General features: G+C 44.0%; 7 protein-coding genes across 11 annotated transcripts in view; 1 reads left to right on the forward strand and 6 right to left on the reverse strand.

Moving 5' to 3' along the window:
* The first annotated feature begins 24,648 nt into the window (after positions 1-24,648).
* Positions 24,649-36,312, forward strand: emilin2a (elastin microfibril interfacer 2a). The gene is made up of 9 exons (XM_076984833.1): positions 24,649-24,965; positions 25,738-25,863; positions 27,709-27,884; positions 28,000-29,910; positions 33,470-33,781; positions 33,871-33,915; positions 35,178-35,225; positions 35,377-35,517; positions 35,737-36,312. The coding sequence occupies exons 1-9, from the start codon at positions 24,829-24,831 to the stop codon at positions 36,066-36,068; spliced, it is 3,228 nt and encodes a 1,075-aa protein (XP_076840948.1). The 5' UTR covers positions 24,649-24,828; the 3' UTR covers positions 36,069-36,312.
* Positions 36,313-37,843: 1,531 nt separating this feature from the next.
* Positions 37,844-70,946, reverse strand: lpin2 (lipin 2). 3 transcript variants are annotated; one of them, XM_076984836.1, is made up of 19 exons: positions 70,570-70,946; positions 61,468-61,668; positions 54,023-54,118; positions 53,161-53,456; positions 52,951-53,058; positions 52,725-52,848; positions 52,232-52,580; positions 51,706-51,805; positions 51,163-51,350; positions 50,976-51,069; positions 50,729-50,891; positions 50,069-50,154; positions 48,387-48,537; positions 46,865-47,013; positions 43,894-43,980; positions 43,587-43,739; positions 42,891-43,005; positions 40,432-40,535; positions 37,844-40,114 (listed from the first exon to the last, which is right to left on the reverse strand). In XM_076984836.1, exons 2-19 carry the CDS (start codon positions 61,657-61,659, stop codon positions 39,970-39,972), a joined length of 2,700 nt encoding a protein of 899 aa, XP_076840951.1. In that variant the 5' UTR covers positions 61,660-61,668; positions 70,570-70,946; the 3' UTR covers positions 37,844-39,969. The 3 variants fall into 3 exon arrangements, with proteins under 3 accessions (XP_076840951.1, XP_076840950.1, XP_076840949.1); XM_076984835.1 differs by lacking the exon at positions 70,570-70,946 and adding an exon at positions 64,478-64,768 and having other exon boundaries at positions 52,232-52,577; XM_076984834.1 differs by lacking the exon at positions 70,570-70,946 and adding an exon at positions 64,478-64,768.
* Positions 70,947-71,606: 660 nt separating this feature from the next.
* Positions 71,607-95,477, reverse strand: myom1a (myomesin 1a (skelemin)). The gene is made up of 37 exons (XM_076984740.1): positions 95,317-95,477; positions 94,446-94,669; positions 90,712-90,843; positions 90,330-90,507; positions 89,974-90,131; positions 89,674-89,766; positions 89,422-89,510; positions 88,910-88,942; positions 88,583-88,744; positions 87,839-88,000; positions 86,205-86,346; positions 85,473-85,672; positions 85,251-85,307; positions 85,019-85,143; positions 84,464-84,647; positions 84,154-84,328; positions 83,921-84,042; positions 82,388-82,584; positions 82,105-82,231; positions 81,267-81,442; positions 81,041-81,155; positions 80,778-80,934; positions 80,281-80,387; positions 79,973-80,017; positions 79,284-79,420; positions 79,044-79,188; positions 78,664-78,723; positions 78,518-78,585; positions 78,245-78,370; positions 75,446-75,533; positions 75,297-75,335; positions 75,079-75,184; positions 74,155-74,318; positions 73,991-74,027; positions 73,655-73,677; positions 73,299-73,354; positions 71,607-73,123 (listed from the first exon to the last, which is right to left on the reverse strand). The coding sequence occupies exons 2-37, from the start codon at positions 94,589-94,591 to the stop codon at positions 72,863-72,865; spliced, it is 4,392 nt and encodes a 1,463-aa protein (XP_076840855.1). The 5' UTR covers positions 94,592-94,669; positions 95,317-95,477; the 3' UTR covers positions 71,607-72,862.
* A 1,002-nt stretch (positions 95,478-96,479) lies between these two features.
* Positions 96,480-98,869, reverse strand: bag1 (BCL2 associated athanogene 1). The gene is made up of 7 exons (XM_076984741.1): positions 98,774-98,869; positions 98,360-98,485; positions 98,130-98,212; positions 97,934-98,047; positions 97,728-97,835; positions 97,553-97,615; positions 96,480-97,462 (listed from the first exon to the last, which is right to left on the reverse strand). Exons 1-7 carry the CDS (start codon positions 98,808-98,810, stop codon positions 97,370-97,372), a joined length of 624 nt encoding a protein of 207 aa, XP_076840856.1. The 5' UTR covers positions 98,811-98,869; the 3' UTR covers positions 96,480-97,369.
* A 129-nt stretch (positions 98,870-98,998) lies between these two features.
* On the reverse strand, positions 98,999-101,693 carry chmp5a (charged multivesicular body protein 5a). The gene is made up of 8 exons (XM_076984813.1): positions 101,538-101,693; positions 101,337-101,441; positions 101,023-101,069; positions 100,760-100,853; positions 100,488-100,559; positions 100,159-100,267; positions 99,959-100,074; positions 98,999-99,714 (listed from the first exon to the last, which is right to left on the reverse strand). Exons 1-8 carry the CDS (start codon positions 101,601-101,603, stop codon positions 99,664-99,666), a joined length of 660 nt encoding a protein of 219 aa, XP_076840928.1. The 5' UTR covers positions 101,604-101,693; the 3' UTR covers positions 98,999-99,663.
* A 2,900-nt stretch (positions 101,694-104,593) lies between these two features.
* oprk1 (opioid receptor, kappa 1) lies at positions 104,594-109,249 on the reverse strand. Its single transcript, XM_076984892.1, has 4 exons — positions 109,101-109,249; positions 108,606-108,853; positions 107,701-108,053; positions 104,594-107,390 (listed from the first exon to the last, which is right to left on the reverse strand). Exons 2-4 carry the CDS (start codon positions 108,848-108,850, stop codon positions 106,849-106,851), a joined length of 1,140 nt encoding a protein of 379 aa, XP_076841007.1. The 5' UTR covers positions 108,851-108,853; positions 109,101-109,249; the 3' UTR covers positions 104,594-106,848.
* Positions 109,250-128,285: 19,036 nt separating this feature from the next.
* The window catches only part of atp6v1h (ATPase H+ transporting V1 subunit H), a 44,321-nt gene continuing 28,427 nt past the window's right edge, over positions 128,286-144,179 (reverse strand). For all 3 annotated transcript variants that reach the window (XM_076984732.1, XM_076984730.1, XM_076984731.1), the window contains 3 exons: positions 135,639-135,740; positions 134,181-134,294; positions 128,286-128,795 (listed from right to left, as the gene is read on the reverse strand). In XM_076984732.1, the coding sequence (XP_076840847.1) occupies positions 128,729-128,795; positions 134,181-134,294; positions 135,639-135,740 (283 nt within the window). In that variant the 3' untranslated portion in view covers positions 128,286-128,728. The remainder of the gene's footprint in view (positions 128,796-134,180; positions 134,295-135,638; positions 135,741-144,179) is intronic.

Here is a 144,179-nt window from a genome sequence, read left to right on the forward strand (position 1 = left end):
AAGTAAAGTGAACATTGCAGAATTAAAGTGGCCAAGTGTGTGAAAGTGACAATACAGAGACTGTGCAGCATAATGCTACATATTCTATGCAGATGTGATAATACACATATGTCCACATGTGTCCACATACGTATACATATAAATTAGATGTTGTATATCTATTCCTAAATGTTTTCGTTGAGGACTCGAATAGCTTGTGGGAAAAAGCTTCTTCTCATCCTCTCCGTTCTGGCTTTTGGAGCACGAAAACGCTTCCCGGATGGTAACAAGGAAAACAGTCCATTACTGGGATGACTGGGGTCCTTTACTATCCTTCTGGCCCTTCTCCAGCACCGTTTCCTGTATATGGACTGCAGGTCAGGAAGCTCAGTCCGGATTGTGCGTTCAGCTGACCGCACCACCCTCTGTAGAGCCTGCCTATCCTGCTTGGTGCTGTTTCCAAACCAGGTCGTGATGTTTCCCGTTATGATCGATTCAATGGTGCAGGTGTAGAAGTTACAAAGCACCTTGGATGGTAGTTTGAAGTCCCTTAAGCGTCTAAGGTGATAAAGACGCTGACGGGCCTTCTTTGCCAGCACAGTGGTATGGCAAGACCATGACAGGTCCTCAGAGATGTGAACTCCAAGGTACTTGAAATTGCCTAGTCTTTCCACTGCGGTGCCACCGATCATAACGGGGTGATAGTCCCTCTCCTGCTTTCTGCTGCAGTCCACTATCAGCTCCTTTGTCTTGCTGGCGTTAAGGAGGAGATTGTTGTCCTGGCACCAGTTCTCCAGGTGTTTAATCTCCTCCAGGTAGGCCCTCTCATCATTGTTAGAGATCAGACCCACCACAACAGTATCGTCAGCAAACTTGACAATGGTGGTAGATCTGGAAGTGGCCACACAGTCATATGTGTACAGTGAGTACAGCAGGGGACTCAGGACACAGCCCTGGGGGACTCAGGACACAGCCCTGAGGGGCACCAGTGCTAAGTGTGAGTGTGGGTGAGATGTGTTTTCCTACCCGCACAGCTTGTGTTCTGTCTGTCAAAAAATTAGAGATCCAGTGACACAAGGATGGATGAAGTCCCAGGTTCTCCAACTTGACGGTTAGTTTGGAGGGGATAATCGTGTTAAATGCTGAGCTGTAGTCAACAAACAGCATTTTAACATAATTACCCCTCCCAGCGTCCAGGTGTGATAATGTGGTGTGTGATCCATCCACAACAAAATCGACGAGCTGAGGTTACAGTTTGCCACTAACAGCTGTCTTCGCAACTGCAGCATTGCAATTATCACAGAAACCTGGCTACAGCCAAGCACACCGGACACGGCTATCGAGTTAGCATGCTACACGGCTCACCGCTACGACAGAAACGGCGACTCCGGTAAGAGCAGAGGAGGGGGCTTATGCGTTTACACACACAACAACTGGTCTAAAGATGCATGTATACTAGACAGTTACTGCTCTCCAGACCTGGAATATGTGACTGTTAAAGCCAGGCCCACGTATTTACCACGCGAATTCTGCGTTACCTTATGTAACCCCGTTAAAATGAGCACTCTTGCTTATTGCTGGGTCGTTCTGTGGATTGGGTGCGTTTGCCCCTCCCACTCTCTCCCCTCCCCCCTTCTTCCACTGTCGTTTTTTTCTTCTCTCAAGCACATGGTGTGAGAGCGAGTTTTGAGCTGAACGAGAGCCAAATTAGTAAAACTAAAACTGAGTTTAAGTTCTATTTACTTGTGATAGAGACCTAAAACGTCCAGTATTGGTGTTTTCTTTTCAATTGTCGTCTTGCTGGGAGCTGAGTGGACTCGCGCCATTTTTTGTGGTTAAAGTGGTGGAGAGAGGCTCCGGTGAGTTTGGACGTTGTTGGCGGATGAAAGATTCGGTTAAGTAGTATATGTGGTGTATATATTCAGGTTTTAGAGAGTTAATGAGTTAATAAAATAGTTTGAAGCATATTAAAAGCAACCGGAGTAAAAACTATGCTGGTTATATGTTGTTAAGAGTTCGTTTTTGTTGCTAATTTGTCGGCTAGCGGGGTGGGCTAACATTTGGCGTGGGAGATGTACAATTTCGGTGTATAGCGTGAGAGTCTGCAAATATGACTCGGTTATGTGTTATGTGTATGTATGCAGTACAGCCTTGTTAATATGAGCCGTATTGTGTAGGTTGCTTTAATAGACGGGAAGCGTTAAGAGAATTTACCCAATCCGGGATGGCGAGCCAACCTGAGACTACGTTTCCCAGAATTCTGTGCGAGTGAGACTCCGCAGCACGAGTTGCTGAAAGCGCGCGCAGAGAGAGACAACGCGGATGAAGAGAGCCAGCACTAGTAACACATACACACGCACACACACACACACCACTTTTTTGTCTACCCGGGTAGTGAAGACATATAACATTTTTTTGGGACAAACTGATTCATACACGGAACAAAAACCGGACATTGACTTTATCAATTTATTTTCAATTTAAGCTGCTGTTCTATACTCAAAAGTCCTTATTCAGGGAGTGACGAGATTTTCATGCAGAGTTGAGCTAATTCCAATTTCTGTGAAGTTGACTGTGTGTCTCATAAAACTAGCAATTTTACAATAACTTAATTCAGGAACTTTGTCTTTTGGAGTTTTCTTCCAGTAATTGTTTTATTGACTATTTATTGTTTATCAACAGAATTTCATATGTTTAATTGATATATCCCATTGTATACATACTCAAGCCGGATTATCATTTTGTTTTATATTTCCTTTATTTTTCCTTTCCTAGTCATCCACACACGTCAGTCCAAAAGGGATCCATTATTTTCTTTTGTCAATAAATACACCACTGTACCTCTGTCCCTGCACAACTTGGTCTGTTGCATTTTTTTCTGTCCCAGCCCTCCTTTCCGAGCCTAGTGTGTGTGTTTGGACAGTCCAAGTTCATTGGTCGACTCATCCTCCATAGTATTATCATTGTGGCCATCGAGCTACATATAACAAGTGCTACACTTAGCAACGGCGGTATATATACCTCCCGATGCGAATGCCAACCGAGCCTTGAGCAAGCTACACGAAGCCATAAGCAACAAACAGAACTCATACCCGGAAGTAGTGCACATTGTAGCGGGGGATTTCAACCACACGGACTTAAAAACAGTATTCCCTAAGTTCGAGCAGTACATACATTGTGCAACGAGGGGAAATAACACTCTGGACAAAGTTTACAGCAACATAGAACAACCCCATTACCACACCTAGGCTTTTCTGACCACATGTCCATACTGCTGATTCCTGCATACACACCCTGCAGGAGGAGAATCCCTCCATCCACAAAGACAGTGAAAACATGGCCTGAAGGAGCACTGCTGCAGCTACAAGCTGGTCTTGAGAGTACAGACTGGACTGTATTCAAGCATGAGGATCTGGAGGTGTAGGTGGGAATTGGTGGGGTTGGCTAGTGGTTGGCCGCTGTCGTGTTCAAGGCGTATTTTATAAGGGCTCAAAGAATTTCAACCATCCTTTATTTGACAAACATGAAAAGAGCAAGGAGCACATGAATGTGGCACTAGCCATTGCTAATGAACAAGCTAGCTGAGAAGAAATGTCCAGTCGCCCACTTAGCAAATGGCGAGACAAGCTAAATGAAGAGCTGAATGAATAACAGCAACAAGCTCTGTTTAATATTGTTCTCCTCGCCTTCCATAAAGCTAAACACGTATGTCCCATGTCTTCATATTCTGAGGAGCTTCATTTATTGAAGCGGGTCAAAGTAAATGTGTTTATCATTCACGTGAAAGGAGCGTCACTCACACAGCATGAAGTTACGAGCCAAGCTGCAGTCTACTGAATTTTTGGGGTTTTTTGATAAATCTGAGGACATCACTAAAACTATCATCTAATCAAACTAAACTAAAGGGAATCATCTAACAATGGAGAGTTTGCCGCATACTTTCTTGAACTGCTTGAACTGAGACACATATTTGAAGCCATGTGTGAAGAATCCTACTAATGTGAGCTGAAAGATGACCTGCACTGCCCAGCACTTCTGTACAGAAGGAACTAAGTCATCCTTCACAAGCCATAGCGATGGACCAGCTGTGCTGACTTGGTCAACCAGCTATAGACTGTTATGGCACCATTGGGATTTGAACTTCAAAATATAAACCTCACAGCAAATCGCACCACTTCAGAGCTCTTGAGAAGCAAAAAATAAAAATAAAAAAAACACACTCCACAGCTGTTGGAGAGAATTGAAGACAAAATGGACTAGGGACCAAAAAATATGTCTTGGCCTAAGAAACTTGAAGCACTACTATGAACTTGCAATGCTAGTCCATATCCCATTGATGTCCCCAGATGTGCCCTCTAGTGAGGACCTTTCAAGTCTGCCCACAACCGACACATGAGAGCTGAGCTGTCAGATCTACAGCAACTCTGGATGGACTTAGAGCTCTTCAGTATGAATGGAAAAGGGTCATTTCCTCTGCTGGTCAGAAAACACTCAGATCCTGTCCAAGCCAAGGCCCTCCATAAGGTAAAACCCAACTGGGCAGGTTGCTAGCAAATGGATACTCTACATCTGGAAGGATGCAATAGGCTTCAGCACAAATGGCTCTGAGAGCATCATGGGAAGCCAGACAAGCAGTGTATGTAGCCTGATACCTTGTTCACACAACCACCTGGATACATGGAAACCAATCAAACAAGTGTGCATTCCCTGCAAAAAGGTCAGACTTCAAAACCTTGGTTTTAAAATCCGAAAAATATGATGCAATCTGCAGTAAGAAAAGCATAGATCCAACTATACAAAACATATTGAAGAACTGAATAAGGACAATGATCCTTAATCCAGATCTAATTCAATAAAACAACAGTACCCCCTCTAGCCATTTCAAGTATAAATTAACTTTCAAATACAAAATCCTCAGGATTAGATAAACTCCTCCCTGCTGTGTCAAGACACTGTGCTACTGAACTACTACTACTCCAGTGTTTACAGACATATTTAACACCCCTCTGAGACTATATACTGTCCCACGGTGTTGTAGAAGCTATGATTGTTCTTGTGCCTAGTTAGCTCATTCCTAAGCAGGCAAAGATCATTGGCAGTTATTCACTGACAATGAGTCAAAAATAACCAATGAAACTACTAAAACAAATTGATGACCATCATTCCCCCTTCCAAAGTGTAAAAAACATGGTAGAAAGTAGAAAATGAATAATAAACTCCAGAAGTTCTGTCTTTGACTTCTCTCTCCAGCACAGAAAGTAACCAGGTCACACTGGATATGAGGAGATGCAGAGAGATGTGTAGAAAAGGGAGACAAAGGTGTCACAATTGATGAAAATAATATAATGTTAAAACAAGGGCAAGACTAATGTAAAGGGACAATTCTACTCCTAACATAATCAAGCCCCTTAAGCAAATGTTCTATTCAAGTTGTATAATATAAGGTGCAATGAAGAAAAGTTATGATGAAACCTGTAGTCTTGCCTTTTGCCAAGAGTCGCCTACAGGAAAAGGAAATGTGACAATAAAAAGGTTAAATCACAACCGTACTATTTTGGCATGACAGAAGGAGACGATGTCTAAAAAGGAGTTGCAATATAAACAGGAAACGCAGATTGCCAGTCCAAGGAATTAAGGAATTCAGGTAAATGCAGCGCTTGACTCAAATTGCAAGAGCAATCATTCATATCCAGGAATTCTGAAATGATAGTGAATGGATGCCATGTCAGTATCCGTTTCTTCACTTCTCTCCACGTAAACTACTGCTATGCCTTTGTCTGTGAGGTATTTCATTAGATATCGCCTAATTGACAGGAAGGGTCACACAGCCAACAAAATCAGATGAATCAGACACCCTACTAGCTGTTCAAAGAAGTGTTACACAGGTATCTGTGACCATCGAATTCTGTGACCTGTGAGATAAGATTACTCCATGTTCAAGCTTGTACTTGCTGGATATCCTATGGGAAAAGGATTGGTCTATCATACTAACCATCCTACACATATCTGAAAGTACAAATATTAAATTTACATTTTAGCCAAAAATGTTTAAGAAACAACAGTTTTATTTTTATTCTTACTATGTTATGTGAAAAAAAAGTAAACTTCTAAAATGTTTCTTTTTGTCTGCATGCATGAGGGACATGTGATTTGGGTCTTTCTAATCTTTTAGAATAGGCTTACATTGCTCCTAAACTACAATAAATGGTTGAGTACCTATGTGCAGTTATGGGAATGTGTGACAACACTACCTCTCCACAACATACATGCGGAAGATCTGTAACAAACGTCTGCAGTCACAGAATTTGGTGGTCACAAATTTTGGTGTAACATCGGCTATGCTTTGCAAGCAATATAAAAGGCTGTTTGCAAACAAATAATGGTGTAAAAAAAAACTACTTATTAGTCTTACATAACTTTTAATGATGGGGTACTGTAGACTTCATAAACATTTAACAGTCCCACAGATAAATCTCAAACATTCAATCTGAACCTCTGTTCCAGTGTTCTTTCTGTCTGTTGATCTGTTACACTGTGTGCACCTAGCCATTTATGCAAAATGTGAATCTCACTCATTTATATGTTTATAGTTGCTACTAAAATGAATTTTAAATAAATGTAAGGACAGAGAATTAATTCTAAATGAGGGGAAAAGAATGCCTAATGATGTGAGGTGCTACATCAAGCCAGGCCATGAATGTAGTTCTGTATCTTCAGGCTAGGCTTTGTCTGAACAGCAAAGTTATCCCACAGTTGAAGAGATGAACCACAGAGTTTGCCACTGACGTGTGGGATGAGTGGGGTAAAGTTCCTACTCAACATTGTCCTTGTGTTTATTTCTCATATAGAACACATGACTATCTTGTTTGCCTCTCAGTAGCCTTATAAATAGAAGTGTGCTTTTAATAGTTTCAGAATGCAGCTGTAGAATTTTTCCCAGTACTGCTTTGCTTTAAAGAGATTTATTTCTGAAGTCTTCAGTTATTCACAAGCATTCCTTTATACTCTTTAGTGTTGGAATGACATTTTTATATGATATTTTATGTGATATAGCATATGTAATGCAAAAGTGCCACAACATAAAGTTGTCCATCTATATATTCTATGGAGACCATCATAATTTAAATTTAGTAAATTTGAATCTATAATATACTGTATATGTTGCCGTGGATACCGTGGATGCTACACACTGTAATCTCACGGGTGACAAATGAGAGGTTTCGTGGTATATGTAATCTGTCTCTACATTCTGTGCTTTTTGTCCAACTGACCGTTCTCATTAAGGTACCATTTTGCTAAAAGTGATAAAATAATATTTTTGTTGAATGTTGTTGATTAAAGCATATATACACTCACCGGCCACTTTATTAGGTACACCTTGCTAGTACAGGGTTGGAACCACTTTTGTCTTCAGAACTGTCTTAATCCTTTGTGGCAAAGATTCAACAAGGTACTGGAAACATTCATCAGAGAGAAATGGGTCACTCTCCTAATTATATCAGAGAGAAATGGGTCACTCCTAATTATATCCGTCGGTGCATCTGCTGAGTTTTGTTTTTATGTGGTTTATATTTGTTTTTATGCCAGTCATTTTTTTTTTGGTCGTATTTACCCCCCACACTAAATGCCGGTCCGTGAAAATATTGTCTGACATGTAACTGGTCTGTGGTGCAAAAAAGGTTGTGGACAACTGCTCTATTGGATCAAGATCTGGTGACTGTGGAGGCCATTCTAGTACAGTAAACTCACTGTCGTGTTCAAGAAACCAGTCTGAGATGATTCGTGCTTTATGACATGGTGTGTTATCCTGCTAGAAGTAGCCATCAGAAGATGGGTACACTGTGGTCATAAAGGGATGGACATGGTCAGCAACAATACTCAGGTAGGCTGTAGTGTTGACACAGTGCTCAATTGGTACTAATGGGCCCAAAGTGTCCCAGGAAAATATCCCCCACACCATTGCACTACCACCATCCAACCTGAACCATTGATACAAGGCAGGATGGATCCATGCTTTCATGTTGTTGACACCAAATTCTGACCCTACCATCCAAATGTCGGCGCAAAAATTGAGACTCATCAGACCAGACAACGTTTTTCCAATCTTCTATTGTCCAATTTTGTTGAGTCTGTATGAATTGTAGCCTCAGTTTCCTGTTCTTAGCTGACAGGAGTGGCACCTGGTGAGGTCTTCTGCTGCTGTAGCCCATCCGTCTCAAGGTTCGATGTGTTGTGTGTTCAGAGATGCTCTTCTGCATGCCTCAGTTGTAATGATTGGTTATTTGAGTTACTGTTGCCGTTCTATCAGTTCAAACCAGTCTGGCCATTCTCCTCTGACCTCTGGCATCAACAAGACATTTGCACCCACAGAACTGCCACTCACTGGATATTTTCTCTTTTTCGGACCATTCTCTGTAAACCCTAGAGATGTTTGTGTGTGAAAATCCCAGTAGATCAGCAGTTTCAGACCAGCCCATCTGGCACCAACAACCATGCCACGTTCAAAGTCACTTATATCACCTTTCTTTCCCATTCTGATGCTCGTTTGAACTGCAGCAGATCGTCTTGGTCATGTCTACATGCCTAAATGTATCGAGTTGCTGCCATGTGATTGGCTGATTCTACATTTGTGTTTATGAGCAGTTGGACAGGTGTACCTAATATAGTGGCCGGTGTATGTGTGTGTGTGTGTGTGTGTGTGTGTGTGTGTGTGTGTGTGTGTGTGCCTGTGTGCTACAGAGTCCCCACTTGGTGTCGTGGTTCCCATGATGCTTAGCTCCATTTGTTCAGTTTTTGTGCTCATTCTGTTCACATGTCGATATCTACCATGTGGTTTTGTTTTGGTTTCTGTCTTTGTTGCAGCTGTCTCCATATAAACTGTGCTGTTGTTTCTGTTGTGCATTCCATGTCAGTATTATATATTCGCAATTTTGCTGTGTTTCTTCTGATTTGGAGTTTATTTTTTGCAGTGTTTACTGGTTACTTCCAGGTCAGTGGTGCACTAGACTTGACACCTGTTGCCCAGGTGTGTTCTGTGGGCCGACTGCCCTCATGTCTCCGGACTCTCTGGTCACCTGGCTGCCTCGTCATCTAACCAAGCAGCCACCTAATTTCCATCTCCCAATACATCTACCTGTTCTGTTTCCCAGTTCCCTGGTCAGTCCCCTGTCCAGTTCTCTGTATCACCATCCTTATTCCTGTCTAACCCTATTTTCTTCTTCCTCTTTGCCAGTTTCGTTTACTGTCCCTGAACTTTGTCTGTTCCTGTACCGGGTGTTGTCAACTTTCTCATCCTTGTCTCTGCTTCAATAGCTGTTTCCATCTCTGTGATGGTCTCTGTCACAGTCATCCTGTCTACTACCCAATCTCTTGTCAAGCTTAACATGCAGTCTTGTGTCCAGTCTCCTGTTCAGGTGATTGTCCTGTCCTCTGTCCAATCCCCTGTCTCCCTACTCCCTGTCTCCTACTCTTGTCTCAGCTCCTATTCCTGCTTCTGTCTCAGCTTGTTTTGAACTTGTTGCCCAATGCCACCAAGCTAGGAGGGTGAATACTAGCACATCTTCCCTATGGTACGTGTCTAGTCAAGCTAGGAGGGTGAATACTAGCGCATGTTCCCTATGATACATGTCTAGTCAAGCTAGGAGGGTGAATACTAGCACATCTTCCCTATGGTACGTGTCTAGTCAAGCTAGGAGGGTGAATACTAGCGCATGTTCCCTATGGTACATGTCTAGTCAAGCTAGGAGGGTGAATACTAGCACATGTTCCCTATGGTACGTGTCTAGTCAAGCTAGGAGGGTGAATACTAGCACATCTTCCCTATGGTACGTGTCTAGTCAAGCTAGGAGGGTGAATACTAGCGCATGTTCCCTATGGTACATGTCTAGTCAAGCTAGGAGGGTGAATACTAGCACATCTTCCCTATGGTACGTGTCTAGTCAAGCTAGGAGGGTGAATACTAGCACATGTTCCCTATGGTACGTGTCTAGTCAAGCTAGGAGGGTGAATACTAGCGCATGTTCCCTATGGTGCGTGTCTAGTCAAGCTAGGAGGGTGAATACTAGCACATGTTCCCTATGGTGCGTGTCTAGTCAAGCTAGGAGGGTGAATACTAGCACATGTTTCCTATGGTGCGTGTCTAGTCAGCCACCATGTCTTCTCAAACGTCTGGACTGATCCATTATAATTTGTAACAGATTTGATGCTCAAGGTAAAATATATCTCAGGTAAATGGTCAGTAACTTTAATATGTCTTATTTCCAATAAGTTGACATGGTAACACTACTTGATGTGATTTCATCACTAAAATCCTCTACTTGTGAACTGGACCCTTTACCAACATGCTTTTTCAAGCAGGTTCTGAGCTCATTAGCAAATGAAGTTCTAAGGATTGTTAATCAGTCTCTGCAATTGGGTGAATTCCCTAACATTTTTAAAACAGCAATGGTTAAACCACTATTAAAGAACAGAAATCTTGATCCCACAATTCTCAATAATTATCGACCTATATCTAACCATTCCTTTCTTAGCAAAATCATTGAAGAAGTTGTGTCAATCCAGTTGAATGATTTTGTCAAAGTAAATCAAATAAATGACACTTTTCAATCTGGTTTCAGAGCTCTCCACAGCATTGAAACAGCACTAGTTAAGGTAGTAAATGACTAAGGCCCTAAAATCAATTTGCTCACTGTTTGACTGCATAGATGATATACAGACATGGATGTCTGACAACTTGTCAGCTTTAGAATAGATTTTAAGGTTCTAGTCATGGTTTTTAAATGTCTTCATGGTCTTGCCCCTCTTTACCTCAGTGAAATGATGGTTAGATATGTTCCAGTCAGGTCTCTCAGGTCTTCAAACAGTAATCTACTGGTGATTCCTAAAAGCCGATTAAAGATTGGCGAGGGTGCCTTTAGCCACTATGGCCCAAAGCTCTGGAATTCTCTTCCTGAAGAGCTCAGAGGCATTTCATCCCTGAATAGTTTCAAGAACAGTCTCAAAACATTCCTGTTTAGATCTGCCTTTAGTTAGCCTTTATCTTATATACTTTATTCTATTATTTTATAATTTGTTACTTTATTTAATTTTTTATTGTTTGTTTTCTTTTTATCTTTCATTTTAAATTAAATTTAAAAATTTAATTTAATTTTTATATATTTATATTTTTGAAAAAAAAATAATTATAATAATCATTTAACCACGTCTTCATCCATTTATTTAAAAAAATTTCCACGACAATTTGGAGTCACGAACAAGGGTCGGCGAGAGGCACCCCGGAAAGGCGGTGACTGATCTTCGAGGACGCTCCCCGGGGGATGAGATCCCTGGCTGGGCTGGGCAAAGTGGGAACCCCACGAGCAAAGGGAAAGTACCTATCCAGGGAGTGACGTCACCGCCAGTCTCCGTTGGTGTTCTCCGCCCGATCTAACGAAAACCGCAGTAAGTGGGAATTTTCAGTTTCATTGTTAGTTTATAAAAAATTCGAGGATTTTTCTTTTTTGAGTGTTAAATATCCGCCAGTGTCCGCCCGCCGGATGATCTCTGTTATACGATAGGGATATAGTGAGATATCGCCTACAGAAAGTCCATAAGGTGGGGATACTGCGATATCACCTACGCGAGATAGGACTTAGCCTAGCGCCCGTCAGTCTGGCCAGAGATCCAGCTGGGCAGAAGCGCACTGACTAGACGTAATACAGTGTTGGCTAGCTCCGGAGCAGCAGAGATATCCGATAGGGGCGGGGGAAACTGTTGCTACGTTGGTATGCGGAGCGGATCTAAATTTTGAGGACCCTTTTTGACGTGTTTAATTGATTTGGGATTTTACATATTGTCACGTTACGGTCCCCGAACCCTTCCTTTGGGGCGTGTGTTAACGTGGTCTGCGTCTATTCGTCTGCGTCAGTGTAGCTCCGTGGGTTCGGGTGCGTCTTGTCATTATCCGTCTCACCTGTGGCTCGTCTCGTCATCACGTGGGGTTGATGTGGTCTGTCTATTTAATGTGCGTTCGCGCAGTGTCTTGTGCTCGTCGTTGTCTAAAGTCTACACGTTTCAGTGTGAGTGTCTGTTTTACGTGCGCTGTATTGCGCAATAGTTGTAGTCAATAAACGTGACGTTTGCTAAAGCAAGGATCTGTGTCTCGTCCTTCGCCTCGCACCCAGCGTCACAGAACGATGAGCCGACAAGAGACACCCTAAGCATGCCAGGCTACGCCACCCGGCCAAAGAGGGGCCAGCGCCCTAGCAAGCGACGCCATGCCTCTTCTTCCGACCCGCGCAACACCACCACGCCGACTCCCGAGCAGTTGAAGTCAGACCCAGTGTGCGCGTACATGCTGTGTGCGGCACGGGAGACCGTGGATCCCGAAAGGGCAGAGATGTTCCGCCAGTCTGCGGTGCGGATGTGGAGGGAGCGACACCTCCCTCCCACCAGGGAACTCTCGCCGATACGGGTGGGCTCAGTGGAGCTCTACGCCACCGAGAAGACCCCAGAGGGCGAGTTCGCCGATGAGGGCTCGGAGGGCGAGGAGGAGGAAGAGGAAGGTGAAGAGGAAGTCCAGGCTCCCTCGGTTTGTTCCGCCCCCACCATATACTACGGTGAGGGAGAAGATGCCTACCCTCCATCCGTATGCTCCGCCTCCACCATAGACTATGGTGGGGGAGAAGAGGATGTAGAGGACTACCCTCCGTCGGTGTGCTCCGTGCCCACCATAGATTACGGTGGGAGAGAGGAGGATGAAGAGGAGTACCCTCCGTCGGTGTGCTCCGCACTCTCCGCTGACTACGGCGGAGAGGAGGAAGATGACGAGGGGTCCTACACTGAGGACGAGGAGGAGAGCCCTCCCCCCTCGGAGCAGTCTGCCAGGACGGTAAAGGGGAGGTGGACTCCTGAGGCGGGCCCATCCTCCGATCGCTCCGAGGGAGAAGAGATGGACTACTCGCGGGGTGGCAGCCCATGAGCTGGAGCCGGGGCAGTGAGGCGATGGAGACAGAGGGAGAAGACCCCACTGCCGGCTCCAAGGGGCGGTCGAGAGGAGAAGGAGGGATGCCCTACGGTCCACCGAGGGGAGAGACCAGTCGCGCTGCACCTGGCGCGTCGGCCAACCGCGCTGCACCTGGCGCGTCGGCCAACCGCGCTGCACATGGTGCGTCCGCCAGCCGCGCTGCGCCCGGTGGAGGGTTTGCAGCAAGGGCAGGAGGAGCATCGCCTACCGCAGCGTCTGCAGCTCCAGTAGTTCCCGATCTCTCTCCTCTAATCGCCCTCCTCCTGGCACGCAGCCTGGCGCCTGTGTCGTGTGTGTCTGTCCCAGTGTTCGTGAGTCTGCCCGTATGTGTACCGAACCCCTTTTTCCCGTTTGTTCCTCTGTGTGTAAGTGTTCCTGTTTGTGTGTTTGTGTTCGTCCCGTTAAATGTGTCTAACGTGTTTTCCCCGGTCTTCCCAGGGAGGGTGTTCTAGGCTGTTCGTGGCGGACTCTCCACCGAGGGCGGTCATCTCCCAGACGCAGGACTGGGCGCTTCGGATCCGCCCATCGACGTGGGTTCGGGGCACTCTGTCCTGTTGGCACCCCGGGACGGGTAGTGCCCTTGGTGGGGGCGTCTGTCACGTTACGGTCCCCGAACCCTTCCTTTGGGGCGTGTGTTAACGTGGTCTGCGTCTATTCGTCTGCGTCAGTGTAGCTCCGTGGGTTCGGGTGCGTCTTGTCATTATCCGTCTCACCTGTGGCTCGTCTCGTCATCACGTGGGGTTGATGTGGTCTGTCGTTCGCGCAGTGTCTTGTGCTCGTCGTTGTCTAAAGTCTACACGTTTCAGTGTGAGTGTCTGTTTTACGTGCGCTGTATTGCGCAATAGTTGTAGTCAATAAACGTGACGTTTGCTAAAGCAAGGATCTGTGTCTCGTCCTTCGCCTCGCACCCAGCGTCACACATATGGGTTTTTGGTCCCGATTATTATCTTATTTACTTTACTTTTATTATATTGTTTACTTTACTTTTTACATTTTATGTTATTTTAATATTTTATCTTTAATTTCTTTTTACATTTTCCTTTTGTCTTATCTCCTTTTTATGTTTCTTTTTATTTATACTCTGTAAAGCACTTTGAGCTTGTGACGCTGGGCGGCGACAGACGGACGAGACACAGAATCCGTGTTTGCTACAGACGTCACGCTTTATTCGGCTCACAAATATTGCGCAATAGCGCACGTTGAACAGCAAAACACACACAGCAACGTGTAGACATAGACAACGACGAGCACAGGACACTGCGCGAGCGCACATTAAATAGACAGACCACATTAGCCCCATGTGATTACGAGACGATTCACAGGTGAGACAGATTATCACGCGACATAGCCCTCACCACGGAGTTTCACAGACGCAGACAAAGCACGTGGACAACGTTTACACACGCCCAAAAGGGAGGGGCCGGGGTCCTCAACGTGACAGAGCTGCATGTATGTATGAAAGGTGCTATACAAATAAAGATTATTATTTAATAAATCCAAGTTGTGACCATATTCATTTGTATATGTAAATAAATGTGCTTCTGCATATATACATGTGACATCTCACCTATTTGTCCTATTTTTAAACAAAGGAATTGCTTAGATAAAGAGGCTTGGATGAGACTGCACTACTCAAACACAGCCATGCTCTTGCCAGACATACAAAATTTTATTAAGAGTTATTACATCACTACTTTTGCCATGATCAGAGATATTGCTATTGTCACAACTTGGCACAAAACACAAAAAAATATGTAAAAAAAAGTGAAAAAGATAGTTTAAACAGAACATATGTTTACTACTAGAGTCATGCAATCTTGGCTTTTTTTTTTACATACGTTTTTAATATTCAGTCTTTCTTTTACATGTAGACTTCTTAAAACATTAATATTTTCTTTAATGACTTCTTCACACCTTCTTTAGGTAATTCAAGACCAAAGGTAGTTAATCAACTTGTGAAAGAACCCAACGCCAACATGTTCTCCTGAGGCCAGGTGTTGAATGACTTCCTCATAATGTCTTCTGACAAGGCATTCATCATATCTGAAGGAAACTTCTTTAATTTCAATCCCACCACACTGAAACTGATGTCAGAAGCATAAATAATATGAAAATGAGAAGTTAACTCCCACAGTTTTGTGATTATCCACTAATGACATAATCCAATAAGCTTTGAGCCTAGTCTCTTAATGAAGATTCCGTTATAATGTGTTCCCAGACTATTTATAAAATCTCAATATCTTTCAAAACAAATTTAAAATATCTTCAACTAAAATAGCAATTTGCACAATAAATATTTCTCTACTTCCACAGAATTACTGTCATTTGGGTTCCTTTCTCCACCCGGTTACCTGATTACTCTGCAAAAAGAGTCAGTTATTTTACTTGTTTAATTTCCTAAAAGCCCCCTGTTCACTTACTCCAAGGGAATATTTTCTTTTTACATGCTGCACACATAGAAGGGAAGAAAAAACAATAAAAGTGACTTCATCTGAGGTATAAGAGAAAATGAAAGTCTCTAAGTTACACCCATCTGTAACTGAACTCATCAAGCTGACTTGTCTCATCATTGCAGAAATGTCAGAGAAAATTACTGCCAGGATACAGATCATATTGTTTAATCATCATGAGATTGATTGTCTGCTAGAAGTGCTTAGTGGTTTTTTTTTCATCCATTTATATGTTTTCCCCATATGTAACCTAGCGTGGCTCTGAGCTGTTTTATTAACTAGGTGTGGTATTTAGGTAGATGCTATGGGCAATGGGCATCAATCAGTTATTTTCTCCAACACAGAGCCAATGATGGAGGCATGTAGTGGTATCAAAGGATCTCCAGATCAGGTAAATGCAATTTAATTACGGAGACGTTATCTGGCATCCATCCATCCATCCGAGTGAATATTTTCCATCTTTGCGGTTGTTTGTGGACACCCAGCACTGCGTAGGCAGCGTTAAACATTAAAAAGTTAACAGAATGAACTTTTAAGCATAAATATGTTTCTTTAGAATATTGCAAGAACATTTGTTTCTCCACTTTTACTCTTGGAATTGAGTAATTCTGAAGCAGTAGCGTCATCCATTTAATGGAAGCCTCCGTCCAGCTCATCATCCCACAGATTTTGCATATCAATGCATGCATCTGAGATTGAAATCAATTCTGTTTTATAGATAGTGCTTTGATGGCTTTCCATTATGTCGATGTCACCCTGAGGTGGAATGAAAATGCCACCCCAATCTCTACCAGAAGGTGAGCTGTAGACTCCAGCGCATATAGGGTGAAATATACTCTCATAGTTTAACCTCAGCCTTTCCTCTGACAGCTTAGAATCATGGAGGGAATAGTTTAGTAACATGAAGGGAATGGAACAGGAACATGGAAGGAATAGTTGGGTAACATACAGGGAGGCATCTAAATCACACAGGTCCCCTGGTGTATCATTCAGTATAATGAAAACTTGACATCTTTTTGTGAGTATAAAAAAACTGCTGAAATGTAGTTTATTCCATTTGACTTTAAATAAAGCCTTAAACTTTAATATCAAATTTCAGTAGCAGTAAGCAATGAGCTGTAGATATATTTATACCTAGCCTGATTGCTTTTACGAAATGTAATTTAAATAATAAGTCTTTCCACTTTTTCCAGATATAAATTTAGGAATTCTTTATGTGCATTCACTGTTGTTTACTGCCTGCATTGACAAATATTGAGAGCTGTACAATCAAAACCTTATTCAAAACTCTTACATTTAAGTACACATATCTATTAAATACACATATCTATGTAAGTACACATATCTATTAAATACACATATCTATTAAATACACATATCTATGTAAGTACACATATCTATTAAATACACATATCTATTAAATACACATATCTATGCATTTTCTGTCAACTCTTGCTAATTCTACCATTCCAGAGAGACACCACCTATGCACTTGACTCACACCATCTTTATCCGGGAAATGAAAACATGTATTATGCCACATCACAGCTGCACATTTCCACTGTCTGCCAAGGTCGCAAGTGGAACCATTTCAATAGTTTCATCTGCGTTTCCCTGGGAACGCTTTTTTTTTATCAGCAAGCACAATGCCACTCTCTGCCTAAGCACTGAATGGCTGATTGGTTTTGATGCACGGCAGCGCGTTCCTCCTCCCTCCACCCTCCACCCTCCATCCTCCTCCCTCCATCCTCCACCCTCCACCCTCCATCCTCCTCCCTCCATCCTCCACCCTCCACCCTCCATCCTCCACCCTCCACCCTCCATCCTCCTCCCTCCATCCTCCACCCTCCATCCTCCATCCTCCATCCTCCTCCCTCCATCCTCCACCCTCCATCCTCCCCCTCCACCCTCCTCCCTCCATCCTCCTCCCTCCACCCTCCATCCTCCTCCCTCCACCCTCCTCCCTCCACCCTCCATCCTCCTCCCTCCACCCTCCATCCTCCTCCCTCCATCCTCCTCCCTCCACCCTCCATCCTCCTCCCCTCCTCCCTCCACCCTCCATCCTCCCCCTCCACCCTCCATCCTCCTCCCTCCATCCTCCACCCTCCTCCCTCCATCCTCCACCCTCCTCCCTCCATCCTCCTCCCTCCACCCTCCATCCTCCACCCTCCATCCTCCACCCTCCACCCTCCATCCTCCACCCTCCATCCTCCTCCCTCCACCCTCCTCCTCCCTCCACCCTCCATCCTCCTCCCTCCATCCTCCACCCTCCTCCCTCCATCCTCCTCCCTCCATCCTCCACCCTCCTCCCTCCACCCTCCATCCTCCCCCTCCACCCTCCATCCTCCACCCTCCATCCTCCCCCTCCACCCTCCTCCCTCCATCCTCCTCCCTCCACCCTCCATCCTCCTCCCTCCACCCTCCATCCTCCTCCCTCCACCCTCCTCCCTCCACCCTCCATCCTCCCCCTCCACCCTCCTCCCTCCATCCTCCTCCCTCCACCCTCCATCCTCCTCCCTCCACCCTCCTCCCTCCACCCTCCATCCTCCCCCTCCACCCTCCTCCCTCCATCCTCCTCCCTCCACCCTCCATCCTCCTCCCTCCACCCTCCATCCTCCTCCCTCCACCCTCCATCCTCCTCCCTCCATCCTCCACCCTCCTCCCTCCATCCTCCTCCCTCCATCCTCCATCCTCCACCCTCCATCCTCCTCCCCTCCATCCTCCACCCTCCTCCCTCCACCCTCCATCCTCCTCCCTCCACCCTCCATCCTCCTCCCTCCATCCTCCTCCCTCCGTCCTCCACCCTCCTCCCTCCGTCCTCCACCCTCTCCGCAGCCACACATCAGGATTCGGACACGCAGATAAAGAGCTGGATGAGAAGAAGAATCGCAGAACCTCCAGAGTCACAGCTCCTCGTCTGTCTGAGTTTACATCACTCCGTCCAAGAAATGGCTCGAAACAAACGGGTGTGGGTGTGGGGTGGGGCATTGTGGGGGGGCATTGGAGTCAGACGTGGTACTCTTCTAATGGAAAGAGTAAAATATACAACCCTGGTGCTTTTGGCCTGCGCTGTTGAACCCTCCCCCGTCCTTCCTTAAAGAACTTGTAGGGGCCTCCTCCAACGTAATCAGATAACGTACGTTCAAAGGCCCAGCCCAAAAGAACACCATCACTCTCATTCTCCAGACAGCTCAGTCTGAGGACCACGTGGGGCCCGTGTGGAGATACTCTTGTGGGCGGAGCTGTATTGCACTTAGCCTTGTGACCTGCTGACACAGTGGCTGTGTAGCGCACACCTCCGCACGGATGCTTCCTCCACCAAGCTCTCCTCACTAGTCATTATAGGCTAATGAGCCCCCAGATCACTGCACTGTAGCGCACCGTCCTGGAAATGAGACAGAACACTGGCGGGGTGTGGGGGGGGGGGGGGGGGGGGGGGGGGGGGGGGGGGGGGGGGGGTTGGGGATCAGGGGGCAAAGGTGGCTGGGGGTGTGTGGTGTGTGGGGATCTGAGAAAAGGAAACAGCCAGTTGGTCCAGTCACTGATAATGAGATAATTAGACCATTGTCTTATTCTGGCATTTGAGAAGCAGGTCTGCTTGAAATGGGGCTTGGAGCCAGGGCTGTGGAACGTATTAACCCTGTCTTCTCCAGCTGAGCATGACGATCAGTCCCACAGGACGCCACTGCTGCCCTCCACCGGTGTTATTTCCTGGACAGATTGCACACTTATTGCATTTTGACCTGTTTCGCGGCCTGGTATCGATTTTTGAAGCATTACAGCAATATTAGGATGAGGGGAGCGTTGAGTGAAGGCTGTAATAAGCTTGTTTTGTCCCCTCTTCCCACTTCTGGCTTTGTTGACTTTGTGTTGCTCTGGTCGATAAAATAAATTCCTCGGTGAGCGTCTTGGAAATATTGCCTTGTCATGCAGCTTCCTCTTCAGGCTTGAGGGAATAGAACGTTAATCAAATAAAGGACATCTCACCTCAATCAGTCCTCACCTTCCACCTGCTCACACCTCACAGTCCAGTGACCTCTACTACCCCGCCCTCAGCCCCGCCCACATCCCTGCCCTCAGCCCCGCCCTCAGCCCGGCACACAGCCCCGCCCACATCCCTGCACTCAACCCCGCCCTCAGCCCCGCCCACAGCCCCATCCCGTTCATACGTTTGTCTACTGTTGCATTCTTTCATTGTGTTGATTCATGGAATATGTTCATTCTATTTCTTTCTTTGTTTCTTCTGTTCTTTCTTTCCAGCATTCGTCCCATATTGGGTGGTTGAGATAAAAGCTGCCTGTCTCCATGGTGCATTAGTTGGTCTTTAGCATGTATTATTGATTTGACTCTAATCACTATCTCCACTGTTCCTGCTCTCACTGTACTATGGGCAGCAGCCTAGCTGTGAAGGACACTTTGGTAAAACGTTGTCATTATCTATTTCTCACCACTAGGCTGCAGCTAACATTATTCAAACCCTTTTAGTGTGAAATAGCAGCTAGCTTTACAGGCTCGTGTTTTTATGAAGCTTTTGGGAATATTTCAAATGACACTTTAATTTACACTTACAGTCTGACTGAGGAGGATGTTGGTCACTGGTTTGTATGTTTTCCTCTTCTGACAGTGTAGGGAGAATAAATCTTTTAGATATGAAACAATGAATGTCACGGCATTATTTTTGGCAAAGCGAACTATAGTTACTGTTTCCTGAACTAAGTGGTGTCATTACCGTATTACGTAGATCCATGAGGTTGAATACAAGAGCACGCTGCTGTGATGACATTACTTCTCCAGCTGGTCGGGTCAGACACTTAGAGCCCACTGAGTCATGCGGGGGACAAAATCAATAGTAATATTAGATCTGAGTTTAAATAAATATTTTCACCTTTCAGATTATGGCAATCTGACAGAAATAGAGATCTAAACTGGGAGAGCGGAGTGTATGCTGACAGAGTGATACATGCAGGATACTCAGGGCTTTCTGGCAGCTGATAATATGGAAAACAAATTCAACTAGACAGTTTTAACCTGGTGTATTATTTCAGTTGTTACTGTCATTACAGTTAATACAGTTATAGTTAATCCATAAATTAATCAATCAAATAGTAAACAATTACATACTAATAACACATGACATTAGTAAAAAGGTGAATTACACACATGCCATAAAAATTTTTGACAGATAAATAAATGACTGTGTTTATTAGTTATTACAGTAAACTAAGTAATATGTGTGTTTCCAGGAAGATCATGACTTCATCGAGCTCTTTGTCTCCACTCCCTCCACACGTCTCCTTCAAAGCCTCATTCTTCCCTGCACATGTTCTCAGATACATTCAACAGATAGCTATTTGGACAACATTTGAGTATTTGAGGTCTGCAGTCTCTTTCAAACACTTATACTTAATTGAAGGCGAGGAGCAGAGGAAGAGCATAGCACATCTGTGCTCAAGGTTCATCTATTATCAGACCTCAGAATGGCTGGCGTGTCTGACAACAGGATGAAATCAGTTTTAAAGGAGCTGGAGTGAATGAAACCCAGTAGGGCACCGATGGGGCAAATCACTGAGACAGCAATGAATTTAGTTTGAAAAGAGAGAGAAATCAGTAGAAAAGCTCAAGGCAGAGACATGTTAAGATGTAAAGGCAGCAAAGACATTATGTAAAAGTAAATTAGGAATTATTTTGAGTAAAGAATGAAAGTAATTTGAGACATGTGTATGTTATTACTGCTGGATCACTGAAACATCTGAATAAACCCTTTTACAAAACACTCCAGGTACGATGTGGAGTTTTTCTACAGAGGTGTAGTCATGGACCATAAAGGAAAATTAATAATCGCCACTCAGGTATTCCTGTCATACTATTGTACATGTATGATTATTGTTTGTTAAAATAACACAGTGAGGAGTGTATGTTTCATATAATGGATTGAAACTTGAGCAGTTTTTAAAAGTGAAATTATTTTAAATCAGAATCACCTCCAAGGTGAATAATGACCATTTTTAAATGTTTGAAATGTGGTTGAAACAAGCAAACCAACAATGATGTTACTTTGGCTTTCGTGTTGTGGATTTACAAAGAGAACGGAAACAACATGTATTTCAGTAAAATTGGAATATTTCAAACAACGCAGTAACAATATCAGGGTATTACAACCACTGATTTGAGGCTTTCAATAGTTATCCTGAACTTGAGCATATCACATCAGCTGGATTGAGAGATTAATGACCTGTATGACATGTCAGTGACACCTGGGTGATGCAAAAGACAGAAAAACAAAAATATCACACTATGCAAATGATTCATTGTCCTTCATGTTGATGCTAATCCACACACTCTGATTCATTATCTCCTCTCTTCCGTTTTGTGGCACAACCTGACTAGCCTGTGCCCAGCTAGCCTCATTATAACTGGAGGATGGTATAGATTCAGTCTACCTGTACTATTTGTCAGGGTTGTGACAGGGATCTTCCTGCCCACACACAATCTTACCTCATTAACATTTTAGGTGTCGAGTCTGTCGTGGGCCCTGATCAAAAATTCATGAGTAAGGCTTATGGCCATATTAACATTTTAGAGTCAATAAATTGAAGTGCCCCAAATGGTTGCTTGTGTGTGTGTGTGTGTGTGTGTGTGTGTGTGTGTGTGTGTGTGTGTGTGTGTGTGTGTGTGTGTGTGTGTGAGAGAGAGAGAGAGAGAGAGAGAGAGAGAGAGAGAGAGAGAGAGAGAGTGTGTGCAATCTTCTCAATCTGGCATCCACAAAGTTCCACTCAGAACAAAAGCATGTTAAAGATGATCCAGTGTGCACTACAGCCTGTTCTGTTCTTTTGTGTAGGTGAAAGTGTTATTTATCTAAAAGAAAATCCAGACGTAGGGATGATGTCAGAAGAAATTGTGTGCCATTAGATTACATCGAAAGCTATTTCCCACACAATAACATTCATTTAAACGGAAGTCCAAAAAGTCCACACTAGGAATCATCTTTGAAAGGTTGTTGAAAGTGCACCGCTAATTAGGTCCAGCGCCACACTTCTATGCAGACAGTGTTAAAATTGTTTGATTTTACCCAATTAAAGCCGCCAGATAAATCACAAATGCTCCTCAAAGTCAACGAGCAGTGCGAAAACTTTGATATCCGTTAGGGCGCAACCTGGTGGTCGGGTACAGGAGGGGTGGAGAGAGGTGCGGTTCTCTATAGAGCGTTCTCCATAGACATGAACAGAGAGTGCAGCAAAGCGCCTCCGTCAAACACCACCCACCCCAAACCCGAGCAGAGAGGGGGCGAAGCACTGAGAGGATTTTCACACAAACAACAGCGATTAAACACAGAGCAGCGCCGTAGAACAAAAAGACACGTCGGGCCGGTGGCGAGCGCAGGCTGGTGCCACAGACGCGTGTGAGCGCGGTCGGTCTGTGGGCCGATCTGTGGCGCCGAGTGGCGGCGGCAGCGAGGGAGCAGCCGGCCAGTGACTCAGTCTGTGTCAGGGTGAGTGTGGTGCAGCGAACACAGCCGCCAATTACACACAAACCCAACCGAGCCGAGTTATTTCTCCACACTGACACACTGACAGCTAAGAACGGGGCAGGGGTGCTTCATCCGCCGCCACCCCCATCCACCTTGATTAGACACAAACCGGACAGTCACGGGTCCAGTAGTCATTAACCACGGTGCTGTATCCCACTTCACAGAAAACACCACATCAAGAGCCTGCTGACCAAGATACAAGACGAAAAAACAACAAATGCTCCTCACTCTTGACTGAGGTCAGATGTGTTGTGTACAAACACGAGCATATAAAAATATATCAGCATTATGCTGTCTGATCAACCATTCTCTGTAGAAAATCATTTTTTAGCATGTCCATTAGAAGACAAACACGATAAACACAACATCAAAATGGATGAATAAATGTAGGCTATGTATGAATGAATTAAATGTTTGAGAAACACTGGGCTCATACACATACTATATCTTTGTGTAATTGATGAAGGTACAATAAACAATGTCCTCACAGTTTGTTGATTTAAAAAATATTTATTGTTTTTTATTTTATAAAGAATGCTTTAAACTCCCTACAAACTTGAAATGAATGTGTTGCACCCACAGCATCTCCTCGCAGCGTCCGTGACGAGCAGCATCAGGTCGCAGGAGTGTGAGCGGTCATTAGTGTGAATGCTGCTTTTTGCATTTCATGTGACTGCACTGCCCTCTGTTGGCAACTCTATAGCAATAACGACCGACAAATAACACCCAGATCACGCTCCACATTGTGTTGGACAACTTTAGTGTCAGTTCGCTTTTGTTGGAATAGTACCGCCTCAAGCGCAGCTCTGCTTCTTAACTTCATGTGCAGTGATTTTATCAGGCTTGTGTGGAGGATCCAGGAATTTTACACCCCGTGAAAAGATATCACACTGAGCCTCACCTAACAGCTCAATTAATGTGTGGTGACCCTGTCACAGGCTGTCAGAATCATACGTGCTGTTATGCTGGGAAATTCATTCAATTAATAGTTTTTCTTTGATGTCTACATAGGGTAATGATCAAAGACTGCGATTAATGTACTCCAGTTTATTAGACATGCGTGGCATATCAAAACCAATGAGTCTAGTTGACATTGCCTCACTAATGAGCAGTCAGTCAGTTTGTTGTTGTTCAGAGAAGGTTTTCATTTACTCTTATATTTGTGTAATTGTTTGTGAAAGGACATTTAATCCCATGTGTCCAGTGCCATGGTACATGTAATCTGCGGAATCTAATAGAACTGTTCAAAGGTAAAACAGCCCAGAGTGTCTATGTTCACTGAAGAGAAGATCCAGCCTGGCCTTCAACCCACTTACTCATCATCGAATTGCGACGTTTTTAGATATTTGAGAACCTAAAGACCCACACTGGTTTCTATTGTTTGATGCAACCATGAGACTCGTTGGAAACTGACACCACTGTTGTACTACGTGGTTAGGCCTGTTTACATACTAATGAGGCTCTGCGTCGACAAATAACGGTTATAACGTGGTGCTTGAGGTCTGTTGCGCAATAGCACAAGTTAAAAACAAGAAAACATCATGCAAGACACTAAACACAAGAGGCAATAATTTAAAAGCGATGTGTGGCAATTCATGAGTTGGGGGTGTTGGGGGGGCGGTTAGGGGGGTTGGGTGGTTGGGGGGGTTGGGGGGAGTGTTGGGGGGGTTGGGGGTCCCGCCCACACTTTACAGGGTCATGAGGGACCCCTGCAGACTTGAGACACACTTTTTTTCGGACTTCCTCGAACTTGTCTCACGTCTCCATTCTTTCTCCTTATGGTTTGAGAAGGTTGAACTCTAGTCCTACTTTTAAGTGTTGCCTTTAATCGAGCGTTTTGTCTTTTAAGTTGTAGGGTTTCTTTTAAGATGACTCACAAGCAGCGTGTCTTTTCTGTGCGCTTAGTTTTAATGTTTTTGTTGAGCTTTTCTCTCAGTCACGGGTCTCCGTCCAGCCTGTTCCTGGGGACGGCGTATTCTGGACCTGTGCATAGGCACAGAAACAAGTGAGTACGTCTGGACCTCAGCTAGCAGATACTACTACACTCTTATTCATGATGTTATCTGTGTGGAGGGTTTTTTAACTCCAAACGTGTAGACAGATTCTTTCCAACTCGCTGGTCATTGTCCTCACTGTTCGTGGTGACCCTAGGGCAGTATTGTGCTTATAATCAGTGGCACAAAATGCTTTTTAAAATTGGAACGGGTCCTTCTGTAGAAAATAAAGACGTTTTATCGTCCATTTGATTAGAGGATCGCGTGTGGCTGCAGACAGTGAAGTTTGAGGAACATTTTGATAAATTGCCTTGATAAGCAACAGATTAAAACAATGGAAAGCTAATAAATGTGTGCGGATCTTTAATTGGTCTTTAAATTTGCCATGTTGTACTTTCTAGGTTTAATGTATCGCTGTGAACATAAAGCCTTAATTGATATGGTTCATTTTATAACAGTATAACAGTCGTCTTCTCACGGTTTAAGGGCGCTATCTTTAACTGCACCAGACCTGCTGATAACACCGAGAGACAGAGTGTTACCGAGAGAGTGAGTGTTACCGAGAGAGTGAGTGTTACAGAGAGAGTGAGTGTTACCGAGAGACAGTGTTATCGAGATTGAGAGTGTTATCGAGGGACTGAGAGTGTTATCGAGTGCTGACGTTCTGTCTGGCTAAAATCCATGTTTTGGCGTCTTTCCACTCCTCCCATGTTAACCTTCAGTAACATATAACAAAGTATTAACGCATATATATGTCAATTTTGCTGTTTCAACTATTCGCAGAAATTGGTGTGCATTTATTGTTCAAAAGAACGTGAGTTGCGCGGTGCAAGGAAAGGTGGAGAGCCGTGTTGAGCCCGAGGCGTCGCCGTGTCCCATACACCAGCCGGACTGTCAGCAGCACTTGATGTAAGTGAGTGAGGAAGGCGGCGGGGCCGTGTTCACATTGTCCCTGCACTCACACCGACACACTTCAAGGCATAATGTCTACAGAAAGGGAGATCATAGAGTGTTTATTCTAGAATGATTCAGTGCAGCAATTAGACATTGGGTGGACAGTTTAGATGTGTGTGCGTGTTTGTGTGTGTTCATGTGGGGTGGGGTAAATAGACATTCCCTAGACATTTTCTGCACTTTAAGTGCTGTACCCTCATCAACAGGGAGCATAAAGAAATTAAAGACAGGAAACCACATAAGCTCTAAGTGCTGATATTGATTTATAATTCCATTTGTATGGTACACCATATTTAATATGATATATTAGCTAAATGGTTACAAGACATTTTAATTACTGGCACCAGCATTGTGAATATTTTCTCTGGATGGTTATTATGCACTTCAAACTAAGTTGATATTTTAAGAAGCATTTTGCAGTTGCAGTCCATATCTAAATATAGACCTCCTAACATAAGCCATAGGGATTGTAGTTCAAAGAATTCTAACACAAAATGAGTCTCACTGTAGGAAGGGTACAACTGCACCAGCTATAATGCAGGACTAACTTTTAGTGCCACACCAGATTTCAGAATACAGGTGAGGTTTCTACAACAGTGTTTATGAGACATTGTTGGTCCCATAATAAGTCACACATCTTGGTATTATCTAATCTGGATTGTGATTATTTTCATCCATAATAAGTGAAAGCTGCCATAGCCCCTCCCAATCTCAGGAAATGATGTAATCGGTTCTTCTTTGTAAAGTCCCGTTGGATCACTGAGTTTCATCACGTTTCACTCCTGTCAGGCACTTATGCAGAGTGAAAAAATTATTTATGTGGATTTTAAGTTTTCTATTGAGGTTTTAACTCAGGACTACAAGTACCTCTTTGGATAACAGTTTGTTGATTGTTTTTACGTCTTGTATGTTAGGTTGTGAAATTTGTTCTGACTTTCAGACAGAATTTTACTTCTGGTGACGTATGACAATTTTTTTTTTGAGCATAGTTACCTTATTCTGTTACACTGTGATAACTATAGAGGTTGTTCATCATATTTCTGTTATATGTTATTGTTATGAAGTGAAGACATTGGAATGGTTCTTAAATTGAAGATAAAATTGCCATGAATAAGAAGAATGGGGGATGGATACAGCAGGAATAAGATTCTATATTGTTAAACATCAGAAACAAAATATGTAAGTGGCCTTAAAAGAATGAGTATAGCAGCTAAGAGTGAGAAATACACATGAGTATTATTAGCATTGTGTAATCCTCACCATCTGACAGCACAGGAAGTGATTTGAGTGTGTGACTCCACAATACTGTGGATGGACAAAAGTGGGTTTTGTAGAAGCACTGGACCTTAGATCTCCTTCTATAAACCTCTAAAAACTTTTTCTGTGGAGATATGTAAAATATGCCTAAATAATGCTAATTTAAATTGTGACTTTTAGAGAGAAAATATATAAAGTATAATGAGAACATACATAGAACAAACAGCAAACAAAAATTTAAGTAGAATAACCCGAGTGATACTGCATGAAAATAAAGCTATATTTGGGCTGCATTGTGGCTACTAAGATATTTTTATGTTTTAATTATATTACATTACAAAAAAGTAAAAAAACATGCACATATATGCCTTTATTTCACCAGTCTAACATTGTCTGTTTGGGGAATGTTGATTCTAGGTGTACTAGACACAAGTGATTAATTTATTTTAGTGGCAGCAAGCAACTGACTAACGGTCTTTATTCCACTTATTAATAATATTGAAAATAGGTTTTTATTGTGGTGCACTACATTTTCCTTTCCAGATATCGGACCCAGTATCGTCCAACTTACAGTATTTCTTATAAGACTGTGACTGCGCTGGAATGGAGGTGCTGCCCAGGGTACCACGGTCCAGACTGCAGAGACCTGAAAGGCTCTACAAATACACAGACAATAGTTCAACACCAGCCTCAGCCTGGGCACACTCGAACCACTCAAAGTAGGACAGACTTCAGATGAATTTTTGTCCTAGTATCCTTAATGTGCAGTTCATCATAATATAAATATATATATTCTTCTTAAACGTATAAGTTTGCCATTTGCTCCTGTCACAGAGCCAGAGCGTCGAGAGTCACGGCAGCACGACGGTCATCCTGGGGCTGAGAAGACTCGTCAGCTGGAGCAAGAAATACAACGTCTGTCGCAGACAGTGTTGGACCTCCAAGAGACCGTGAGCAGAATAAACACAAACCTGCAGACCCACTTACAGCAGGACACCAGCAAGATGCTGGTCACACTCCTCAATAACATGCGTCCACCAGACAGTGCAAGAACAGGAGACACACAGGGAAGCGTGGCACATTTGGATGGGCACCAGGCCACTAGGGGGCGCATTCACAGTGAAAGGGGGTTGGAGGAAGTTCTAGTCAGGCTGAATGACGTGACAGATGAGCTGAAGAGCAAAGACGAGGCGATTGAAGAATTGCGGGATGCTGTGACAGGACATGACGGGCAGATCCGTATGCTGATGGACACCTCCCAGGTTCCAGCAGACACCGTCGGTTCCTCATCAGACCTTGATGTTCTCCAAACCTACATTGATGGCAAGTTTGATAAACTAAAGAAGGAACTGACTGTGGCCATGAAGGATGAGATAGCCAAGGTGAAGAGTGAATGTGCTGATAGAATCCTTTCTCTTCAGGAGATGAGTGAAGATGGCCAGATGAAAAGCTATGTCAGCATGACAGAACTACTGGAGAGCAAGGAAACTGATCTCAGGAAGGAGATCCGTAAGCTACACTTGGATTTGGCCATGTCTGATGGACTGGTGAGCACTAGCAAACAATCACCTATTACGGAGGATAATACTCACAACTTATGGCAGGAGCTTCAGCGGGTGGCAGAGGCAAACCGAATCCTAAATGCCAGAGTAGACAACGAGTTACAGCACCTGTCCATGCTGCAACTGGAGGATGTGTTCGGGCCTCGGCTGGACGAACTGGAAGTTCAGATGAATGTGACTGAGAGGAACTCCGAGGCCTACTGCTTCTATGTGGATGAAAAAATAACCAAGGAATTATCAGATGAGATGGCCAAGATCCGTCTTCTCTTGGATGACAGACTGAATTCATTGGAAGACCAGTTCACAGCCATGCTGCTTGAAATGACCAACAACTCCTTCCCAGGGCTGTTCAGTGATTCTGTTGACACCGTGCAAAATCAGGTTAATACTAATAAGAATCTGATCCAAAGACTAGAGGACAAAATAAATGGCATCAGTCAGATATGCTCAACAGGCTGCCAGACAGGCCCATCCATCGAGCCTCCAAACTCGAGAGGTCTGGAGAGTATTGCCAAAGATGTGAAGCGCTGTATGAATAAACTGGATGTCCTGAACTCTGATGTCGAAAGCTATTCCATGAAGCTCGTCAATCTAGGGGACAAAATCAATAATCTGTCACTGGAGAATCAGCAGAATGGCGAGAGCACACGTGATCTCTACAACAAGCTGAAGCCTCTAATGGATGATGTGAGCAGTGTGACAGGAGCTATGGCAGGAATGAGAGACTCTGTTAGCAGGTTTAGCAGAGATCTCCAAAGCCTGAACTCTAGTTGTTGCCTTGCAGGACAGGGAGAGTGGGTCCAGAGACCATCACCAGGCACTTATCTACCTCATGAAGATAGAAAGCCAAGTCTTGGTCAATTGAAAGAGCTCCACGACAGATTCAACAAGTTGAGTGGCCAAGTGACCACAGAGCTGAGCCTCTGTAAAGAGAAAGCAGCAGACATGGCCGAAGGCTTCTCTGCAGTAGATGGCAGGGTGGCTGCTCTGGAAAAGGCGTGTGGGAAGGAGAATGAACAGACAATCCAAGTTCAGGGCATGAAAGAGGGTGTGGAGAGACACCTGGCACAGGTGAACTCCTCTCTGCTCACACACTCTAGGGAGATCAACGCACTCCAGACCAACCTGCTCAACATTCAGATGCAGCTTGCAGCACTTAAGGGCTATACAACAAAACTGCAGGGTAAGTCAAAGGAAAAGCTTAAATGTCATGCAAAACTTTTGTGATACTGTAGGTTTGCACAAGATGCAACTTCTTGTTAACACAGCTCCACAAGACTGGAACCGGCCCTGTCGGTTTAGGGAAAGATTCTCACATTTATGTCAGAGGTTTCAACTATACTATTTCAATACATCAGAATTTGGTGACATATTAATCATTCCTTTGAGGAATGATACATGTTTAAAATGAGGGTTACTATTATTACTATTTTACTGTAGTAACTTAAGGCATCACTGTGGAATTCCTGTAAATGAGACAATTTTTACAATCAAAAGAGGAATAAATATATTGAAATATTTCACATAATTTGTATAACTTTGGCTTACATGGAAAATGGAAATTTGACTGCTGCAGTCTGTTTAGCTGTTTACCATATTCACACTGACCAGAGTCATGAAAAAGGGCAACGTATAGTTTCATGCTTCCTGGACTTCATAAGCAGACATGGCATTTTAAGGACATTACAGTTTGTAATATTTTTGAGACTCAGTGTACTGACACTGATCCTCAGTTAAACAGTAAAATGCCATTGTGAATGTGTAATGAGATGCAGGCACACAGACGGAGCAGCGTACCCAGGGTACGCGTACCCAGGGCCTCACATGCCGGCCACACACCAAAACAAGCGGAGAGATCTGGACTGGAGTCATACACAGTTACGGAGTTATTCCCATAAAGAAATACTTAATAGGGTATCAGCATACAATGTGGCATGAAACATTGAAAAGCCTTGTTTTGGTAATGCAATACAAGGTTTTTATTATACTAAATGTTTGTAGAGAAGTAAACTAGAAGTAAAATAATGACCAGTGTTTTTGGTCTACATCAGAAGATGCTCTTTCTCTGTTGTCTACATTCTTTCCTTTTTCCCAAACTTTGTGAGCTCATGAGTCATGGAGACTGCAGACTGTCCTTTGCTGGTCACACCCTACGTTTGCTGCACCTAGTGTTGTAAATGAGAACCGTCTGGTCCTCATTATGCGGCTGGGCCAGCGGTCGGGCCTCTGGAGGTGTGAGCAGGGCTCACTCCCACACCCCACTGCAGATGTTGGGCAGTGATGTCACGCCAGCATGACTTTCGGGTCCGCCCTTCTCAAGGTTCATGACATCACTCCCACTCAGGATGGGTTTCTCGGTTTGCTCACTGTACATGGAGCTGGTGTGCACACTAAAACTAAATGTTTAGATCATTTTAGCACTAAATGAAGACATTTTTAAGTCAGCTGTGTCAAAGTTTCTTGGTATGTAGATCAGCTGGTTGTGAATGTTGTTTGATGGTCATTTTTATTTATATAGTTTGTCATTGTGTCAAAAACAAGATCATGTGTCCTGCCTGAGACACATTTAAAGTGGAAAGTTCATGTGAATATTTCATTTATGAGAATCATTTTCTAATAGTTTCTTATAACAGGGTGGGGTGGAAAATTCTTACAGTGTTTTGTAGTTGTGTAAGCACCCAAAAGTATGTGGAACAAATGCCGTTACTATAGCCAACAGGCCAACTCAGGTTGCTGTTGATGAGCTTTAAGTTTTACTCATTCTCCCTGGCTGCACATCCATTGAGGGGTGAGTAGTTGCACAGTCCTAGAACTGATTCCTACAACCTCATTCAGTGACAAAGAGAGTGGCTGTGTAGGCTCGACATCCACAGTACTTTGTAGATTTGGTTTTTGTTTTCAAAGCTCATTGCAAAATGAATTTAACAACTTTTGTCTGACTCAAGATGCCACATTAGCTGACTCTGACCTTTGAGCAGTCAGATTACAGGCTGAGATCCACGGCCCATGCAGTCATGTTTGGTGAGGAACAACCTGAGCTGGTGTTGAGCTTTCTGATCAAAGCCTTCTGGGTTCTAGTCCCTAAAATATCCCCTAAAAAGATTTGCCACACTGGACATTTTTAACACCCTCCCCCACTGCCACCACCACCAGTTTTATCATCTCCCTTCCTCTCCTCTCTCCTGTCTTTCTCTTCCTGCTGATCGGTATCTTAGTGCCAACACACCTTTTCCTCTCTGCCACTCCATGTGCAGTACAGAGACAAGACGACCAGCTTTTCCTTGATGAATTGTGTTATTGGAACAGAGAAATCTTAAGCACATATTTATCAGTTGGATCAGGGTCCTGAATCCAGGTCCAGTGACCCATCTGGAAGTTTCCAGATTTAATCAGGCTGAGAAGTGTGAGTTTGGGCATTAGGGAAGCAGATGCATTAGTGTGTGTGTGTGTGTCCATGGACAGAACCAACTATCATCTATTTTGTCTTCTGAAACAACAACTGTAAATGAGACCTGTTGTTTTTTAATTACTCTCATTTAGATCCTGTTTCCCTTGTTTGGTAATGTTACCAATGTAGTGCAACCCAACATACATATGTGTACACACAACATACACATACACTTACACAGTGGCAACCCCAACATTCCTGCATAAACCCCGTGACTCTACTCCCCGTGACTCTACTCCCCGTGACTCTACTCCCCGTGACACTACTCCCCGTGACTCTACTCCTCTGTAAACAAGCACTGCGTCTGTGCCCATAGTCAGGGTCTCTCAGAGTCCGTGTCCCTGTGATTCACTGCTGGTTAAGATGCCACATCTGTGCGTGCTGAGTTCTGAGACACTGCACCAGGCCACTGGGTTACAAGCCTGTGATTTCCTCTGCTTGTCAGACAGACTCATGGGAAACGCACAGTTAGATGCCAATTATCTCGTGGGAAATGTGCTGTATGTAGGAGGCTCTGTGTGTTTCTGAGAAAGGTGGTGTTGGGGCAACAGCTAAACGCGAGCGAACTGCACTGACGCATGTACGCAGTGGGCTACAGCCGGCACCGGGCCACTGGAGGGGACCCGTGGGATCTTGGCTGCTGCTGGGTTTTACTCCGATCAGTCACAAGCTGAAAAACGAAGAAGAGAGCTGACGAGACCCTGGAACCGACACGCTGCGTTTCATCTTACACACCAGCACAATTAATAGGCTGTTGCCACATGTGTGGCAGTACAGGACAGTGAGGGCAGTTAGGACACAGTCTTTTTGCAATTTAGTGAGACTTCATTGTGTGTCTTAAAGCAGTGAGTGGGCGAGGAGCCCTAATGTGTTGAGTCATCTGAGAAACTCAGATCATCTTGGAGTCCCTCCACGTAGAGACAGAGTAGATATTACAGCACAACACAGGGGATCCCATACGAAGTATACAGCACAGTTTAAATAATAGCAAATGTTAGCTCGAAAAGTCAAGGGTTTTAGTCTAGAGAACAATAAAGTTATTTTTTTGCAAACAGCATTGCAAGAGTATTAAAATACTGTATTAGGAGTTAACAGCATTTGAGGATTGGAAAGTACATTTTTACATTTACTTTTAAGAAAGTTCTGTTATGAGATGAGTCACTTTTCCCATTAACTTCATGTTTTTATTTTTGGATGATGTGATTTATCCATTTGGTATTTGATCTGCTGTCTCTTTCCCACAAGCTGAACAAAATCTCACTCTTGCTCTCTCTCTCTCTTCCTTTTTACACAGGAGTGCCCAGGACACAGGAGAGAGCTAGCGCTGTCCCAGACTCCCGGACTCAGCTCAGGAGGAAATACGTCCCTGAGATTCACATCCCTTTGATAATCCCCCACAGGATGGTGCCGGTAACTGCCAGCCCCCGACACACTCATGCCCCAATGCAGCCCGGCCGGCCACGACAGCAGCCCCCCGCCCCACGCCGCCCGGCCGTGGAGACTGGGGAGGCCGGGCCCCCTGGCTACGCACGCAGGGTGACCGTACGGCGAGACCACACTTTGGAAGAGTCTGGCCAGCCAGTTAAAGGATTTGCCGGTGCTCCAGGTGAGAGAGTACAGAAGTGATCTGCCATAAGTCTAATGTGACGTTAGCTTGGGCAGTAAAAATGCTTTTATGCTTATCTTTGATGACAGGTCTTCCTCCCATCAGTCCTGTGGCATATAGACCTGGAACAGGAGGTAATCTTATTACCTCACATCACTTCACATATAGACCTGGCCCAGGAGGTAATCACCTCACATATAGACCTGGCCCAGGAGGTAATCACCTCGCATATAGACCTGGCCCAGGAGGTAATCTTATTACCTCACATCACCTCACATATAGACCTGGCCCAGGAGGTAATCACCTCACATATAGACCTGGCCCAGGAGGTAATCTTATTACCTCACATCACCTCACATATAGACCTGGCCCAGGAGGTAATCACCTCACATATAGACCTGGCCCAGGAGGTAATCACCTCACATATAGACCTGGCCCAGGAGGTAATCACCTCACATATAGACCTGGCCCAGGAGGTAATCACCTCACATATAGACCTGGCCCAGGAGGTAATCTTATTACCTCACATATAGACCTGGCCCAGGAGGTAATCACCTCACATATAGACCTGGCCCAGGAGATAATCACCTCACATATAGACCTGGCCCAGGAGGTAATCACCTCACATATAGACCTGGCCCAGGAGATAATCACCTCACATATAGACCTGGCCCAGGAGGTAATCACCTCACATATAGACCTGGCCCAGGAGATAATCACCTCACATATAGACCTGGCCCAGGAGATAATCACCTCACATATAGACCTGGCCCAGGAGATAATCACCTCACATATAGACCTGGCCCAGGAGGTAATCACCTCACATATAGACCTGGCCCAGGAGGTAATCACCTCACATATAGACCTGGCCCAGGAGGTAATCTTATTACCTCACATATAGACCTGGCCCAGGAGGTAATCACCTCACATATAGACCTGGCCCAGGAGATAATCACCTCACATATAGACCTGGCCCAGGAGGTAATCACCTCACATATAGACCTGGCCCAGGAGGTAATCTTATTACCTCACATCACCTCACATATAGACCTGGCCCAGGAGGTAATCACCTCACATATAGACCTGGCCCAGGAGGTAATCACCTCACATATAGACCTGGCCCAGGAGATAATCACCTCACATATATACCTGGCCCAGGAGGTAATCACCTCACATATAGACCTGGCCCAGGAGGTAATCACCTCACATATATACCTGGCCCAGGAGATAATCTATTACCTCACATCACTGAATCTAGGTTTTGAATTCTAATTGATACTTCATAAGCGTCATGCTTATAAATATGATTTTTACATATACATTTTGCAGTGATATGCCCTAGTTTGCTCATTTAGTTTATTATTATTTAGTATGATCAAAGCCTTTTTTTTATTAGTTTCTGAAGTCCTTTGGAATCCTGCACACAAACTGGTTGCAACACCAGGTAAATGTAATGCTTTTTAGAGTGTAAGTGAACATTTTACCATCAAATGTAAAACAAAAAAAATGGGTCAATATTGTTCATGATTGTGTGGATTCATATCAGATATTTAGATCATCACATTTCTTTTTCATTACAATAATCTGTTCCACAGTGGCGTCTGAGAGGAACTGGTTTGCAGACCCCTTCTCCTTCTCTGCTGGACTCACACAGCAGATGTTTTTAGGGGACTTTGGCATCATTCGCTTCAACAAGGTGCTGGTGAACGATGGAGGACATTACAACCCCCAAACAGGTCTGACCTGAGACACGTGCTGCTTCTACGACCTCCACTCTGACTGCTGCTGCAGTTGTTGACAATACAAGGGTTATAAAGTGCAAGCTAGAACAGCCAATTAATGGTGTGCTGTTTTAACTGAGCTGTACTGAAAATGAGAACGTCCAACCTTCTTGAACGAAGCTCATTTGTAAGCCGTGTCCTAGTTGGCAGCTGAATTCTCCTCGTTCTCCACAGGGATCTTCACAGCGCCTGCTGACGGCCGTTACCTGGTCACGGGACTGTTGACGGCTCGGCACCGCGAGCGGGTCGAGGCCGTACTGTCCGTCTCTGAGCGCAGCGTGCTGAAGCTGGACTCGGCGGGCCACAGCGGGGCGAGTGAACCCGTTAGCCGCCCGCTGCCGTGCTGGTGTGGAGGCTCGGCCTCCTTCAGCGTGGTCCTCTCACTGCGAGCGGGCGACCGCGTGGCGCTGGTGCGCACAGCCGGAGCGCTGGCCGTGTCTGAGGCCAAAGAGGTTCTGTCCACTTTCAGCGCGGTCTTCCTTTACCCACCTCAGGTGCGGCGATAACCTCTGAAGACGTGGCTGCTTATTCCTGAAGATCATTGCAAGTCAGGGGGACACTGGAAAGAAAACGAATCACAGCCCACAGGAAACCAGCACCGCTGGCAGACACTACAGGCTCGGCCTATAAACCCAAAGATATTTAGCAATAATCTCCATGTTTCTATTATATAAATCTTAAGTTACTCAATCTTCTTAAATGAAAAATGTTGGTTTATATATATTTAAAAACATTAAATTAACAATTATATATTTTTCATTTTAGTCGACTTTTGAGTTCAGATTTTTGTGTTTAAGCACAAATGAAGTAGCAAAATTAAGTTTTACATGAGTAATAGTTGCGTGCATTGAGCCATATTTACTCAAGTGAAACGTCATACCAGATTTATATGGAGTTTAATTGTTTTTTTAAACAATGGAGTAAAAGCAGTAAAGAAAAATGGTTTCATAAATTTGTGATTAAAGAAAATTCCTAGAGTAATGAAACTTTAGATGATTTATGGCATGAGTGTGACCGTCCGTCTCCAGAAGACAGGCAGTCCTGCCCTCTCTCCAGAAGACAGGCAGTCCTGCCCTCTCTCCAGAAGACAGGCAGTCCCGCCCTCTCTCCAGAAGACATGCAGTCCCGCCCTCTCTCCGGAAGACATGCAGTCCCGCCCTCTCTCCGGAAGACATGCAGTCCCGCCCTCTCTCCGGAAGACATGCAGTCCCGCCCTCTCTCCAGAAGACATGCAGTCCTGCCCTCTCTCCAGAAGACAGACAGTCCTGCCCTCTCTCCAGAAGACAGGCAGTCCTGCCCTCTCTCCAGAAGACAGGCAGTCCTGCCCTCTCTCCAGAAGACATGCAGTCTTGCCCTCTCTCCACAAGACAGGCAGTCTTGCCCTCTCTCCAGAAGACAGGCAGTCCTGCCCTCTCTCCAGAAGACAGACAGTCCTGCCCTCTCTCCAGAAGACAGACAGTCCTGCCCTCTCTCCAGAAGACAGACAGTCCTGCCCTCTCTCCAGAAGACAGGCAGTCTTGCCCTCTCTCCACAAGACAGGCAGTCTTGCCCTCTCTCCAGAAGACAGACAGTCTTGCCCTCTCTCCACAAGACAGGCAGTCTTGCCCTCTCTCCAGAAGACATGCAGTCCCGCCCCCTCTCCAGAAGACAGACAGTCTTGCCCTCTCTCCACAAGACAGGCAGTCTTGCCCTCTCTCCACAAGACAGGCAGTCTTGCCCTCTCTCCACAAGACAGGCAGTCTTGCCCTCTCTCCAGAAGACATGCAGTCCTGCCCTCTCTCCAGAAGACAGACAGTCCTGCCCTCTCTCCAGAAGACAGGCAGTCCTGCCCTCTCTCCAGAAGACATGCAGTCCTGCCCTCTCTCCAGAAGACATGCAGTCCTGCCCTCTCTCCAGACTGCTGCTGCAGACTGTTGCCTCCTCCCTGCATATTTCATGTTATTTATTGCAACACTACTTGCACTTTTAAGGCACAAAAAGATACGTGACTTGCATTTTCATATTGCATTTCTCAACATCTTGAACCAGATGCTCATTACAGTCATCTAATTAATAAAAGTTAAAAAAAATGAAAATATCTTGCTTGTGGTGTAAAGAGGCTCAGCTAGTAAGTCTCCATTCACATGATCAACACACCGTAACCTCCAAGGTCTAGTAGTATCTGTTTTTCTCCAGTGGGTTCCACTGTCTAGTCTATTCCTAGATGTGCTCCACAGACAGAACTGTTCAACATACTCTGTGACGGACAATGGAAAGGAAAAAGTGGACTTGAGTGTCAACATTTGTAGTAAATGCATTTTAATAGAATCTTTGTTTCATAAACATACAGCAATTACATTTAAATGTGTTTAAGGTGGTGAGATGTTAACTGCCATCAAAGCTAACAAACTTTAAGGCTAACAGAAACCAAGAAGCATGTCACCTTTTCCCATGAAGCTCCTATGTCAAGAAATAAAAACATATAAAACAAAAGGGGGCTGAAGCGAGAGCAATGAAGAATGATTTTCAGCATTTACCACAATAGTTCCAAAAGAACAGCTTTAACCATACGTCTGAGATTCACACAAGAGGAGTGTGCTCATCCCACACAAAAGGATCACTTTCATAGAAAGAACAGGATCACTTTGTTAATCATTAACAGACAGATTTCACCTCTAACATCATGAACACAGGCAAATGCAAAAAAACACTTCAGAGAACCTTGGAATGCGTTTTCCCCTCAAATAATTGCCATATAATCCCAATAAATGTTCTGTAAATAAAACACTTGCTATTCTTATGTACATGTCGACAAACTCGACCATGCGTCGTATGACTGAGCTAGAAAGACCAAGAAGCATGTCCATCTGTGACGAGGCAGACCAACTTATCTTGAGTGACTCGTGCAGAACGCACTTCCTCAGTTCACCGGTGAGACTTCAGTTAACGCACGTCCAAACAAAACAAACCAATTTGATCCTTCAAAACAGCTACAACCTTTTCCTGCTGAAAGCACAGAAATATTCTGCTTATGTGAAGACTTTAGATAAACCTTTTTTTATTTTTTCTATTAATTTTGCAAGCTCCCAAAATCAACTTAAATGTGTTGGTGGATATGAACACACACACACACACACACACACACACACACAAAAACACAAACACATGTACATTTGAGATGTAAACTGCAAACATGTTTCTCACTGATGTCCAAGCTACAGTCTGAACAGTGGACTGTTTTTTTTATTTTTTTTTATGGAAGCATTCATGTTTATTTTATTAACTATACATTAATCAGGAGGATTTAGACGCAGCAGCACTCTAAAATGTACTGGTTGTAGCATCTTATGCAGAACGTCTTAAGTAACTTCTCAAACTTTGCACATACTGCTAAACAGCTAAGCAGTGTCCAGCATGGCAGCTTCTTCATTGCTTAAGTGCAAGATAAGTGCAGCGACCCGGCATCTGCTGGGGGAGCCGGGACCACAGCTGCCCGGGGGGCCGTCTCGCGGGGCCCGGGGTAGGGCTGGGAACGAGGGAGTGTGCCCTCGTCCTGAAGCTCCAGGATGAGGTGGAGACGAGCGAGCTCCTCTCACACCTCGACATCCAGCAACGCGTACGCCACCAGGCAAACTCACCACATAGGAGAGGCAGTGCACATTCATCACAAGTATCTGTACAACAATGTATTGTTAAAGAACTAAATAAATTAGTATTTGTAAATAAATATGTCCGTTAATTATTTAGTATCTGTGATGCTACACACCATCCCCACGTTCAAACTTTTCAACTTCAATATGGAATGAAAAATTAGCCATGATGAGCCATCATTGCACGCTTTCTGTGACCGGTAACCATTTGAGCCACAGGTAAACACTAGTGCACGTTGGAATAAACACTGATGCTGGAGTGACCAAGATCAGCTAAATCATCCATCATCAACAAACGAGACCAGATCCATGCTCACACACTGCTCCAGCGTCCCGGTGCTCAGCCAGGTCTATTCCTTATGTGTGTGACACTGTGATCCGCACCATCACCTGTCCGACAGGTGAGGATGGTCCTGTAGCACCCCAGCCGTCCTGGTACGTTTTGGCTCAGCGTTCGGAGAATCGATCAGAAGAGATCAGAGCACAGCTGACCAGTGGTGAAATGAACATGTATGATCAGGTCTTTAGAGTCTTTAGAGCTGACCGCATGGCTCAGACTTGGAGAAAATATTACTTTAGCCACATCATGAAAAGTGCAGGCATGATTGGTTCTTGCAGGCAAGTGTTCAAGGCTGAAACTGCAGATGGAAGAAGTCAGACAGCCTATCAGAGCAGGTCGGAGTCAGACAGCCTATCAGAGCAGGTCGGAGTCAGACAGCCTATCAGAGCAGGTCGGAGTCAGACAGTCTATCAGAGCAGGTCGGAGTCAGACAGCTTATCAGAGCAGGTCGTCGGGGTCGATCTGGGGGATGGGCTGTCTCCAGAAGCAGAAGGAGCTGAACTCAGGGAAGGTGAACGCCGAGCTCTGTTCTTTAGTCAGCAGAGGAAACACGTGCTCCACCAGTTCACTCAGCCTGCTGTACCTGCAGGGACAACACAACAGCCCACACACACGCTGAGATTTGGTTTTTAGAGCTGTGCTCAAAGGTCAAGCTCTTTGGTTTGAGATCTAGCTTCCTGCAGGACTTAGCCCCAATACCCATCCAACACACCTGGTCTTAATCAATGCCTTCTCAAAGTTCTAACTGACTTGATTGGATGTTACAGGCAAGCAGGAACCTGACTCCACAGGAAGGTTAATCTCCAAAAACAGGCTTGGTGTCTGATGTTCTAGATAAGATTCTGTATGTGAGAGCTACAGAGCCTTGTGGAGGGGCGGGGGTATGAAGGCTGCACTCACGAGGACTTGTTACCCTTGGTCTGCTCTTGAATCAACTCTCCCTTGGGGTTGACGGTGAAGATCCGGCAGACAGGAACCCCGACCTCCTTATAAGCGAACACATCCTAGAACAAGGGAGCCAGATTTACACCACTGGACACACCACACAGACATCTCTCCAGTGAGAACACACACCACACAGACATCTCTCCAGTGAGAACACACACCACACAGACATCTCTCCAGTGAGAACACACACCACACAGACATCTCTCCAGTGAGAACACACACCACACAGACATCTCTCCAGTGAGAACACACACAACATTGACATCTCTCCAGTGAGAACACACACCACACAGACATCTCTCCAGTGAGAACACACACCACACAGACATCTCTCCAGTGAGAACACACACCACACAGACATATCTCCAGTGAGAACACACACAACATTGACATCTCTCCAGTGAGAACACACACCACACAGACATATCTCCAGTGAGAACACACACCACACAGACATATCTCCAGTGAGAACACACACCACACAGACATCTCTCCAGTGAGAACACACACCACACAGACATATCTCCAGTGAGAACACACACCACACAGACATCTCTCCAGTGAGAACACACACAACATTGACATCTCTCCAGTGAGAACACACACCACACAGACATATCTCCAGTGAGAACACACACCACACAGACATATCTCCAGTGAGAACACACACCACACAGACATCTCTCCAGTGAGAACACACACCACACAGACATCTCTCCAGTGAGAACACACACCACACAGACATCTCTCCAGTGAGAACACACACCACACAGACATATCTCCAGTGAGAACACACACAACATTGACATCTCTCCAGTGAGAACACACACCACACAGACATATCTCCAGTGAGAACACACACAACATTGACATCTCTCCAGTGAGAACACACACAACATTGACATCTCTCCAGTGAGAACACACACCACACAGACATATCTCCAGTGAGAACACACACCACACAGACATTTCCTATTTGTGTGGACAAGACCATTAGTATCACCCTATGTGATCACGTCTGTAGACACAGCCTGCTGTTCATGACCGAATTGTCCCCACCCAGCTGTTCATGACAGAACTGTCCCCCACCCAGCTGTTCATGACGGAACTGTCCCCCACCAGCCAGCTGTTCATGACGGAACTGTCCCCCACCAGCCAGCTGTTCATGACGGAACTGTCCCCCACCCAGCTGTTCATGACGGAACTGTCCCCCACCCAGCTGTTCATGACGGAACTGTCCCCCACCCAGCTGTTCATGACGGAACTGTCCCCCACCCAGCTGTTCATGACGGAACTGTCCCCCACCCAGCTGTTCATGACGGAACTGTCCCCCACCCAGCTGGACATGACGGAACTGTCCCCCACCCAGCTGGACATGACGGAACTGTCCCCCACCCAGCTGGACATGACGGAACTGTCCCCCACCCAGCTGTTCATGACGGAACTGTCCCCCACCCAGCTGGACATGACGGAACTGTCCCCCACCCAGCTGGACATGACGGAACTGTCCCCCACCCAGCTGGACATGACGGAACTGTCCCCCACCCAGCTGGACATGACGGAACTGTCTCCCACCCAGCTGTTCATGACGGAACTGTCTCCCACCCAGCTGGACATGACGGAACTGTCCCCACCCAGCTGTTCATGACGGAACTGTCCCCCACCCAGCTGTTCATGACAGAACTGTCCCCCACCCAGCTGTTCATGACGGAACTGTCCCCACCCAGCTGTTCATGACGGAACTGTCCCCCACCCAGCTGTTCATGACAGAACTGTCCCCCACCCAGCTGTTCATGACGGAACTGTCCCCCACCCAGCTGTTCATGACGGAAGTCCCCCACCCAGCTGTTCATGACAGAACTGTCCCCCACCCAGCTGTTCATGAACATTCAGATGTCAAGACTGGACCATGTTGCTCACTTCACAATGTCTCATGTCTCAACAGCCTCCTAGAGGTTGTTAAAGCATTACACTGACATTATAATCATAGAGCTCCGCCTCCAAAGTTAATACGTAGAGTCATTTTGTTTGTCAGATTGCTCTTAAGAAAGAAAATAAATAACTGGTTAAATATGCAGGACCATAAACAACATGTGAATTAAATAATTTAACTGTGGTACACTTTGATGTTAATATTTGCGCTTAGCCCACCCACAACATAGAATAGAAGGCCTTTATTGTCACTGTACGGATGTATAGTGAGACTGAAAGCCACTCCAATCCAATCCAATGAAAGCCACTCCAAAAGTCACTTCACATCTTGCTACCCTGAATTTGCTCTGAGGAGAACCAGCAGACCGCAGACAGGAGTGTGTGGTACCACACCTGGACTATGAGTCCACACGCCATGTTTCTACCAACACCTGAGGATCCTGACGGTATTAACCAAACTGCACTGCGACGCAACTCACATTTGTCCTGTTTCCAAATGCAGCATAGAAGGGATGTTTGTTGGGGTGGAACAGGTTCTTGATGTCAGTAAGGCATTCGATCTTGAAAATTTCTGGTTTCTTCTCAATCACCTCTCTAAAAAAGCAAAAGAACCCGTTACACAGCCATCACACAGCAGTGAGTGCTAACCCTGAAGGTTGACGTCTTGAGCTGACGTGTCTGCTGAGGTCTCTCAGTCCACACTTGCCTTTACGCTTGATGCTGAACAATGGTACTAAATGGCCTTGACAGTTAGAGATCAACAACAACCTTATTTAGGTTTACAACTTCTGGTCTTAGCTAGGCGTAGCAATATAAAATAAAAAGAAACTACTCATGAAAGAGGAGTAGCAACATTATTGTTTAGGTATGGAAGCCTCATTGGACATAAAGCAGGCAAAAAAATAAAAGAGAGAAAAAAAAAAACCCACACCTGATTGAGGCTCATCTTACCATGTAAAAGTATCTATATGGTAGAAAACTCCAGAGACATATTCTAACTCTTCCAGTCAGAATATGATCATCTTATTTCATCATGACATCCTGCCTTATTTCACCATACTTACTTCACTGAATACTGAGACACTCTAAAAATAGCTCCAGCAGCCTGAGGAGTGCCTACTGTTGCAGCTAGATTTCAACTTTTAGGGTGGTTCTCCCTCATGTAGAAAGGGTACCTGTGAAATGCAGAGAAGAGGCTGCTGGGGGAAAGCATGAGGGGCCCACGGGGCAAAATGGTGCCACCGTCATTGACCCAGTGCAGATACCCCCGCGTCATGTCCGCCATGCCTATGGCCCTCGCCGAGCAGTACAGGAACTTATAGCCATTCCTGCGAAGAACAGAGCGAAATGGGCTTCAAAACAGTCAGAGGGGAAGGAGGAGAATCACAGCGGTCACTCCTGGTATTTCCACTGGACGGGGACTTTATCAGCCAGAGTGAGGGTACCTGATGAAATGACATAAGGCAACAGTGAGGCACTCACTCAGCCACTGAATGGTAGAGCTTGGCGATGCCCTGGTGAGTCCAGTCCTTCCCCAGCTGAGGCAGGATCTGTCCAAACACGTCCGATCTGGAAGCACCCACACACACCCACACACAACGTAAATAAATAAAGCAAAGACTCACATGTGCATCCTCTGTGCTTCTAACTCTTCTAAATATAGGCACAGAAGTGCAGCACATTTGATTTACATCCTTTTCTTATTTTAAAGAAAACCCCATGTTAAAAATGCTGATAAATCTTTCACTGTGTGGACATTTTGGACCGAGGCGGTGGTAATGATTTGAGTGTTTTAGCTGCTGTACTGGCTGGGTGGCGGTGGTAATGATTTGAGTGTTTTATCTGCTGTACTGGCTGGGTGGCAGTGGTAATGATTTGAGTGTTTTATCTGCTGTACTGGCTGGGTGGCGGTGGTAATGATTTGAGTGTTAACTGCAGTACTGGCTGGGGGGCGGTGGTAATGATTTGAGTGTTTTATCTGCAGTACTGGCTGGGTGGCGGTGGTAATGATTTGAGTGTTTTATCTGCTGTACTGGCTGGGTGGCGGTGGTAATGATTTGAGTGTTTTATCTGCTGTACTGGCTGGGTGGCGGTGGTAATGATTTGAGTGTTTTATCTGCTGTACTGGCTGGGTGGCGGTGGTAATGATTTGAGTGTTTTATCTGCTGTACTGGCTGGGTGGCGGTGGTAATGATTTGAGTGTTTTATCTGCTGTACTGGCTGGGTGGCGGTGCGGGAGAGTTGGGTGTAAATTGGCTCATTATGACGACACCCTCTTCCTGGGCCGAGCTTGGGTCCATGTTCGTGTCCCGCCTCCTGCCACCGGGGGTCGTACAGATAATAAGACAAGTCAACTTAGTCTGGATTTTTTTTTTTTTTTTATGTTTTGCCCGCCCACCAAGCGAGAACAGGAGTGCGGAGGAGGCAGATGTCTGCACTGATGCGGCCATATTACTGCTGCCTTCGTGGTAATTAAACAGCCTACGACAGACCGGCGGCAGTCTAATATTAGTGCAGTCAACGGCATCAAACTCCAAACTCCATCCAGTAAGACAGGATCTATTACAGTAAAGTGAGGTTTGGTCATTTCTAGGGTTGCAGCGGTAACCGGTTTCACGGTATACCACGGTATTAAAATGCACGGTTATCATACCGTGTGCGTTTGTTTATTACCGGTAGAAAGCAAGCCAGCGGAGAAACTAACCCGCGCATGCGCAACTCCGCTCCGGTTCAGCTACTCAGCACACAACTTTTTAACAAAAAAAAAAAAGGCAAAACTAAAATCAGCTGCGAAAATGACGCAATCGCGGTGGCTACGCCCGTGTGCGAGGGTCTCGTGCGCTGTCGATTTGCTAGGTCGTGCACCTCTCGAATTTTGTAACTTCGCGCGCGCCGCACCTCAGCGCAATGAACAAAGTCATGTTTGCAGGGTTCATACACCTTTATAAGGTGGAATTAAAGCACTTGTACGTCACTTTCAAGGTCCATTTCAATATTTCCCAGCACCTTAAAATTAATTAAGTTAAATATTTATACATATACTCAAAATGATTCGAAATAATTAGCTTTTTTAATCACATTATATAATGGTTGTTTATTTTCAAAACGCCCAATCTTAACGTCTTCACGTTCTCTCATGTTTCGTCCTGAAATTACAAGATACAAGAGAACTGTTCAGTCAGACAGATATTTGTTGTGAAACGAAGTAGTTACAATTTCAAGCATTTTCAAGTACTTTAGCCTAAATTCCAGCACTTTTCTGAAACTCAAAGCAACATTAAAATTTGTCAGGTAAATGTTCCTTCCCCTGTGTTTGAGGGGTGTTTCTTTATACTATCATATATCGTTTCAGACAAGACTGCAAAGAATGTGACGCGCCAAGTATAAACGCCTCCGCCATTCGCGGAGGCTCGTGCGAGGTGTGCGGAGTCGCGCGCTACGGTCACTCGTGAAAGTATAATCCTAACTTTTTAAGGTCCTTGCTTTCACTGGATGTGAAAGACGCCATTAATTTACATGCGTTCATTTTCAAATTCTGACGTGCCTGTTTTTCATATGTTAAAACCAGACTCTGTGTGAAAGCCTTAAAATAGAAATCTCTATTGTGATGATGTCAGAAATAAATCCTCTCTTTCTGCAGTATCTGGTTATATTCCAACTTGGCAGTACAATGGACGTTTACAACAGTTGTTGATCAGACACTGACCCAGGCTCAGTTTATCAGATATTAAATAATTTAAACTTAAATAATTGTACTGAAATCCATGATTTAGGTTTCTCTAATTTTGCAGTATTTATATAAACAGGTGTAGAGCTTTTGTTTTTTTAAAGGAGACATTTTGTATACAATAGTTCCAGGTTTCTACAATAAATGGTTAATTGAACAAAAACTTTTGTTGTAAGTTCTTTAAGGGTCAGTGTATCTTTTAATAATATATGTAACAAACTGTGATACCGTGATAACCGTGATACCGAGGTATTTTCTGAGACGGTTATCATACCGTGAAAATCTCATACCGTTGCAACCCTAGTCATTTCTTTGTTCAAGAAACGTGATGAGAGCTGTGATGTGAGAAATGGACGTGCTGGATCACAGTGAACTCTTTAGTCATACATCAAACACTTTTATCCATGACTGTATAAATGCTGAAGTCTTCTGGCAGTGGAGTGATTATGGCTCATTACTGTTAGCAGTGACGTTACTGGGTACTGAATGCCGACTGCATCACTACATCCTGAATGACTTTCCTTTAAACTCACTGAAGGTAATGATGTGGAACATGATGGTGGCCCTGAAAACGCCTCAGCACATAAACACTTCACAGACACCATAAACAGCAGTGGTATGAAAAATATGCACATATTTCCGCCCTCTGTTGTTAAATGAATGCAGACGAACGTCCCTGTTCTGGAGGGCATGAACATTCCAGTCCTGAATAAAGGAAGCACGTACTTGGTGATGGTGCCGTCGATGTCGGAGATGACAACTTTATCGTCCCAGTTCCACAGGTAGATGGTGCCCTCACAGCGGCATGTGCCCTGGTACTGCGTGGTGATGCTGAAGGTGACATCATTCGGCCCCTCCTTCAGATTTAGGCTGGCCTGAGAGACACATAGGCACCGTCACATCACATTAAACTTTAGTCCTTCACTGCTAGAATAAGGACGACATACTACACAATGAAACAATCCTTGATACAAATCACACAAGAGCTGTGTGTTCAAAGTCTAACTTCCAATCTATGAAACAATGTTAGAAATGCAAGTCCTGTAATTTAGATATGATATAGAACTATGCTCGAAATTTGTTTAAATGCCTAAAGTGAAATCATACAAATTTCCACATATTTTACTTTTTTTTTTAAGTGCATATGAATGTAAAATGTAAAACAATAACTCAGACATTCACAATTGAATAACCAAGAGGCTTCATGTGTCTTGTGATTCTATTTGGCTACATAAACCCTTCACACAGCTCTAAACTCAGGCACAAACTTCCTGCCTCACCATTTTAACATGTTGAAATATCAAATGATCAGACATTGTCCGTCGACTACCTCCACCAGTCGCCATTCTGAACAGTGGTGGTAGAACACCGAACACCAAAGTGAAGAATGGCCATTTCTGGCTGTCCTCTGTTAAACATGCCGTAAGTGAGATGTTCAGTAAGACTAAGGTCACCCTGTTCTCACACTCATGAAGGGCTCATTCCTTCTCCGATGGTTCTTCACTCCACATCTCCATCACCTTACAAGGGTTCATGAGTCTCAACAGTAAGAGTTCATGACACGATCACACACCTCCTAACATCAGGGAATGTCTCCTTTCCTGTACTGTCTTGTCTTATTTTCTTCAGCACCGTAAAAACAATATGGGACAATATCGCTTCAGAATTAACTGTCAACTACATAATTAAAAGTCATCATCTATTAGCATATTAACAGTCCAGCTGATCAAAGACCACCAAGCAAAATGTAGATGGTATTCCTGATATACACTTGGCAGGTTACCAAGCAACAACATGAATATTCATGAGCCTGTCCTTTGCTGACGGTTGGTGCTTTCCATAAGAGTCAATTCAGGAATTTGATCTGTTCTGATTTGTCCAATCTTTGTAATCTGAGAATTTTCAAATATTTGGATTTGAACCCTTTAGTTATGTTCACACTGTAAGCCTTAGCTTTCTCCGACCATGGAAAGAGGCTCTGCCATGCAGCTAATGGTTGTAGCTCTGTAACCAGGAGGTGGAGCTCTAACTCAGGAAAAAGGCCATTACAGGGACACTTCAGAGTGAACAGCTCACTGGACTCGGATGTGTTTTTTCTGGACTTATTAAGAGCCTTAGTAAAACACATCTATTACTAAAGCTTGAAAGACCCCATGTTTAATACCGTTCACACAGGAGAAAAGAGACTAGAGCTATAATGAAGATTTTTGCCAAGCTGCCTAGAAGCTCAGCAGGCAGGTGGACTCACGATCTGATTGGACGAGAGGCGCAGGGACTTGCGGTAGGAGTGTGTGGTGGTCTTGGTCTGGACCTCCACCTGCGCCGAGGTCTCCAGAGAAGCTGCTGCCGCACTCACCTCCTTCCCCTCCTCGTCACTGGACGAGTCTCGGGACTCCACCCTGGACCAACACCAAGAGCCAGAACAGGTCAGAACACTACATATGAACACAAGCCCTGGCCATCATCTCGACTGTGAGCCCTCGTGCGTCCGAGTGCTGCAGCCCAACACACTAGGCTGGTTTTCCTTCACCTCGTTCAAGGACCACGCACTGGTAGCAAATTTCCAGCCAGTAGCTTAAGAAAATGATAGTGAGCAATGAAAATCAAGGACAAGGCCAATGAACTTCAGCAAACAGAGAGAGGAACATCTGGTTTCATGTTCACGTAAGACCTTTGGTTACAGTTGATCTAGTTCATGGGTTAAAGCAAGAAATTTTCATTTGACTGAAAGATTTTCCTGGCAAAAGACAATGCCAGCAATTACTGAAAATGTGGTGTAGTTGGGACAAGGTCTCTTTTGCCTAATTCTACACAATAAACACATTTATAAAGTATATTTATCTAAACAGACTGTGTAAGGAGAAAAGAGAGAATCTATGAAGCAACAAAATGCAACACCTGAGCAATAAATGTACATAAATGTTTATATAATGGAGTTATCTGGGGGTGCTCTTCCAGAAAATTATTTAAAGATCAAGTCAAATTTAGTGAATCCTGGTGAGTTTTAAAAGGTATGAAGCTCTCTAGTTTTTATTAGATTCACTATCGCAAAAACATAAACGTAAGATTACCTGCTTTAAGTAGGTATGTTACAAAAAAATTAAATATCCAAAAATGGCAAATTAAATCACACCACTGGATAGAGCTTTTAAATGCAAACAGAACAACACCATCCATGTTAAATTGGTTTAGAAATAAAAAAGTTGACATTTTAAATGGAAGAAATGTGCCCAGAACCGGAGTGGCTAATCAGGAGATTCGGGAGGATTCCCGATGGGCCGGCTCATGTCAGTCTCTAGTTTGGGCTGATTGGGAGGGGAAAATAATTTTGGGCCGGAATGCGCCTATTTTCTCCGACTGTATTAAAGCTAAATGAAGAAGTCTGTGATCGGTGGAGAGATTCTTCAGTATAAATAACCATAACTTCTATATTTCACTACAAATTCAAATAAAAATTGAAATGTACTTTATAGTATGGACATGACATTATAATATTCAAAATGAATGAACAAATGAATATTTAAGGATTAATTCATTGCGCTGAAGCGCGGTGCGCGCGAAGTTACAAAATTCGAGACACGGTCACTCAAGAAAGTATGAGGAGGGAGGTAACTTTTCTACGTAATGTCCGAAAATCTGAAGGCGGACCCGCAAGTCAATCAAATGACACCGCCGTCATCCATCCAGTGCTGATGAGCGCCAGTGAGAGAATCATATTTCGGCCACAAAACAGATAGCATGCGCTTGTGTGGTTTATTATGATTTGACGGAATTTCCCCCCCAAAAAATCTAATGACGGAAATCCGTCGTAGTGACAGAGAACTTTAACCCATGATCTAGTTTCATTTCAGTCTAGGGTTAATGGCCAGTTCATATTATCTGCAGCTTAAGCCATACAGCTGCCAGACTGGACACGGTGCCCTGACTCACTTGTGGGCGTGGCTGTCGACTGAGAGTGAAGAACCACCCCCTTCCAGTGGCTCCTCCTTCATCTCCAGCTTTCCTGTGCTCTCCGACTGCAGGGGGAAAGCCAGCAACAGACAGGCACACATGCCCAATTATTATGCAGTCAAACCAAAGCAACAAACCCCTTAGGTTGAAGATTTTGAATCCACTCTTTTAGTGTTTAATGATGCAGGAATATGGACACACTCAGCACCTGTGCTGAAGAATGCAATTAGGCATGCAGTGGCGTGTACATGCGGGAAGCTTCTATACTTTATTAACGAAGACCGTGGACATAACAACTGCTCCTTTACTCGCCATCAACAGTTAACAACTCACTAATCCGTAATTACAGGGCAGTACAGAACACACCCAGCGACATAATGGGTAAACTAACGAAGACATCCGAGGGAGTGAAGAAACTTCAGAGGCTACTGCTCTGCTAACACCTCAGTCGTCTATCTTTGCGCCAGCAATTACAGAAATGCACTCTAGAAGATTAAAGACCAGTTCATGTTTTTGCATGTTTTGCTGGTTTGCTGTTAAAATTAAAGTCCACATAGAAAAGGAAGGTAATTAAGTCCCAGTAAGGTGTTGTGAAATTGCCCAGCCTTCAAACATCATCATATCTGTTATCAGAATTGCCTGTTTTATGGTGCTGTCAGCCCTTTTCCTCCAGAACCACCAGCGTCCAGACTTCTTGGGCATCTTCTCTTTAACCCAGGCCTCCTCTGCAGCCTTGGGCAAGTTCTTCTGGAAAACCTGCAGGCTCAAAATTAATGGTGCAGCCAAGGTCCAATTGTAATATCTGTAAGGGCCAAAAAATAAGATGACATTTTTAATGAAAACTGACATTTCTGGGGGAATAGAACCAGGAGCTTTTAAACATTACCTGTTTGCTATTTTCACAACCAAATTGGGATTGTCTATAATGGCAGGATTTTCAGCAAATTCATGGTAGGTGATGATATGCTCCATGAACCTTTCTAGAGAGGGGGGCACAGAAACAGTGTTAACTTGTATACACGGTGTATAATACTAAAGGTTGTATAATCACGCAGAGCTTGTTCTCTGAGTACCTTTGGATATCTCTGCGTTCTCACTCAGCCCCCCACACAGAGAGAGTGTGACGTCAGGCAGGTCTGATGCACAGTCAGACAGGCACTCTGTCCCACTGTCAGCAGCTGCACTGCCCACCGACTGGGGAGACTGTGAACCTGAATGAATCCCAGACTCCATCCAGTGCTTGGAGCCAGTGTCTGAGTCACTGTGAGCACGCACACACACACACACACACACACACACACACACACACACACACACACACACACACACACACACACACACACACACACACACACACACACACACAGAAATACATCATGTGCTCATGCGCACAACCACACACCCACATATATACCCATGCACATACATCCTCGCACACATCTATTTCAAATGAGCTCCAAGATGATCCTATATTCCTATATCCTATATTTATATAGCAATAAACTATATTAAAATCACTCATTTTAAAATCACTATAAACACAGTTCTTAGCAGTTACTTAATGTATCCATATAAAGAAAGGCATGACATGGCGTTAGGCCATACAGTGTGCGTACCTCTTGGGAAAGTAACGTGCGGCCACGTCGGGCTCAAGCACACTGAGATCATCCAGGTAGATGTCCTCAGGGCCCTGGTGCTGGCTCCTCTTAGGGACACCTGAACAAACAGCAGAAGAGCATCTCTCACCCAGCAGGTCCTGCTGGTAAGAGCCACAGAGGTATCTGCTCGGTCTGCAGCAGTATGCTGCTGTGGCCCTCCAGGCCCCTCCCACTGACCCAAACCAGCAGAGCACAAGCCACGCCCCCCACCCCCCCACAGCCACACACTGCCTGATAAACCCTAGCCATTATTCAGGGAACTGGTTGAGTGGAAAAAATATAAACACAAAACCATTGCATGTTACCCGCTAACAAAATGAATGAATGAATGAATGAATTTTCTACTTATATAGCTCCTTTCTAGATTCTTTCCACTTCTTGGTTCTAATATAGCTGCGGTTCAATGGGCAGCTTAGGTCACCATGGTGTGTTAATTAGACAGACGGAGAGCTTCCACTGAGAACCATTAGCAGTGTCAACCAACCTTTCTTCTTGGTAGGAGAGTCGGTCTTGGGGCTGACGTCACCTGGGTCTCCACCCATCGCAGCAGCAGCAGTGATGGGGTCTGATGGGGTGGAAGTGGTCACGACAACACTAGCTAGCACCTCCACAGAATCAGAGAGTGAGAGAGGTGTGACTGGGGTGACCGGGGTGACCGGGGAGCGGGGCTGGGGTTTGACGATGGCACACACGGTCACAGGCTCCAGCCTGTTTTGCCCATCACTCTGGGGGTCCATGGCCTCGGAGCTGAGGATCACCCTGAAGTGAGTGTTCTCCGACGGCGTGATGGTCACCGTCTTGGGCAGCTCTGCCTTCTCCTTTTTAGCCACCTGCTGGAAACACAGCAAAAAGTTAGAGCTCCACACTGGTATACACACTCGGCCCGACTTCTTATACCAAGAAGGCTTGTTATATATGCTGTGTTACTACATAACTGTAAACGCCGTGGACGGACTGTGCTGGGATGACACACGTACCCTGGTTGGCTCCGGTAACTCCCCCCACGTCCACTGCATGTGAGACTCCATTTTCAACATGCTCTCTGAGGGGCGGACCACCAGCTCAGAGTCACTCTTGGGGGAGAAGGTCAACATGGCATGGCTGCGATGAACATAATGACAAATATGCACAAGAAATGATTGCTTCATGCTATATGTAGTCAGAGTGGAACCATGCACAGATGTTGGGGCTAAATGAACATGCCTGTCTGAACGTGACCAGTCTCCATCAGAGAAAGGGTAGTTCTCCGGGGAATGGCGGCCTGCTGCCACCCTGGGTTCCACCTCCTTCACCGTGGTAACTGAAGGAGACCTAAAATATGATGGTATTGAAAAACGGACTCATTTACAGCACAGGTTAAGAGTAAAAGATGGTTAACTAGTGTTGATTCACTAGGGTTGATTCACTAGTCACCGTGTGCTGGCGGGAGCTTCGTCATCTGAGGTCAGGTCCATCTCAAAGATCTCCTCCACAGGGGCAGAAGTGCAGACAGAAGCAGGCGGGGTTGGCTCCTCCCGCCGAGGGTCTCCTTTATGCTTCTTTCTCCGCCTCTTCTTCTTCTTGGCGGAACCAGAGCTGGGAGCAGGCAGCTCGGGAGGCTCCTCTGGGTCCAGAGGGTCTTTGGCCTGTGTCTGGTCTCTCTCCCCGATCCAGAACATGTGACTCTCCGTGGGGATTGGAGAGGTGGCCAGGTGGGCTGGCACTATCTCCTGATTCACATGGACAAGAGGGCCAGTTGAAACTCACTTGGAGCTTTGGACAAGCACTTACAAAACAAATATTGGTTACATCAAGTTTCTTAAAGAGAGTAAATTAAGCAGAGCATTGTGAAGAAGGCTGAAGGCAGCCATCGTCCCCGGGGACTGAACCCAGGGCCAAGGAGATAAACGTCAGCTCTGACCACCTGACACAAGAACCAGCTCCTTGGCACAGCAGCCAGAGCAGCCATTAACCATCGTACGTGACCTACGTGACCGTCACACCATCCTACGTGACCGTCACACCATCTTACGTGACCTACGTGACCGTCACACCATCCTACGTGACCGTCACACCATCCTACATGACCGTCACACCATCTTACGTGACCTACGTGACCGTCACACCATCCTACGTGACCGTCACATCATCCTACTCTTCAGAGCGTGACCGTCTCTGTCACACTGCCTACAGCCGTCACCACCAACACTCTGCGTGTAGTTCTATATTTAATTAAATCATTTTTAGTCTATGATGAATGTCAGGTTAACTGAAGTGTGCAATCACTGATACTCACGTCCTGCACCTCCGTCTCCTGTACGAAGAACGCTTCCCCATTGTCTCCAAGTTTCATGTGCAGATCCACCGGCTCCCCATTTATTTCTATGTCAATCTAAGAGAATTCAACACCAAATTACATACAGAACAAAGGTTAAAATGTATTATTAGTTCATGCTAGTGAGACTACACAAACATAAAAAGTAAGCAGTAACATTTTCCCTTTTCGCTTATCGTTTGATTAAGCAAAGTGTTTATTGTTCTTTAGTTTTGCACTGAAACTGCAGGATAAATGTAGCCAACAAGAAAGCTTTCAGACAAAATTAGCATCTTGCAAACTAAGCACATCACGCACAAGCATCAAACCACATCAACTCGTCAAAATGACTCGGATGGTTTCTAAAACTGACCTATTCTTATATGCATAATCAATAGGAGGAGACAAAGCCTCATTGTGTGGCTAACGCTAATTGCAGGGCTCAACCAACAGACGCCATGGTCTGTCGTTGATGGATACGATGATGCGGAACACAGCAAGGCTCCACCCTAACTACCCCGGCCCCGCCCACACTAGGCAGCACCCTCTAATTCCAGTCACTCTGATGCAGAAATCTACATTAATGACTTATGAGGCCTACTTACTTGGATATCAACTGTATATGTTTTAAAGTGTCTCGAGACATTCCACAAAAAAACATCTCAGCTAATTCCCCCTTTCTGTGAAATACTTTGTTTCCTTCTCATTATTATTATTTATAATAATATATTTATTATGCTGTAAGTATTCATAGTGCCTTTGTAAGAATACTGCTGCAACTTTTTGATTTTGGTCAAATAACACAAATAGTACTTGGTGACACTTCAGGCAAATGTGTAATGAATTAAATGTGCAGTGTTCTTGCCTCAATAAGCGTCATAGTTCTAACAAGGACACATCACTGATGTAAGTGGAACTATGACTGCCATCAGCTCCGTTTCCCGCCAACAGTGAGTTACTTCAAGTAACTTCTGCACACCTCAAAACGAAGTCTCCAGTAGGCCACACCCTCGGGCTCCCGATTACCTGTGTGTCTGTAACACAAGCGTAGTGGCCATTCCACTCAGCTCCTAGGACCCAGCCCTGATCCAGGAACAGTGCCAGGTCACAGCTGACAGCCACAGCCAGATGGATAGTATCACACACCTGACACGGCACGCTGACATTTCTACGTTCATGCTCAGCTTTCAGTCTGCGCGTGTCCACTGATGAAGGCAGAAAGCAGAACAAAGCTAAAGCGCCTATGGGCTTATTTCAGCCCCTTGAGCCGTGCAGTTTCTGCCCCATTCAAGTGCCCATCCAGAAACTTGTTGTCTTTGGTTTCAATGTTGCTAGGCAATTTGGGTCATGTGTGCAGAGAGAAGGGGCAGAATGCTAATGACACCACCAAACATGCTGTGGAGAACAAGCAGAGCCCTCCAACACCACCCCTGAAGAGACGAGACTACGGCGCCCCTGAAGAGACGAGACTACGCCGCCCCTGAAGAGACGCCGCCGCCGCCCCTGAAGAGACGAGACTACGGCGCCCCTGAAGAGACGAGACTACGGCGCCCCTGAAGAGACGAGACTACGGCGCCCCTGAAGAGACGAGACTACGGCGCCCCTGAAGAGACGAGACGTCGGCGCCCCTGAAGAGACGAGACGTCGGCGCCCCTGAAGAGACGAGACGTCGACGCCCCTGAAGAGACGAGACGTCGGCGCCCCTGAAGAGACGACACCGGCGCCACTGAAGAGACGACGTCGGCGCCACTGAAGAGACGAGACGTCGGCGCCCCTGAAGAGACGAGACGTCGGCGCCCCTGAAGAGACGAGACGTCGGCGCCCCTGAAGAGACGAGACGTCGGCGCCCCTGAAGAGACGAGACGCCGGCGCCCCTGAAGAGACGAGACGCCGGCGCCCCTGAAGAGACGACGCCGGCGCCCCTGAAGAGACGACGCCGGCGCCCCTGAAGAGACGACGCCGGCGCCCCTGAAGAGACGACGCCGGCGCCCCTGAAGAGAAGAGACGTCGGCGCCCCTGAAGAGAAGAGACGTCGGCGCCCCTGAAGAGAAGAGACGTCGGCGCCCCTGAAGAGAAGAGACGTCGGCGCCCCTGAAGAGAAGAGACGTCGGCGCCCCTGAAGAGAAGAGACGTCTGCGCCCCTGAAGAGAAGAGACGTCGGCGCCCCTGAAGAGACGAGACTACGGCGCCCCTGAAGAGACGACGCCGGCGCCCCTGAAGAGACGACGCCGGCGCCCCTGAAGAGAAGAGACGTCGGCGCCCCTGAAGAGAAGAGACGTCGGCGCCCCTGAAGAGACGAGACTACGGCGCCCCTGAAGAGACGACGCCGGCGCCCCTGAAGAGACGACGCCGGCGCCCCTGAAGAGACGACGCCGGCGCCCCTGAAGAGACAACACCGGCGCCCCTGAAGAGACAACACCGGCGCCCCTGAAGAGACAACACCGGCGCCCCTGAAGAGGAGACGACGGCGCCCCTGAAGAGACGACGGCGCCCCTGAAGAGACGACGGCGCCCCTGAAGAGACGACGGCGCCCCTGAAGAGGTTCTTGCTCTGCGTTATAGTGCTAATAATATGAGGCAAGAGATTGACCAGCTGATCAGTGCTTGTATTTAGGGGTGTGTTTAAAAAAATCGATCTTTCAATTCAAATCGATCTTCATTTGAATGATTCGATATTGATTTATGAAACCTGGAATTGATCTTTAGAATTAGCCAATTTTCCCCGCATATGCGTACCATTTTAACGTCTCGCGTTTTATCTCACGAGATCATCCGAGCACCGCCACTTGACTGGGGTGATCAGTTAAGCATGGCTGCAGCAAGAGTAAAAAAAAATTACCTCTGATCCACATCTATGATTCAATGAGTTACTAGTTCGCTCTGGCACAAACACTGGCGAGCGATCGATCACGATATAATACTTAATTTGTGTCCATTTTACACTCGCCACCCCCTCCAGGTTCAAATCTCACTCTAAGCGATCTTGAAAAGTTGGCAACCCTGCAGATGTATGGTTACATTTTGGATTCAGAAACCATGACGGTAGGGAAGAGTTGGATAAAAGCACAGCCGTGTGTAAACTGTGCAACATGGAGGTGAAATATTGTGGGAATACCACAAATCTGAGAAATCATTTAACGCGACACCATCCTGATATTCAAAAAACGCCAGAACCCAAACAAACTCCACTAGAGAAGGCATTTGCGATTAAACTATCTACAAGTTCTCCCCGTGCAAAAAAATAACCGAAGCGCTTGAATTCCACCATTTAAAGGTGTATGAACCCTGCAAACATGACTTTGTTCATTGCGCTGAAGTGCGGCGCGCGCAAAGTTACAAAATTCGAGAGGTGCACAACCTCGTGAAGCGACAGTGCACGGGCGGAGCCACTGCGATTACGTTTTTGGCGCGCGGACCCTCACGCCGGTCGCGACGCATCAAGTATAAAGCTGTGAAGTTCTCAACAGTTGGCAAAGGAGCTGTCTCACTCCTCAACATGTTGATCAGCTCCTTTTCTTGCAGAAAAATTTGACAATCTCCAAGATGTCAAAAAGCAGTCATGAATAAATCTTACTTTTTGGACCTTAATGTTTACAATATTCAGAACTATGTTCATAAATGTTTTTGTTACATGTAAAAAAAAAACAACTTAATTTGCACTTTAAAAGGCTGTTCCAAACCGCTTCCAATGCCTTTTCTGGTAAAGGAGCTCTGTGGAAGAGTGTGCATTAATTGATATTAAAAAAAGAATGTAACTGTTGTCCACAGTATAAACACTAATATCTTAATACATTTTAATAAAGTTTGAGTGTTCCTTGTATCATTACAACATTTCACATTCAAACTACACTTTTTATTGTAACTGAAATGTCCCTACAAGAATCGATATTGAATCGGACAGAATTGAATCGGGACCTTGTGAAATCGAATCGAAATGGGAAATCAGTGGTGATACCCACCCCTACTTGTAATGCATGAAAATAAATAAATAAACACAGCCGAATCATTGGGTCACTGTTTACACAAATCACTGGACCTGTACTGCATAACCGTGTTCACATTACATAAAAGAAAAGGCCAAACTTCTGTTCTGTTTGAGGCTCTGAAAAGCTTTTCAAAGAAGATCAAGAAAAAGACATAAAAGTCACCTCAAGATTCCCCGTTATATAAGTAACCTTGATGGTTTCTCCCTCTCCTCCTCTGCCAAGCACCTCTCATTCTGAGAAACCTGTTGCCATAGCAACCTCTCCTTCTCTTTTTCCGAGTATCTCTATCCTTCCTGCAGGTTGAGAGAACTGCTTCATCCGTTCTATTTCCACCTCCCAAGGACGTGATGGATGTTTGCTACGTGCAAAACGCCTACATCTTCTGCTCTTCAACTACATAAAAACAGCTATTAAAGCTACACGCCTTATGAAGAATGTATCACCAACAGTCTCCTTCACCGTGTTTGTGCACCACAGACAGGAGGACAGTGTTGTTAATAATATGAGGTACAGTGTCTCCTCCCCAGTCTGGACAGTGTTGTTAATAATGAGGTACAGTGTCTCCTCCCCAGTCAGGACAGTGTTGTTATTAATAATGAGGTACAGTGTCTTCTCCCCAGTCTGGACAGTGTTGTTAATAATATGAGGTAAAGTGTCTCCTCCCCAGTCTGGACAGTGTTGTTAATAATATGAGGTACAGTGTCTCTTCCCCAGTCAGGACAGTGTTGTTAATAATATGAGGTACAGTGTCTCCTCCCCAGTCTGGACAGTGTTGTTAATAATATGAGGTACAATGTCTCCTCCCCAGTCAGGACAGTGTTGTTAATAATATGAGGTACAATGTCTCCTCCCCAGTCAGGACAGTGTTGTTAATAATATGAGGTACAGTGTCTCCTCCCCAGTCAGGACAGTGTTGTTAATAATATGAGGTACAGTGTCTCCTCCCCAGTCTGGACAGTGTGGTTAATAATATGAGGTACAGTGTCTCCTCCCCAGTCTGGACAGTGTTGTTAATAATATGAGGTACTAGAGGTGTGCCAAAAAATCGATTCATATATCAAAAATCGATTCTCATTTACTACGATTCAGAATCGATTTTACATGTCCCAAAATCGATTCTAAGTCGTGGTGAAGTCTCGCGTTACTACTCGAGACTTTACGCAGCATGTTCTGGGACACACTCATGCGCGGAAAAGGTTCAAAACAATTCAACCTGTCCGGTCTTTTAAGGCAAAAATATGGGTTCATTTTGGTTTTTACCGAATGCCGGGGAAGACCGAACTGGACACAATGTAGCTCGTGTGCAAGGCTTGTGTAACGCGGTGAGCACGGGAGTGTTAATATAGAGAAGGGTGAGAAATAATATAGAGAAGGATGGACCCAAGTGCCGGCTCGCAAGAGCAAGACGTTTGACACTCGTCAAATGTATTAGCGAGAGGGAAACGCGCACAGCGACCCAGAACGAACAAACAAAACAACACGGAAGACTCAACGCGCAAGAGAATAGAAAGCAAAACCGTGAGGGCACGGAGTAAATAGAAACAAAAAACCAATGCGGAAAATACAACGCGTGAAAAATAACACTCAACCGTAGTGAGACGGGAGGAAGAAACAAAACAACAGCAGTAACTAAAAAACAGCGCGGATAAATGCAACGCGAAAACTAAACCAAGGACACCAGCAGAAGTAACTGGCAAAAAACGCTGCAGCTAAATAAAACCCTTCCCAAAAATAAAGGCAAAACGGATAGGAAGACATACAGGATTGGGAAAACTTGAGATGGGTCAGGAAGCGACGCATGAGATACTCGAATAAGTAAAGAGAAAGCATAACAGAGAGAGGTGGCGAGACACCATTAAACTATAAGCAATCACAGAGAAAGCAGAGACTGGCTGAGAACGTCGGTTTAATCTGGGACTGACTCTGGTGCCCCTAGCGACGGCTGGCGGAACTGCATCCGAGCCAGCCCTGACAGCTCGCAAAATGAACCTCAAGAATTTTGGTAACAACAAAAACCATTTTATTTTACCAAAGCACTTAATTTTTGTTAATTAAATGTGAAAGACACTTAATTTTCTGTATTTGTCGTTCTGTCTTGCAAAGCAGACTGTAGTAGATCATGCAGATTTTATAGACTGAAGCAGACATTTTTATAAATCAAATCGTTTTTTGAATCGAAAATCGTATTGAATCGAAAATCGATTTTTGAATTGAATTGTGGCCCCCAAAATCGGAATCGAATCGAATCGTGAGATAGTAAACGATTCCCACCCCTATGAGGTACAGTGTCTCCTCCCCAGTCAGGACAGTGTTGTTAATAATATGAGGTACAATGTCTCCTCCCCAGTCTGGACAGTGTTGTTAATAATATGAGGTACAGTGTCTCCTCCCCAGTCTGGACAGTGTTGTTAATAATATGAGGTACAGTGTCTCCTCCCCAGTCTGTACAGTGTTGTTAATATGAGGTACAGTGTCTCCTCCCCAGTCTGGACAGTGTTGTTAATATGAGGTACAGTGTCTCCTCCCCAGTCTGGACAGTGTTGTTAATATGAGGTACAGTGTCTCCTCCCCAGTCTGGACAGACCACCACTGCACTTTGCCACAGTTTTTTCACCTTTATTGCTTTGCTATAGGAGGCTGTTATGATACAGTTCATAACCAAATGAGAAGACTTTATTTAACCTGCTGTGTTCAGTCTGCTGAACATGTCACGGAAAACCGCGGCTGTTTACAGCTCTTCAATACCTTTCACCCACACGGTCACGCACACATTTCACACACCCACAGTCACATGATTACATTTTCCTGTACTTGTGAGAGCAGACAGTGAAAGTGTAACTATGCAGCTGTAACCTATCCACTTAAAAAGCAAAAACTGAATTTTATCTCAAGTATTTTGGAAGAAATATAATCCTAATGGGTATACCAACAGAAATAGACACAGGGTCACACACACGGTCACATACACACGGACACACACACACACACACACACACGGACACACACACGGACACACACACGGACACCAGTCTGTAACTCGTGCATTACCTGGTGAAAGTAATTTCTCTAGGGTTTTATTTCACATTAGGGATGGTTCTTGAGGGTAAGCCCTTGCTGCTGAAACTGACTGATTTCTGTCACAGGTAACGTTAGATGTGACAAACAGCAGGACCACTGGTGATAAGAACCAGCCTGTTTTCACTCAACCTGTTTGTTTAGTCAGGTCAGAGGTACGAGTACAGTTTAGGATTAACGGGATACTGTGAACACAGTCCCCGGGAACAGCAACATGACAACACATGCGGTCTAAAGGCCTACTGTCTAAAGGCATGTTCAGGACGGCCGCCATTCCACCGTTTATCCTTTTCCCCAGGGCCTGTTTGAACCCTTCAGGCTTCCGTAAGACTTCCCTACCAGCTGAAACGTGCCCGGGGTCACTCACCACTTTCTCCTTGGAGCGCAGCACGCCCAGCTTGCCGAAGCGCACGTGGAAGGGGGAGCACTGGAATGAGCCGTCCCTCTGGCGCACCACCACCACGTCGATGCAGCCCGACAGCGTGGCCTGGTTGATGCCTTTGTACAGCTCCTTTACCGTCACCAGCACCTGCCCGGCCAGCTGCCCCACGTAGTTCATGGTGTCCACCTGCTCACACACACCAGGAAGGCCAGCAGTTTGAAGGCTTTCATTAGTAATTGCTCTATTACTCTAGTAATTGCTCTATTACTCTAGTGGTTGCTCTATTACTCTAGTGGTTGCTCTATTACTCTAGTGGTTGCTCTATTACTCTAGTGGTTGCTCTATTACTCTAGTAATTGCTCTATTACTCTAGTAATTGCTCTATTACTCTAGTAATTGCTCTATTACTCTAGTAATTGCTCTATTACTCTAGTAATTGCTCTATTACTTTGTTATATTCTTAACAAAGCTCACTCAGAATATTTTAATGACAAAATCACTGTCCTGACCACAAAGTCTCATGGAACCTTCATTTGTGCACGTGCTTGAAAATTGTGCCCCATTTGAAAGGAGCAGTTTGGCTTTGACTGACGTAATCTGGTGTTGTCCAGCTAAAGAGGATTCACTTCACGGTTGCTCTTGGTGGGTCTTATCTGCATGCCTGCAGACAGCCTATTCGATGTCAGCACACAGCAGTGGCCTCTGTGCCCCCCCCAAAAAAAAAGACTGAGTGTGAGGTTTGGCTCTTAGGGCTCAGCTGAACTGAGAGTCGTTCACACAGCCATGGGCTACTTGATGTTTAAACCACGATGTTAGCTGCACAGTGAGCATCACAATCAGAAGCATGAGGAAATACCAATGACTCCAAGAACTGCAAGAACAACGACTGTAAAACCAAGAACTCTGAAGTTGGAGGATGTTTGTGATGACCTGTGTGAGGAATTCCAGTAACTGTTATACGGACATCCTGACGAGCCAGAAATAAACTGTTAGGAGAGTCGGGCAAAGGAGAAGAGGTCCAAATGATGGACCACATGCAACAGCCTAGAATCAGCTGCCTGAGTGACCAGCGTGGTCCTCAAAACTGCAATCAGCATTCATGATGCCACTCAAACTGCAAATAGAGCCTGGTTCCTAAAATGATCAGTCATCTTCTTCCAATGTGGTCCAGTGGAACTGTGCTGCAGTCATATGGCATTAAGAGGACTTGTCTCATCTCAGTGCTCTGGCCCTTCGATGCCAAGACAAAATCAACATCTTACAAAAACAATTCTTTTTAGGGTAGAACTGGGCTTAATCTGTGCCAGGAACACCAGCTCTAAATAGTGCTGCTGAATTATTAAAACTAGGACATTCCCTTTATTTAGAGCTCTGCTCAACTGGGTCCATGTCAGACTTTGCATTTAGTACTAGCCTTAATTTCTTATGCATAACAGCCAAGCTTGAGATCAAACATAAACCATATTTAGGCAGAAAAACAAGTGGCACTATTGTGGTTCCCGGTATGCGGTTTTCAGAGGCTTTTGCCAATATTTTGAAAGCAGCATCTGTAATGGACTTATTTAAATAAAAAAATACTAAATAAATGTTCACAGATAATCAAAAAAATAATGTGTATATATATATAACCAGATTATTACAAAATTACGAATTTAACAGCCGACTGACCAAGTTTATTTCATAAACAACAAACGTTGGCATGGTGTAGGGAGAGTATATAACTATTAGCATTAATCAAACTTGAGACAGTAACAGAGATCAGTAAAGTTCTCCACAAGGTGGTCCTCATTGCAATACCAAATATCTCAGGTCAAGTGAGCAATGTGGCAATGTGGTTTATGCAACGCTACAGTCAGTCAACTTCTGAATACAACCGAAAGCAAAAGCACATAATGTACAACTGGTTGTGTGGTATGGCGACCTTTGACATCCACATATCCGGGTTAATGGCTTAGCAATTATATACCTGCTATTCATATTGAGAACATCAGCCCAAACGACCTTAGATCTTGAGCAAAAGCCTGAAAGAGAGTGGAAGATCACCGCGATGTCCTCCACACTCTCACCAGGCATTACGCTCCCATACATGCTCCTTACCCCATATCACAGTCACATGAGGAAATCATGCAAGCAGAGATGAGCGTGTGTGTGAATAGAAAAGAAGAGAATGACTTTGGTGTTTGCTGCTTTCAGAGAGGCATTTTTTGAAGCACTCCTGTGCCACTGGGGAAGCCAGGCTCTTAAACCCACGATCCCTGACGGAGACATACACGCAGAGACACACATGTGTCACTGTGAGGGCCCTGACTCCCTTGCCCTGATCACACAAGGCTCATCACCAAGACACTGATACAAGAGCAGAAAAGGAAACCCAAAAGATGCAAAGGACACTGACTAACAAGAGATCAGAAAGTCAGAATCCCACTATTGACATTAGTCTTAAAGGATAGCAGAGTTTGTGTGTGTTTTTCTTTTGTTTGTGCTTTTTTAAGTGTTTCTAGGTGCTTGGTGTCTGTCACCATTAACACTTCTTCAAACAAATTAAGGCATTATTTTGTTATTGTGAATTATTAGCAAAGCCCTCAGATTATATGTGAGAATGGGATGCATAGATACTTTTTTAAAAAATCTCTATTTTGCTTTATTGCTAATCAAATATATGTATGCAAGGTCTCATAAGCCAGGTTATTTTTTATGGATCATATCAGTTTGTAGGTCATGGGATATGCACTAGCAATGAGACACATTAGTGCCACCAGAAACCCCAGTTATTCCCCGAAATCCTCACAGATATAGTTCTCAGTGTAACAAACAATGTGAAATATCCTAACCAGCAGCAGGTAATAAATCTTTGAATGTTAAATATATTTTGTTGGAGAAAATAATCACCTGTAACTGAAGATGCAAATGAATTATTAATAGGTGATTAATAAATCCATAGCAAACCTGAGGCCAGGCCACTTACCACCTACAAGCCCAGACAGAGCTTACTCACCAAGGACCAGGATGTCTTAAGAGATAAGGAGTCATCCTGCTCACTGTTGTCTTCGTCAGTACCACTGCATGGCAGGTCCAATTCAGCCCAAGAGCGTAATCGCTTCATTATAGCTTCACCCTCACAGAGTGTGTCAGTTTAAGTCTTCCTCCTCCCTCACCAAGCACGTCTGTTCATCAGTCATTCTTAACCCTGCCTCAAATAAAGCGCCTTTTGGCCTTTGACTCCCAGGACAAACACAATCACTCTACGTGCAACATTACTGGAGATATTTTGCGTAACACCTTTTCTTTCACTTTCCTCTAAAGTAGACAACCCAGCCAAAACAACCAATGAGGCAAAAGGACACCCACTCTGCAGCCAATGATATTGGGGGGGTATGGGGTCAGCAGCTCAGAGATAAGAGTTTTCTTGTGACGGGCACTGTGGAACTTACTGCTGATAAGAGCTTGGGTAAAGAGGATGAGTGAACGCCAATCATCTTGTTCAGACCACCAGAGAACATCCTCACATTTAAATTATTATTAACTTGAGCAAGAAAAAAAGCAGCTGCACATGAAAGCAATGGACCGAAAACACGGGGTTGTGTAAAACATAAAAAAAACCTACCAAAACAACAAGTGAAATACAACTACTTGAACTTTCTCCCAAGCATATTTGCTAACCTGCTGCAAAACAGTACAGATAAAAAGTTTTACAGGGATTTTAAGGTCACTGTAAACGTGTGGAGACAAAAAAGTGTGTATGTGTATAATAAAAACTACAGATTGTTATATACAAAAAAAGAATGAAGAAATGGAAGTTTGTATATTTGACTACAGATGACTACAACTGTGCCAAAATAAGTTTTTTCACATGAAAGAGAATGCATTATTAGACCTGACAGATCGCTCATGGCTGAATGTTGAATATTGTTGTGAAAAGTTTATTCATAGAATTTTTCAGATATAGAAATATTTCAAAGTATAATTAAAGTTTTCAGGAAGCGAGGGAAACAGTTGCATTAAGAGCAAGATCTTTAACTATTATTTGGACTGTCACCAGAGCTATAACTGTACAGCAGGAATTAACTGTGTTTACTGGAATAGTGAGTCTACAGTGGTGAATACTTCTTTAAAAACCCTTAAACACACCAACTAGCATCAAATGAAAATAACGCACAGTTAGGTACATTACCTTTAATGAAATTTTTAAAAAGTTATCTAGCTAGTAATGAATCGTGTCAACCAATAGTTGCCATGTTAGCCACTACAAAACAGTAGGTCTTCCAATCAATTAGATCGAAGTAGACAAAAATAACACTTCAATATACGGTGTTTCGGAGCCAGCTAGCTAACTGAACTCCCACAGACCTCAATGAGATGTCCTGGTTGTGGTAACGAGCTAACACAGCTAGCTGTGTAGCAGGCTGGCTAATTAACACTAGCATCGGTTAGCTTGGAGGCAGCAGGTCTGGTGAGAGCACCTCACACGGGGGGTGACCGAGTGTGTGTGGTGAGAGCACCTCACATGGGGGGTGACCAGTAGGGGTACAGGAAAAAATCGATTCGAGCTCGAATCGCGTTTCTAACATTGAACGATTCAGAATCGATTCTCATTTTTTAAAAATAGATTTTTTTTCCGGGTGCGTGTGTGCCTTCTCAGCTACCGTAGTGCTAGGCAAAACAAGTAAAGCTACAGCGGGTTGTGTAGTAGTGTACCGTATTTGTTGTTGCGCCGCTAAAGTATTAAGAAAAAGTCCAAAACGGCTCTGCGGTCTTTGAAAACAACCATTTGGAAACACTTTAGATTTTACTGTCAACGCGGCCCGGATAAGAATGGGCTTGATACAGATGATATTCAGGAGTTACAATGATTATAACTCCTGGTAAAATAAAGTTAAAATAAAAATAACTTGGTTCATTGAGCACTCTAGTTTTGTCCTAACTAGATATTTAGATATAATACTGCTGTAATACTGCGAAGTCGTGGTTAGAGGTGAACTTCGGTATAGCCAGTGTGTATTTTATTTAAAATAATTAACACCCTTAAGCCACCGTGTCTTTGGACATAGATAATGCAGTTTGCTGTGATGGATAATTAAAGTCTAGCTCTTATTTATGCATAGAAACATAAATCAACAATATAATCTGTAGCGTCTTTATGCTGATAAACGAGGGGAGTCGGAATTCGCCACAACACACAAGCCAAATCTGTTGCACATGAAATGCTACAGGCACCGTTCAGAAACTGATCAGTTCAGTTAAATGTGTTCAGTTCAGTAGTTCGTGGCTGCATCCATGTAAACACACGAACGATTTGTAATTCACAGGTTTGAAAACTCGTTCTCGCCCCTACTGTGCAATTTGGTTAGGAATACAGCCGAGCTAAACTATCAAGTTGAAAGTCATCATAGTTTGCTTACCCATTTTGACCCAGTTCCCAACCCAACTTTAAGAATAGATTAACGGCGATAATTTTTATATCGCCCGATAAGAGTATCAAATTAACAAACAGCATTAACGGCCCACCACTAATTTTTTTCATCTGTGAAGTGGAAGTTCTGGCAGCTAACGTAAGCTTACCCATTTTATTAATGTAACAGCCCTTTTATTTTTGGAAGCACTTTCATATATTTTTTTTGTGATTTGTTAAGGAAAAACATGTAATTTTGTTTCTGGAAGTGGCATGTTCTCAGAAATAGGCAGCTAGCCTAAGCCTAATTCTTGTACAAAGCAATTTGTTGTTTTTACAGAAAGAGCAGTATTTTTGTATAATAAAATTTTTGAGTAGTGGCCAGTTCTGGCAGCTAGCCTAAGCCTACCAATTTTATTTACTTTACTACAGTTTTATTAGTTTAATGTAGTGTTCTGAGTGTCAGCCTCAAACAGACATGTTGTCTTGGATTTACCTTTGAGTGTTTACATTATTGCAATATGTTGATAAAACCTTTACAATTATAATACCTTTATAAATGTACTAAATGAAAAGTTTATTCATAGAATTTTTCAGATATAGAAATATTTCAAAGTATAATTAAAGTTTTCAGGAAGCGAGGGAAACAGTTGCATTAAGAGCAAGATCTTTAACTATTATTTGGACTGTCACCAGAGCTATAACTGTACAGCAGGAATTAACTGTGTTTACTGGAATAGTGAGTCTACAGTGGTGAATACTTCTTTAAAAACCCTTAAACACACCAACTAGCATCAAATGAAAATAACGCACAGTTAGGTACATTACCTTTAATGAAATTTTTAAAAAGTTATCTAGCTAGTAATGAATCGTGTCAACCAATAGTTGCCATGTTAGCCACTACAAAACAGTAGGTCTTCCAATCAATTAGATCGAAGTAGACAAAAATAACACTTCAATATACGGTGTTTCGGAGCCAGCTAGCTAACTGAACTCCCACAGACCTCAATGAGATGTCCTGGTTGTGGTAACGAGCTAACACAGCTAGCTGTGTAGCAGGCTGGCTAATTAACACTAGCATCGGTTAGCTTGGAGGCAGCAGGTCTGGTGAGAGCACCTCACACGGGGGGTGACCGAGTGTGTGTGGTGAGAGCACCTCACATGGGGGGTGACCAGTAGGGGTACAGGAAAAAATCGATTCGAGCTCGAATCGCGTTTCTAACATTGAACGATTCAGAATCGATTCTCATTTTTTAAAAATAGATTTTTTTTCCGGGTGCGTGTGTGCCTTCTCAGCTACCGTAGTGCTAGGCAAAACAAGTAAAGCTACAGCGGGTTGTGTAGTAGTGTACCGTATTTGTTGTTGCGCCGCTAAAGTATTAAGAAAAAGTCCAAAACGGCTCTGCGGTCTTTGAAAACAACCATTTGGAAACACTTTAGATTTTACTGTCAACGCGGCCCGGATAAGAATGGGCTTGATACAGATGATATTCAGGAGTTACAATGATTATAACTCCTGGTAAAATAAAGTTAAAATAAAAATAACTTGGTTCATTGAGCACTCTAGTTTTGTCCTAACTAGATATTTAGATATAATACTGCTGTAATACTGCGAAGTCGTGGTTAGAGGTGAACTTCGGTATAGCCAGTGTGTATTTTATTTAAAATAATTAACACCCTTAAGCCACCGTGTCTTTGGACATAGATAATGCAGTTTGCTGTGATGGATAATTAAAGTCTAGCTCTTATTTATGCATAGAAACATAAATCAACAATATAATCTGTAGCGTCTTTATGCTGATAAACGAGGGGAGTCGGAATTCGCCACAACACACAAGCCAAATCTGTTGCACATGAAATGCTACAGGCACCGTTCAGAAACTGATCAGTTCAGTTAAATGTGTTCAGTTCAGTAGTTCGTGGCTGCATCCATGTAAACACACGAACGATTTGTAATTCACAGGTTTGAAAACTCGTTCTCGCCCCTACTGTGCAATTTGGTTAGGAATACAGCCGAGCTAAACTATCAAGTTGAAAGTCATCATAGTTTGCTTACCCATTTTGACCCAGTTCCCAACCCAACTTTAAGAATAGATTAACGGCGATAATTTTTATATCGCCCGATAAGAGTATCAAATTAACAAACAGCATTAACGGCCCACCACTAATTTTTTTCATCTGTGAAGTGGAAGTTCTGGCAGCTAACGTAAGCTTACCCATTTTATTAATGTAACAGCCCTTTTATTTTTGGAAGCACTTTCATATATTTTTTTTGTGATTTGTTAAGGAAAAACATGTAATTTTGTTTCTGGAAGTGGCATGTTCTCAGAAATAGGCAGCTAGCCTAAGCCTAATTCTTGTACAAAGCAATTTGTTGTTTTTACAGAAAGAGCAGTATTTTTGTATAATAAAATTTTTGAGTAGTGGCCAGTTCTGGCAGCTAGCCTAAGCCTACCAATTTTATTTACTTTACTACAGTTTTATTAGTTTAATGTAGTGTTCTGAGTGTCAGCCTCAAACAGACATGTTGTCTTGGATTTACCTTTGAGTGTTTACATTATTGCAATATGTTGATAAAACCTTTACAATTATAATACCTTTATAAATGTACTCAGCTTTCATGCCAGCAGACCGATGTAGCTCGTTTTGAATTGAGAATCGTTTTTGAATCGGAAAAAAATCATTTTTGAATCAAATTGTTGGGATCTGAAAGAATCGGGAAAAAATCTAATCGTGACCCCAAGAATCGATTCTGAATCGAATCGTGGGATTCCCAAAGATTCGCAGCCCTAGTGACCAGGTGTGTGTGGTGAGAGACCTCACACGGGGAGTGACCGGGTGTGTGTGGTGAGAGACCTCACACGGGGGGTGACCGGGTGTGTGTGGTGAGAGACCTCACACGGGGGGTGACCGAGTGTGTGTGGTGAGAGACCTCACACGGGGGGGTGACCGAGTGTGTGTGGTGAGAGACCTCACACGGGGGGGTGACCGGGTGTGTGTGGTGAGAGACCTCACACGGGGGGTGACCGGGTGTGTGTGGTGAGAGACCTCACACGGGGGGTGACCGGGTGTGTGTGGTGAGAGACCTCACACGGGGGGTGACCGGGTGTGTGTGGTGAGAGACCTCACACGGGGGGTGACCGGGTGTGTGTGGTGAGAGACCTCACACGGGGGGTGACCGAGTGTGTGTGGTGAGAGACCTCACACGGGGGGTGACCGGGTGTGTGTGGTGAGAGACCTCACACGGGGGGTGACCGAGTGTGTGTGGTGAGAGACCTCACACGGGGGGTGACCGAGTGTGTGTGGTGAGAGACCTCACACGGGGGGTGACCGAGTGTGTGTGGTGAGAGACCTCACACGGGGGGTGACCGAGTGTGTGTGGTGAGAGACCTCACACGGGGGGTGACCGAGTGTGTGTGGTGAGAGACCTCACACGGGGGGTGACCGAGTGTGTGTGGTGAGAGACCTCACACGGGGGGTGACCGAGTGTGTGTGGTGAGAGACCTCACACGGGGGGTGACCGGGTGTGTGTGGTGAGAGACCTCACACGGGGGGTGACCGGGTGTGTGTGGTGAGAGACCTCACACGGGGGGTGACCGGGTGTGTGTGGTGAGAGACCTCACACGGGGGGGTGACCGGGTGTGTGTGGTGAGAGACCTCACACGGGGGGTGACCGGGTGTGTGTGGTGGTCCGTTACCTGATTCAGCGGTACTGAAGCGCTGACGGGGGCGCGCTGCTGTGACGGGGCGACGTGTCCCGCGCGCTGCTGTGACGGGGCGACGTGTCCCGCGCGCTGCTGTGACGGGGGCGACGTGTCCCGCGCGCTGCTGCGGCTCTACTCTCTCACACTAGCATTCTCGCTAGCTAGCCTAGCTAGCTATATACTTTTCCATTTCTGGACTCGCGGACCTCAGCTACTCCAAACACAAAGCTAGCTAGTATTTCCAGCGGTAAACAGTATCCTCCGAAGATCCGTCTTGTTCCTGCCCGCTATGACACCACACTGCTGGGTTTGATGAGCGCTGTCAGGACTGGAGGCGCCTCGGTTCTCCCACAGCACCAACGGCAGGCATGTCACGTGGTGTGTAACCCTGCACGTGACTTACTACTGTCACGTTCATATCCGTGACCACGTGACCTACCTCATTAATTAGCATTGCTAAGCATTATACATATTGACGCATGTTATATAATTAGAATAATTTTAAATCCTGAAATGCCAATAATTGTTTTACCTCCTTTATGAGAAAAGTGCGAACATTTTCATGATGGGCCAAACGTACACTATCTGTCCATATACTCAGTTACACAAATAACACAAATCTGTTTATTGATATTTACTATCGTAAATATAAACTTCACTAAAATATACATTTGACATAGAAATGCAAAATCTGAACTGTTTTGAGCACTCTGAAGCAGACCACGATGCACTACCCCTGGCTAAACAGGAGTTTCTGAACAGCCCCCAAAGCCCTGTAGCCTACATCTGGATAAACAGGGTTTCTTAAAAGCTCACAAAAGCCCCATACACCTGGTCAAACAGGGTTTCTCAACAGGGCAAACAGATTTTTGTGGCTTTATTAACTGTTGTCATAAGCAGCTTTTCCTTTTGAATTAATCTGTTAAGTTCACAGGCTGATTTTAGGCCAGACAATAATTAAAACTAGTATAGACATCATCATATGTACACCATGAAAACATTTTACATAGATGCTGTATGACTGAAACTCATTACACTGTTTGAATCATGTTTATTTCCAGTTAGAGTCAAAGCTCTACAAGACACTACAAGTAACTTATGCTTTCCCCCCAAACACAAGTATGACAATCTAACAATCTGTTTTGTAACATCTGTAATTTAGCTGTTTCTCAACAAAACTCAAGGTCATAGATGTAATGGCTATTTTTGACTATCTCCATCAAAATGAGAAACAGTACTATAATGAACCGAAATAAATTAAAACAACAGAGACAGAAACTAATTTTGCACTACAGAATTTCTCTTTATAAGTTAAGCAACATTCAAAGCATTTTAATTCAACTCATGTTCACCTTTTAAATTTCATAATCTTTTGTCAGGAAATCAAGAAAAAACTGTTGAAGTAATGCTAAATTTGGACTATTTCTAGAGAGGAATACTGACAGAGCCATGTAATATGAAGAATTTGTGCCAGTCTACATTACCCCCTGAACTTTTTTCCTATTACAGTCTGGTCAACATTTTAAAGCCCCAGGGAATCTAAATCCGTGTTTTTTTTCTAATTAGCTTCATATTGGTCTTGGTCATATGAACACCGTTCCAAGGTCCAGAAAGGGCCTAATGCATTTTGCCAGTTATTTCCCTTCTCAAATAAAATTGGTAGTCCTATTGTTGGGTAAAGCCTATGTAAGCAAGCCTGTTTTGAAACAGATGAAGTGGGTAAAGTTAGGCTGGCTGAAAGTAATGTCTATGACATTTTATACCATCCATAAAAGTCAGCCATGTATGTGTAAGCCCCCAGGTTTGCTTTTCCGTCCTTTTAAAAGCATTAAACCCCACCATAAATTAACTTATCTAGTGCCAGAACTCTTTGCACTTTCTCATTGGTAGATTCATATGTAGATATGTTCACATGTATGTTGTAAGATTCCATTTCTCACTGCTGTTATTAAGCTCTGCCTGAGTAATATAGGAGGCTGTGCTCCCGTGGCAACAGGCTGTCAATCAAGAGTTCTCTTTAGAACACCACACCCCTTCCAGTAAGTCTTCAACTAGGCCTAATGACCAAGCTGGTTGTTTTTGAGCAGTGTTTTATTGTAAGGCCCAGTTTTTAAATGGGTAATTCATGCAAACACTTTTAATATTTTACAACATGTTCCCTGGGACTTTAAGCTTTCCTGTTTCTGTGTGGTCATAGTGCTGTACAGAACATGCTTTGGAGTAAAATGCTGTGAAACACAGACTGGTCATATTCAGACCTTCCCACCCCACCCCACACACTCCTCCTCTACTCCTTCTTCTCGGCGTCGTCCTCCGGGAGGTAGACGCTGACGGTGAACTCGCCGGCCTCTGTCCCGTACTTGTTTTTCACCACCAGGGCGTACTTGCCCGAGTCGGTGGTGGTGACGGCGGCGATGGTCATGCTGGCGAACTTGCCATGCTCAAACTTGAGCGTGTAGTGGTCGTCAGACACCAGCTGTTTCTCATTCTTCACCCAGCTCACTTCAGGCACAGGGTCTCCCCACACGTTGCCAGTGAGGTTGAGAGACTGAGAAACGCAAAGCAAAGCTCCAGGAAGTGCAGATTGTGCTAGGCCATCAGAATACCACAGGATGTTATTGTACGCGGAGAGGCTAGTTTTCTCCTCGCAAAAGGAATCTGTCATTTGGTGTTGGTGAGATAATGAGGCTTGCTGTCGCCCTCAGCAAAATAAGACATATTACCTTGCCCTCCTGGATGGTGACCACGTCTGGCAGGCCTCCCACCACACGGGCTCTGTCTATGAGAGAGATGAAACAGTTTGTTCAAACGTAAGCCACCTGGTATCAGAACATGTCCCTTTGCAAGACCTTCTCACTGCTCATGCTACCTGTCATTATTTACAACTGGGTTTCCTGTAAAGGAGACTGACGGGCAAAAGTGTTTCCAAGACATTTCTATGACATTTAGACAAGAGATGCTGAGATCAGCATGTCCTGCGTTAGTGAAATGGAAAGCCGGCTCAGAATAGTAGCCACGGTTTTGCAACAAGCTGTTCAGGAAGGGACGCAAAAAAGTGACAGGAGAGACGATCACTTACTTCTCTCGGCAATGGCTGCCGCCCTGAGGCAGGAAAAGAGATAAGCAGACAGTTAGTGGAGCTTTAAATAGTATCAGAGCCTGTCAAGGTGAATCACTTCGCCACCACACTGTCAGGACACGCCTCAGACCAGGCCTTTCAGAAGCAAGCACTGAGATATGTTACCATAGGCATACATCTTAGGAATACATCTTTCTGCTCACAAAGTTACTGACCGTGTTGCCGTGGAACTTTCCAGGAAGTTACTGACCAGAATCATTTTGTAAAGTTTATGAAATCAAAAATAAAATATGAACAGGATTGGGAGAAAATGGCCTGCTGTATGTAATCACTTACTTGAGTCTCTGGAACTCTGCAAAGGCATCCTCCCAAACTTTGAAAAAGAGGAGAAAGAGAAAACGTGTCTAAAAGTCTTAACATATCAGATATATATTTTTAAAAGCTTTGAAAAAAAAAACAGTTATGCAGCAGACAATTACAGTGTTCACCTCAATCCTTACCTTTCCCAGTTAAGTCAAGGACTTTCTTCACATTGGCTTTGCCATCAAAGATGTCGATGGAGTATTTGCCCTTGTCCTTGTCAGCGGGCTCTTTGATTTTGAGCCACAGTTTCTCTCCAGTGACTCCACACTGCACTCGGTCTGAGTATGAGATCTTTGAATCTCTAAGCAGACACAAACAAGTGAACTTAGCTAGCAGAGACATGGCAAGACTTCAAGGGCCACAGCAGATCCTACCAGCAATGGTTATCCAATGTAAAAATAGATGAATGCTATGCTAAAGTGTAGAGCACTTAAAAATGAAAACATTTCGTTTTAAATGAGCCTGGTACACAGTACTACAGAGCTGGAGAAATACACAAAGGAAAACCTCCAGAAACCACATGCCTTTTACACAGCACCAGACCTGCAAGTCAGCACAGTTAACAACCGCATCGCACATCATGCTTTATGCACCTCTCTGTTCTAATGCAGTTCTAATGCAGTTCTAATTAGAAACAGGATTGCAAAGAGCATGTGTGTGAGAACTCATGGGGCCGTGTTCTGGCTGCATGCTCCTTCAGAGTGCTGTGCTGTATTTTACTATCAGCTTAGTGTTCGTCGTAATGGTGGGCACGAACGCATTACAACGCTACACTTCCCCTTTGTTTCCCAAGTTTGTGTAAGCAAAAACCAAAAAAATCAAAAGTTTCAAAGCTTTTGATATTATTTCAATTGATGAGAGCAGTAATGTTATGGCCTGTGTGTTCAAAGCCAGTGTACTGTATGGTGGATCAGTCCAACCATAATCTCACTGTCTGCAGGCAGATGTTGTTGTGATTGAACTTTAAAATAAATGTATTCTGTCTGTTCTGACACTAACAGCAATGTTTCCATTACCAAACAGACCAACAGACATATGAGTGAGAATGGGGAAGACCTCACTTGTGAAGCCAGCCAACACGGAGCTCGTCACAGTAGTGCACCACAGATGTGGAGAGGATTATTCCATGTTCTGTGCTCTCAACCTTCAGCTCGGTGGCAGAGTTAGCTGAGTATACAGGAAGAGACATCAGACTACAGTAGCCTCAGGTTCTGCACATAGCACATAGCCTTAATGATCTGTTTACAGGTATGGAAGTTAGAAAAGAATAGACTCTCACCTATAACTCTGAACATTTCATTCAGCACGGCCTGATAGCCTGTAAGGGGAAGTCGATACATTTTAGAGGACTAGGCACAGTGCTTCATTAACCTTGGTCTACAGATGACATTCTGTCAGAACTCTGGTGAGTATTTAGAAGCTACTGACCAGCCTCCGTCAGATTGAGTACGGTCTTGTCCTTTCCTCTCTCGTCCCACAGTGTCACCTCGTACACGCCCGCGTCTTTCTTTGAAAGCTGTTTGAAGAACAGCGATGGTAGTGAGGGTAAAAGACTGGTCATAACCACAGCATGGAGCAGATATTAAAAAGACTTCTGAATGAATTCAACCACAAAAATGAGAAAAGACCAGCTTTTCTCCTGCCATGGATGCTGCAGGCAACAGAGACGCCAGAGAACACAACAGTAACACGGACACACGGAACGAAAGTGACTCGGCGAGAACTTATAAAAGCTCCAGACTTTTGGTTTTCTCTCGCTTTCTTCACCAGCCGCTTGCTTTTTCACTTCTTTGTCGCTCTTATTTACAAGCTGCAAATTAGACAGATAGCGCAGTTACTGCCAGTGCCTCCCAAGCCCCCACAGTGCCCCACAGTACCCTCAAGGTGGCCTCCATGCCCACAGTGCCCCCCATGCCCCCACAGTGCCCCCCTGCCCCCACAGTGCCCCCCAAGCCCTCACAGTGCCCCCCATGCCCCCACAGTGCCCCCCTGCCCCCACAGTGCCCCCCAAGCCCCCACAGTGCCCCCCAAGCCCCCACAGTGCTCTGCGTTATTGCATTACTGGTTACCACAATTCACCTTAGAGGACACTCAGGCCTAAAGGACTATATACTAAGATTTGGTGATGATGTTATTAGATATAGGACATCATTTATAAATACTTTTGCCATCAGTTTCATTAAGCAAGGTCCACATATAGCTCCAGGCCAAACCATGTGTTTACGATATGTGGACATAAATACATAAACTAAGCACTTTTGTTAAAGGATACACATGTTTTCTATGCATTTATATTAGCTAGAAAACTGCATTTGGCCACATAAGTCAACATCTCATTATTTCCAGGCCAAGAGAGGGAAGAGTCTGTGGAGTAGAGACAGAACAGCCACGGATACAGAGCACAGGTGTGTGGGGTGGACTACAGGTGTGTGGGGTTGGACTACAGGTGTGTGGGGTGGACTACAGGTGTGTGGGGTGGACTACAGGTGTGTGGGGTGGACTACAGGTGTGTGGGGTTGGACTACAGGTGTGTGGGGTGGACTACAGGTGTGTGGGGTTGGACTACAGGTGTGTGGGGTGGACTACAGGTGTGTGGGGTGGACTACAGGTGTGTGGGGTTGGACTACAGGTGTGTGGGGTTGGACTACAGGTGTGTGAGGTTGGACTACAGGTGTGTGGGGTTGGACTACAGGTGTGTGGGGTGGACTACAGGTGTGTGGGGTTGGACTACAGGTGTGTGGGGTGGACTACAGGTGTGTGGGGGTGGACTACAGGTGTGTGGGGTGGACTACAGGTGTGTGGGGTGGACTACAGGTGTGTGGGGTTGGACTACAGGTGTGTGGGGTGGACTACAGGTGTGTGGGGTGGACTACAGGTGTGTGGGGTTGGACTACAGGTGTGTGGGGTTGGACTACAGGTGTGTGAGGTTGGACTACAGGTGTGTGGGGTTGGACTACAGGTGTGTGGGGTGGACTACAGGTGTGTGGGGTTGGACTACAGGTGTGTGGGGTGGACTACAGGTGTGTGGGGGTGGACTACAGGTGTGTGGGGTGGACTACAGGTGTGTGGGGTTGGACTACAGGTGTGTGGGGTGGACTACAGGTGTGTGGGGTGGACTACAGGTGTGTGGGGTTGGACTACAGGTGTGTGAGGTTGGACTACAGGTGTGTGGGGTTGGACTACAGGTGTGTGGGGTGGACTACAGGTGTGTGGGGTTGGACTACAGGTGTGTGGGGTGGACTACAGGTGTGTGGGGTTGGACTACAGGTGTGTGGGGTTGGACTACAGGTGTGTGGGGTGGACTACAGGTGTGTGGGGTGGACTACAGGTGTGTGGGGTTGGACTACAGGTGTGTGGGGTGGACTACAGGTGTGTGGGGGTGGACTACAGGTGTATGGGGTGGACTACAGGTGTGTGGGGTGGACTACAGGTGTGTGGGGGTGGACTACAGGTGTGTGGGGTGGACTACAGGTGTATGGGGTGGACTACAGGTGTGTGGGGTGGACTACAGGTGTGTGGGGTGGACTACAGGTGTATGGGGTGGACTACAGGTGTGTGGGGTTGGACTACAGGTGTATGGGGTGGACTACAGGTGTATGGGGTGGACTACAGGTGTGTGGGGTGGACTACAGGTGTGTGGGGTTGGACTACAGGTGTGTGGGGTGGACTACAGGAGTGTGGGGTTGGACTACAGGTGTGTGGGGTTGGACTACAGGTGTGTGGGGGTGGACTACAGGTGTGTGGGGTTGGATTACAGGTGTATGGGGTGGACTACAGGTGTGTGGGGTGGACTACAGGTGTGTGGGGTTGGACTACAGGTGTGTGGGGTTGGCCTACAGGTGTATGGGGTGGACTACAGGTGTGTGGGGGTGGACTACAGGTGTGTGGGGTTGGCCTACATGTGTGTGGGGTTGGACTACAGGTGTGTGGGGTTGGACTACAGGTGTGTGGGGTTGGCCTACAGGTGTATGGGGTGGACTACAGGTGTGTGGGGGTGGACTACAGGTGTGTGGGGTTGGCCTACATGTGTGTGGGGTTGGACTACAGGTGTGTGGGGTGGACTACAGGTGTGTGGGGTTGGACTACAGGTGTGTGGGGTTGGACTACAGGTGTGTGGGGTGGACTACAGGTGTGTGGGGTTGGACTACAGGTGTGTGGGGTTGGACTACAGGTGTGTGGGGTTGGCCTTCCCACCCCAAAGGTTCCCTGGCCCCAGGAGCTTCCCACCTTCCCAATGTTGAAGGACAGAACTCCAGCAGTGATGCCAATCTTCTGAGCATCTTCATCATCCTCTGCAATCTCAATTCCATCCTTAAACCAGGAGATCTCTGTGTCGGCTTTCATGTTCCCTACCTGTAGAAGAGAGCAAGAAGAAACATGAAGGAGTTGAGAGGAAGAGGAGTCGAGAGGAAGAGGAGTCGAGAGGAAGATGTAATATCAGTTAGTTTGTCTCGGGAAAGTGAAGATAATCTTCTGTTTTTGTTCTGAGCCTGGCCTTACCTTGCATTTCAGATACACATTACATTCTGGGGTGACCTCAAAACTGAGGTACTCCACAAAGTGAGGACCTGTGAACAAAAGTGTGAGAACATATTGAATGTATTTAATGAAAATAATGAAAAAAAGAAATGACATCAATCACATACCTTGTCTCCTAACCCACTCAGCTCTTTCAAACTCAGACTTCTTCTGAATCTCTGCAAATTCTGAGGGAGAAAATAAATGCATATTTAAAAAAAAATTATATTGTATATATATATATAAATAACCCACATACACACACACACACACACACACACACACACACACACAAACACACATTTTATATATACATATAAAAGCAAGGAAATATATATATATATATATAATAATATATATGCAAGCAAGGAAATGCTGTCCAAGCTGCTTAACTTCTCATGAGCTATTACTGCCACCTGGAGGACAAATAAGTGTACAGCAATTACAGCACAAAGTGACTTTAGTCTGCAGGTTCCAGTGAAAGTGAAGAGCACAGCTTTTCTTTTACCTTCTCCAATGAGCACAAGGCTGGTCCGACCAGTCCCTTTGCCATCAACCAGGTTAAATGTGAAGGTTCCTTCATCAGTAACTTCCAGGGAGTCCATGAACATCTCAATAATGCCAGTAGACTTGTCAAAATTCATTGTGTATTTCTAAATTGGAAGCATAACTGTGTTTATGCATATGATAAGACAGAAGAAATATGAACAATATCCCAGTGAAAAGAAAATGTATTGTGTTGCTCTACCTTTCCTTGAGTAATGATGTTGTCATTGAAGACATAATTCACTTGGCAATTAGAAGTAAACTTGGCAACCTGAGCCCAGAAGCGCACACGTCCTTTCTCCTGGAGCTCAACAGCCATTTCAGACTTGAAAGGAATAACTGTGAAGCAATGAGTCAGTTAGCTGCTTTAAACAAGGAAGGTTCAATTATCGTATTCTAGTGGACAAGTGATGAGCTCAAGGCTACTTCTCATGTTGTATATCTGGTTGTGTGGGGTAGGGTACTTACTGGGGTACTGATGTTGTATATCTGGTTGTGTGGGGTGGGGTACTTACTGGGGTACTGATGTTGTATATCTGGTTGTGTGGGGTGGGGTACTTACTGGGGTACTGATGTTGTATATCTGGTTGTGTGGGGTGGGGTATTTACTGGGGTACTGATGTTGTATATCTGGTTGTGTGGGGTGGGGTACTTACTGGGGTACTGATGTTGTATATCTGGTTGTGTGGGGTGGGGTACTTACTGGGGTACTGATGTTGTATATCTGGTTGTGTGGGGTGGGGTACTTACTGGGGTACTGATGTTGTATATCTGGTTGTGTGGGGTGGGGTACTTACTGGGGTACTGATGTTGTATATCTGGTTGTGTGGGGTGGGGTACTTACTGGGGTACTGATGTTGTATATCTGGTTGTGTGGGGTGGGGTACTTACTGGGGTACTGATGTTCATGGCTGATTTCCAATAAGCGCTTCAGACCTGTAGAAAACCACAGATCTCATTCATATACTGAAGTGAATAAATAGCTCTTTAATTTCCTAGTATGAAAATTGAATGTGTGTGGTATGTGTGTCCTTGCCCTAGGCAAAGTAAAATGAGACATGTCAGACTCAACTGCCTGAGAGAAGACTTTCTGGGAAGGATTAAGAGTCCTCTGCTCTTAAGACATGGGAGTCACCTCAGACAAATCAAGCCAGTGATGGCATATGACTGGAATCAGCTAGAGAGTCGATCTGACTCACCCTCCTCCGTCAGAGTGTAGCTGGCAGAGACTCCATCGGTGTTAGTAACAAAACAAGAGTACGTGCCCAGATCCTCCAGCGAGGGTTCATTGAAGATCGCTCTTGATCTGAAGACAGGTCAACAAAACCAGGATGAATGTGACAAGCAAACGCAGGCTGAGCCGTAGTTCTAACTGGACAATCCTGAGGTCTTTTCAAATGTAAGTTCAGTTTCTCTTCAGTTCGCTGACATTCTTCCGGTTTTATTTCCCACTCCCCTCCTGTTTGTGCTTTCACAGCACATCTGGCAGGGTGAAGCTTGGCTCACAGCTCGACTGGCCAATGGCAAGCCAGCTGCCCTCTTCACACCAGCACCCACACGCCACTGTAAAACCCGTCCAAGAGCTCAAACAAAACACCCATTGCAGTGTTCGCAAACTCTTCTCCTGTGAACAGCAACTCTAGATTCTGGTACATGAAAGGAAGGATATGGCAATCAGTCTAAGAGGGAAACTCACTTGCCGCCAACTGTCTGAACAGTGAGGCGAGAGGAATCGGTCAGGGCCTTGTAGTCCTTGGACCACAAAAACTGAGAACCTTCAGCCATCTGAGAGCACTCGAAGATCAGAGAAATCACGCCGTCGTCATCAACATCAACCACAATCTCATTAGTTCCTGTGGACAGACCATGGTAACAGCATTCGAAATACAATGAATGTTAAAACAACTGAAAAAGGTGAAGAGCGTCTGAGAAAGGTTGAGTGAGTCTCGCTACACTTACCTGGACGGGTCTGAGCAATAACAGGGCCTGATGTTTTGGAGGGTCCACCAACACCAACTATATTCTTAGCGTGCACACGCAGCAGGTAGGAGACGCCTTCCTTCAGCCCAGTTATCTGAGGTCCAGAGATAATAACATTATTGACACTTCTCTACATGTAACCGTTTTCACCAAACTCCTACTAGTTAACTCCTGCTGGTCAGAGATCACAGGACTTGTTCCTTGCCTTCATGAAGGTTTCCTTGGTGGACCTCTCCTGGACACCCCTCCACCTGCCCTTCTCCTCTCTGATGTCCACGTAGTATCCGGTGACGGCACTGCACCCGTTGAACGTGGGCGGCTCCCACAGCAGGACCATGGAGTCCTTCCGCACCTCCAGCACACGCAGCCCATGGGGAGGCCCTACATCACCCACACACCACACCAGAACTTAACACCAGAACTTAACACCAGAACTTAACACGCTCCTTTACTGTATGAATGGGGAGGCCCTACATCACCCACACACCACACCAGAACTTAACACCAGAACTTAACACGCTCCTTTACTGTATGAATGGGGAGGTCCTACATCACCCACACGCCACACCAGAACTTAACACCAGAACTTAACACGCTCCTTTACTGTATGAATGGGGAGGCCCTACATCACCTACACACCACACCAGAACTTAACACCAGAACTTAACACGCTCCTTTACTGTATGAATGGGGAGGCCCTACATCACCCACATGCCACACCAGAACTTAACACCAGAACTTAACACGCCCCTTTACTGTATGTCAGTGGGCAAGTGGATAAATGAAGGGGAAGTTGTGCATAATTGTGAGTAGTCCTGTCTTTCAGTCCTATTTAACCACACTCTTATCACCAGTAATTTCCCCCTGGGGGGAAACTTGATTATATCCGAATGAAGGGATATTCTCTGAGTTCATTAGCTAAAGTTAAGTGTGTTAGATGACCCCTCATACCGGCTTACAGTCTTCATTATTAAATAGGTGATTAAATGGCTGCCACTGCCATAGGTACCATGTTACCGGGTGGTGCCAGTAGACTGATGTACCTGGCACTGCAACAGTCCACTCTTTACACTCAAAGGCAGCGCTGGGGACGGATCCCTGGCTGATACCAGTCTGGTTCACTGCACGGACCTGGAATTCATAGAACTTGTTCTCTTTCAGGTTCTCCACCTGTTCACAAAGAGAGAGATGAAGAGTCAGGGGAAAAATCATTTGAAACATATTAACTAGATCTCCCATAGTGAGACCATCATTCCTGCTCTGATATAATACTGTATGCTAAGCGTCACAGTGGAGAAGCACACAGACTGAAGGACTGTGTTTAACCTTATAGGACGTGCCAGTGACGGCCTTCAAGTTGATCTCATGCCACTTGCTCTTGATGCTGCCCTTAACGGTCCTGTAGTCCAGGTAGTATCCCCTGATGTCAGCCCCCCCGGTCTCAGCTGGGGCCTGCCAGGTCACCACCATATAGTCACGGACCCGCTCCACCAGGGTCACCGCAGAAGGGGGGGAGGGCACCGCTGGACAGGAAATGACACGAGTTAACAACACCCTGAAGTTCTACCATAAAGTCTCCTTAAGGAATATTAGACACTTTTGGGTCTTTGCATTTTTTTTACCTCTTGTGATATGAAAGCCAATTTCAGATATGGCTGTATTATATCCCCCAAATTTACTGGTATATGAGAATGTGCTTTGGAAACTATGGCACGCCAAAGCACAAATGGTGCTGTCATTGCTAACACTCTGTCCAAGGTAAGCAAGGCATTTTGTAAAGGTATTATCAGTCCAACACAACAAAGCAACATGGTTAGCATGATCTGTTTATTCAGACAAGCTGTATCTCCAACACTGGCGCTGTCCCAGGAGGCATCACTACAAAACCTGCTCCAGGATTCCTGAATATACCTTTAAACATTTCATGCAATTCAATCATTCCTTCTTTGTCAAGAGTCATTGATTACATCATCTCTTGATCAGTAAGTGAATCTAAAAAAGTATGTGTCACTTTCAAGCATGATATTTCAGAGTTTACTAGGAGATAAATACATATATTCAGTTTGGATTAAACTCCCCTCTCCTATGCTTTGGTGAGAACTTCAGACCTTATAATCAGTTCTACTCACTGTGCTCTAGCAGGGGCAGGTCTGGGTCTCCCGCATGCTGCCCCCTTCAGGCAGCTAAAAGCAAGGCCACCCCCCTGCCCTGGAGTCAAGCATGAAACACAGCATGGACGCTGGCACACAGCACACACAGAGACGCCCAGCTGTACTCCGGCAGCCTTGACCTGATGAGCGTTTGCATCCCAGATCTGACACGATCAGTACGGTTATCCTCAGCCAGGCAGGCAGAGCTGGTTTGGTTATTGTCCAGGTGTGAACGTGTGGGGTAGATGAGTCATTGAGCCAAGGTCACAGAAGTGGGGGGAGGTGGGGGTCATATTACATTGGAGGACAGGCAGAGGCGTGACATGTCCATGCAGCACGGGGACACGGGGACATGCAAAACAGTGTAAAACAGCAACATTTGGCTGTGTGTTCAGGTGTGTGAATGTCTTCCAAAGGGCTCGGCAAGCTGAACTGGTTATTTCACTGAGAGACTTCTGGAAAGGTCGTGCCATGATTAGTGAGATGAGGGTACGACTCGGAGATGATCGTAAAAGTGGAGGAATGGATATCTACAAACGCTGTCTGTGTTTGACAATGAGACCAAAGATGGAAATAATAGAAAAAACATAAGAATATATGTTAATTCCTCTGGGCCTTCGAGTACTTTTCATTTAGCTCACTCCATTTCCACTGTGTATTAAGACTGCAGTAATGGGTTCTGGGTTTGGATGGCTATCCCGGGACTCACCGATGCTGGCTTTCACGAGGCAGGCCTCAGAGTCTGCAGAAGAGGTGCTGTATCCAGCAGCGTTCACGGCCTTCACTCTGAACACGTATTTATCGCCCTCGTTCAGCCCGTGGCACTCAAACCTGTAGGGCAAAGGAGGTCCAACTCCAGTCACGCCCGGCAGACCCCCTCCAGTCTGGCACGCAGGCCACGCCCACACACAGGAAGGGCCACGCCCACACAAGCCCATTTACCTGCTGCCTTTGACCGGCTTGTTGTTGCAAGGCTCCCACACGTTGCTGCCCACCACGCTGGCTTCGATGTAGTAGCGCACCAGGCTGGACGCCTCCTTGGAAGCCCCCCAGGTCACGACGACGGAGGAGGCCGTGTTCCTGATGGGCACGATGGGCCCCGGAGCTGAGGGCAGGTCTGGACGTGGCACGGGGCACGCCACAGAGGGAGGGCGGAGGCAGGCGGGTGGAGCCAAAATACAGAGTGATGTAGCACGTTCTCAAAAGAATACTAGGACCGAACACGCAGGATCCCTGGTCATGCAGCCCTTACCCAGTCTGTCAGTCATGGTAGTGGCCTCGGTCTCCTGGGACGGCTCGCCCACGCCTGCAGAGTTGCAGCTGCGAACACGGAAGCTGTAGGATTTTCCCTCAGCCAGGTCAAACAGGGCGAAGCGGGGAGACTTCACCGGCATGCCGGGGTTGACTCTCTGCCAGGTGTCAGTGCCGACCATGCACTGTGAACAGGGACAGAGCACACTGTAAAGTCAGAGTTTCAGAATGGAGCATGGTGTGTTAAGGGAAACTTCACAGTAAAGGAAGTCTGGGCTTATGAGGTTTGTTGTTATAACAGATCACTTTTAGTGCAGGATTATTTTTGTAAGGAGATTAAAAGATCAGTTGGATCAGGCACTAAAGAGTTCCATAACTCAGAACTGAAAGCTTTATTTCTTTCTCCTTACATCACCATTTAAGATCACTGATTGGTCCAGTGTGTCCAGAGGAGAGTCAGGCGGGTTAGAATCTGAAATTAAACCCGTCTCTCTTGTCTGAAGAACACACAGATATCGCAGAAACACACATCACGTCCTGTCCAGTGTCTGCTCACCTTCTCCACAAAGTACATGAGTCCCTCATGTCCCTTCTGCACAGGGGGCCTCCAGCTGAGCACCACGTAGCTCTTAGTGGCCTCGGCGATCGCCAGATCAGAAGGAGGTCCAGGGACGACACCGACTGAGGGATGATGCCCAACAACAGCCTCAGAAACAACTTGCTGTTACTTTTTCATATATGTATTCATTACTTAAACAGATTCCAAGCGTTGAGTGTTGTGCTCTTACCTGTTGGATCCTCCTCAGTGAACTTGATCATACCGGTCCATGGAGCAGAAGGACCAGCTTTATTAGGACAACAACATTTATCAATACATGCTTTTATTAAAGGAGAGCAATACGTGTTCATATGTACCAGCTTTAACACACACACACACACAGGGATGTGTACACGAACATCCTGTTATAATCTACGTTATAATGATTTTGAGTCTGCCCCGCCCCACTCACCTCTCAGACGCGCACGGTCAGATGGGTCCATGGCAACGACCGGGTCAGAGACGCGTGAGGGGTTGCTCACCCCGCTCCTGTTCAGGGCGCGCACACGGAACACGTATGAACGTCCCTCCACTAGCCCTGTGACAGGGAAGCGGGCGTACTTCACTGGAGTGTCGTTACACTGGGCCCAGTGGTGGGTGCCAACCTCACACCTGCAAACAAAAGCTGATCTTAGTTCACTTTGTATATAGTTATTATTTCAAAGTGCAGGTGTTTGATGCAGAGCGTGAGGTGGAGTGGTGGAGCTCTGACCTGTCTATGAAGTATCCCAGGATGGAGTGTGAGGTGGGGTGGTGGAGCTCTGACCTGTCTATGAAGTATCCCAGGATGGAGTGTGAGGTGGGGTGGTGGAGCTCTGACCTGTCTATGAAGTATCCCAGGATGGAGTGTGAGGTGGGGTGGTGGAGCTCTGACCTGTCTATGAAGTATCCCAGGATGGAGTGTGAGGTGGGGTGGTGGAGCTCTGACCTGTCTATGAAGTATCCCAGGATGGAGTGTGAGGTGGGGTGGTGGAGCTCTGACCTGTCTATGAAGTATCCCAGGATGGAGTGTGAGGTGGAGTGGTGGAGCTCTGACCTGTCTATGAAGTATCCCAGGATGAAGTGTGAGGTGGAGTGGTGGAGCTCTGACCTGTCTATGAAGTATCCCAGGATGGAGTGTGAGGTGGAGTGGTGGAGCTCTGACCTGTCTATGAAGTATCCCAGGATGGAGCTGCTCCCCTCCACTGCAGGCTGCTTCCAGGTCACCACCACGTAGTCCTTGTTAGCATCATGACAGCGCACATCAAGAGGAGCAACAGGAACCCCCTCTACCTCCACGTCCACATCTGACACACACACACACACACACACACACACACACACACACACACACACACACACACACACACACACACATGTACACACACACACACACACATGTACACACACACACACATGTACACACACACACACACACACACACACACACACGTACACACGCACACGCACACACACACACACGTACACACACACGTACACACACACACACACACACACACACACACGTACACACGCATGTACACATACACACACACACACACACACACACACACACACACACACACACACACACACACACACACACACACACACACACACACACAAGACACATCTAATTATGGCAGTAACACAACCCTAGGTCTTCGTATTATTAAAAGTTTAATTGTGACCCCCATATTCTGCACATATACTGCACTCATATACAGCACACATATGTTCATAAGTTGACAACAAACTATCAAATTGAGATTATCACTAAAATAAAAAGCAGACCTAAACATCAGTAATGTAAAAATAGCATTTGCCCTCTGCCCCTGGTTTCCCTTTGGGGGCTTCAGCTTGATTTAGAAGCAGCATTCACGATGAGAAACCTGATGAGGGGGGGCGGGGCTGCCTGCTGCTTAAAGACACAGAAGAGCTCCCACAACTCACGTCCAGCGCGCAGTAGCGGCACCTTTATACCAGCATGTCTCACCTTTATACCAGCACGTCTCACCTTTATACCAGCACGTCTCACCTTTATACCAGCACTTCTCACCTTTATACCAGCACGTCTCACCTTTATACCAGCACGTCTCACCTTTATACCAGCACGTCTCACCTTTATACCAGCACGTCTCACCTTTATACCAGCACGTCTCACCTTTATACCAGCACGTCTCACCTTTATACCAGCACTTCTCACCTTTATACCAGCACTTCTCACCTTTATACCAGCACGTCTCACCTTTATACCAGCACTTCTCACCTTTATACCAGCACGTCTCACCTTTATACCAGCACGTCTCACCTTTATACCAGCACGTCTCACCTTTATACCAGCACTTCTCACCTTTATACCAGCACTTCTCACCTTTATACCAGCACGTCTCACCTTTATACCAGCACTTCTCACCTTTATACCAGCACGTCTCACCTTTATACCAGCACGTCTCACCTTTATACCAGCACTTCTCACCTTTATACCAGCACGTCTCACCTTTATACCAGCACTTCTCACCTTTATACCAGCACGTCTCACCTTTATACCAGCACGTCTCACCTTTATACCAGCACGTCTCACCTTTATACCAGCACTTCTCACCTTTATACCAGCACGTCTCACCTTTATACCAGCACGTCTCACCTTTATACCAGCACTTCTCACAAGCTCCAACTCTTTCCTTTTCTCTCCATTTACATACATATACATTTTAGTATAAAGTACATTTCCAGGGGGCACTATGTGTACTAAACTACTTAATGCTAGCTGATGTTAAGCTGTTGTGTAAGCATCACCTCTGACGAACACATAGGCAGAGTGGGTGTCAAAGCCGGACTTGGTGTTGACACGCAGGGTGTAGAGACCCTCGTCCTCTTTGTTCAGGTGGACCAGGGTCAGCGTGGCACGCTCACCACTCCAGTGCATCTGGACCCATTTGGAGGGAGTCAGAGCAACGCCTGGTTCAAAAGCAAGCAGACCGATTACTGATTATTACTGAAAACTTTACCATAACTGTCACAGATGTACTGAACATTTAAATGTCAGTAAAGGACATACAGCATATGCGCTGTTATAACGACACACAGGGTTTCTGACCATGAATAATGGCACGTAAATGAATAACATGAGAATGTTTTCTTAAATCAAACCTCTACTCATCAGAGGTGTGCTAAAAAATTGATTCACATATCGAAAATCGATTCTCATTTACTACGATTCAGAATCGATTTTAAATGTCCCAAAATCAATTCTAAGTCGTGGTGAAGTCTTGTGTTACGTAATTACAAAATTACGTGAGACTTCACGTAGCAGGTTCTGGGACACAAATGGAGGAAAGAGATATTCAACCTGTCCCGTCTTCATTTAAGGCAAAAACGTGGGTTAATTTTGGTTTTTACCGAATGCCAGAGAATGCCAGTTCTATTGTTGCTAGAGACACTTTCATGAAAAAAATTTGAGGCAGCTAGTTTACTGGTGCTATTTTTCACTTTAAAAAAACTTTTTTTTTTTTTTAACGATTCCCACCCTTTACTACCCACCATTCCTGTACCAGACCACCTCGGGCTGGTATCGTTTCACAGTGGGGTAGATGATGACAGTGCAGCCCAGGCTCATGGTTTCACCCTCTCGGCCAAAGGCAACCCCAAACCTGTCGATGATGGTGGTCCTGAAGGTTACGCCATGTTCAGGACTGTACGCATCTGAGGAGCACAAGAGAGATCAGAATTAGACTATGGGTGCAGTACAGAGTTTATTTCATATGGATCCACATCTACTTTAAATGTGTGTTCTGTGTTCCCTTAACTTTGTTACAAAGAAAGAAAACAGAAATGATTCACTTCTCTTTATTTAAGTGAGAAACTTACGAGGCCTTTCGCTGACTCCTTCATCTTTAAATCCTTCAAAATAAAACATTCAGACAGAGAGAATTAAGGACGAATGACTAACCAAGTGAAACTTCAGTCATGTTCACTGCACATATGGGAGACCTTGAAGATACTGTCTGTGAAAATACTGCATGTGAACTGTGAGCAAATGGTATTCCTTCAGACCGGTCTCTTGAACATGAACCAATAAATAAAAAAATAAAATCAGCACATTCTATTAGCACAGTTATAGTCACTAGTACATCATGTGATGACTAACCCCCCATATTTGATCTTCATAAGGTCACCTGACCTTTGATTCAGGGACAAAAGAATTAAAAAAATACCTCTAACATGCACAGATGAAGGAGCAGATACAAATGAGATGTGGAAGATGTGAGAAACCTGTTAGTAATGATGTGAGATCTGAGAAACTTACAGTTAATGATGATGTGAGTTGTGAGAAATCTACTGTTAATGATGATTTGAGATGTGAGATATGAGAAACCTACTTTTAATGATGAGTGAAGCCAAGGCAGACTTCTCCCCCTTCACATTAAGAGCTGAGATGCGGTACTCAGCAGTGTCTGTGAAATCACACCTGGAGTACAGAAGAACAACATTTATATACATGTGTATACATTTATACCCGTAACACAATACTGTACTATTGAAGTCAGCCTACAATTGAAGAATCACAGAAGAAAGGGTTGTGCAGCCATTGATAAATTTTAAGCTTTAGCAGCAGATCTCAGTTCTCTTACTTCTTAATTTCCAGGGAGTGCATGTTGTAATTGCTCTCTGTTGTGTACTTCTCTGGGTGAGCCTTAGCATCTATCAGCACGTTATTTTTGTACCTAGTAGATAAGTAAAGAATTAGGCACCGAAATATACTTTTACCATGGACAAATGCTCCATGAAAACAATTAAAGGTGTGTGTGTGTGTGTGTGTGTGTGTGTGTGTGTGTGTGTGTGTGTGTGTGTGTGTGTGTGTGTGTGTGTGTTTTGTAGAGTTGCATGGTTCTAATCTGTTGTTTCTGTGTTAAACAGAACAGAGGTCTCACCAGGCCACACGTGGTTTGGGCCAGCCGGCCACAGTGCAGTGCAGTGTCACGTCCTTGCCCTCCCAAACCGTCTGTCCCCGCGGCTTCACCACAAACTCTGGAGGGTGGGTCAGGCTATCCGGGTTCATCTTCTTCTGGAACTCAAGGTTCTCGTGCATCTGTAGCAGGTGGGACATGAGTGAGGGATCACCACACCTGAATCTACTCTACATAAACGGTGCCAAAGCTTCCCATAGTTAATGAAATGACTACCGGTTCTTCTGGACACAAGTGGGAACTGTTAAACAGCGATAAGCTATTTGGTTTTGATATTGAGCTAGACAAGACGAGCAGAGTCAGAGTGACAGAGCGGTGACCTTCTTCCCCAGGGCCATGCGCTCAGCCGACTCCCTCATGATTGTACTGCGGCTTTTCTTCTCCACTTTGATCTTGTAGTCCGTCTCTCTGGAGAAGAGGTTCTTCATGACCACGTAGCCCAGGCCCTCCTCCTTCACCTCCTCCTGGCTCTCCATCAGATCCTGTGTGGCTAAATGACTGAGCAGAGAGACTGAATCTCTTAGGTCTGGGTGATATGAAGGCAAATCTTTTCTCAGTCATTGGAATTCATTTTTAAAAGAAAGCGAAAAAGTCACGTGTATGATCTTTATATATAAATGTGCCTATTAATGATATTTTAATGAATTCCATACATTCCAGACAGTATGTTACGTGTGTTATATGCAGTGGAGCTGAAGTCACCTGCTCCTGAAGACGGGCACCACGTATCCGATGACCTCCTCCTCCTCCTGGCCTACAGCCATGTAGGCCCGCTTGTCTTTCTTGGAGATGGTACTGATCTTCTTCACTTTCTCCTTCTTCAAAGTTTTCACCCTGCAGAAGAAAGAGCCATCAACACCCAAGACCATCAGTCTGATCGAGCATCTAAAATTCACTGATTTGGTGGTTTGAACTCATAAAGAATAATGGAAAAAGAAAGAAAAGCATTAACCTAAAATCAAAAGGAAAGGAAGTTTCCTGTTTACATGGAACACCCGGTGTGGTAGACCCAGCACTGTTCCTGCAGTCGTGACACACTCAGAAAGGCTCCAGTGTGTCACTCAACAATGATTTATGTTAGCTGGGGCATAAAATGCTATTACTTGCTATTTTAGTAGTAGTTACAAAGCCTCCAAAGAAAAATCACCAAACAGTATTTAAAACTAAAACTTGCACTGAAAAAGCTAAATGCTTCGATGATTCCTGTTTCCATGAGCAAGCTTTTAATTTATTTTAAAAACACTATAATGAATACATAGCTCATTCGCATTCAAGACACTCACATTCAACCTCATACATCATCTTAATGGGGTTACTAATGTAAGCACTTAAAGATATTTTGAGTTAGCAGCCAGTTTCTGACATCTGTAGCCATGAAGCACTACCAAATGTTTTGATATCAAAACAGTAAAAAAAAAAGCTTCCCTTTGTTTGTGTAGTTTGACTCAAACCAAGCTCTCCCCATGACACATTTTCTACACATTTTTTCTCCCAGGATATAAAATTGTATTTTTAAGCCCACAGAGATACACAAGGTACTGGTACTCTTCATGTTGAGAAGTGAGCTTTGTTTAGTCTGCCGAAACTGCAAATGAGCTACAAATGGGCCTCTGAATTGGACCCTAGGACGAGATAAACCCGGAGACATGCCAATAACCCATGTCTCCAGCTGCCAGCATTATAACAGGCTTCCTACTGTTAGGTCTGCTGATAAGTTTGGCAATGCGGTCCACAAAGCTCTGCTGTCTGGGGGGATTCATGGCTTATCTCTTGTGTTGATAAATCTTATCTGTGGACTACTGTGACTTTCAACCTCAACATTCTTTTTGAGCAGGATCACAGCAATGCATACCGCATTTGTTAAACTGGCTTACAATAAAACCACAATAAAAGTGGTTTATAGGGAAAATTTACATAAATTAAGATTAAACAGAAGATAAAACTGCATTACCTGTAAAGGAGACTGAACAAATAACAGAATATGTATTAAAGGAAGAGTGACATCTGGGACTCATGACTTCAGACCTGTTCTTAATATTCTCCCCAGTACTACACCTTCCTAGAGAACCGATTCAGACAGGGCACTACACAGTCTCCAGTACAGTTACAGTCCTCTTGATCTCTATGATTCTGTGTCCCAGTGGCCACAAATAGCCTTTGAACCCATTAATAACCATGGCATATTATAGCAGAGAGTCTCAAATTCCCCCTCCCCCCACAGGGGCTGGGAGAGTAGTGGTCTGCAGGCAGGCAAGGTGTCACCTCTGGAACAAAAGCAATCTGACCTCAGCGCACTGTGCCATACTGTCTCACCTGCCCTGCTGACACCAGCATCATGGCACATATAAATGGTGATGATTACTCTCACAGGCTGGAGACTGTATATTAGCACTTTTTATATTTTCCTACATTAGAGAGGTTTATCAGTGCTGACTGTGTTCACAGTCAGCAATTTAGGTATTGTTTTATCCTAAAAAGACCAAAGAAATGTAACAATGCAGCAGTAACTGCATAAAAATAAATGGGTCTGGATGAAAAAAGTGCATCAAAACACAAAATCTCTAAAACTGCATAGAGGACAAAGAAAAATTATTCTAACATCACATGGAAGCAAAGCAGGGACAAGACACATAATCACCACGACATTTGTGTCTCCTCAAAGCTGGATATGTTGAGGGTAAAATGTTGTACTAGTAATGACTCAACAACATGGCAAATGGGCCTGGTTAAGTGTCTGGATAAGAAGATGAGTGTTTGGAACAAACTGATTCAGACATGCGGAATACTAACTGGCAAAACCAGAAATCCATAAATCATTATGGCAGTGTCCTCTTTATCTCAGTTCCCAACATACATGAACCAAGTCAACAAGAACACTAAACATGCAGGACAGCTGTGCCAGCAAGTTGTGACAGAGCAAAAATAAAAAGGTGTGCTGTCCGAATCCTTGAAGTCTGGATTAGGAAGTGCTGCTTCAAAGAGACCTTGCTGATTCCTTTCTGAGCTGAGTCAGCAGGACCCTTAAACAAGACCCTTACAGGACCCTTACAGGACCCTTACACAACGCCCTTACACAGGACCCGTACACAAAACCCTTAAACAAGACCCTTAAACAATGCCCTTACAGGACCCTTACACAACACCCTTAAACAATGCCCTTACAGGACCCTTAAACAATGCCCTTACAGAACCCTTACACAACACCCTTAAACAATGCCCTTACAGGACCCTTAAACAATGCCCTTACAGGACCCTTACACAACGCCCTTACAGGACCCTTACAGGACCCTTACACAACGCCCTTACACAGGACCCGTACACAAGACCCTTACACAACACCCTTAAACAACGCCCTTACAGGACCCTTACACAATGCCCTTACAGGACCCTTACACAAGACCCTTAAACAATGCCCTTACAGGACCCTTACACAACGCCCTTAAACAATGCCCTTACAGGACCCTTACACAACGCCCTTACAGGACCCTTACACAACGCCCTTAAACAAGACCCTTACACAAGACCCTTAAACAATGCGCTTACAGGACCCTTACACAACGCCCTTAAACAATGCCCTTACAGGACCCTTACACAACACCCTTACAGGACCCTTACACAACGCCCTTACAGGACCCTTACACAACGCCCTTACACAGGACCCGTACACAAGACCCTTAAACAAGACCCTTACACAAGACCCTTAAACAAGACCCTTACACAAGACCCTTAAACAATGCCCTTACAGGACCCTTACACAACGCCCTTACAGGACCCTTACACAACGCCCTTAAACAATGCCCTTACAGGACCCTTACACAACGCCCTTACACAGGACCCATACACAAGACCCTTAAACAAGACCCGTACACAAGACCCTTAAACAAGACCCTTACACAAGACCCTTACACAAGACCCTTAAACAATGCCCTTACAGAACCCTTACACAACGCCCTTACAGGACCCATACACAAGACCCTTAAACAAGACCCGTACACAAGACCCTTAAACAAGACCCGTACACAAGACCCCTAAACAAGACCCTTACACAACACCCTTAAACAATGCCCTTACAGGACCCTTACACAACGCCCTTACAGGACCCTTACACAACGCCCTTACAGGACCCTTACACAAGACCCTTAAACAACACCCTTAAACAACAGCCTTACACAACACCCTTAAACAATGCCCTTACAGGACCCTTACACAACGCCCTTACACAGGACCCTTACACAACAGCCATACTCAGGACCCTTACACAACACCCTTACTCGGGACCCTTACACAGCACCCTTACACAACACCCTTACTCAGGACCCTTACACAACACCCTTACACAACACCCTTACTCAGGACCCTTACACAACACCCTTATACAACACCCTTACACCAGGGAAGTGCTTGAATTAAGTGATGAAGTGGGCGTGTCTTCTTACCCCTTGCTGCTCACGTGAGCAGCGTAAGATTTGTGGCTAACAGATGACAGTGAGCCTTGATGATAGCTGCTCTCGAAGCGCGTCTCAAGGTCCCGCTGTTCCCGCTGCTCCCGCAGCTCTTGACGCACTGGGATGGATCCCGACATCCTGAGTGGATCGTGTCTGTGCGCTTGTTTTCAGACCTATGGGCCCCTTTCCCTCTCAATTTGTGGCTTCAAGTATAACTGCCATTAAATCAAGAAGAAAAGCAAGGATATAAAGGTCATGTAGCAAAAGGATCGCTGGTATTTTATCATATATAATTTTAATTATAAACATAAAACACATGTTAAAAACAATCTAGCTACTACTTGATAACTGAAACTGACTGTTACCGAAAAATTCCTATTTCATTATTTCAGAAAACTGTAATATTCATCTGGTCCAAAAACATGAGCAGTATAAGAAGGCTGCCTCCCCGTGTGGAGGAATTAGGGCTTCATCCTCTCTGACCACCACCCCACACCCATAAGAGTCTTTGGACAAGAATACATGCGCCCACACTTTTAACTTGGTTCAATTGGCTTTACACAGTATCTGGAAATGTTGGTTACATATTAGTATTTAGCACTCTGAGTGAATGGAGTTAAGGCCTAAATTCAAGTCAATAAAGTCAAGGCCTAAATTAAGTTGCAGCACATTTAATGTAACTATGACTGGATTATAGGTAAAAGACAACAAGCGTCTTCAATTAGACTACATATGAGAATCTTCAGAAAACAGCCCTGGAAAAAAGCATTTTACGACACAAACGTAGGCAACGACTTCCTTTGTTTGTGCAAAATATAGGCTGGTTATCCAGGCTTAGCAGCTGAGAAAAATAGTTTCTTACCAAATTTCAGTTACTGCAGAAAAAGGGGCCAGAAACAGATGAAGTCCAAAATCCGGGCGCAGCAGCGGGCACAGGAGCCGCAGGCAGGACGGAACCACACCGGACAAAAATAATGCTGCCAGTCGGCAGATTGCAGCGTACAGTCGCGACCTTGTATGGCTCGCAGGCCCGATAAATTTAGCCCGTGTGAGAGAGCAGGTCAGCCCAGCTGGCCGGTTATGAGACCAGCAACGCCGCTGTCGCGCCAATCTCAACACATGTAGCAAGGTGTAAGGCGCAAGATACCGAGAAAAAGCAAATCTTTCTATTTTAAACGCGAAAAATGTAGGCTACACTATTCTTTCAAGAAACGTCCTAATACAAATTCTAAAACCACAATGGCTTGTCAAATGGCCCATATCTTCTAAAGTAAAAGAGACTCATTTCAAAATAATAACTAAGATATATCCTGTAGCCATGTTTCTTGAAAGAAGATTTAAACATTATGTGGAGTCATGTGCCTTTTGTAAGTCAGAAGATGAATTCCAGGAGCATTTGTTTTTTCATGTCAACATTCACAAAGTTTTTGCATGGACACTAGAAACTCGATTAATCTCAAACTTAACATTCATTCTTTTGATACCATTTTACTTTATGCGGAAAACTTAAGTTCGGATTTCTCTGATGCCACAAATGTAGTCGTACTTTTAGCAAAATACCACATTCACTACAGTAAGTGGAGTGATTAAAAGCCTTCTTTTCTCTTTATGAATGAATGAAATTCATATTACTCTTCATTAAGTAGATTAAAAACTTGTAAAATGCTAGAATCATCTCACACCAGATTTCTCTAGCAATCTATAGTTCTAATCTCATTATATGGCTTTGCTCCTTTTTTATGTATGTACTGTATGTGTATATGCATATGCGTATTATTGTTATTATTATTTGTCTACTGTCAACATGTCATTATTTTGCCAGCACAAGTTCATTTAAAATTATATTGATTCTACAGGGCCTATGCTGACTTTTACTTTGCAAGTTTGGTCATTCTCCTGTACAGAATTTTTTGTTTGTTTGTTCAGCATTGAAAGCTAGTGTTTCCTGTATGTAGTTAACGTATGTGTAGCCGCTTTACGTGAATATCACCTTCTCACAGGTCCACTGCTAAATTGCCAGTCATGTTGAGTGTGAGTGAAGTTTTCGTTTAATCAGTTTAATGTCATGCACAGAACATTTCAGGATGCATGGCTTGAAATGGCATTCGGTCTTTTGAATTTGCATTGAATTAACATGGTTTTTTGACAACATATTCAGGGGTAACAGTAGGTAAATGGTGCCAGGTGCAGTCCATGAATTTGAGTAAGTTGGTCCTGGAAAGTCATTGAAAGGTCCTTGAATTTGATGTTAACCAAGGTGTGGGAACCCTGTATAAGAATCACAACCTATATGACCAATATCCTAAAAATCATGTTTGTACCTTTCTTGCTTTACACACTGACCTTGAAGTGAAATTACATAAATCTCAAACATTCAATATCCATTGCATAATAGGCAAATAACACTCAAAACAAAAATGGCTTGAAGCATGTTAATATTTGACATATTAGGATAACATTCAACCACTTAAGTACATACTATTCAAATGCACTCATTAGATGACAGTCAGTTGTACACTTTTGACTAAATTAGTAAGCAAAAACAAATTTCAAATGTTTACCATACATAAGAATTAAAATGGTCACAAAACAGCAAGTGTTATTTAAGTAGACAGTGAACTGTTAGTGAATCTTGCAAAGTTTTAGATTTATGTAACATGTGCTTGGGTCGTAGAGGCAGAAAGATAATCATGATACAGAATAATCAAATTCCACTCCATTCATTGCAGTGCACCTGAGATTGCTGTATGCATTTCAAACATTAAAAACCTACAACAGATTTTTGGACTGCCCATATTAGGACTGAAAGCATATATAAATGCTCCTGAACCTGCTCCAGTACTGAAGCTAATATGGGTGGTTCTTCAGTCACTCACAGAGTAACTGCAGAGTAACCACTGAAGTTAAAGGAGTTATCACTTTTCTGCAAGGGCTAAATTTTTGGTCTGGATCTTTGCCAGGTGATCCGATATACCAGCTTCAATTTTGTCACATTGAGCAAGGAATCCCTGTGAAGAAGACAAATCAATTCAATATTTGATATGGCAAAGTGCTTCTCAATGTATTTTACACTTGAAGACATGATACAACAACTGCACCTGAACAGCTTTCACAAGTCCCTTTTTCTTCATTCTACAGTCACTAAAATTCTCAGGCAAGCTCTGCAAACAAAATTAAAAATATTTAATGGTTTATTACACAGTTATGATGACAACAAAACATTGATTTGCTCAACTACTTCAGTATGTTCAAAAGAACTGAAACAGAACTCACCACAGCATCTATCTCTTCAAGGATCTTCATGAAGTGTTCAGCAGCAACCTTCACTCTGTGGTCCAGCTTGTTAAGCGCCTCAGCCTGTAAATCCTTCGCTAAAAAACCCTGGAAATAAATAAAATTTTCTCTTTACATCAAATTCTGAAGGTATTGATAATAAGGTACAGAACTGATATAAAATTGAATAAAGCAAATGCACATACATTCTTCAGTCCTGTCAATTCTCCATCCACCTTCTCAAGCTTCTTGGCTGTTTGCTCCACAGACTTTTCTATGTCTTTGAGCTTCTTCAGCTCAGTCTCCTCCTCTGGACTGCTCTATCAAGCACATGTTCATGTTTTCAGAACATACATGTATCCATTTATTCTACTTAAACATTTTAAAGACCACATTGCTTACCCTTTTCCCGATCATCATAAGCTTGCATCCTTGCTTTATTCCAAAGCTTGACAAACTTTCATCCATCTCCTTCAAAGACTTTCCTACAGCACAAGAAACCATGAAAACAGACCTTAGACTTGTTTTTTGAGAAAAACGTTGATTCTTTTAAAAAGATGACACAGTGACAATACAACCCTAATGAATATCCATTATGTTGACACGGTTAATATGTTGCTCAATTATGTTACCTTTGAAAATGATTTTCTGTGAAGGTGCAGGTACACCTGTAGCTTCTGTCAGAGCCTGAGATAAGTCCTTCAGCAGAGGCTCACAGCCATCCTGCCCTGTCACTGTGATGTTGTGTTTGGATGTACCTGGTAACAACGGGGGCAAAGCGTAAAACACATTACATTTACATTTACAAAGAGCATCAATCATTCACACCGAGCGTGTTGTGTGTTCGTGTGGAGTAAACGGAGCAGCTCAACATCATCACATCGGCCTGATTAAAGATATCTACTTAGCTAGCTAGCTAACAGGCATCTAAACAACGTTAGTACTTAAGCTCATTTTTCGTAAACGCGGCAAGTCAGTTGCAAACAGAATTATAAACCTGTTGGTCTAAATTAACGTATAAGGCATGAAACTATAATGGTTTTTACCATATGCAACTATCACTGTAATTGTGTTGTCCGCCATCTCTCTACTTTAGACATTAGCAGTGCGCTAGTCAAACCGGATATGACGTAAAACATCGCTCCCAAAATGATCGTACACTGCCACCTGGTGTTGAAAGTTAACATATACCGTGACAGACGCAAAAGACAAAAGCACAAACGTTCAGGGACTTGACGTTTTTCAAAAAGTAACATTTATTATTCCAGTTGCAAAAATAAATATTTAATATGTGTGGTGCAAATATGTTTTTCTCCTAAAGGGTGGACGAAGAAATTATTTTTTTAAAGCATTTGCTAAAAACAAAAAAAGACATATTCTGAAAGAGCAATTAATATACTCCCTAATTTGTTTATTACTATATTATTATTTTATTATGCATTATTCGTCAATTGTTCAATGACAAAATATAAATCAACCAAGATGATGATGATGATGATGATGATGATGATAATTAGAGCATTAATGTGCAAATGATATTAATCATAAAATGACAAATCATTATATATTTTGTAATTTTTGTAATTGTTTAGATCAAATCAAATCAAATATATTTGTATAGCGCTTTTCACAACACGTTGTCACAAAGCGCTTTACAGGATTTACAAGGTTAACAATACTATGGGTCCAGAACCCTAATGAGCAAGCCAAAGGCGACAGTGGCGAGGAAAAACTCCTTATGATGGTGGGGAATAGGAAGAAACCTCGGGAGGACCAAGACTCAAAAGGGAACCCATCCTCCATTGGGCGAATCATTAGAATACCACTCCAGCACGGTATAAAATCAAAACACAAAATAGCTTCAATACTACACAATGTGTGAGTGCAAACTGGAGGTGAATATCTAGATGATCTTCAACTGTGAACTAGTCTTCACCTATGTGGCTGGGATTTGCGGTAGTCCAAACTCATCCACCAGAATGCCATCCTGAAGAACAAACCAAGCAAGGGGCGATTTAGGAATTGTGCAAAATATGTAAGCCTTTTTAAAGACCATCTTCTGTCTAAGACTACTTCAAAAGGAGTAGCTGTAGAGAAATAAAGGAGTGTAACATTCTGTTTGTGGGACGTCAAGGTGAAGAAGAACTGAAATCTAAGATGGTGGTATTTACCACTACCTTAGAGTTTAGTTCTGCAGCTACAGCTGCTGGTTGGATCAGTGTGAGTGTGACCTTATTGGCTTTGCTGTCCCTGGGCACTGCGTCTGGTATGGAGGGTGCAGACGAGGCTTCGTCCAGATAGGAGCTGTCATCATCCTGCAGGAGCTCATCCCCGAGGGCCTCCAGCTCTGAATGGAAACCCCAAAAACTACACTCAGATGTTTTCAGCATTGCTGTATTCTGTCTCTGCGAAACCCACATAAACTGCTTACCTGCTTCCAGGTCGTCCTCATCGATGTCGGGCGTGCAGTAGCTGCGGCTCAGGGCCTCCTGGACCTCGTTGGCTTCTGCCATCATGTCTTCTAGCTGGTCCTGAAGGTCCTAAACATCAGACATAAGGAAATCCTTCATTCTGAATCAACATAGGATGCACACACAGCCATTGTCATGCCATAATGTTTTTATAAAAATTACATAAACACTAGTATGTTCTGGAATTTTTCCAAGTCATTATTTGCACAAAGTACATTTATGCTAATCTCATAGTGTTGTTTGCACTCATGCTCAGTACCGTAGGACTCTGTAATGCACAATGACATACTTCAATTTGATCCATCTTCACTTCTTTATAAGCCTTTTTCATTTCTTTTGCACCAACCTTCATGGCCTCGACCTAGAAAGGAATATATCACAAAGAACATGCTATAGCTCTGCCGCTTTTTAATCACTGCATGTTTGTTACATTCAAAGTTGGAACACATTTTGTTTAAACACAGTAGCACGAATGCCGTCAAGAATACAGAAATCTGAAGACTGACTCCTCTGAGAGAGGAGACACGAGACACAAAGACAACACAGACTCAGTGTCCTTACTGTTGTCTTAGTGTCTTTTAAAGCCTGAATGGTGTAGTTGGCCTGCTCCATGTTAAAGGTCTGTTGAGCAAGCTGATCTCTCTGGCCCTCGTATCTACACCACAATCACACAGAAGGATAATCATGTCAGACATGCAACACACTATGAAGCATAAAATCTCATTATTTCTGCAATGAGCAAAAACTGTAATGGCAATTTAAATACCACAAATATGCCAAGGGCAAAATGTAAGTGAATGTTTTATATTGTATATACCACTCACATTCTTTTCTGTTTGAGTACTCTCATTGCCTTTTGTTTCACTGCATTCTGTAAGTAAAGTCAAAGTTAAATGTATTTAAATAGGGATTTTTACAATACATGTTGTCACAAAGCAGCTTTACAAATTAATGGGTTTTCTGATCCCAATGAGCAACCCAAACACGACAGTTGTAAAACCTCCTTAGCCGGGTTTTATTCAGACACCTTGGGAGGACCAAGACAAGAAGTTGGAGTTTATTTCAGACTCACAGGGATACATGGACATGACAGCGCATTCTCCCAACATCACGAGTGATGGCGCCGGTGTACATTTACCTTTGCCGGTCCGTCCCTCATCTTGCTCATCTGGTCCTTATACTTGATTAACTCTGCGTCGATTCTCGCGATCTTCTTGTGGACGGACTCGGACCTGGCGTCGATCTGAAAGGTGCATCATTGCATCAGCAGCCATGGCTTTGATGTTCATGATTAAACACATTCCTCAGACGACAAGACAGCAATTAAGAAAGAGCTCACATTTCCAATACATTCTGAAATGTTAGGTGGGCCTTGGGTCTTGGTCCGACCAAAAATGCGGTTCATTATTTATCAAAACTTTGATCGTTGTTTGTGTCAAAAAAGCAAAGGAGTAAATAAATCTGCATCGGACTGGCACGACATCAGTGGGACCAATATCCGGTGGGTCATAAAAACGACCCTAAACTAGAATAAAAGTCACTGGAAATGTTCTGGGCAGGTTCATTTTTGAGGAGATTTCGGAGATTTTTCTATTCAAGGCGGGTTTGTAACAGAGGGTCATGGGAACTTGCTAAATACGATTTTAGACTGTTTCAGACGTATTATTATTGTTGTTATTGTTATCATTATTTCTGATACGAAACGTCTTATCTAGGCCTATCATTTCTACATGAATTATCGTCATGAAGGCAACTCTATTCCTTTAACTGATTTCCAAGATATCAAATTTAAGTTCCCGCTTTGAAGAAAAAAACCCTTTTTTTTAGAGCTTTAAAATCTTTCATAAAGCCTATAGGTACATATATATTTTTATGGTTCATGAAACATCATAAATGTCTGGTTTTAGAACATAAATAATTTTTTAATATGTTCTGCACAGAATATTTTGCGCAGAAATGATCTTCCCTTGACACATAATTAATTTCTGCCCGGACAAATTGGTTAATTACCCTAACATATTTTCTGTGCTTTTATATTTTTTATTTTAAATTCATTACATCACATTCTTGACTGTAACACATAACATTAGTGTTTTCATGATCAAGATTAATAAGCGTGGTGTTGTGTGGTATTGTTACATATGATTTTGTTACAGACAGTAGACCAGATGTAGCATCTCCTTTCGTGGAACAACAACATCAAAACAACAATAACAAGTAATCAACTTAACCCAACAACACAGGAACAGCTCACAGTGGATACCTGAGCAAACTCACTTGCTCAAATTCTCACATAGATTTGAATGTCCTTTTACAACAGCATCATATGAACAGTATATTTACAAAGTGAAGCGCCTATATCATACATTCTGTAGAAGCCAAATGAGAAACCCTGGGCATTAAATACTCATTTATCAAGGCCATCTTTAAAAATGAGTGTTTCATAACCGTCCATGGTCGCCGTGAACTGCTGCCTACAGCCATTAAATTCTGCCATGGCAACAGCAGCACTCCTGATGGTGACAGCCTGCTGCAAACACTATTAGTGCACCTGTGAACAGACAAAGGACGTGAATGTGGGGCCTGAGTCTACTGTACACTCCTGTGAGACCACTAGGAGACCTGAAGCTTGTCAGGCATGTGTGCAAGAAATAAGACTGAACACGCTGTTTATTTTTCTGGGATCATGGTCACATGTTTTGGTGTTACACCGTGAACATGTTGAGAAGATGATGAGGAGGTTGAACACAGATTCTTTTCTCTACTAGGAGCGATTATGAAAACACAATGGCTCATTCTTTTATCTCCTTTACAAGGCATTTCATTTCATTGACAAACATCAGTCATGCACAGAAATTGTAGGCTACATTGTGGGCCAATTGAATTAGCATTAACTGATGTACAGTTAGTTACCATGGTAATGTGAAAGATGTCTCTATTTTCAAGAAATATGAGTGCAGTCCACATATAGCCTATATGCATTTTCTTTAAGTCATTGTGTGAGATGTAATTATCTATGTGTACATTCTAGAACTAAACTTCTGAGCAAGTCACTTATAATAAATGCTTGAAACTGAAAACAAAGCTCTGAGTATATGGAAGCCGGTTATGCACAGAAGGTGAATGTGAATGAGCCTGTTTGCTGTAGATTCTGCCCTTTCTGTAGAACATGTGTGCACTCTGGGTCTGCCCAGTACACGGTAATGGCCTCTTCAAAGCTGATTGGCAACTTGATATACTGGAGAGGGTGACACTCCCTCCCCTGCTGATTGTGCTACTCATTCAATTATCTACCAGATGAAGGTGCGTCTGTGACTACTACATTTACCACATGTAGCAAGTCTCATGCTTCTAAGTATTTGTGTGTGTTATCCACACCAGTAGAAGTGACTGTGATTGTGTGAGGGTCACGTCAGCCATAGGGTCATGTGATGGGAGTTCATGTCAGACCCATTTATGAATAACTTAAAATCAGAATAAATTAAAATCAGAACATGAATCATTAACATATTTTAATGTATTAAAATAGAATCAAAACAAATATTCATTATGTAATTATACTGTTCAATTTAGTAGTGGGTTCTCATATACTGCTCATAGCTCAGATAATACTGTAGCAATTGGCACAGAAAATACTCACTATAGCAAAATGCTTAGGCACTTTTTAAAAGTACTAACAAGAAATTAAAAGTTCACTAATCAAAGGCAAAAAGCAAAATCAACAGAAAAATTACAAGCACATTATACAGTCTTGGTAACTAGATCTGACTTTTGCTAATTGGTAAATCAAACTGACAGAAGGAATTGTTTTCAGATAGACATACACTTAGATAAAATCACTTAAAACGTCCAGTAAGAAATTGTAAAGCATGTTGTGATAAAGACTAGTTAAAGTAATATCTGTGTCCTGATGAAAGGCACAGCAGGTATTACCTTTACAAGTACTGCAACAGACTGGAAACAATGACGAGAAATGAATGCAGTCAGTTTTAAACACAGTCATACTTGCCAACATCTTGATATTTCATATTTCATCATTACCCCTCTTGTTTAAATTTCTTAATTACAGTATTATTTCATGTCAATTCACCTGTATTGTCTCGTTTTTTAAGGTTACAACCTAATGCGTTCAAGGAGGCGACTAACAGCAAATCAATCGATAGTGAAAAATCACTTCATTCAGAAAGTTCTATGTAATAGCTAGTCTATGTAGCTATTAGAATAACCGCTGTCTTTATATACTCAAGTGAAGCACTCTGTAATTCCCAGTTCAGATTGCAGAAATCACAGTTTTAAAGCCTTACGAAGGCTTGGAAAATCTTACTCTGTATCTGAGACCCACAGGTGGTTCAGTATGACCAGAATGTGAAGTCATGTGTGGAACCATTAGAACCTTTCTGCGTTCTAGAACATAACATTACAGCCAACCACGTTAACTTGTAAATAATCAGTGCTTATATTAATATTCATTACAGCCTGAACAATGACTTTTGAACGCTTGACCATGGAAATGCAGACCTAATGTAACTCCATATCATGAATCATTACATGTTTAATCATTAGGTGATTATTCCTGACTTTAACCTCAATGTCCTTCAAAGAATTTCATTGAGAGGAGATATTAGCTTCCCCCACAACTGATTCTTGCACTACACACACATGATTTTCTCTATTCAGATGAAAGATTCTCAAATGTATTTAACAAGAGCAACCTAATTCCAGATCTTCATGTTCTTCTTGTTGTTGGAGAGCCCCCTGTCCAAAATGCACTTCCAGGTTTTGCAGCATGCATTTAAAAATCAGAGATTATACATCAAGGATTAATAGCTGGATTAATAGCTATTACAACAGATTTTTTATTTGATATGGGATATCTAGTCATTTTAAAGTGTGAGCGTACACAAGTGAGATTCTGAGACAAGCACAACTTTTCACAGCATTTCACTCTGCAAAATACGAAAAAATCCAGCAGTGTTCGTGGTCAAAGAACGATTGTTCTCCTGCAACTGCTGTGGACAATGCTAAAGAATTGTGACGCTAGTTCCTGAGTAATGGTTATGTAACACTGTTGATAATTTTTGTTTAGTCTGTGACAGAAAGATTTCACAGTCTTCATAAAACTCACTTGTAATCACATTCACAAACATACTCATCCACACAATTCATTTCAATATCCACATTAAAAACAAAAACTGTCCATTGGCATTATACTCGATTTTGTCCCATAACGAATACATAATAACATGTAATGTTTAGACAGATCAATATATACAGTATTAATCCATTCATCTTATATCAGTCTTTGGTCACTGGCTCTTGGGAATTCGTTTAAAAATATATCACATAAAACCAATGGCACTGGGTGGGGTGGGTTAGGATGTGTTTGGGGTGCAGAGATTTCAAAATGTAACAATATAGGATGGGGCAGCTTGTTCACAATATGCAGTGAATGAATAGAGTAGTGAGAGACTGTGTTACAGTGAATGATGTGTAGTGAGGGACTGTGTTACAGTGAATGATGTGTAGTGAGGGACTGTGTTACAGTGAATGAACAGAGTAGTGAGAGACTGTGTTACAGTAAATGATGTGTAGTGAGGGACTGTGTTACAGTGAATGATGTGTAGTGAGGGACTGTGTTACAGTGAATGAATAGAGTAGTGAGAGACTGTGTTACAGTGAATGATGTGTAGTGAGGGACTGTGTTACAGTGAATGAATAGAGTAGTGAGAGACTGTGTTACAGTGAATGATGTGTAGTGAGGGACTGTGTTACAGTGAATGAATAGAGTAGTGAGAGACTGTGTTACAGTGAATGATGTGTAGTGAGAGACTGTGTTACAGTGAATGATGTGTAGTGAGAGACTGTGTTACAGTGAATGATGTGTAGTGAGGGACTGTGTTACAGTGAATGAATAGAGTAGTGAGAGACTGTGTTACAGTGAATGAATAGAGTAGTGAGGGACTGTGTTACAGTGAATGATGTGTAGTGAGAGACTGTGTTACAGTGAATGATGTGTAGTGAGAGACTGTGTTACAGTGAATGATGTGTAGTGAGGGACTGTGTTACAGTGAATGAATAGAGTAGTGAGAGACTGTGTTACAGTGAATGAATAGAGTAGTGAGGGACTGTGTTACAGTGAATGATGTGTAGTGAGGGACTGTGTTACTGTGAATGATGTGTAGTGAGGGACTGTGTTACAGTGAATGAATAGAGTAGTGAGAGACTGTGTTACAGTGAATGATGTGTAGTGAGGGACTGTGTTACAGTGAATGATGTGTAGTGAGGGACTGTGTTACAGTGAATGATGTGTAGTGAGGGACTGTGTTACTGTGACCCCATGTCTGTCCTCTGCACCTAGTATGAAAATGAATTAGGTATTACTCGTCTCTTCTGAGACATTCTACGTGCCAAGAAGATATTCAAACATATGTTTACAAAAACATGCAGGTCTGGTCATAATTATAGCAAAATAAGTTTAGTGATTACACAATTGGCATTTCCTTTTTATGTGCTCCCTAAAAACATGCATGCACACCCACAAGGCAAAGCTCCACCATTGTAGCTGCTCTTCAGATGGCAGTGGTGACTTGTGTCAGTCCCAGGTCGTTCGAGTCCTCCTGGCCCAGGAAGGAGGACAGCTCCACGTCTAGTCATACGGGCCTGCCGCGACCGCTTCCTCCACCACCTGCTCCGTCCGCGGGGCACGTGTGCTCACGGATGGTGCTCCGCACACGCTGTACACCCTGGCCATCAGCGTGGCCCCGGCCCGGACAACAGAAGTCCCGGAAGCATCGCTTGAAGTTCTCGTCCAGGAACGCGTAGAGGATGGGGTTGAGGCTGCTGTTGGTGTAGCCCAGTGCTACGCAGAAGAAGTAGGCACCCGTGACGGCTGTGGTCTCAGGAACATCAGGTGCCAGAGCCTTGACCAGGATGAAGATGTGTATGGGCGTCCAGCACACGACGAACACGGCCACGACCACCAGCACCAGGCGTGTTATGCGGCGCAGGTTACGGTCCTTCTCACGGGAGCCCGACAACAGACGCACACTCTTCAGACGCAGCACCATCAGTGTGTAACACACCGTGATGATGAGGAGTGGCACCACGAAGCCGAAGATGAAGACGCAGATCTTCATCAGTGTGTCCCAGTAGACGTAGGGGTCAGGGAACTGCAGCGCACACTCCGTGGTGCCTGGAGAATAGAAAGCGCAAAAAAATGTAAAGTGTTTTTATATAGTGCAGTCCAGTACCACCAGTCCAGTACCACCAGTCCAGTAATGCATACAATGTTCAGCAGGAGACAAAATATCACTCCAACAGTTAAATAAATTTTTTGAAAATGTTTTATATTTTTGCCTTTTAATCACAAACTGGATTAGAACAACAAAATTAAATGAAAATGTCTAGGTTAATGTATACAACTTAATCTAAGCCTCTCTTAGCATGTCTTAGTGTAAGATTTCTCAGTCATTCAGCGCTTGACAGCAGGAGCTATCAGGTACCATTGTTGGTCTGAGTGCTACCGAGGACCATAGCGGGGACGCCAGCGGCAGAGGACAGAACCCAGATGAGGATGTTGATGATCTTGGCCTTGAGCGGTGTGCGGAAATCCAGCGCCTTGACCGGATGACAGACAGCCACGTAGCGGTCCACGCTCATCATGGTGAGGGTGAAGATGCTGGTGAACATGTTGTAGTAGTCGATGGAGATGAAGACCTTACACACCACTTCTCCAAAGGGCCAGGAGTTGAGCAGGTAGTCTGTGTTCTGGAAAGGCATGCTAGTGGTGACCAGGGCGTCGGCCACAGCCAGGTTAAAGATGTATATGTTGGTGGCTGTTTTCATCTTAGTGTATCTAGGGAAAATTAATAAAGAGCAAAAATGACAACATTGTTTTCATTTAATTGTTTAAAATAAGATTAGCAACTTTAAAAATGCAAGAGATTACGTATCAAACAGCAGTACTGGGAATTAGAAATGTTACAGAATGCAGCATCCTGCCACTAGGCCTAAAAGCCTTAAAATATTGCACAGACACACACGCACACAAAACCATTCATCACAGTTTAATGCAGGCTATGTGAATTTCCTCGCTTGTGCTATTGCAACACCAAATTGAGCACAATAGGCTGCTGCCATTGTTACTTTTTCATAGTAATACACGCGGCTTGTCCACGTGGGGGTGCCAAAACACCTCTTTCAAATTTACACTCGAACCTTTGGCCAAACATTTTTTCACAACATTATTTCGGGGATTTCGGGAAATTCAATTATATCTTACGTGAAACTTAAAATTTACAGTATTATATTCCACTAAGAGTTAAAATCAGCAAAAATTTGCTTTGCTGACAGTGTTCACACTCGCTTGTTAGGAGTAACACTGCGGCTGCTGCATCAGACGCCTTACCTGATAATGACAAACATCACGAGGCAGTTTCCCACCAGTCCGACAACAAACACCACCGAGTAGACGGCTGTGATTATAGGGATGATAGGAGACATCGAGTCTGTTTCGTTTGTTCTGTTTTCATTCAGCGAGTAGTTGTACATATCAGAGACGCCGGACTGCCATGTGAAGTTTGGTAAACAGTCCTCGGATCCAGCCGATGGACATCTGTCCTCCTTAAAGATCTGCACCACGTTGTTGTCCATCTCCTGATGACAAAAGTAGAGAGAAATCTCTTTTTCCACACTAGATCTTGTTTTCTTTCCTTTTTGTTAATTGTTTATATATGCAGATCGATATAGACAGTCACAATAAACACGAAACTGTATTAGAAATGTATATGTATAATTTAAATAATCAAAGGCAATTTAGAAGTACATCTTATTTTATAATGGCAATGTTTTCTATATAGATCAGAACGACCAAACAACAGAACAATGAAATCAAAATACTTACAGTCAATAATTGTCAGTTGTTGATTAAAACTGGAGAGATACAAATAAAAAGGTAAAGGAGAACTCTCCGTCGAAGATATCAACAGGACGTGTAGATATCAACAGGACGTGTAGATACTCCCTGCACCTCCTCGCCTGATGTCTGCCACCCTCGCGTGCGCGCGCACTGCCTTCGCCGCGCGTGACACCAGAACTCACGGCAGCCGGTCCAAACGTGAGGGGTGGCGGGACCGGCACGTCTTACTGCACTCCTACCTAGTTTCAGTGATCCCCTCATTAAATGTTTATGTCCCACGGTGTTTTCAGTTTCATCCCTTGGTCAAATAATCTGAGGTAATTTCAAAGGCGCTTTGCTATTTGTCACTGATTTTAACGGACGTTACAACAGCCCAAACCTGTGAAGTCATCCCACTGAAACATTCGCGTTAGATTAATGATATCACTGAAACATGTGCATTAAAGCAACACGTAGCCTCCTCTAAAATATCACGTTTTATATATGAATGCAGACAAATACATTTGAACTTGGACTATGATAAAATCAAACCTACGGCGCTCTAACGATTCTTTCTACCCCTTTTTTCTTTCGTTCTCCAAAGTACGTTATTAAACTCTCCCTGTGTGTGGAAGTGTTTATATCTGTGAGAAGAGACTGAAGTTACATGGTGTGGGTGTAAATGCTCACATGTTGAGTTTTGACGTGAACGTAACGCAGACTGACGTTGGTGGGATTTAGTCGAGAGAGGCGCTAATAATTCGGGGTAGAACTGGGCCTACTTCAATACTTCACTCGAGTAAATCAAGTAAATGAGGGAGAAGGATCGTGTGGCTTCTTTTTGTCTTTATCCTGTTGTCACACACAATAGCATGAGATAATTAGTCTAATAGTGTAGCTAGCGTGTTATATATGAAGTCGTTGTGTAAGCCCTGATGTATCAGACAGTCCAGTGAAGAAGATTGTGGTACCACTAACACCAGGACTGGGTCTACTAATGGCCTATTTCGTGCGTCTGTGCACGTTCCCACATTGATTCAAGTGTCTTTTCGCAGCGCTAATGGCCCCTATAAATATACTGTACCTCAGTATTAAACCCATTTTTCTTTTTCCATCCCAAATAATGTCAAGATGACATGTTTTCAAGAGATATGGATAGATATGTCTTACCTTTTCTCTCTTATGTGCATCGCCGTAGAGTTTCACAAGAGCAGCCAATTACATATTTGGACTACATTTAAAAACGTCAAATGATAAACAGCGATATAAGTCAAGATGACACTTCATTAGACCCACATTCAACCTCTGGACACCTGAACATGTTGCCTAGTTTACTGTGTGAAATACTTTACATGGTATTGTAGCCTAGTCAGTGAAATAAAAAGCAAACACATTTCGGCAGCTCTGATGCCCTTTTTTGTCCACGGAGAGCTGAACAGAATAAAACCTGTCCTAGCTAGGGACCCCGAGTACTGCTCTGAGAATCTCTGTGGATTAAATAATGAATCAATAGTATTTATTCATTTGCCATGTGCATCAGATACTTTTGGCTTTGGAGAGACAGTAACATGAATGCCAGTGGAAGACAAACGGAGTTTTAACTCTGGGTATGTGGAATATTCGGTATGTGGGAATGCAACGAAGTTCAATTAGCCTGCTTCACTTTCCCATTATCCAAAATGTATCTGATCAGCCAAGATATGTTTGGTGTGCAAATGTTATTTCTTTAATTGTCACTTAGGCTAACGGAGGTGATGTAAAACAAAAAAGTCAAAATCTGTGTATGCAATACACAAAAAATTAAAGTCTGGCTGATCAACAACATTGGAATATAGACTAAAGGCAAAATTGTGTAAATAAATGGAACTGTTCCTTTAAAGAACAAGTAAGAATAGACTGTAGATATTTAACAACGCTATCCATCAAAGGCTTATTTGGGGAGGTGAAAGCATTGTGCTTCGTCATATACATTTATTCTTCAATTGCTCGTATAAGTTCACTGTTCATTGCATTTACCAGTTTTCCAATATTAGAATTGTATTAGTTTGCAAGTGGTCCTTATCCGTCATACAAAATATGTTCCCTAAAATATTTATCCCTCGACAAGTTATTTGTATCTACTATTTTATTGAAGTAATTGAAATTTCGAAATAAAGCTTGTTGCGATTTTCCTGTTTAAAAGTATGGCTGTTGTCACATGGCATTTTGTGGCAATAGTCATTCAGTTGATTGCTAAAGTCTGCCGATCGTCTTAATAAACATTGCTGTGTCGAGAACACACTTCCAATAGCAAATAAAGTCACGAGTTTTGTTAAGATTCTTGTGCTCCCGTTTGTAAGGTGGTTGGATAGTTGTTTAAAGCCCGTCTTTCTCTCGCCTTAACCTCGACTAACTTCTAATCTAATCAATCGGAAAATGTTTTTAAATGGCTCATACAAATATGAACATGGATAATAACTGATACATTCTCCAGCATCAAATAGGAATCAGCTAAATGAATGCAGAACACCTCTAACGAGCAGATATGGAGATGTTCAGACCTGAAGACATCACTGGACACACAGCGGCAATTTTTTCCAATAGCTCCTTCTGTTACCTTCTGGTATTCAAGTTTCTTCATCTTCAATTTTCCAATAGGAGCATTATGGTAAATATTCTCATGGAAGAGTCTTTTCAAAGTTTTTTTTTCCTAAGACCTGTACTGTCTGATTAGCAAGTTGTCACAATCTTCAGTATCAGTGTCACCGCAGTGTCACCATGTTGGTAAACGAAACCAAGTATATACAATTTCAAGTAATTCACCTGCTACTGGGTGAAAACTAAATCACAAAATGTAAACCCTTATTTAATTGCTGAGCATATACTAAACCTGTCTAAACCATATAATAATACATTCAGCAGTAGCTAATATAGACTACCATACCATGTTACTCTATATTATACTGTACATGACCTGAGTGATATCTATGAGAGGCACTCAAGGAAATTCTTTATATTCTGTATCATGGTGTACTGTGTACATAGAATGGAACTATCAATAGAGACATTCTAGTAGCCGTACATGAGAATCCTAATAGTATTCTGTGGTCAATTGGATGATTACAGAAAACAATAGCTGTATTACAAATATATATATATATATATATATATATAAAAAATAAATGTTAATAATACCATGATTTATGATCTAACCATAAAATGAATGGTGTCTATGGTCAGATGTACTGTGTCAATCTATATGCAGATATTTTGCAGTAACTGGTCAAAGGAACCCAAGGATATCAAATCAGCATAAAAGCAAAGGCATTTTATGTCCTTCCACTCCTGTGTAATGACGTAAAAATCATGTAGAAAGATACAAAGGCTTGAGCACACAGAGAGGGGGGAGGTGTGGTGATAGGATTGGGATACTATACTGTACTAAAAGAGACACTGAACATGTTTATGTGCTGGTAATGTGCTTCTGTATAAATGTAAATGAGAAAGTAAAAAGATACTGCATTTGTAATGCAGTGTAAATTGTAAATGTGGAAATGTGAATATGGAAGATAAAGTTTGATCAGTCCAAATAAATTGAAATACATTTTAAATTTTTTATTTTTTGTATGTGTCCTAATCTCTAAGGAAATGTATATTTATAGGAATGAGGGAACGTTCACACCCCATGTTGATTGCTACCCTTTCTAAAGCAGAGCAACTGTGCTATGGGTAAGGGGGGGGGGGGGGTTGGAGGGGGGTGAGGGGGTGAGGGGTAGGTATGATAAAATAGGAAAAAAACTGAAAGGGCCAAAACATTAGAAAGAGGATAAGAGAGTGAAAGATACACAGACATACAGACTCAGAAAGAAAGAGAAATAAAGAGAAAGCCAGAGAGAGAGAGAGAGAGAGAGAGAGAGAGAGAGACAGAGACAGAGACTGTGAAAGAAAAAAGATATAAAGAGAGTGGGAGTGCTCTTGAAATGACCTTGAAGTGAAAAAGAACGATACTGAATGCAAGCAAGCAAATTGTTTAGACACTGTAAAGTTTCTATGGCAACCAGAGGTTCCTAAAGGAGGATTAGAAATCGGGTGATGTCATTTTCCAAACCTCATATTCTTTATATGAAAGTGTAATGAGTTGAGATTAAATGATGAGAATTATAACTAGAGTGTGTTAGAAATCAAAGAATGGCATTTAACAGCCTCCAGGTCCTTTCTTTCATGGTAATGGAATCGTATGAAGTAGCTTGGACTGCATCAAGAAATTAAAATCTGAAAAACTTCTACTACCCATAAGGCATGTTGACACACGAGAGGATCAAAAGAGGGCAAAGAACAGCAACTCTATAACAATCATTGGCTGAAAATAGAAGTGACTTTTATGACCATCATAACACACAGGACATGTGGAAGGGAATTCAGGCAATTACTGACTATAAAAGCAAAGCTAACATTGCTACAGCCACTAATGCCTCCCTAGCAAACAAGCTCAACACTTTTTTGCCTATTTTGAAAACCAGCATACAGCGCAAACCGATGTCATTCAAGCCAGCACATAGAACCAGGCTCTCTCACTGTGTGCTGCGTAAATGAGGAGAACATTGATGAGGGTGCACACACGCATAGCCATTGGACCAGACGGCATTGCTGACCAGACTCTAAAGCATGCCGATACCAGCTGGCTGCTACCTTCACAGAGATCTTCAACTTCCCTGGTCCAGGATACTGTCCCATTTGCTTTAATGGAAAAACAATACTCATTCAAGATGGTAATGGCATCACCATACAATTTACCCTGTGCACAAGATGCCATTACCATCTTGAATGAGTATGGTCCAGATTAATGAGTATGGTCCAGATGAGTATGGTCCAGTTGAATGAGTATGGTCCAGATGAGTATGGTCCAGATGTGAGTTGCCCTCACACCCACTGTGATAAGAGCTACAGGCCACTCCTCCTGCCAACACAGTACATACACTACAGTTTGCATTATGCTGATGGAGGTTTGCAACAGGCTGATGGAGGATTCAGGCTCTCTAATGGTTCTCATAGCAATAAACTACCTGGGAAAAAGAACACTCGTGTCAAATATCTTTTCTGGAGTTTGGCTCTGAATTTAATAAATCACACTGTCAAAACTGGTGTTCCTAGGACATGGCATTCATTTCTATTGCTGGATCCTGGACTTCCAGTTTTGCAGACCCCAGATGATTAGATTAGGCAACCACACAGTTTACACCTTGAGCAATGAAGCCCCATAAGGCTGTGTCCTCTCAACACTACTCTATACTCTGTTGTCCCGCATGGATCAAACTCCATCATTACATTTGTCACAGTCATACGCCTTATCACTGAGAACAGGAATGAAGAAATCTTCCACCACATGTGCTGAAAAAAACCTCTCCCTCAATAAGGTAAATCATTGATTTTAAAAAGAAGAGGCATGTACCACTATGCATATTGGACACTGCACCGGAAAGGCTAAACAGCTTTAAAATCTTTAACAGTACAGAAGATATCTGGTCGTCCCACACCTCACGTCTCATAACGAAAGCCCAACAGTGTCTGTTTCCTTAGGAGACTGAGGAAAGTCAACCTCTCTCCTCAGTTCATGACCAACTTCTAAAGAAGTTCAGTTGAAATCATAAAAATGAGGTGTATTACAATCTGTGGCAGCACCACAGTCACTGACCAACAATGAGTCACGTACAGTGAGTGGTTGAGACTGCTCTGTGCATTACCTGAAGAAAGCACTCAGAATCACCTCTGACCCCACTCAACTCAGCCACAGCCTGAACTACTACCATCAGAAAACTGATTCTGGAACATAAAGTTCAGATCCAAAAAACTACAAACTGGTGTATTCTCTCAGGCAGACAAGCTGCTGTGCACCAAACCCCAAATACAATCACGTGCCTTGGACTACTTAGAATTTGAATACTTGCACTGATCAGTGTCAGACCTGGAGTAACTACCTCCGTCTGCCACCAGAGGTCGCAATCACTGTTTTAGGAATCAGCTGTTTTCTGTCAAAGTTAATTAGAACCACTACTAAAGCTGGTCTCCCACAGCCATCTCTTTACGAGTGACTACTGAGTGTATTCCAAGTGAATTTTCTTCCTGGTGCTTGATCTCGTTCTGGTTTTGTCTTTTGTCCCTGTCTAGCCCTTCGGTACTTCTGCTTGACCTCACCCGAGTCCTCTGATCTGGCTGTTGGTGTCCTGCCTACCTGTGACCTGTTTCTCCCCTCGCTATTCACTTTTGTGTGTATTTTTGTCCTCCTTTCATTGAAGGAACTCTGCTTGCACACTCTGCTCATGGATCCTCATTCACAGCCTGATCACCAGACGTTACAGAATACTTCACCTACCCTGGATCCAGCAGACCCACTTGATCTCTACACCGCTTTGAGGTCACAAGGTACTCTTCTCAGAATGCACGAGCAACATCAACTGGAGAGGACCATGCAGGATTTGACACAGGTAGTCCAAGGTATGGCCACATCAAACCAGCCCCTCCAGGTAGCTCCACTCACGGATATCCAACCCACCCCATCTGTAAGATTGGCGATTCCAGAAAAATATGACGGTTTTCTAGGGTTATGCTAAGGTTTTTTATTGCAATGTTCGCTATATTCAGTCTTCTGATGCATGCCTTTCCTACAGACCTATCCAAAGTAGCCTTTGTGATCACGTTACTCACTGGTAAGGCTTTGAGTTGGGCAATGGAACTCTTGACATCGAACTCCTCGATTCAGAATTCCTACTCCCCTTTCGAGGAGCATTTTTAAGAGGTCTTCGATCATACCCTTACAGGAGAGGATGCTGGCGAACAACTGCTCCGCCTCAAGCAAAGTAGCCAACCAGCTGCCGAACACGCCCTCCAATTCTGTACCCTGGCTTCTAGTGGATGGAATGATCAAGCCCTTCTCACGGTGTATTGCCGGAGTTTGAACGAGGTTTTGACGGCTGAGATGGCGTGTAAGGGAGAGTCTATGTCCCTGCAAGACCTCATCCAACTCTCCATACATCTGGATAACGTGGTCCGCTCTGCTGAATTATCCTGGTCTGCTACCTCGTGTTTTGTCCCAGCACTAGTCGATTCAGGAGCAGTGGGGAATTTTATAGATCGGTCATTCGTTGACAAAATGTCCATTCCCGTCCTTTCCTGTGCTTTTACCTTTGGCATACATGGAATAGATGGGCAACCCCTGGGGACAGGCAGTGAACTCACCATCTCTATGTCCCTTCATGTGGGAATACTTAATTCCAAATTACTGCTGTATTTCTTCATATACTCCCCTAAACACCCCTTAATTTTTTGTTACCCCTGGCTGGCTAAGCATGATCCGATGTTATCTTGGTCCACCAGTGAGCTCGTTAAATGGAGCCCTTATTGCCTGTCGCATTGTATGACCACCATTTGCGCTTCCACCACTGGTGAAAGTCCAAACGTAATCACATCTAGCCAAATACCTCCTGATTATGCGATGTTCACTGATGTATTTAGCAAATCTCGAGCTTCTGCCCTACCACCCCACCGACCCTGGGATTGCAGTATAGAGCTATTACCTGGCACCGTACCTCCAAAGAGTAGAGTATACCTCTTGTCCATTCCCGAGTCCAAGGCTATGGAGACTACATAGAAGAGGCGCTTAAGCTGGGCTACATCCGGCCGTCCACCTCCCCAGCAGCTGCTTGCTTTATTCCACTGACATTAATGAACTTGTTCACCTAGTCCAGGAGGTGTTACGTAGGCTATGAAAACACCGCCTCTTTGTCAAGCTAGAGAAGTCCGAATTTCACCAAGAATCTATAAAATTCCTGGGTTATAGTATCACCCCCCCAGGCGTATCCATGGATGACACAAAAGTAAAGGCCATCACCAATTGGGCCACTCCCCGTACGGTAAGGGAGCTCCAGCGGTTTCTAGGCTTTGCCAATTTTTACCGGTTTTATACCAAATCAAATCAAATCAAATCAAAGTTTATTTGTATAGCGCTTTTCACAGCACATGTTGTCACAAAGCGCTTTACAGGATTTAAAAGGTTAACAATACTATGGGTCCAGAACCCTAATGAGCAAGCCAAAGGCGACAGTGGCGAGGAAAAACTCCCTATGATGGTGGGGATTAGGAAGAAACCTCGGGAGAACCAAGACTCAAAAGGGAACCCATCCTCCATTGGGGGCCCGTTAACACACAAATTACACAAAATACAGACAAATACACAAGTCACACACAAATCACACAATCAGACTAAGTAAAGGTAAAAATGAAAGTTCTGGGTTTTGATAATGTCACTGTAAATGTCTGTTGATGAACGCCAGGCTTTCATTCCATGTTGGAGCAGCGATGCTGGTATTGTAGGCTCCGACTGCAATGTTACCTCGGAGAAAAGATACGAGATGTAGTAACTATGTAACAGATTAATCAAAGGCCAAACTAAACAGATGAGTCTTTAATCGAGTTTTAAACATTGAGACTGTGTCTGAGTCCCGAATAGAGGCAGGAAGATTATTCCACAATTGTGGAGCTTTAAAAGAAAAGGCTCTTCCACCTGCTGTGATCTTTTTGATCCTAGGAACAGTTAATAACCCTGCGTCCTGCGAGCGAAGTGAACGCGCTGGGTTATATTGTTCATCAAGTTCACTAAGATAGTCTGGAGCTAAGCCATGCAGCGTTTTATATGTTAATAAAAGTATTTTATAGTCAATACGGAATCTAATTGGCAGCCAGTGTAATGACGATAGTACGGGACTAATGTGATCAAACTTTTTAGTTTTTGTTAAAACTCGTGCTGCTGCGTTCTGAACCAGCTGGAGTTTGTTTATCGATTATACGTGGGTATAGTACAGTTGCTGCACCTCTCACATCATTACTGAGGGGAAAACCACAGTTTAAGATGAACGACGGAGGCTACGGAGGCTTTTTCCACCTTAAAGAGGCGATTTACTTCAGCTCCAATCCTGAAACATCCTGAGCCACACCTCCCATTCGTGCTGGAAGTGGACGCATCAGCAACTGGCATGGGTGCAATCCTGTCACAACGACACGGTAATCCTCCTAAATTATTTCCATGTGCTTTATTTCCCCATAAACTCTCTGCCGCAGAAAGGAACTATCACTATCGCTGTCGGACCCTACGGTGTCCAGCCTGCCTGTGGTAGTGTAGCCTCGTGGGTTTAAGCAATTTTACGAAGGAAGACTGGAGACAGTTTTATTTTTCAGGTCTCTGGGAGTTTCAGACAAGTCCTCAATCCAAGTGCACTTTTCTTGACCCCTCCCCCTTTTACCAGCCCCTTTTTATACCCAAAATTCCCGCAGTGAATTCCGGGTAAAAGGCCGCTCGTCAGGGTGGGCCAACCCGAGTTCTCCCAGGTAAGTACCTCCACATCAATTAATTTAGTCAAAATTCCTCATCAGTCTATGCATAATCAAATCCAATGTCTTGACAGGATAATCCCCTAATCAGGTAAGTATTCACTCTCTCACCTAGAAGGCTGGTGGAATACCAGGTAGGATGATGATGCTGTACCGGTCTCAGCATCACATTCCCACAACTCAACATATGCCTTTTGCTTGCCTTTACTACCTCTTTCATACCCATCACTTCCTCATCTCCTCTGTTTCCTTCACCAACATGTCCATTCAGGTCTCCTCCAATCACCACTCTCTCCTCCCTTGAGATACTTATTATCAATTCATCTAGATCCTTCCAGAACATCTCTTTCTCCTCTACCTCAGATCCAACCTGTGGAGCATAACCACTGACAACATTCAACATCAGACTTTCTATGTCTACTTTCAGACACAACACCCTGTCTGACACTCTACTACAGGGGTGCCCACAGTTTTCAGCTTGCGAGCTACTTATAAGATGACCCAGTCAGAAAGATCTACCGGGGGTGGCGGCGAACGTAATTTGTTCAGCGGGGGGGGGGGGTGTGGCGAACGTAATATGTTGAGCGGGGGGGGGGGGGGGGGGGGGGGGTGTGGCGAACGTAATTTGTTGAGTGGATTGCAGATTGGCTGCCGTGAATGTCAATCAAAATACAACCGTCAGTGCAGATGTGCGATTCATCTACTACTATTTTATGTGACGCGATCTACGCACATTCCTTCGCGATCGACCGACAGTTCCTTCGCGATCGACCGGTCGATCGCGATCGACGTAATGAGCACCCCTGCTCTACTACATTATTTGCTAACTCCTCTTTTAGCACCACCCTACTCCATTCCTCTATCCATACTATGGTAAAATAGTTTAAACCCTGCTCCAGCGCTGCGAGCCTTGATGGCCTTCCAATTGGTCTCTTGGACAAATAAAACATCCACCTTCCTTCTCTGCATCATGTCAGTTAGTTCTCCACCTTTCCCTGTCATTGTCCCCACATTTAGAGTTCCCACCCTAAGTCCTACACTCTTGACTTTCCTCATCTCTTTCTGTCTTCTCACACACTTCCCTCCTCATGGAGTAGTGGTGTCAAAGTATATGTAGTACTTTATGTAGTGATTAATATTAAATGTAAGAGAGTCTGAAATTAATTTCTCTTTCCTTATGAGTGAGCTAGTCAGAGAAGAGGTGCGAGAGTGCTGGTTTCACTGGTGAAAGGAGCCCTAATTTAGGGGTCAAAGGTCTGGTAAGCCCTTTTCCTGTCTCTGTTCAGACTAAGTATTGAGTCCCCCGTTCTCTCTTAAGGGTCAGTTATTCTTTCATGTGTGACTGTATCGCTCAACTCCGCACACCTCGCGCAAGCCTGTGAGAGAGGCGCAAGTGTTTATACTGGATGCGTCACATTCTTTGCAGTATTCTCCAAAATGATCTGTGGTAGTGTAAAGAAATACTCATCAAAACAGAGGAAGGAACATTTACTAGATGAATTTTAATATTGCATTGTGTTCCAGGTTTGAAAAGTGCAGGTTTGCTAAAGTACTTGAAAATGCTTGAAATTGTAACTATTTCGTTTCACAACAAACAGCTATCGGAGTGAATCGATCGATTGTATTATGTTAACAAATAAGCTTTGTCACGCCCAGAGCCCGGATGAGACAGGAATCCTTGGAGTTGACGGACGTAACGTTTATTAACACACATATATTGCGCAGGTGGCGCACATAAAACATGTAGCAACACAGAAACATGTACAACTCCAACAACGACGAGCACAAGACACTGCGCGAACGCACATTAAATAGACAAATCACATAAACCCCACGTGATGACGAGACGAGCCACAGGTGAGATGGATTATCACAGGACGTAACCGCACCCACGGAGATCCAAAGACAACGTAAACACACGCCCAGAAGGGAGGGGTCGGGACCGTAACATGACAGACTCCCCCACCAAGGGCACTACCCGTCCCAAGGTGCCAACAGGACCAAGTGCCCCGAACCCACGTTGATGGGCGGATCCGAAGCGCTCAGTCCTGCGTCTGGGAGGTGACCGCCCTCGGTGGAGAGTCCGCCACAAACAGCTTAGAACACCCTTCCTGGGAAGACCGGGGAAAACACATTAGACAAACAGAATGGGACATTCACGAACACACAAACAGGAACATTCACACACAGCGGCACGAGAGGGAAAAGGGGATTTGGCAGACACACGGGAATACACACGAACACAGGGACAGACAAACACGTAAACGGAGCCAGGCTTCGCGCCAGGAGGAGAGCGTCCAGCGGGGAGAACCCGGGAGCTGCAGGCGTTGTGGTGGGCGGTCCTCTCCCCGCCCTCGCCGCAAACTCTCCACCGGGTGCGGCGCGGCTGGCGGATGCTCCTGCAGCCTTCCCAGTGGGCATGCTACCGGTTTCTCTGGAAGCCTTCGGGGGGCGTGCCGCAAGGTAGGTCTGCCGATCAGCCCTCTCTCTCTCTCTGGGTGACCACACCAGGAGAATCCCCCTCCTCCTCACGCTTCCTCTCTGGACCGGACAGCGGGAGTGTCCTCGAGCTCCATCTCCTCCTCCTCACTGCCCCTGCTCCAGCTCATGGGCTCCTCCGGGCTCTCACCCCTGGAGTAGTCCATGGCACTGGCCTCGGAGCGCTCGGAGGACATGCCATCCTCAGGAGTCCTCCTCCCCTTCACGGTCCCAGCAGAGTACTCCGAGAGGAGCAAACTCCCCTCCTCCTCTTCCTCTGTGCACTGGTCGCTGTCCGTGTACTCAGTATAACCTGAGCACACGGAAGGGGGCGGTCGTCTTTCTCCTCGCCCTCACTGTAGTATTCGGTGGGGGCGGAGCCCATGGAGGGGGGATAGTCCACCTCCTCTTTTTCCTCTTCTCCCTCACCGTAATCCACGGTGGGGGCGGAATAGACAGAGGGAGCTGGGTCTTCGCCCTCTTCTTCTTCGCCCTCTGAGTCCTCCTCCTCGAACTCGCTCTCCGGGGTTTTCTCCGTAGAGCAGAGTTCGAGGGAGCCTACCCTCAGTGGCGAGGGTTCCCTGGTGGGAGAGGGGTGTCGCTCCTGCCACATCCGTACCGCGGCCTCACGGAAAAAGTCCGCCCTCTCCATGGTCTCAGCCTCCCGAGCCCGAAGCAGCATGAACTGACACAAGGGGTCCTGCTCCATCTCCTCTGGGCATACTCGGGCTCCGCGTTGTTGGGCAGAGGAAGAGGCATGGTGGTGCCTGCTGGGCCTCTTCCCCTTCTTGGCCTGGGTGGCATAGCCTGGCATCCTGTCTCTTGTTGGCTCGTCGTTCTGTCACGCCCGGAGCGCGGCGAAGGACGAGACAGAAATCCTTAGCGTTGATGGACGTAACGTTTATTAACACACATATATTGCGCAGATGGTGCACGTAAAACATGTAGCAACACAGGAACATGTACGACTCCAACAACGACGAGCACAAGACACTGCGCGAACGCATATTAAATAGACAAACCACATAAACCCCACGTGATGTTGAGAGGAGCCACAGGTGAGACGGATTATCACAGGACGTAACCGCACCTACGGAGATCCACAGCCGCAGACGAGTAGACGCAGACAACGTAAACACACGCCCAAAAGGGAGGGGTCAGGGACCACAACGTGACAAGCTTTTGCCAGGGCAAAACATGAGAGAACGTAAAGATGTTAATATTGGGCGTTTTGAAAATAAACAACCATTAAATAAAATATATGCTAGCTTGGTAACTAAGTTATCTACCGGAACAAATCCTAACCAAACTAGCATATATTTTAAGTATACATGAATATGCCAACAAGCTTATGTAATACATTTATTCTTCTGCTATTACCAAACACGGTACCATCTCTTTTAATGTGATATAACCTTAAAAAAATTATTTAGAAGTATATGTGTATCTGTATAAACATGTAACTTAATTAAGCTAAAGGTGCTGGAAAATATTGAAAACGGACCTTGAAAGTGTCATACAAGTGTTTTAATTCCACCTTGTAAAGGTGTATGAACCCTGCAAACATGACTTTGTTCATTGTGCTGAAGCGCGGCACGCGCAAAGTTACAAAAACTGAGAGGCGAACAACCTCATGAAGCAACAGTGCGCGGGCCCTTGCGCATAGGTGGCGCCACCTCAATTGCGTAATTTTTGCTGCACGGACCCTCATGCCAGTCGCAATGTGTTAAGTATAAACAGCTTTACTCGTCTTTGTTATGCAAATATGAGGGGTGCCAGTCTTCCTGAACAACTCGCATATATAGGTGTGGAGACGTAAAGCTCGAGAGAGGAAGATTCACATTGGCATGAGATTCTCTCAAGCAAAACCTAGAATGCATGTTTTGATTCTGTAATAAACGTATTATTGACAACTAAAACAGATTCCAGTATGGTATCACTTAGTTGAACATATTGGTTTTGGCAAAAGTGTTTTATGCTGAATGTCCTTCCTGACACAACCCTCACCATTTACCCAGCCTTGGGACCGGCACGACAGATACACTGGTTTGTGCTCCCTAGTGGCTGGTTTTGTATATACACTCACTTTATTAGGTACACCTGTCCAACTGCTCATTAACACAAATGCTGAATCAGTCAATCACATGGCAGCAACTTAATGAATTTAGGCATGTAGACATGGCCAAGATGATCTGCTGGAGCTCAAACCGAGCATCATAATGGGGAAGAAAGTTGATTTAAGTGACTTTGAACGTGGAATGGTTGTTGGTTCCAGACAGGTTGGTCTGAGTATTTTAGAAACTGCTGATCTACTGGGTTATTCATGCACAACCATCTCTAGGGTTTACAGAGAATGGTCAGAAAAAGAGAAAATATCCAGTGAGCGGCAACTCTGTTGATGTCAGGGGTCAGAGGAGAAGCTGATAGAACGGCAACAGTAACTCAAATAACCAGTCGTTACAACCGAGTCATGCAGAAGAGCATCTCTGAACGCACAACACATCGAATCTTGAGCTGGATGGGCTACAGCAGCAGAAGACCACACCGGGTGCCACTCCTGTCAGCTAACAGGAAACTGAGGCTACAATTCACACAGGCTCACCAAAATTGGACAATAGAAGATTGTAAAAACGTTGCCTGGTCTGATGAGTCTTGATTTCTGCTGTGACATTCGGATGGTAGGGTCAGAATTTGGAGTCAACATGAAAACATGGATCCGTCTTGCCTTGTATCAACAGTTCAGGCTGGTGGTAGTGGTGCAATGGTGTGGGCAGGACCGGAGTGGCTAATCGGGAGATTCGGGAGGATACCCGTTGGGCCGGCTCATGTCAATCTCTAGTTTGGGCCGATTGGGAGGGAAAAATAATTTTGGGTCGGATTTGGACATGAATCTCCTGGGCTGAAAAAGTGGCCCACACCGTCCCTGGGTGTGGGGGATATTTTCCTGGCACACATTGGGCTCATTAGTACTAATTGTGCATCATGTCAACACCACAGCCTACCTGAGTATTGTTGCTGACCATGTCCATCCCTTTATGACCACAGTGTACTCATCTTCTGATGGCTACTTCCAGCAGGATAATGCGCCATGTCATAAAGCGTGAATCATCTCAGACAGGTTTCTTGAACATGACAATGCATTCACTGTACTCGTATGGCCTCCACTGTCACCACATCTCAATCCAATAGAGCACCTTGCCAGTGGATGTGCTGATGCCGGGGTTGGATGTGCCATTGCCGCAAGAGGACGTGCTGATGCTCCTACCTGAGACTCACCATCTGCACCGAAGGGACTGTGACTACTTGGCCGGGGAACTAGGACCATAACTATAACTGTAGAACCACCTTTTGTCCACAAATATGGACCCCCCAATGGAGGATGTGTTCCCTTTGAGTCTTGGTCCTCCCGAGGTTTCTTCCTAATCACCACCATCATAGGGAGTTTTTCCTTGCCACTGTCACCTTTGGCTTGCTCATTAGGGATCTGGACCCATACGATTGTAAAGCTGCTTTACACGCCATATAAATAAATTTGACTTGACCTTTGGGATGTTGTGGAACGGGAGATTCACATCATGGATGTGCAGCCGACAAATCTGCAGCAACTGGGTGATGCTATTATGTCAATATGGACCAGACTCTCTGAGGAATGTTTCCAATACCTTGTTGAATCTGTGCCAGGAATGGTTAAGGCAGTTCTGAAGGCAAAAGGGGGTCCAACCCGGTACTAACAAGGTGTACCTAATAAAGTGGCCAGTGAGTGTATGCATGAATGACAATAAAATGATTCAAATTGAATTGAATTGAGGATGCATTCTTGTGTTCTGATCTCAAAAGAAGCCACATAAAACAGTAAATATGCCACATATATCAGTCAAAATCATGGACCACTATAAATAAATCTTCAGTATAGCTGAACAATTTTAAATATTAATGAAATATTGTGATAATTATTATAAAAGTTTTATATTTTTAAGTGGACAGTTTATTTTGTAGACTTGGCAATTCCATTTAAGGAATAAATATAATTTGATGCTGGTGTCTGACATTTAGAAGCATTCTATTGTCCTGCCTCATTATAGAGAACTCACAGTGTACACATGGATTATGTCTCTTACATTTACATATATCCCATGCTAAACATTACCTTCTGTCATAAAAGTCAAAAACATCACACACTCAAGTAATTTTCCCTTTTCTACAGTAAATGACGCAGCAAAGCAAGAGATGTCTCATCTGGTGGTTGGTGGGTTTGATCAAAGTCCTCTTTTGCGTTATTTTAGCACAAAGCAAAACATGGAGCTCGCCATTGAAGCCATTACTGCTGATGGTGCAATAATGGAGGGCCAATATCTGGACCCTGAGTGAATTTAGCTGACCCTATTCCCATTTCCAGAGGCAGAAATGGACACTCTTCATAACCTGTAAGAACAGGCATTCTACTTTTCAGAGCATTTACGTAGTACTTAAGTAGTTTGTATCACTGTTTTCAATATTCACTAAATTCAAGGCTAGGTTACATCCATCAGACACACCTCACTTTATATAAATGTCTGTATTTTTAGTTACTTCACAAAAACATTACAGATTGTCAAGTCTATCCCGCCCTCACCTGCCAATCATGCATGTTTTGTTTATGTAGTCATGTGCAAGCTGTCAGTCTTGATCCCTCATTGTGTTTTGTGCCCCGCCCCTTGTTAGTGGATTCATGTGTTTATTAGTATATATGCCTTGTGTTTGTCTTTCGTGTTATTTTGTGTAAGTCAAGCCTTGTTCCCAGTGTTGTGTTTCAGCTTTTATAGTGTGCATACTGTGCATTGTGTATTATCTCTTCTAGTTTACTGTGTGTGAGTTTTGTGACTTTGTCAGACTGCTCACCATGGACCATTTATACGACTCGGATTGTGGATTTGCGAATAATAATTCTCGCCCCTCTCAGCGAGTATGTCCACCCTCTCGTTCCTCGACGCCACCGCCGTTACACAGACAATTATTCATTTGAAAGAAAAGAGTAGAAAACCAGTCATTTTGGGTGTTACACTATGGTACCTTTCAGCATCTGATATCTATTACTGAAGGTGTAGAATGCTTTCTGTAAAATGCTTCACACAAAATGCCACTGATGTTAGCAATCAGGACATGAATAGGCCATGAACAGGAGCCCCTGTTGTTAGTGAAAAGGTTCATTGGTGCAGAGGTGGTTATGCAGCTAGAAATGCCAGATAGAGCCAGTCAGTCACTGATTGTAACGCAGCGGAGAAAATATGTTTCGGTTTTAAGATGGTGCACTCTCTAGAAGAGTAGTGTGAAATTCATTTTAGAGGTCATTGATATTGCATCCTTTCTCATACTTTTGAAGTATGATACCTCCACACACAGCAGAGTGTCAGTGATAAAAATGATGAGGTTTACAATGAGCTCTGGAAGATCACCTCATATTAGGCACCTTGTAGTCCATGGACTTGCATTTGTACAGGGTCTTGAGAGGTTTGTTTATCTGGATTCCAGTGTCCCTGCAGGAACTTTGATGTCTAGTTTTATAGACATATAGGCATCCTGAGGTTCACACAGGGCATGTTGGCAGGCATGTTTGCTGCCTAATCTAATCTCTCTGTTTTGAAATAGACGGCCAAGTCTGAGAGAAAACAGCACTCAGGATGTGTTGTGTGATCATGCCTCATGCTTCCTTCATTCACTCATCACTCCCCACGTGGAGACAAGATGAAACGGAGGCTCTCCACAATGCTCCTGTTTTGATCGTAACCATGGGAACCGGCAAGCTAGTGACCTGTGTTAACAGGAGCAGTGGGACTGAGTCAATATGGGGAGTCAATATTCTACCTGGGTCACAGCTGTGGTGCAGTCTGTCAGTCGAGGAACCCTGATCCTGCATGAAGTACACTTCTATAGAACACGTAGGACAGATGGACGCAGTGCGTGACTTCACCCTGGGGGGGGGGGGGGGGGTAGTGTTTGTTTGTCATGTTGAGGTGGATGTCAAAATGTGTCATTTTGTTGAAGTTCAGACATTGTATAGCTGACAGAGCTGGATACGAGCATCTTTTAAATGCACAAAAGGTAAAATGAATTCACTGTGCACCTAGATTATCAAACAGAAAGCAACATTATAAAGCAAAATGCACACCAGCTTCCACTGAGAATATGGTGAAGAACACTGGAAAAAGGGTGAACTGAAAGGTGACAATGGGATCACATTCAAAGCCAAATTATCCTTAGCTCAATCAGTTGGCTAACACATGCCTTTACAGCCCAGGCAAAGCCCTGAAGATACAACAGAAAGCATTTTGTGAATCAGGTCATTGTCTAAGGAATGCATTCTCTGGTTCTCAGATAATAGCCATTTTACCTTTACCTTTGTGTGTGTGTGTCCATTTGCACTGAAGAGAATCTTACATACGCAGCACGAGCCCCACAGCACTCCAGTCAGCATAGGACGAGGTCAAAAAGTGTTAAGGGCAACCTCGCTGGAGAACAACCTCGCTGGAGAACAACCTCGCTGGAGAACGGTGCTAATAGAGTGGAAGCTTATTTTCAACTCACTACTGAGAGAGCACACAAAGTTCTCAGCTGCTGGCCACCAGCATTATAGCTTCAGTGCAGTTTCCATTTCAGCTAAGTGCGTCTGTACACAAATGACCCATACGCTGTGTGTGCCTGATAAACTGTGGAGGTGGTGTTTGGAGATTTAAAGATGAAGATAGACGGGACTGCAGATTGAGAACAAATTACATTGTTTACAAGTCACAGTGGAGACATTGGGGCTTGTGCTTCAAATTTGAAGATATGCTGCACGCACAGGTAAATGTATTATTAAAACTGTTTGTCTGTTGCTGTTCCCATGACAATGTGAAACATGTTTTACCCTTTACCCTTGTGCCTGTAGTACCACACCATCTTACCTGGAACCTGTTTGTGAAGCTCCTCTCAGGTGTTCCTTGTACATGTCAGTATGATCTTCTCTCTCATGACCGTGTGCTGATGGAGGGTGAAACAGCTCCAGGCCACAGCAGGTTTCTCTACAGTGCTAGCTGCAGCAGCATTCATCTCTCACTGCTGCAAATTAATTCTCAAAGGTGTGGGCAGGTGTTTTTTCTTAAGAGCTTCTTAAGAAACTTAAGGTTATGCATTTTTATTCAGAGAGTAACAATTGTGTTGCAGAGGCAACACTGAAGGATTTCAATAAGGAGTTACATTAAATGAGACCATAACAACCTAAGTGAATTTTAGTAAATGAGCACACCCCCCCCCCCTTCTAAGACCCAAAATACAAACAAATAAACAAAAATAGAAATAAAAGCTGAAATGTAAGTAATGCATAACAAAGACTTGAAACAGGCTTGTTCTGTCTTTATTGGAATGCTCACTTATTGTTTTACAGATAAGACATAAATAACACTGAATACTACTTACTTTAGAAACTAGTCCAAACATTTCACAATTTTAGACAACACATTTCACACAATGAAGCGCCTGTATGTTACGATGGTTTAGAATGTCAATAACACCTATTTAACTGTCCAAAATTTACATTTCTCATGCTCAACGTGTACTCAGAGCCAATCCCTGGGGCAGCAGACATGATGTTTCAGAAGGTACAGGATGGAAAAAAGCAGCCTGGCTGTGTAGAGATTTTAGGGAGGACACAAACACAGTAGATCAACTTGTACCATCAAATTAAGACTCCCCCACCCACACACATTTTCACTGTGCAGCATTAATGAACATTCAGACAACAGCCACAAACTCAAACACACTTGTGTGTGAACACAGCGAGTTCAGCTCCGTGCAGCCACAGCTGGTGTGGGCTGCTCTGTGGACTGGAGTTGTTTCCCCAGGTACTCCCTACAAAACAAGACACGATCGTTAGTCAGCCGGGACACTCCTCTTTTTGTTCAACAGACTTTAGAGCTTCTGCTGGTACACAGTGAACTGAAACATGCAGGCTTTTGATCTAGCTACTTTACGAAGATGCAATCAGGTTTTATTCAAATGGAAGCATTTTGTCACAGAAGTCTATGCTTTCACGAAAAGGCGACTTTTAGAAGCAGGACTACCTCTGATATGCAGATTTCTTTCTCTGTGATGCTGGTTCCTCTGATAATTTAGGAACATTAAAGAACCCAACAGCCCACCACTGTTAAACAAACTATATCAGTGCCTCTGTGCTGAACACTTTGTTTGAGGAGTCAGGAGAATTACTGAACTACAAGGTAATTAAATTACATTAGTACACACCTGTTGCTCTTAATTCTTGTTTTTCATCCCAAAAGGTAATGAATAAACATGTTTCTTGTGCCCTCGGTTGTGAATACATTTTAGTGAACATACACAGAAGCACAACAGGAAAATAACTGCACTTATGATTTTGATAAATAAGCAAAATGATTGACTCCATTACTTAACTGGAGTAGGGGAGTTATCATTACAATTCATTACGGTCATTAACATGCCTCTACATTTGACTTTTTTCAGCCTATAAAAAATGACTCTCACAAAGAAGCTGCTCTGGAAAAAAACTGTGAATCAAATGGATAAGGGGGTCCAGTGCTGCTCCATAATGAAACCCAGAGAGAAAGACCCACCACTGCGATGATGGTGTAGAATCTCTCAGTAGCAGGGCACGGCAGGGCACGACAGGGTACGCAGGGCACCACAGAGCACCACAGAGCAACACAGAGCACCACAGGGCACGGCAGAGCAACACAAGAGCACCACAGGGCACCACAGAGCACCACAGGGCACTACACACACCCAGTAAGAGGTGAAGAACTACAAACGCAGCTCTGCTGGACTACTAGTCTAGTGAATCTCACATTAATACTTATTTGACCAGTTTTCACTAGACATGCAGCACTGATGACACTCGTGGAACACGGCGTGCTCAGAGAGGACAGGCTGTGCTATAAGAGAGGAACAGCTTCAAGACCTCCATCTGGTGAAGCTTAGAATCCATAGCAACAGCTAGTGACAATGCACATCTATTGACTGTTATAAAGGCTAATGAATAACAAGAGAGGGGTTAAAAACCTCTGCACATCTGGAGTCCTCTCATATGTGAAGATGACAGGTCATGCAGTTGTGCGTAAAAGGCCAGAAGAAACAGCATCTTGGCTACATTCAAACTCGTTTTCGTGATATCAGTCTGAAGTAACAGAATGGCAATGAACTTTATATAATGCCTTATTATATCAGTGATTGTTCACCACTGCCTTACAAGTTTCAGGTTTCAGGTGGTCTTAAGTTTTACTTTCAAATATGATTCATTATAGATACCACTGTGTCCATCAGCCAGTGTGCCATTAGTTATTTTTGGTTTATTATGGACCATCTGTCTGAAACAAAAAATGTGGTTCAAAAAGCAGAAACAACCAAAAATAAATTTCATTTTAAAACTGGTCTAGAAACTGCTGGGTACAAAACTGCTCATTGTTAACTGATGCACCTGGTGTATGTGGAAGACACGTGTTTTCATAGGTTTGGGTTGGATTTCTCCAGAGTGTCATTGGTGAAATCTCATCTATGATACAAACCCAATATCCAAGAACTGGTTTAAATCGCCATGTTCATGTTCACACCAGAAGATGTAAATGTGATTTTACAGAAGAAAGTGGACACAAGACTAGCAGTCAGAACACACACACACACACACACACACACACACACACACACACACACACACACACACACACACACACACACACACACACCTACACACACACACCTACACACACACACACACACACACACCTACACACACACACACACACACACCTACACATATACACACCCACACACACACCTACACATCTACACACACCTACACATCTACACACACACACACACACCTACACATCTACACACACACACACACACACACACACACACACACACACACACACACACACACACACACACACACACACCTACACATCTACACACACACACACACACACATCTACACACACACACACACACACACACACACACACACACACACACACACACACCTACACACACACACATCTACACACACACACACATCTACCCCTGCAGTCCCAGACGTAGTGAGAGAACAAACCTCACTGTGTTTTATATATGCTATGACTAGAACGTTTAATCTAAGGAGATGAATGGAGGAGCAGTGACAGGTCTCCTAGCTGCATGCTGTGCTGCTCCACCTATAGGTGGCGATACTGAGGCACACAGTGCATCATCGCCCTTTAACAGATCATCTGGTGATCTTCTAAATGTCATTCCTCTAATCAATATCTGATCATATATACAACAACAGTATGGCAACAAGGGAGTACTACTCATCAAATCCTAATAATAAACCAATATAGTGGTTTAACGCAATTAACTGGCAATTATAAAAAAATTTTTAAATTCTTGTATTACGGTATGTTCATGCACCTTAAGGTTGCTGCTCAATTTCATTGTACATGTGCAATGACAATAAAAGGTTTCTTATCTTATCTCTTATTACTGCTAGTAGGGCAAATACCTGTTTATCAATAAAAGTGTATATGAAAAACCATCTCATAGTACAAAAATGAAGTGTGTCCAGTGTCCAAAGTCACCTTGTTAGAGGAACAAGCATAAAGCTGCATTCTGAGAGCATGTAGCGAATTACCAAAGACACAAGATACTCCTGTCACTGTTAACAATACAGTCAAAGACAAGATACTCCTGTCACTGTTACCAATGCAGTCAAAGACACAAGATACCCCTGTCACTGTTACCAATACAGTCAAAGACACAAGATACTCCTGTCACTGTTACCAATACAGTCAAAGACACAAGATACCCCTGTCACTGTTACCAATACAGTCAAAGACACAAGATACCCCTGTCACTGTTACCAATACAGTCAAAGACATAAGATACTCCTGTCACTGTTACCAATACAGTCAAAGACACAAGATACCCCTGTCACTGTTACCAATACAGTCAAAGACATAAGATACTCCTGTCACTGTTACCAATACAGTCAAAGACACAAGATACTCCTGTCACTGTTACCAATACAGTCAAAGACACAAGATACTCCTGTCACTGTTACCAATACAGTCAAAGACACAAGATACTCCTGTCACTGTTACCAATACAGTCAAAGACACAAGATACTCCTGTCACTGTTACCAATACAGTCAAAGACACAAGATACCCCTGTCACTGTTACCAATACAGTCAAAGACACAAGATACTCCTGTCACTGTTACCAATACAGTCAAAGACATAAGATACTCCTGGCAACCAAGGAAGCCAATTACATATATGAAGAGAAGGACAGCATAAACTATTCACCTGAGACCTTACACAGAGGAATAACAGATCAACTATTCACCTGAGACCTTACACAGAGGAATAACAGATCAACTATTCACCTGAGACCTTACACAGAGGAATAACAGATCAACTATTCACCTGAGACCTTACACAGAGGAATAACAGATCAACTATTCACCTGAGACCTTACACAGAGGAATAACAGATCAACTATTCACCTGAGACCTTACACAGAGGAATAACAGATCAACTATTCACCTGAGACCTTACACAGAGGAATAACAGATCAACTATTCACCTGAGACCTTACACAGAGGAATAACAGATCAACTATTCACCTGAGACCTTACACAGAGGAATAACAGATCAACTATTCACCTGAGACCTTACACAGAGGAATAACAGATCAACTATTCACCTGAGACCTTACACAGAGGAATAACAGATCAACTATTCACCTGAGACCTTACACAGAGGAATAACAGATCAACTATTCACCTGAGACCTTACACAGAGGAATAACAGATCAACTATTCACCTGAGACCTTACACAGAGGAATAACAGATCAACTATTCACCTGAGACCTTACACAGAGGAATAACAGATCAACTATTCACCTGAGACCTTACACAGAGGAATAACAGATCAACTATTCACCTGAGACCTTACACAGAGGAATAACAGATCAACTATTCACCTGAGACCTTACACAGAGGAATAACAGATCAACTATTCACCTGAGACCTTACACAGAGGAATAACAGATCAACTATTCACCTGAGACCTTACACAGAGGAATAACAGATCAACTATTCACCTGAGACCTTACACAGAGGAATAACAGATCAACTATTCACCTGAGACCTTACACAGAGGAATAACAGATCAACTATTCACCTGAGACCTTACACAGAGGAATAACAGATCAACTATTCACCTGAGACCTTACACAGAGGAATAACAGATCAACTATTCACCTAGACCTTACACAGAGGAATAACAGATCAACTATTCACCTGAGACCTTACACAGAGGAATAACAGATCAGGTACAAAAAGAGAGACCCAGCATAATTTTGTTTCACCCAGTTGACTTGCGTTAATCAGACTGGATCAAAACCCTGGGGGGTCTGTTACTTTCAGAACCTAAACACTGTACATACACATTTACTACAGATAATGAATGTGATACATATTGTATTGGCCTCAGGGTTATTTTAGCATGTCATGTTTGCATGGGAAACATTTTAACCTTAACCCAAATGACTTTACACATGTTGATGATGTTCCCATCTACAGTGAGCCTAGACCAACCAGTCAAATTAGAAAAGTCAATTAATATGCATTTCCAAGAACCACTCTGACTTTGCTTATATTGTGAGGTGCTTCTGTACTGAGGCTGCTGATAATAAAATCACTCACTCAGATGCTCTATAAAGAATGGTTTCCCTCAACAGATATTTGAAGAATAATAATAATACTTGTTAAATGAAATCAGAGATCGGTTGTTTTTATTCTCTTATGAGTACGCACAGCAGAAACTGCCACATATGTTTATGTTTCTAATAGATGTCAGATTCTAAGGATTTCTTATTCACATTTTTTCTAGTTTCAAAAAGACCCTAAAACACAGACTCGGAGGTAGTCATTCAAGCTCGTAATGGACTAATTTAGGGTCAAAAAGAGAGCTGGTGTCTGAGGCAGCTCTCATCATGACACTAGTAGATAGCAAATTACCCACCAGGTTACAGAAAAATGCACAACACCATTTTTTTTTGTTATATCGTCCTCATGTTTGGTTTGTTGTTTTTCTTCCTAAGATTTTTAAGGGGAAAAAGCCTTATTTCCAAATATTGATATTTTCAATTTCTAATTGACCAAAATATCAATAGCTAAGTGCTCAAGCTTTTGAATAAGGTTGTAGCAGACGGCACCTACCAGTTATGCACCATGAGCTTCTGAACGGCCAGCAGGGCGTTGTAGCGTACCAGCTGGTCCTCGTGATGCATGTGGTTCATCACCAGCTGCTTCCCACCCAGCTGTTCAATCACCCTGAGAGGGGAGAAAAGAGTCCAGACACAAACATCACGAGGGTGCAAAACACAAAGAAAAGGGACAAGAAGAAAGAGCATTCAGAGACCAGACAACAGTGATGGAGCAAACAGGAGATAAAATAATGGCTTGGGATTAATGTGGTGTGAGAGATGAACGGGTGTCTTTGAAAACAAGGTCTGGGAATTACGGGGGAGCAACAGCCGTCCTCTCCTCCAAAGCCAATCGATATAAAGTAGAAAAGCTGCAGTTGTAGTGAGCTCATGTTTCAGGGAAGGCAGTTTCAATGGCCGTCAGAGGAGAGTGATGGTCAACACTACTGAGGAGCATCTCCCCATCGTCTTGGGGAAAAGTCATTGTCATCTATTTCAAATGTACAGATCTGGCACATTAATGTTTAATGCATTCATTTTAATTGAACAATAATCATGTCTATACACCAGTTCATTCATATCTAAAGCTAGACTTTGGCTCATTTGGTAATTGCTGCTAAAGCACACTGGCAAATCACTCACGTGGAGACGCTTTTCATCAATGCTCATATGGTGTATCATAAGCAGTGTTTCAGTGCTGCCTATCAGCAATTGTAAACACTGCATGGTGATGCATAAGATTTAGCTAAAACCTAAGACCTGTGTAAGCCTGTTGTAAATGATACAAAAACATTACAAATCTGAACAATTTCTGCACAAATGAAGTCTATTTACATTTCCTTTGTTCATTTTTTCAATTAGAGAATAATTCCTCTTATCCAGCTGCAGAGATCTGCACAGGTTAAACTGCACTGGATTGTACTAATAACAGGGTTAGCTCCTTAGGTGATTCACACCAATGAATCCCTACAGAGAGCACTTAGTTTCCTGTGAGGATGGGGTGCTTTAGAGAGCAGAGTGAGAGTGAAAATTGGGGTGGACACCCGCAGTGAAAGAGACGGACAGGATGAAGAGTCAGGACAGCCTCTGCTTTTGGGGAAAAGAAGAAAAGAGGAGAGATGACTTTGTAAAAACACCCTGCATCAAGATTAGGAACAGGACTGGGAAACATGAGAATGTAAGATGATAAACGCACATTCATAGGCTGCCACACACTAACAATACAAAATGAAAATGAAGTGTAGAAGCAGGTGATGGACTTCTCTCTTAGAAACATCCTGACAGAAGAACAACGCTTAGAGCTGGGGAAGCTAGATGCAGAAATCCACACAGAAGTTCTACAATCACAGACATTAGGAAAAGATAGCACAACCGCATGGCCACAAAGACAGAAAAATGGGCAGGAGGACTGAAAGAAAGTGGGACAGACTGCTAGCAGCACGGCCAGGTTGCGGGGGGATGAAGGTCTTACCTTTTGCCACGAGGGTAATGCCTCACATATTCTCCCACATCGTGAGCAGCCACTGCGATAACCTGAGGGTCATCAGACACCTCAAGCAGCCTGGTCAAAATCCTGCCACACAAAACAAACACACAAGCGCCTCACATCTCCGCTAGTGTGGCTGAACCAAGGCCTCTTGGCTAGTGGACAAATTACAGGTGTAATGACGCCTAAGCAGGGGAAGAGAAACCTTCATCAAAGGTGTTGTTGTTCTTTAAAATGCTCCTGAATGAACAGTAAGCGAACAAGAGGGTGTAATTTCTGATATTGCAGAGGACACCCAAACACGTCCATTTATGTGCTGCCCGCAGCTGATCTGAACACACAAACAAAAAGCCACGAATGAGGCAGGAGCGCAATCATGGGGAGGACCGGGAATTAGAACACTGACGCAAAAACATATAATGGCTGACTAACAGACGGAGGTGGCCATTGAGAGTGCGGGCATCCACAGATGAGCTCCACAGAGTGGATGAGGGCGGAAGGGTCCACAGCAAACCAGACACCGCCTGCCCTCTGAGAGGAAGCAGCCACTGATTACAGAGACCTGCATGATGAGAGGAACAAGACCAGCTAATTAAGACCTAAAGTGAGTGTCAGGAGGGCAAGGAGGAGTCATGATTAAAATGCTCAATGACAGTGGGGGGAATTAATGCTGCTTAGATGCAGGCCTAATCTTCAAGCCAGAGGCTGGGAGTGGTACAGAGATCTCTGGTCCTACTTCACTACAAGCTTCACTACAAGCTACAGATGATAGTTTATATAACTATTCTACATCAGTAGTGTACACAAAATTATCATTTGAGATTTGCTGAATCAGTCCTGGGTGCAGATTCAAATATTAGACACAAGCGTGAAAACTCTAAAACACCACATCAATTAACACCACTCAGTTCATATCAATCACTGACTCTTTTCAATGTGTAACATTGAAGGCACACACACACAAATGTGATCTGTAATGTGTGTGGAACTGTCCTAGTGTCACTCTTTACATAACGAATCATGTGTATCTATATATGTCACTGTGAGAGAGCTAAGAAACAGTTTACCACCCTGAGAGAAATGCTGTAATGCATGTAATGCTGGTCAAATGCATCAAACTCCTTTGCAGCTAACAATGCTATGTAACTAGCTAACTAAGTATGTAGATACTGATTAACTCGTGAGAGCTCATTCCAATGAAATACTGGATAACAAAAACACTCAAGTACATTTCTTATTGGTAGCAAGATTTTGGTATTGCCAGAAAACTCCAACTGACATCCTCTGGACACTGTACATACACTCACAGGCTACTACTTTATTAGGTAAACCTGTCCAACTGCTCATTAACACAAATGTAGAATCAGTCAATCACATGGCAGCAACTTAATGCATTTAGGCATGAAGACATGGCCAAAATGATCTGCTGCAGTTCAAACGAGCATCATAATGGGGAAGAAAGGTGATTTAAGTGACCTGGGGCCTCATGTACGAACGTTGCGTACGTACAAAAACATTGCATACGCTATGTTTCACGCAAACGGTCAAATGTACTAAATGTGATTTGAACGTGAGAAAGTGCGTACACATAAGACACCTTCACCTCTGGCGTACGCATGTTTCTAATGTGTTTGTCATTTAGCGACACTTAGAGGTGATGCATTGAAATTACTATTAAGATATCCTTCACACACACATTGTAGTAAGCCCTTATTGTGTAATATAACAAAATTATACAGACAATTAAACAGTAAATTAATCAGACAATTTCATTGCCTTATTGAAATAATTATTCAATGTGTTTCCACTTAGCCTAGATTATATAAACATGCATGAAATGTTCTTGGGAGATGGCAGCGATGGCATTACTGGGAGATATTGATAATGGCCGAATTCGCCGAGAGCGCCTTTTCCGTGACCATTATGATTTTTTGGCCCATGATGATGACTGGCTTATAAGCCGTTTCAGATTTCCAAGAACTGTCCTCTTGTGTTGAGTTGGGTCCAGTTTTGGAGAGAAACGCGAGGAGTCGCGCATTGCCAGTTCATTTACAGGTGCTGACAACGCTCGGCTTCCTCTGCTTTGTTTCAAAGAGAACTAGCAGCCCGGTCGGGGATAACCCAGTCATCTTTGAGCCGTGCCATGCCAGCTGTTTTGGATGGGATCATCTGCATCACAGCTAGTTATATAAAGTTCCCATATGAAGCGGTTGACCAGGCAAACATTAAAGCGCAATTTGCAGCAATAGCCGGTTTCCCTGATGTAATCGGAGCGATCGACTGCACACACATTTCTATAAAGGCACCATCTGAGGAGGAATTTGAATAGAAAGCACTTTCATTCCATAAACTTGCAAATAATCTGTGATGTAAAAATGCGCCTTACTAATGTAGTGGCACGGTGGCCTGGATCACCCATGATTCGTACATCCTTATAAACAGCATGGTTGGGATAAGATTACAAGCTGTCAGAGTGCGTGATGGGTGGCTTCTTGGTAAGCAACACATTTTAAGCATTTAAATAAAAGCATTTGACATTGCCAGCTTAGAATAATGAATTTAAAACATGGGTAATTGTTAAATTACTTAGGAGACAGCAACTACATGCTCAAGACGTGGCTGATGACCCCCCTTTTGTCACCCACAATACCGGCAACTCTCTGGTCAAATGGAGTGAGTTCGATATCTCCTGCCCCCCCACCTGTTTGTGTCATACTCTGGTGATGTGCAGTCAGCTTCCGCTTCACATCCACCTTAATGTCTGACCATTTTTTAAATTTCTGCCAGTGTGCATTGTTCTGACCCCACAGCATTTAAAGCTTCAAACACGGTGTCCCACTCAGACCTTTTGCGCTTTGCCATAATGCCAGAGGACAGCGTGCCAAACAGTGTGCCAAATTTTTTCCGCGCCTCTACCTCATTCATGAGAGTCTTCACTTCACATTCGGTGAAGTTCCCCTTCTTTCCTCGTTTAGACATGGTTTGTGAAGGATCAGAGAGGAAACTCCTTCGGTGCAGCACAAATTTAAATGAATTTGCATATTTATAGGGGGCGTGTCACAGGAGGGGTCAGCCACTCTCTCATGTGCGCTCTATTCCATGTTGATTGGGATGCACAAAAGAAATGTACGTGGATTCCGGCGTAAGCACGGTTTGATACTAGAGGTGTGCCAAAAAATCGATTCACATATCAAAAATCGATTCTCATTTCATCATTTCGATTCTAAGTCGTGGTGAAGTCTTTTACGTTACGTAATTACAAAATTGCGCGAGACTTTACGCAGCAGGTTCTGGGACACACGCATGCGCAGAAAAGTTTTAAAACAAATGGAGGAAAGAGATATTCAACCTGTCCCATCTTCATTTAAGGCAAAAATATGGGTTCATTTTGGTTTTTACTAGGGGTGGGCATAGATTAATTTTTTTAATCTAGATTAATCTCACTGAAATCTTGAAATTAATCTAGATTAATCTATATTAAAATGGCTCATATGCGTGCTACCCAAGTAATGACTAAAAGTCAGTTTTTGAGATAGGGTTTCTTAATACAGGGGGTGCATTAGACCAGAGGCTCATCTCCTGTTTCCAAAATGCATCAATGACTGCTTGAGGAAGCTGTTCTACTTTGATACTTGAAGAAAAAAAAAAAACATGGTCAATAAAATGTAGGCTACTCGTGTTCAACGGTTTATTCAGTTAAACATGAATTTGTAAGCCTACATACTGTACATTAAATAACATGTTTATTCAGCTAAACATGATATTTGAAATGTAAGCCAACATTTAGTACATTTAACCTCACGGACGTCATTTTCAAAAGTCAGTTTTGGTCCTCTGTAGTTTTAACGGTTAAAAATAAATATTTAAATAGCGACGAATCTAGCGCTAGGACCATGCAGAAAACGACCGCTCCGAGCTCCGCTCCGGTAACACTTTACGTTCCTAAAAATGAATTTTCCATGAAGCAAACCTGGCGACTTCGTCGACTTCGTGGGGGGGGTGGCGAACGTAAAATGGATACAAATTAAGTATTTTATCGCGATCGATCGATCGCCAGTGGTTGGCGCCAGAGCGAACTAATAACTCATTGAATCTTAGATATGGATCAGAGGTAAATAAACTAGATTTTTTTTTCGGCGTGAGAAATCGGATGTGTGGCGTGAGAGCGTGTGAAGACAGTCAAATGCGTGTGTCTCACGCTCAATGCGTGAGAGTTGGCAACCCTGATTTTATTTTACCTAAGCACTTAATTAAATGTGAAAGACACTTTATTTTCTGTATTTGTCATTCTGTCTTGCAAAGCAGGATGTAGTAGATCATGCAGATGTTATAGACTGAAGCAGAAATTTTTATAAATCAAATCAGTTTTTAATCTAAAATCGAATTTGAATCGAATCGTGGCCCCCAAAATCGGAATCGAAAGATAGTAAATGATTCCCACCCCTATTTGATACATCTGGATTTTTTTTGCTTACACCTTTTTTCTGGATTTGTCCGTACGCCAGGTTTCAGTAAGAAAAAAAAAAGTCTTTGTAGATGTGGCCCCTGGGATTTTCACGCACAACCATCTCTAGGGTTTACAGAGAATGGTCCGAAAAAGAAAATATCAAGTGAATGGCAGTTCTGTGGGCACAAATGCCTTCTTGATGCCAGAGGTCAGAGGAGAATGGCCAGACTGATGGAGCTGGTATAACGGCAACAGTAACTCAAATAACCAGTCGTTACAACCGAGGCATGCATAAGAGCATCTCTGAACGCACAACACATCGAACCTTGAGGTGGATGGGCTACAGCAGCAGAAGACAGGGCCGGCGCCACGGGGGGGCGAATGGGGGCGTCGCCCCCTCAGGCGAGGTGTCCCGCCCCCTCAATGTAAAAAATAAGACCCATTTATTTGACAACAATCGCTACATGGTGCCCCCTCGGCCGCTCGACAATCGTTAAACGCAACCCCCCCCACTGTATATGTTCTGGCGCCGGCCCTGGCAGAAGACCTCACCAGGTGCCACTCCTGTCAGCTAAGAACAGGAAACTGAGGCTACAATTCATACAGACTCAACAAAATTGGACAATAGAAGATTGGAAAAACGTTGTCTGGTCTGATGAGTCTCAATTTTTGCGCCGACATTTGGATGGTAGGGTCAGAATTTGGTGTCAACAACATGAAAGCATGGATCCATCCTGCCTTGTATCAACGGTTCAGGTTGGATGGTGGTAGTGCAATGGTGTGGGGGATATTTTCCTGGGACACTTTGGGCCCATTAGTACCAATTGAGCACTGTGTAAACACTACAGCCTACCTGAGTATTGTTGCTGACCATGTCCATCCCTTTATGACCACAGTGTACCCATCTTCTGACTGTTACTTCCAGCAGGATAACACACCATGTTATAAAGCATGAATCATCTCAGACTGGTTTCTTGAACACAACAATGAGTTCACTGTACTCAAATGGCCTCCACAGTCACCAGATCTCAGTCCAATAGATCACCTTTGGGATGTGGGGGAACGGGAGATTCACATCATGGATGTGCAGCTGACAAATCTGCAGCAACTGTGTGATGCTATCATGTCAATATGGACCAGACTCTCTGAGGAATGTTTCCAGTACCTTGTTGAATCTGTCACGAAGGATTAAGGCAGTTCTGAAGGTAAAAGGGGGTCCAACCCTGTACTAGCAAGGTGTACCTGATACAGTGGCCAGTGAGTGTACCTGATACAGAGGGGGGTGAGTGTACATGCAGCCAGGTGTACCTAATGAAGTGGCCGATGAGTGTATACACACACACACACACACACACACACACACACACACACACACACACACACACACACACACATAAGTGGCCGATGAGTGTACACACACACACACACACACACACACACACACACACACACACACGCACACACACACACACACACACACACACACACTGTATAAGTGGCCGGTGAGTGTATACACACACACACACACACATATAAGTGGCCGGTGAGTGTATATACACACACAAACACACACACATATATAAGTGGCCGGTGAGTGTATACACACACACACACACACACATATAAGTGGCCGGTGAGTGTATATATACACACACACACACACACACATATATAAGTGGCCGGTGAGTGTATACACACACACACACAAATAAGTGGCCGGTGAATGTATACACACACACACACACACACACACACACACACACACACACACACACACACACACACACATATATATATATATATAATATATAATATTATACATATATTACACATATAATATATATACACACACACACACACACACACACACACACACACACACACATATAAGTGGCCGGTGAGTGTATATACACACACAAACACATATATAAGTGGCCGGTGAGTGTATACACACACACACACACACAAGTGGCCGGTGAGTGTATACACACACACACATATATATAAGTGGCCGGTGAGTGTATACACACACACACACACACACATACACACACACACACACACACACACACTGTATAAGTGGCCAGTGAGTGTATACACACACACACACACACACACACACACACACACACACACACACAAGTGGCCGAGGAGTGTATACACACACACACACACACACACACACACAAGTGGCCGGTGAGTGTACACACACACACACACACACACACACACACACACACACACACACACACACACAAGTGGCCGGTGAGTGTATATACACACACACACACACACACAAATAAGTGGCCGGTGAATGTATACACACACACACACACAAGTGGCCGGTGAGTGTATATACACACACACACACACATATAAGTGGTCGGTGAGTGTATATACACACACACACACACACACACACACACACACACACACACATACAAACAAATAAGTGGCCGGTGAATGTATACACACACACACACACACATACACATACACACACACACACATAAGTGGCCGGTGAGTGTATATACACACTAGGGTTGCAACGGTATGAGATTTTCACGGTATGATAACCGTCTCAGAAAATACCGCAGTATCACGGTTTTCACGGTATCACAGTTAGTTTGTATATTATTAAAAGATACACTGACCCTTAAAGAAATTACAACAAGTTTTTTTTTTGTTCAATTAACTATTTATTGTAGAAACCTGCAACTATTGTATACAAAATGTCTCCTTTAAAAAAATAAGCTGTAAACATGTTTATATAAATACTGCAAAATTAGAGAAACCTAAATTATGGATTTCAGTACAATTATTTAAGTTTAAATTATTTAATATCTGATAAACTCAGCCTGGGTCAGTGTCTGATCAACAACTGTTGTAAACGTCCGTTGTACTGCCAAGTTGGAATATAACCAGATACTGCAGAAAGAGAGGATTTATTTCTGACATGACCCTCACAATAGAGATTTCTATTTTAAGACTTTCACACCGAGTCTGGTTTTAACAGGCACGTTAGAATTTGAAAATGAATGCATGTAAATTAATGGCGTCTTTCACATCCAGTGAAGGCAAGGACCATAAAAAGCTAGGTTTATTCTTTTCACTAGTGACCGTAGCGCGCAACTCCGCACAGTGCTCTTGTATTACGTTAACAAATACGAGCCTCTTGTAATTCCAGGATGAAACATGAGAGAACGTGAAGACGGCGTTTTAAGATTGTGCGTTTTGAAAATAAACAACCATTAAATAATGTGATGAAAAAGCCAATTATTTCGATAATTGTATATGTATAAATATTTAACTTAATTAAGTTTAAGGTGCTGGGAAATATTGAAACGGACCTTGAAATTGATGTACAAGTGCTTTAATTCCACCTTGTAAAGGTGTATGAACCCTGCAAACATGACTTTGTTCATTGCGCTGAGGCGCGGCGCGCGCAAAGTAACAAAATTCGAGAGGTTCACGACCTCGTGAATCGACAGCGTGCGAGACCCTCACACACGGGCGGAGCCACCGCGATTACGTCATTTTCGCCGCTGACTTTAGTTTTGCTTTTTTAGTTAAAAAATTTGTTAAGTCTGATGCACTTTCTGCCATTCTCACCGCTGTGTGCTGAGTAGCTGAGTGGTGAGTGTACATGAGTGTACGATGAGTGTATGGTGAGTGTACGGTGAGTGTACGGTGAGTGTACATGAGTGTACGGTGAGTGTACGGTGAGTGTACGGTGAGTGTACATGAGTATACGGTGAGTGTACGGTGAGTGTATATGAGTGTACGGTGAGTGTACGGTGAGTGTACATGAGTGTACATGAGTGTACGGTGAGTGTACGATGAGTGTACATGAGTGTACGGTGAGTGTACATGAGTGTACATGAGTGTACGGTGAGTGTACATGAGTGTACGGTGAGTGTACATGAGTGTACATGAGTGTACGGTGAGTGTACATGAGTGTACGGTGAGTGTACATGAGTGTACGGTGAGTGTACGGTGAGTGTACATGAGTGTACGGTGAGTGTACATGAGTGTACGGTGAGTGTACATGAGTGTACATGAGTGTACGGTGAGTGTAC

The sequence above is a fragment of the Brachyhypopomus gauderio genome, unplaced genomic scaffold (assembly GCF_052324685.1).
Source record: "Brachyhypopomus gauderio isolate BG-103 unplaced genomic scaffold, BGAUD_0.2 sc34, whole genome shotgun sequence".
NCBI lineage: Eukaryota > Metazoa > Chordata > Actinopteri > Gymnotiformes > Hypopomidae > Brachyhypopomus > Brachyhypopomus gauderio.

Excerpts from the sequence above, each read along its gene's own strand:
- emilin2a (XM_076984833.1), top strand. The coding sequence starts at position 24,829 with ATGACTCACAAGCAGCGTGTCTTTTCTGTGCGCTTAGTTTTAATGTTT. Across the intron at positions 35,226-35,376 it reads CAAACTGGTTGCAACACCAG|TGGCGTCTGAGAGGAACTGG; the intron begins GTAAATGTAATG and ends TCTGTTCCACAG. Across the intron at positions 35,518-35,736 it reads ACATTACAACCCCCAAACAG|GGATCTTCACAGCGCCTGCT; the intron begins GTCTGACCTGAG and ends CGTTCTCCACAG.
- lpin2 (XM_076984834.1), bottom strand. The coding sequence starts at position 64,585 with ATGAAGCGATTACGCTCTTGGGCTGAATTGGACCTGCCATGCAGTGGT. Across the intron at positions 61,669-64,477 it reads TTAAGACATCCTGGTCCTTG|GTGGACACCATGAACTACGT; the intron begins GTGAGTAAGCTC and ends GTGTGTGAGCAG. Across the intron at positions 53,457-54,022 it reads AGGAGACGGAGGTGCAGGAC|GAGATAGTGCCAGCCCACCT; the intron begins GTGAGTATCAGT and ends CATGTGAATCAG.
- myom1a (XM_076984740.1), bottom strand. The coding sequence starts at position 94,591 with ATGTCGGGATCCATCCCAGTGCGTCAAGAGCTGCGGGAGCAGCGGGAA. Across the intron at positions 78,724-79,043 it reads CCTTGTGCTCATTGGAGAAG|AATTTGCAGAGATTCAGAAG; the intron begins GTAAAAGAAAAG and ends TTTCTCCCTCAG. Across the intron at positions 73,355-73,654 it reads GGCAGCCATTGCCGAGAGAA|ACAGAGCCCGTGTGGTGGGA; the intron begins GTAAGTGATCGT and ends TCTCTCTCATAG.
- bag1 (XM_076984741.1), bottom strand. The coding sequence starts at position 98,810 with ATGGCGGACAACACAATTACAGTGATAGTTGCATATG. Across the intron at positions 98,486-98,773 it reads TACAGTGATAGTTGCATATG|GTACATCCAAACACAACATC; the intron begins GTAAAAACCATT and ends CGTTGTTACCAG. Across the intron at positions 98,048-98,129 it reads TTATGATGATCGGGAAAAGG|AGCAGTCCAGAGGAGGAGAC; the intron begins GTAAGCAATGTG and ends TGTGCTTGATAG.
- chmp5a (XM_076984813.1), bottom strand. The coding sequence starts at position 101,603 with ATGAACCGCATTTTTGGTCGGACCAAGACCCAAGGCCCACCTAACATT. Across the intron at positions 100,560-100,759 it reads TAAAAGACACTAAGACAACA|GTCGAGGCCATGAAGGTTGG; the intron begins GTAAGGACACTG and ends ATTCCTTTCTAG. Across the intron at positions 100,268-100,487 it reads TGAAGATGGATCAAATTGAA|GACCTTCAGGACCAGCTAGA; the intron begins GTATGTCATTGT and ends TCTGATGTTTAG.
- oprk1 (XM_076984892.1), bottom strand. The coding sequence starts at position 108,850 with ATGGACAACAACGTGGTGCAGATCTTTAAGGAGGACAGATGTCCATCG. Across the intron at positions 108,054-108,605 it reads GTGATGTTTGTCATTATCAG|ATACACTAAGATGAAAACAG; the intron begins GTAAGGCGTCTG and ends AATTTTCCCTAG. Across the intron at positions 107,391-107,700 it reads TAGCACTCAGACCAACAATG|GCACCACGGAGTGTGCGCTG; the intron begins GTACCTGATAGC and ends TCTATTCTCCAG.